The sequence below is a fragment of the Oncorhynchus mykiss genome, chromosome 6, assembly GCF_057628025.1.
Source record: "Oncorhynchus mykiss isolate SJ-2025 chromosome 6, ASM5762802v1, whole genome shotgun sequence".
Classification (NCBI taxonomy): Eukaryota; Metazoa; Chordata; class Actinopteri; order Salmoniformes; family Salmonidae; genus Oncorhynchus; species Oncorhynchus mykiss.
This window is the reverse complement of record NC_143027.1, coordinates 81,300,518-81,444,696: the sequence shown is the minus strand read 5'-3', so window position 1 is coordinate 81,444,696 and position 144,179 is coordinate 81,300,518. Positions and strand designations below refer to the sequence as shown.

At 42.8% G+C, this 144,179-nt stretch overlaps 5 protein-coding genes, 2 long non-coding RNA genes and 1 pseudogene across 18 annotated transcripts; 5 read left to right on the top strand and 3 right to left on the bottom strand.

The window, feature by feature from the left end:
• The first annotated feature begins 1,195 nt into the window (after nt 1-1,195).
• Nucleotides 1,196-5,854, top strand: LOC110506831 (uncharacterized). Of its 2 annotated transcripts, XR_005039827.2 has the most exons (4): nt 1,196-1,502; nt 1,861-1,920; nt 2,238-2,294; nt 4,006-5,854. It is a non-coding gene; the product is annotated as an uncharacterized LOC110506831 (long non-coding RNA). The 2 variants fall into 2 exon arrangements; XR_016496898.1 differs by lacking the exon at nt 1,861-1,920.
• LOC149983122 (U2 spliceosomal RNA) lies at nt 2,773-2,872 on the top strand (annotated as a pseudogene).
• A 1,876-nt stretch (nt 5,855-7,730) lies between the features above and the next one.
• On the bottom strand, nt 7,731-8,591 carry LOC149983121 (uncharacterized). Its single transcript, XR_016496897.1, has 2 exons — nt 8,514-8,591; nt 7,731-8,357 (listed from the first exon to the last, which is right to left on the bottom strand). It is a non-coding gene; the product is annotated as an uncharacterized LOC149983121 (long non-coding RNA).
• On the top strand, nt 8,584-16,319 carry LOC149983120 (uncharacterized). The gene is made up of 3 exons (XM_090239050.1): nt 8,584-8,728; nt 13,213-13,563; nt 15,208-16,319. Exons 1-3 carry the CDS (start codon nt 8,695-8,697, stop codon nt 15,315-15,317), a joined length of 495 nt encoding a protein of 164 aa, XP_090095176.1. The 5' UTR covers nt 8,584-8,694; the 3' UTR covers nt 15,318-16,319.
• A 16,263-nt stretch (nt 16,320-32,582) lies between these two features.
• On the top strand, nt 32,583-62,869 carry LOC110506145 (aggrecan core protein). 4 transcript variants are annotated; one of them, XM_090239041.1, is made up of 20 exons: nt 32,583-32,861; nt 41,397-41,506; nt 41,755-41,846; nt 42,950-43,241; nt 43,615-43,789; nt 44,943-45,070; nt 45,349-45,642; nt 46,734-47,264; nt 47,642-47,816; nt 48,289-48,416; nt 49,380-49,673; nt 51,989-52,087; nt 52,248-54,311; nt 54,564-54,677; nt 56,040-56,153; nt 59,139-59,297; nt 59,413-59,495; nt 60,642-60,786; nt 61,062-61,244; nt 61,613-62,869. In XM_090239041.1, the coding sequence occupies exons 2-20, from the start codon at nt 41,404-41,406 to the stop codon at nt 61,687-61,689; spliced, it is 5,250 nt and encodes a 1,749-aa protein (XP_090095167.1). In that variant the 5' UTR covers nt 32,583-32,861; nt 41,397-41,403; the 3' UTR covers nt 61,690-62,869. The 4 variants fall into 4 exon arrangements, with proteins under 4 accessions (XP_090095167.1, XP_090095166.1, XP_090095169.1 ...); XM_090239040.1 differs by having other exon boundaries at nt 61,610-62,869; XM_090239043.1 differs by lacking the exon at nt 56,040-56,153.
• A 5,725-nt stretch (nt 62,870-68,594) lies between these two features.
• On the bottom strand, nt 68,595-85,525 carry LOC110506823 (hyaluronan and proteoglycan link protein 3). Of its 7 annotated transcripts, none has more exons than XM_036981105.2 (8): nt 85,207-85,525; nt 79,143-79,283; nt 78,629-78,851; nt 77,398-77,543; nt 76,692-76,994; nt 76,089-76,367; nt 70,918-71,220; nt 68,595-69,799 (listed from the first exon to the last, which is right to left on the bottom strand). In XM_036981105.2, coding segments are annotated over exons 1-8 (1,686 nt in total). In that variant the 5' UTR covers nt 85,208-85,525; the 3' UTR covers nt 68,595-69,509. The 7 variants fall into 7 exon arrangements, with proteins under 7 accessions (XP_036837000.1, XP_090095175.1, XP_090095174.1 ...); XM_090239049.1 differs by having other exon boundaries at nt 77,731-78,851; nt 79,085-79,283; nt 85,207-85,469; XM_090239048.1 differs by having other exon boundaries at nt 77,731-78,851; nt 85,207-85,411.
• Nucleotides 85,526-88,809: 3,284 nt separating this feature from the next.
• LOC110506821 (lactadherin) lies at nt 88,810-114,058 on the bottom strand. Of its 2 annotated transcripts, none has more exons than XM_090239037.1 (10): nt 113,813-114,058; nt 107,740-107,865; nt 106,759-106,890; nt 99,845-99,958; nt 99,467-99,648; nt 98,752-98,907; nt 98,338-98,482; nt 95,024-95,226; nt 93,192-93,347; nt 88,810-90,614 (listed from the first exon to the last, which is right to left on the bottom strand). In XM_090239037.1, the coding sequence occupies exons 1-10, from the start codon at nt 113,889-113,891 to the stop codon at nt 90,471-90,473; spliced, it is 1,437 nt and encodes a 478-aa protein (XP_090095163.1). In that variant the 5' UTR covers nt 113,892-114,058; the 3' UTR covers nt 88,810-90,470. The 2 variants fall into 2 exon arrangements, with proteins under 2 accessions (XP_090095163.1, XP_090095164.1); XM_090239038.1 differs by having other exon boundaries at nt 95,024-95,208; nt 113,813-113,991.
• On the top strand, nt 114,050-143,012 carry LOC149983119 (monoacylglycerol lipase ABHD2). Its single transcript, XM_090239039.1, has 11 exons — nt 114,050-115,144; nt 116,880-116,969; nt 117,541-117,765; nt 122,121-122,296; nt 123,391-123,558; nt 123,876-124,059; nt 129,124-129,216; nt 129,692-129,790; nt 131,267-131,336; nt 131,562-131,646; nt 137,708-143,012. Exons 3-11 carry the CDS (start codon nt 117,548-117,550, stop codon nt 137,917-137,919), a joined length of 1,305 nt encoding a protein of 434 aa, XP_090095165.1. The 5' UTR covers nt 114,050-115,144; nt 116,880-116,969; nt 117,541-117,547; the 3' UTR covers nt 137,920-143,012.
• The last annotated feature ends 1,167 nt before the right edge of the window (nt 143,013-144,179 follow it).

Below are 144,179 nucleotides of genomic sequence, written 5' to 3'. Positions count from 1 at the left end.
TTGTCTTGGCAAAGAAGAAATGCTCACTAAAAGGGATGTAAACAAATGTGTGCACAATTTAAGATTTTTTTTTTTTGTCCGTATGGAACATTTCTGGGATCTTTTATTTCAGCTCATGAAACATGGGACCAACACTTTACATGTTGTGTTGAAATTCTTGTTCAGTATAAATAGGATAACTAAACACAGAACAGTATGGGGAGTACATAGTTAATGTTTGGCTGTTACTGCCTGAGCAGAGATGAGATGATGACTAAGGAATGGAAAAAATAGTCATCAAATGCAAACTAAGTATATTTTCAATGTTTTGGCAATTTAATGTTCACAATTTGGGCTTTTGAATTTCTATTTAAAAAGCAAAAACATTATTTGAATGTAATTTCTTATTGCATTTAATGAAAATCTAGGATTTTGCAAGTCTTAAACACTCAATTATTATCCAAAATAACTTTTTAGAGATACAAAATGTTTTTTTCCCACTGATTTTTATTGAACACTGACCAGAGTTTTAATTAGCTCAGGATTCCCCTCTGTAGGAATCTGTGTTTTTAAAATGGGGTGATATGAAAGTAGTTTGAGATTTCAAAGGCATATTGTATGTAATGATTATTAACGGTTAGACAGAGCGTCCAGGTACACATTTTCTGTTATCAATGGTTTGAATGAGAACCCAATGGCTGTATGGCCCCTTGGGTTCTTGAGAGCTAGTTAATAGTCTGAGTGGCTGGTGACTATTTTTTGCCCACCAGACACTGACACTGGTTCACCGAAAGATTGTCATGCCCAGGTTACAATGGTCAGCTATTGCATGGTCAGCTATTATATCAATAGCTCATTTACATGGCTGCACTACAGCAGAGGTTCCACCAGCATAAATTTGAGTCAGTCAACATGACTGACGGGATTGAAGAAAATCTGCCATTGTCCATTTATCGGTCGCTTAGGGTACATTTTTAATCATCGTTATAGCCTTTAAATTTTTTTTTTATTGAAAATAATCTTGACACCTTTATTAGTCAATATTTAAAAATACTGCTTAGATTTTTTTTCTGTAGCGTTGGCTGAGGGAAGGTGTATGTAGATAGCACCAGCATCTTGAAAATAAGCCTGGAGAGTAACATTATTTAATGTTAATGTTTAATTTTCGTTGTGGCTGTAAAAATTGTGCAGTGAATATGGTTTTTCTCATTTTTTTACAGTTTTCTTGGATATACTTCGTTGTCGTGTGGGGGAATCTCTATCCATAGAAATACCTGATGATGACCAGTGTCCTGTGTCAAACTTCAGTGTATGTACAGAGAAAATTGGCCAAGTGTTCGAGTATAGCAAGAAGCTGTCAGAGTTGACTGTGGATCCACGTTATCAGGACAGGATCCAGTTGAAGAATGACGCCAACGGCCTTGCTGTTGTAATTTGGAATGTAACCAAAGAAGATGTAAAGCAACACTATTATGTTGACTGCGCTTCTACAATTCTAAAGAGATTTGTAATTCAAATTCCAAGTTAGAAGCCTCCTGTCAATTTTTTAATGCAAAAAAAGTTTGAGTGGAAGTACATGTGACAGTAGAGCAGTTTCTGAAGTTCCACTGTTGCTTAGCTGTACTGAAGGGATTAAACATCAGTTATAATCTGTTATTGCTATTGTAAACATTGCAGCACTATTTAACACAAACTAATGAAGCTTATTTTGCTTATGAAGCATTTTCAGATAGTACAACCTCCACACCAGGAGGTATTGTTGTCCCCTGATCTTTGACTAGGAAGTAGATGATGATAATAATAATAATAATAATTGTTTTTGTAGTACAGAGATATTTGTTATTCAAGCATGACAAGTGTATTTTGCTTATCTATTTTCAGGAAGTATTGAGAGTTCAACCACCACAGCATTCCCCCAACCATCTACAACCACACCAGGGGGTATTATTGTCACCTGATCTTTAACCTGGAAGTACATAGACCAGGGTTTACCAAACTCAAACCGGGGGACCCCAGGTGGTACACATTTGTGATTCCCCCCTCCCCCCCGTAGCACTACACAGCTGATTAAAATAATGAGCTCATCAAACTTTGATTATTTGAATCAGCTGCATAGTGATAAGGCAAAAAAACAAAACGTGTACCCATTGGGGTCCCCAGGACCATTTTTGGGAAATGCTGAGATAACCGTTTTTGTAGTGCAGAAGTATTTGTTATTCAAGCATGACAATTGTATTTAGCTTACAATATATTTTCAGGTAGCACTGAGAGTTCAACCACCACCGCAGCCCCCCAACCATTTTCAACCACACCAGGTATAGTCATCATTTGATCTTTAAATTGAACTAGATTACTGAGCAGATTATGAGCTGTGTAGTGCTGTAATAGCAGAACTGGGTTCAAATAGTATAAAAAAATCTACCAAGCACTTAATGAGTTTGTGTTGCAGTAGAACCAACAGAATTGTATCAAGTGAAAACCCTGTCAATCTGTCATTGAAAGGCCACATTTTAACATCGCAGAGACAGCGATGGTGTGAACTAATGCACAGCAACATTCTAAATAATGGGAGATCTGTTTTATATTTGAAATCAAATGCATTCCAAGTTATTGTTTGGGATCTGTCATGTAGAACTAGAAAGTAAAGTTGTCAAACTCGATGTCATGATCACCTCTGATTAGGAGTTAGAAGTTGGTCGGATCTGGTTTATGTGCCGATATGTTTTGGAATGTGTGTGATTGTATGTATGCACACATCTGGCTCCTCTGGCCATATTTAGTTTGACAGTTAAGATACTTGACTGCCTTTTGGCTAAGATAAAGTGTAGTATCTGTTCCTGTCAGTTTAATATCTGATGCGTCCACTATCTGGGGACCATTAATGAAACGCTGAGACGCGGTAGTCCTGTGTCCTGTTGTGACATAGCTACGTGGCTCTGAGACCACCAACTGCTGGGAACGCACAGCCCGACCGCCGAACCTCCCCACAATTCCTAACAATGCATCTCCCAGTACGCGTCCTCTATTAATTTGAATGTGTAGACAGTTGGAGAAATGGCTTGAATTCAGAAAGTAAACAATCCCAACACTACTCTGCGTACACATTTGGTACTCTGCTAGACCACTGGACTTTTCCTCTTCCACTCTGTGTACCACCACTTTGGTGATGCCTCAGCAGCTCTGAGTCCCCGCTAGCTCACCACACTAAGTTCAGAGTAGTAGCCAGTCGTCCACTCTACAAGCTCTCAGCACTGCAGGATTCCACTATCTCCCATTCCTCTCACACTTCAGGCGACTCCTGAACAACTTTCCAGTGCTGCAGGTGCATTACCTTTGTAAAAGTATAATTTGTATAAGTCAATTTGTCATTCGCTCAAGTTTTGGACCACATGAAAGCTGCTGAGATTGCATTCTTCCCTACAATGATTCAGAGAACGTTAGCAATATAGAACACATGGAAATTGATAATTAAATCTAATTTTGTCAATATATCTGCCCTGATACCTGAATGCATATGCTACTTTGTAAAATATTAATCATATTAGCTTGCTTCAAAGTTTATGTCAACATTTTAACTGGGAGTTAGGCCTTTCTTTTTTTTAATTTCAGGTTTTTCAAAAAGTATTGTAATTGTTTCAATGTTTTATTAATACTTTAGCACACCAGATTCTACTGCTCAATAGGACCTTGAAAAGCAGAATTGGGTGTTTGAGCAGGGCTGTAACTAAAGCCTACATACCCATTAGCTCTTCAGATGGAATGTTAACCACATGTTTTATACAGTACGTTGACTTTGTGGCATTTTTTTCACCATATTGCTTATCTAATACCACAAATATATCAAAGTCAATGTTAGTATTGTGGCAACAATGACTTCCCCGCAGTAGTGCTATCAAGTCATTTTCTGTCATGACAAATCATGACATAACATTGGTTCAATTGTATGGCAATTTGTGTTAATTTATGTTAATGCTAGAACCAGGAAGTAATCGAGTACTATAAGTAATTTTTTTTCTGCCTTTGAAGGTCTACCTGTCGAACATCTTGCTTGGCTGGTACTGGTACCAGTATGCCTAGGCGGCGTAGTACTACACATCAGGAATCGTAAAAAGTTGAATGAAGAACCTCTCTCGGCCGTGCTGTAGATCCCATCATCCACCTATGTTCTAAATCAAAACACGTCAACGGGCCTCCCGGGTGGCGCAGTGGTTAAGGGCGCTGTACTGCAGCGCCAGCTGTGCCATCGGAGACTCTGGGTTCGCGCCCAGGCTCTGTCGTAACCGGCCGCGACTGGGAGGTACGTGGGTGAAGCACAATTGGCCTCTAGCGTCGTCCGGGTTAGGGAGGGCTTGGCCGGTAGGGGTGTCCTTGTCTCATCGCGCACCAGCGACTCCTGTGGCGGGCCGGGCACAGTGTGCGCTAACCAAGGTGCACGGTGTTTCCTCCGACACATTGGTGCGGCTGGCTTCCGGGTTGGATGCGCGCTGTGTTAAGAAGCAGTGCGGCTTGGTTGGGTTGTGTATCGGAGGACGCATGACTTTCAACCTTCGTCTCTCCCGAGCCCGTACGGGAGTTGTAGCGATGAGACAAGATAGTAGCTACTAAAACAATTGGATACCACGAAATTGGGGAGAAAAAGGGGTGAAATGTATCTTTAAAAAAAAAAAAACATGTCAACGGACAGCAGAACAACGAAAATGATGGCTTTGTTATTACTAAGGTTGGCTAGGCACTGTGATTTTGCCCTGTCTGTGGGCTTGCCATGAACATTTCTAATCAATCAAATCAAACTCAGGGGCATGTTGATTGCTGCTTAGCGCCTTTGGAATCTTTTTGAAAGTGCTTTCTAAATGCAATGTCCCATTCACTTCTATTGGGCGTCAGCTAGTGGTGGCTTAAGTTATGTGACGTTTTGAAGTGGCTGTTTTAAAGGGAACTGAACCATTACTGTTTCTCCTGGCCCAAAGACTTGACAGAGTGAGGAGCCTAACAATAAGTTGTTTAAAATCCTAAACTATCACTTTAAACCCTCAGCCTTACTGCACAACTACTGTACTTATGATTTTCTTCAACCTTTATAACGCTTGATCATTGTCAGCATTACATTCTGTGTTCCCTATTCGGGGAGACGTTTATACAGATGTGCACAATTTACTGTACTGTCATTACACTGATACCAAAACCATTATGTTCTATTGTATGATTACACCTCTTATGATGATGGGATCGTTCTAATACGTATTTATGATCCAAGATTTTCTTTAAGGTCAACATAGTTGGATTTTATTTGTATTTTTTACTGAAAGTAATTTGAAAGTAACAAATTGTGCACACTGCTGTTTTTAAATGCACTTTTGTGACAACCTGATGTATGTACAGTTATCTAATGAATATTTTTGCTAATGTAGATGTGAATTGGCCCCTCGTGATATTAAGACTGGTCGATACACAAACATTCCCTTCAGATAAACGTGACTGTTCTTTTTGTAATGATGGTTCCCAAGAAAAATTAGGGATCTTTTTTGCCAACTGTCCAGCCATAATGAAATGCTACATTTGATCAGGTAACAATGTGAATGTCTTTTCAAAGCTTGCTGTCTCATCCTCTATCACAGACCTTTTAGAAGTTCCTGAATGTCCTCTTATTTACTGTACTTTGTTTATGTATAGATGGCAATAATGTTTAGATGATTTAATCTATTTTAGAGGACTCCAAGGAACATTCTGTGCAATGTTTGACTGACTGCTTTTAGTGTCTCAACTGTGTGGTCCACAATGTGTTTTAAAATTATATATTTTGAATTGTCAACCAGTTGTGGAGTGACACAAATGTTTCTAACATTTTGAATAAAATCTTGCTCTTTTCTGATTTGTATCCAAGGTCTATTTGTTATTCACTGCATTCCACTTTTTGTTACATTACAGCCTTATTCTAAAATGGAATATATTTGTTGTTTTCCTCAATCTACACACAATAGCCCATAATAACAAGGATAACATGTTTTTAGAAATTTTATCTAATAAAACATTTAAAACATACCTTATATGATAAGTATTCAGACTCGAAATTAAGCTCCGATGCATCCTGTTTCCATTGATCCTCCTTGATTGTTTCTAAATCTTGATTGGAGTCCACCTGTGGTAAATTCAATTGATTGGACATTATTTGGAAAGCTAAACAAGGTCCCACAGTTGACAGTGCATGTCAGAGGTAAAAAACCAAGCCATGAGATCGAAGGAATTGTCTGTAGAGCTCCGAGACGGGATTGTGTCGAGGCACAGATCTGGGGAAAGGTATTGAAACATTTCTGCAGCATTGAAGTTCCCCAAGAATACAGTGGCCTCCATCATGCTTAAATGGAAGAAGTTTGGAATGACCAAGACTCTTCCAAGAGCTGGCCATCCGGCCAAACTGAGCAATCGGGAGAATGACCTTGGTCAGGGAGATGACCTTGGTCAGGGAGATGACCAAGGTCCTGTTGGTCACTGATGGATCTCTAGAGTTCCTCTGTGGAGATGGGAGAACCTTCTAGAAGGACAACAATCTATGCAGCACTCCACCAATCAGGTCTGTATGGTGGAGTGGCCACACGGAAGCCACTCTTCAGTAAAAGGCACATGACAGCCCACTTGGAGTTTGCCAAAAGGCAGCTAAAGGACTGACCATGAGAAACAAGATTCTCTGGTCTGATGAAACCAAGATTGAACTCTGGCCTGAATGCCAATTGTCACGTCTGGAGGAAAACTGGCACCATTCATACGGTGAAGCATGGTCTGAATAATTATGTAAATGTGATATTTACTACTTCTTTTTTATATATATATATGTGTGCACACGTGCCAAAATGTAAAAAAAAAAAAAATTGCTTTGTAATTAAATAGTATTGTGTGTAGACTGATGAAGAAAAATATAATTTAATCAATTTTAGAATAAGCTGTAACGTAACAATGCGGGGAAAAGTCAAGTGGTCTGAATACATTCCGAATACACTATGTACAGTATAACAGCAGATTAAAAAATATATTTATAGTTGCAGATTTATGGTTAAACCAGTACTGTTTTGTTAATTGGTCCTTGGATGGAATGGTAGATATGACGTAAATGATTTAAGATCAGATGTCTAAAATGATCTTGTTCAATACATTTCTATCTCTAACACCCTGAACATACTGGTCATGCAATCAACACTGGAATAACACAATAAATAAAAAGATGTGAAACCAATCTGGACACATGTAGATCCCATCGTCCACCTACTTAGATGTATGGAGTGGCAGAAGTTTAACCCCGTGTGCGTGTGTCACAGGAGACTTCATAAAACACCAGAAATGTTACTTTTACTCTCAGCATCTTTACATTTTATTCCTGTTTGTCCTCCTATATTCACTCTTGGTCCTCTAGATGACAGGCTTCAACCAAATTGTTCCAGAATCCTCATTTTGTCAGGATCTACAGTGTAAGAGGACAGCTATTTTTTTTTATCTTCATGAAATGCGCAATAAACACCAATACCCGATTTACAGACATAAGTATAAAAAAAAATACATTTCAGAAAGATGATTCAATGTGAAAATTATAATTATTGGGTGCAAATAATTTCTTAGCAGGTCGTCAACAGCAGAAGACACAGAGAGCAGACCCCAGCACAGAGAACATGGGGGCTATGATCAAGGTGATAAACCATGACAACTTCATCCCAACAACAGTAATAGAGAGCTGATCTGGAATGACAGAATGACAGAATGCCTTCTTGGTGTGGGAATATAAAGATTTAATCAGACTTTATTATATTTATCACAATTGAAAAACAATTCTAAACATACTGTATTGAAAACAATCAAGAAATGTATCAAGTGCATGTGAGTACATAACTATTATATTTGTTTCTTCCTACTATGTTTTGGTATAGATTTATAATTTAAATACATATCCTGAATTGACTGAGATTAAACATTGACCAGGTGTATATTTTTAGAACACTCCCAATGCAAAACCACAGTTATGCAGTTATAATGCAGAGTTTACTCACCACCACTGATAAGGGAGAGCTTGGTCCCACTTCCGATCTCAAATATGTTAGCCCTCTGCTCAACACAGTAGTACAGACCCACGTCACTCTCTGAGATGTTCAGTATGCTCAGATTGCTTCGGAACAGGCCTGTGTCATACACTGACTCGGAACGACCATCAAACCTTTTGAGTCTCAGGGGTGTATTTGTCTTTATAGTGATGGCTACTGAAAGAGTGGCATCAGGACGAAGAACAAACCACATGACCTCATACTCCAGGGTAATGTCACAGCCAAGGGTGACTGTGTCCCCTGGTTCTACTAGAATCTCATTTTGACCTGCTCCAAAAGCCTCACAGAACATGGAACCTTTCATAAAAACAAAGACCATATTATTGACTGAGGCTATTTAAATAAAATGTTCATAACACATTTACATTTTTTAAACCAAATTAACAGAGTACTTAAAACTAATGAAATATAAACAATGTATCTCCCAAGTGGATAAAATGCATTTCTACTTACAGCATAGAATTGTTAGAGCTGTTCTCTTGTTCATTGTTTCCTGTCAGTTACTGAAAGAAGGATGTGAATGCCTTTTAGGAAGTGGTTATTGTGCTCCACCACACCCGCAACACACTTTCATTTCATGTTTAAGTCAGAGTTTCTGTAAGTGAGGACTGGGAGGCTGTTCCTGTTACAACGCATGATGAGGACCATGATGATTCTCATCATCAAAAGTGAGTTTTGTCTATGAAAATCAAATAATGAATATATGAGACAAATAGTTTGACCATTTAGAATAAAAGCACTTTATGTACAGTTGAAGACAGAAGTTTACATACACTTAGGTTGGAGTCATTAAAACTCATTTTTCAACCACTCCACAAATTTATTGTTAACAAACTATCGTTTTGGCAAGTCGGTTAGGACAGCTACTTTGTGCATGACAAAGGTAATTTTTCCAACAATTGCTTACAGACAGATTACTTCACTTATAATTGACTGTATCACAATTCCAGTGGGTCAGAAGTTTACATACACTAAGTTGACTGTGCCTTTAAACAGCTTGGAAAATTCCAGAAAATGTCATGGCTTTAGAAGCTTGTGATAGGCTAATTTACATCATTTGAGTCAATTGGAGGTGTACCTGTGGATGTTTTTCAAGGCCTACCTTCAAACTCAGTGCCTCTTTGCCTGATATCATGGGAAAATCACAAGAAATCAGCCAAGACCTCAGAAAAAAATGATAGACCTTTACAAGTCTGGTTCATCCTTGGGAGAAATTTACAAATGCCTGAAGGTACCACGTTCGTCTGTACAAACAATAGTATGCAAGTATAAACACCACGGGAACACGCAGCCGTCATACCGCTCAGGAAGGAGATGCGCTCTGTCTTCTAGAGATGAACGCACTTTAGTGCGAAAAGTGCAAATCGATCCCAGAACAACAGCAAAGGGCCTTGTGAAGATGCTGGAGGAAACAGGTACAAAAGTATCTATATCCACAGTAAAACGAGTCCTATATCGACATAACCTGAAAGGCAGCTCAGCAAGGAAGAAGCCACTGCTCCAAAACTGCCATAAAAAAGCCAGACTACGGTTTGCAACTGCACATGGGGACAAAGATTGTACTTTTTAGAGAAATTACCTCTAGTTTGATGAAACAAAAATAGAACTGTTTGGCCATAATGACCATCGTTATGTTTGGAGGAAAAAGGGGGAGGTTTGCAAGCCGAAGAACACCATCCCAACTGTGAAGCACGGGGGTGGCAGCATCATGTTGTGGGGGTGCTTGCTGCAGGAGGGACTGGTGCTCTTCACAAAATAGGTGGCATCATGAGGAAGGGAAATTATGTGGATATATTGAAGCAACATCTCAAGACATCTGTCAGGAAGTTAAAGCTTGGTCGCAAATGGGTCTTCCAAATGGACAATGACCCCAAGCATACTTCCAAAGTTGTGGCAAAATGGCTTAAGGACAACAAAGTCATGGTATTGGAGTGGCCATCACAAAGCCCTGACATCAATCCTACAGAAAAATTGTGGGCAGAACTGAAAAAGCGTGTGCGAGCAAGGAGGCCTACAAACCTGACTCAGTTACACCAGCTCTGTCAGGAGGAATGGGCCAAAATACACCCAACTTATTGTCGGAAGCTTGTGGAAGGCTACCCAAAACGTTTGACCCAAGTTAAACATTTTAAAGGCAATGCTACCAAATACTAATTGAGTGTATATAAACTTCTGACCCACTGGGAATGTGATGAAAGAAATAAAAGCTGAAATAAATAATACTCTCTACTATTATTCTGACATTTCACATTCTTAAAATAAAGTGGTGATCCTGACTGACCTAAGACAGGGTCTTTTTATTAGGATTAAATGTCAGGAATGGTGAAAAACTGAGTTTAAATCTATTTGGCTAAGGTGTATGTAAATTCCGACTTCAACTCTATTTAGTTCCACCATTTGGAAAAATCTGTAACACTTTACATTACAGTGCCCTTATTACTGTGTAGTTATACCTGTACGTGCAGATGAACAAGTATTGTAATTACTCATTGTTACATTGTACTTACACTAACTTACAGCAGTAACCTACCCTAGGTACAATGTAATGATTGTAATGAGTAATTGCAATACTTAAATTGTACTTACAGGACTAATTACACAGTAATAAGAGCACTGTAATGTAAAGTGTTATCAAAAAATCACACCGTAAATATTTGTTAACAAAGACCTACATACACTACAGAGAGGAAGCTAGCCTAACATGGGGGAATACGATGGAAAACTCTGCTCTCTCTCTCGCTCTCGCTCTCTCTCTCTCTCTCTCTCTCTCTCTCTCTCTCTCTCTCTCTCTCTCTCTCTCTCTATATATATATATTTATATATATATATATATATATATATATATATATATATGCAGGTCTGGAAAAAATTAAGAGACCACTGCAAAATGATCAGTTTCTCTGGTTTTACTATTTATGTGTTTGGGTAAAATGACATTTTTTGTTTTATTCTATAAACTACTTACAACATTTCTCCCAAATTCCAAATCTAAATATTGTCATTTAGTGCATTTATTTGCAGACAATGACAACTTGTCAAAATAACAAAAGATATGCAGTGTTGTCAGACTTTGAATAATGCAAAGAAAATAAGTTCAAATTCATTTTTAAACAACACAACAACACATCTTGGCAGGCCCTCCACCAGTCTTTCACATTGATGTTGGGGGACTTTATGCCAATCCTGGCGCAAATGTTCAAGCAGCTCGGCTTTGTTTGATGGCTTGTGACCATCCATCTCCCTCTGGATCACATTCCAGAGGTTTTCAATGGGGTTCAGGTTTGGAGATTGGGCTGGCCATGACAGGGTCTTGATCTGGTGGTCCTCCATCCACACCTTGATTGACCTGGCAGTGTGGCATGGAGCATTGTCCTACTGGAAAAACCAATCCGCAGAGTTGGGGAACATTGTCAGAGCAGAAGGAAGCAAGTTTTCTTCCAGGACAACCTTGTACGTGGCTTGATGCATGTGTCCTTCACAAAGACAAATCTGTCTGATTCCAGCCTTGCTGAAGCACCCCCAGATCATCACCCATCCTCCACCAAATTTCACAGTGGGTGAGAGACCAAGAGAGTCAAGTGTATCGAGGGTTTTTTCTTTATTTTTTACTATTTTCTACATTGTAATATAATAGTGAAAAATATGAAATAACACATTGAGAATCATTTCGTAACCCAAAAAAGTGTTAAACAAATAAACAAATATTTTATATTTAATATTTTCTTCGAATAGCCACCCTTTGCCTTGATGACAGCTCCACTCTTGGCATTCTCTCAACCAGTTTGAAGAGGTAGTCACCTGGAATGCATTTCATTTAACAGGTGTGCCTTGTTAAAAGTTCATTTGTGGAATTTCTTTCCTTCTTATAGTGCATTTGAGCCAATCAGTTGTGTTGTGACAAGGTAGGGGTGGTATTTAGAAGATAACCCTATTTGGTAAAAGACAAGTCCATATTATGGCAAGAACAGCTCAAATAAGCAAAGTGAAACGACAGTCCATCATTACTTTAAGACATGAAGGTCAGTCAATACAAGAACTTTGAAAGTGCAGTCGCAAAAACCATCAAGCGCTACGATGAAACTGGCTCTCATGAGAACTGCCACAGGAAAGGAAGACCCAGAGTTACCTCTGCTGCAGAGGATAAGTTCATTAGAGTTAACTGCACCTTAGATTGCAGCCCAAATAATTGCTTCACAGAGTTCAACTAACAGACACATCTCAACATCAACTGTTCAGAGGAGACTGCGTGAATCAGGCCTTCATGGTCGAAATTGCTACAAATAAACCACTACTAAAGGACACCAAGAAGAGGCTTGATTGGGCCAAGAAACACAGGTAATGGACATTAGGCCAGTGGAAATCTGTTCTTTGGTCTGATGAGTCCAAAGTTTAGGTTTTTGGTTCCAATCGCCGTGTCTTTGTGAAAAGCAGAGTAGGTGAACGGATGAGCTCAGCGTGTGTGGTTCCCACCATGAAGCATCGAGGAGGAGGTGTGATGGCGTGGGGGTGCTTTGCTGGTGACACTGTCTGTTATTTATTTAGAATTCAATGCAAACTTAACCAGCATGGCTACCACAGCATTCTGCAGCGATATGCCATCCCATCTGGTTTGCGCTTAGTGGAACTATCATTTGTTCTTCAACAGGACAATGACCCAATATACACCTCCAGGCTGTGTAAGGGCTATTTGACCAAGAAGGGGAGGGATGGAGTGCTGCATCGGATGACCTGGCCTCCACAATCACCCGACCTCAACCCAATTGGGATGGTTTGGGATGAGTTGGACCGCAGAGTCAAGGAAAAGCAGCCAACAAGTGCTCAGCATATGTGGGAACTCCTTCAAGACTGTTGGAAAACTCGTGAAGCTGTTTGAGAGAATGCCAAGAGTGTGCAAAGCTGTCAAGGCAAAGAGTCACTACTTTGAAGAATATATTTTGATTTGTTTAACACTTTTTTGGTTACTACATGATTCCATATTTGTTATTTCATAGTTTTGATGTCTTTACTGTTATTCTACAATGTATAAAATAGTATAAAATAAAGAAAAAGTAAAGAGCCACATAAAAATGTTTTCAGTGTTTGGTCAATTATGTAATAACATTCCCTATAAAGCAGACATGTCCCATGCTAACACATGCTCTTCCTTTTCCAGGTGCTTTGATCTGGGTGCTGGCCACAGCTGATGTGACTGTCCAACAGGTGACACTTGGAGGCACCATCAATCTAGAATGTGATATCACGGTGAAATACGACATCATATGGTTTGTCCTGCGTCCCAATACCACACTGTCGCAGGCCACCTTTACCTTTGTAAAACAGGATAAGAATCTAAGATCCACGGCCCAATTTGGCAGCCGCTTTGTGCCTGTATATAACAAAGCTGTGCCAACTGTTGACCTGACCATATTGAACCTAACAGACAGTGACCTGGGCCTGTATTACTGTGGCATGTGGAGAGATAATGTATTTGAGATTGGGAATGGGACTCAGCTCACCTTTACAGGTGAGTAGTTTCCACATCACCATCTGGTTCTTTATCATGTAAAACGTATGAAATGTTAGAATAGTGTTTGTTTTAGTGTGATCTGATAAGAATACCCATGATTATGTGATGTATTTTGTCCAACGTTGTGATTCACAGTAGGGAGCTGGTAAGGACCTACAGTGCCTTCAGAAAGTCTTGCCATAGATTTTCAAGTAGATTTAAGTCAAAACTGTAACTTTGCCACTCAAGAACATGCACTGTCTCCTTGGTAAGAAACTCCCGTGTAGATGTGGCCTTGTCTTTTAGGTTATTGTTCTACTGAAAGGTGATTTAATTTTCCTCTAGGATTTTTCCTGTGCTTAGCTCCATTCTGTTTCTTTTTTATCCTGAATAACTCTCCAATCCTTAACGATTACAAGCATACTCATAACATGATGCAGCCACCATTATGCTTGAACATATGAAGAGTGGTACTCAGTAATGTGTTGTACAGGATTTGCCCCAAACTTAACACTTTGTATTCAGGACAAAAAGTGAATTGCTTTGCCACATTTTTTGCAGTATTACTTTAGTACCTTGTTGAAAACAAGATGCGTGTTTTGGAATATTTTTATTCTGTTCTTTTCTTTTCACTCGGTCAATCAGGTTAATATTGTGAAGTAACTACAATGTTGTTGATCCATCCTCAGTTTTCTCCTTTCACAGCCATGAAACTCTGTAACTGCTTTTAAAGTCACTATTGGCCTCATGGTGAAATCTCTGAGTGGTTTCCTTCCTCTCCAGCAACTGAGTTAGGAGGAATGCCTGTATCTTTATAGTGACTGGGTGTATCGATACATCAACTAAATAGTAATTAATAACTTGACCAGGCTCAAAGAGATATTCAATGTCTGCTTTTTTTATTTATTTTGACCCATCTACCAATAGATTTTCCAATGCCTCAAAGAGGCATTGGAAAACCTCCCTGGTCTTTAAGGTTGAATCTGTGTTTGAAATGTTCTGCTCGACTGAGGAACCTTACAAATAATTGTATGTGTGGGGTACAGAGATGAAGTCATTCAATAACCATGTTAAACAGTACATTTTTAGAAAAAAAACAAAAGGTGCTATCTAGAACTTAAAATGGTTCTTTGGCTGTCCCCACTCTGTGGAAAGGGTTCTACCTAGAACCAAAACGGTTCTCCAATTGGGACAGCCAAATAACCATTTTAGGTTCTAGATAGCACCTTTTGTTTTCTAAGAGTGTATTATTGCACACAGAGTGAGTCCCTGACACTTATTATGTTACTTATTTTGCAAATGTTTACACTCAAACTTATTTAGGCTTTCCATAACAAAGGGGTTGAATACTTATTGACTCAAGACATTTCAGCTTTTCATTTTTAGTTCATTGATAAATATTTTGAAAAACATAAATCCACTTTTACATTATGGGGTATTTGTGTGTAGCTGTAACACAACAAAATGTGGGAAGAGTCAAGGTGTGTGAATACTTTCTGAAGGCATTGTAGATGTTATGGTCCACTATCTGCTGATAAGAGTTCCCATGATTTAGTGATTTGTTTTGTCCAACATGTTGTGATCCACAGTAGGGAGCTGGTAAGGACCTAGATGTTGTGGTCCACTAACTGACTCTGTCTCATACATGGTTTGTGTTTTCAGATCAGGGTTCTACTGTGGTTGGTGTAGATCTACCATGGCTCATCACTCTGATCTTCACCCCCATAATCTCAGTGTTTGGGTCCTTTCTCTGTATCCGATACATGCTTTAAAGGCAGCTGATAAACTGTCCGTCCATCTGTCTGTCTGTTTTTCCACCCAGCTACCTTCTGTATGATCTTTTTCTCCAGAATTTGTTCAGTTTACCACAGCCTGTGCTCTTTAAACTTCAGTGGGAAAAAAAACCCATTTGAATCTGATTCAAATCTGTGGTTGGCGGTATGTGTTACTCTCCTTTACTATATTATGTACTTTACCTGTCAACCAAATGCACGTCCATTGGCCAGGCCCTTTTGACCAGAATCACTAGATACTGTATGCATTAGTTTGCTTACTTTTAGCTGATACACTCCTGCCATCTAGTGGAATATAAATATAATGGTGATTTAAACGAATATTTTACCTTTATTTAACTAGGCAAGTCAGTTAAGAACAAACTCTTATGTTCAATGACAGTGGGTTAACAGTGGGTTAACAGTGGGTTAACTGCCTGTTCAGGGGCGGAACAACAGATTTGTACCTTGGGGATTTGAACTTGCAACCTTCAGGTTACTAGTCCAACGCCCTAACCACTAGGCTACCCTGCCGACCCTGACTGAGGCCGGAGCTTCTTGTGACATTCTGCAGGCCTACCACATATTGTTTCTTATTGTAAGCGCATATCTCCTGTCATAAAAAACAGAACAATTGTAATTGTAATATATCTCTTACAAAAAAATGAGTAATAATGGGTTGACATCATCAATTGAACTGCTTTGTAAAGTTGTATGATTGACCGGTAATGAAATTAGCTTTGATTTTTATTGAATGATCACATTTAAAGTGGACATGAAAGCAACATTTAAAATGAGTAATTGTCTTCATTACAACAACTGAAGCAATGCACTTATTCAATGACACTTATTCAAGTATTCAATGATGGTTGTATTGCTCAATAAAAAACTGTTAATAGCAAAATATGGTTATATTATCTGACAGAAATAGACTAAATATGTAGAAATACTGCATGTATTTGTAATTAAGAATAAAAGGGATAGTTCACCCAAATTACAAAATGACTCATTTATTTCCTTACCCTGAAACAGTCTATGCACAAAGAGAGACTGTAATACACACTTTGGGTTTGTTTCTCTGTCACCAACCGCTAACTTTAGCGTTTGAATTTCTAACCAAAACCAATGGAAGTCAATGTACCTGCCTCTATCATCAACTTCACCTTCACAAAGTAGTCGATTGGGGGTTGGAACAGTTTGGAAATAAACATGTTCAAAGTTCTCTCCTCCCTTTTCTACAAATGTGAGAAAGCTGGAAGTTGAGGATACAAGTTAGACAGCTAACACGGGTTAGCAGATCAAACATCTGCTTTGTTTTTTGGTTAATGGCACCAACTGAAAACGTAACTCATTTCAAATACTAATGGAAATCATTTCAAATACTTTATCAGTGCTTGATTGATCTTGCCTATTGCCATGGAACCAATAGAAAAGACCAAACAGTGCAAACCCCTCCCACCTGGCACTCCAGGCAGGCTTAATCAAATACTCAAATTATTTGAAAGAACCGTCTGTCTATGATCTGAACCCAGGTCTGACTGAAAACACTGAAAAGGTCTAATGGTTTTAGAGTTTATCTCTGTTCCAGGGAGAGATATGATTGGCTTACATAACATCACCAAATCAATGCTCTAATATTTACCTGGTAACACGGTCTACACATATACAGATACAGCATTTGGTTCAAACTTCAGCCCTGCCCCTCACTGGTTCAGCATGTGTGATCTGTGAGACCTCCCTTGTTCAGGACAAGAGTGTCAGGACACTGAACTGACTGTGGCCTGCTCTGGCCTGCTCCTCATCTAAGGCCCAGTGGCTAGGCTGATGTCAGAGGTGGGACTCTGTCTCTGAGCCTTTCCTGTGGGACCAGACTTGTCTGGGTGTGTACGGCTATGCCAGTCCCTCAATGGCAAACTGGCCTGCTAGCTGCCCACACAGCCTGTTGCTAGTATGGGCTATGTGGGGTCACAGTGGACCTCTATGCTGCTTATGAAAAGGGCATTTTATAAACAGCAAGGTCAACAACTTACGCTAACAAGGTTCCTCTTTGACCGAGCCGAAGATGTAGAGAGAGAGAGAGCACACCCCCTTGCTCAAACACCAGTGGTACGCAATGAAAAACTCCACTCACTCTTTTCCGGACTCTTAACAAAGTCCGAAAAGGTTTTCGAATAAGCTACTACTATGCTAGATCTGGACAACAGTGACTTGATCAAAACATGACAAACACAAATATGTTTTGTAAGCTGGTGCTATAGATAGATGGACTCCATGACAGAAAGGAGAAGCAGAGGGTTATTTGTTGCCAGGCCCAGTGGGTCAGGCCAGGGATGTTACACTCTCTGACACAGTGGACCAAGTCACGGGTGTTACACTCTCTGACAAAGTGGACCAGGTCACGGGTGTTACACTCTCTGACACAGTGGACCAGGTCAGAAATGTTACACTCTCTGACACAGTGGACCAGGCCAGGGATGTTACACTCTCTGACACAGTGGGTCAGGCCAGGGATGTTACACTCTCTGACACAGTGGGTCAGGCCAGGGATGTTACACTCTCTGACACAGTGGACCAGGCCAGGGATGTTACACTCTCTGACACAGTGGGTCAGGCCAGGGATGTTACACTCTCTGACACAGTGGGTCAGGCCAGGGATGTTACACTCTCTGACACAGTGGGTCAGGCCAGGGATGTTACACTCTCTGACACAGTGGACCAGGCCAGGGATGTTACACTCTCTGACACAGTGGGTCAGGCCAGGGATGTTACACTCTCTGACACAGTGGGTCAGGCCAGGGATGTTACACTCCCTGACACAGTGGGTCAGGCCAGGGATGTTACACTCTCTGACACAGTGGACCAGGCCAGGGATGTTACACTCTCTGACACAGTGGACCAGGTCAGGGGTGTTACACTCTCTGACACAGTGGGTCAGGCCAGGGATGTTACACTCTCTGACACAGTGGGTCAGGCCAGGGATGTTACACTCTCTGACACAGTGGACCAGGCCAGGGGTGTTACACTCTCTGACACAGTGGGCCAGGCCAGGGATGTTACACTCTCTGACACAGTGGGTCAGGCCAGGGATGTTACACTCTCTGACACAGTGGACCAGGCCAGGGATGTTACACTCTCTGACACAGTGGGTCAGGCCAGGGATGTTACACTCTCTGACACAGTGGGTCAGGCCAGGGATGTTACACTCTCTGACACAGTGGGTCAGGCCAGGGATGTTACACTCTCTGACACAGTGGACCAGGCCAGGGATGTTACACTCTCTGACACAGTGGACCAGGTCAGGGGTGTTACACTCTCTGACACAGTGGGTCAGGCCAGGGATGTTACACTCTCTGACACAGTGGGTCAGGCCAGGGATGTTACACTCTCTGACACAGTGGACCAGGCCAGGGGTGTTACACTCTCTGACACAGTGGGCCAGGCCAGGGATGTTACACTCTCTGACACAGTGGGTCAGGCCAGGGATGTTACACTCTCTGACACAGTGGACCAGGCTAGGGATGTTACACTCTCTGACACAGTGGGCCAGGCCAGGGATGTTACACTCTCTGACACAGTGGGCCAGGCCAGGGATGTTACACTCTCTGACACAGTGGACCAGGCCAGTGATGTTACACTCTCTGACACAGTGGACCAGGCCAGTGATGTTACACTCTCTGACACAGTGGACCAGGCCAGGGGTGTTACACACTCTGACACAGTGGGCCAGGGGTGTTACACTCTCTGACACAGTGGGCCAGGCCAGGGATGTTACACTCTCTGACACAGTGGGCCAGGCCAGGGATGTTACACTCTCTGACACAGTGGGTCAGGCCAGGGATGTTACACTCTCTGACACAGTGGGCCAGGCCAGGGATGTTACACTCTCTGACACAGTGGTTCAGGCCAGGACAAGGAAGCTCATTAAAGATGCAATTGCCATCGCCACGCTCCCCTCCCTGTCTCTGATTGGTTGGTTGATTGCTCCAGCCTCTGCATAGTCCCTGGGTACCACTGGTGTGCTTACTGTGTTCTCTATGGAAAACTATCAGTGAGTTCTATTAATCAGTCAACTAACTGGCAGAGATGGATTTCCATTGGATTTCAAAGACTGGTACTGGCTGTATTTCTGCTATCTACTGTTCATATCTCACTGTGGTAGTTGGAGAATACAACAGCTCTTAAGAGTGTGTGTGTTCCCACCAGATGCCATCTGAGCTGTCCAGTTGATGAATGCAGACACTAGCCGTAGACTACACCCCCTTACCTTATCCAGTGGGTATCTCAGGGGTGGTGGAAGTGAAGTTCAATGCTTGAGAAGCAGGAACAAACTTCATGAGTAACAGACAACCACCAACAGACAAGACAGCCAAAACTGCTTTTTATTCTTCCCTCTCAACTTTCATGGGACCAGTCAAATGTTTGTTTCCGTCAAAAAAGTGAAGATTAGAAATAGATGAACCCGTATTGTCGTAGTCAGGGGTTAGATCGGAGGGAGTTGGGTTTTACATCCATAGAACTAGATTGAGTTCTATTTCATGAATATTTGTTCTATTGTTCCACCACCATAGGGTTAGGAAGGAAATGTGTTGTGGGGGTGATTTCTGTTAACATTGACATGACAAAGGCCAGAAACCTTTAAGGGATACATCCACCACTCACAATTCCCCAATTCAACCTCTTGTTATAGTTTTTACGAGTTTTCTCGGCATGGTACCTATCCGATAAGGAACAGAGAGGCATTGGTAATCCTAACTCATCTTCTCTGGCTACACAGAGAGATGGTACCTATCCGATAAGGAACAAAGAGGCATTGGTAATCCTCACTCATCTTCTCTGGCTACACAGAGAGATGGGGCTGACAGGCTGTGTTTTGATTCTTTGGCCCTGGAGCCCAAAGGAAGGCTTCATCAGGGGTCCCATGTCATCGAGACCACTGCAGTTCCTGTGTGGAGGCAGTCTGAGCTTCTGAAGTTTCCAACACAGACCTCTTAAGATGGAGGAAAGGGCCTGCGATGGTTATGGGGTTCCATCCATCATAGCCAATCATCCCCATTGGAAGCATAGCAGCAGGAAGTGTAATATACCATTACAGATCCCCAGGCCGTAGTCAAGTTTAGGGGGGCCAAACGGCCAATACCGGGGCTTGGTGTGACGAGTTCCTTTCTGTTTCAATGGATCCCTTTGTTGCTCATCAGGTACAGTCACATGGCAACCCTGCATAAGGAGAGGAAGATATGGAGTGGAAGGGAGGGGTTCTGGGGTTCATGAATTTACGAGTATTAATATGCACCTCCTTGAAGTGTCCTCAGGTGCAAAGGTATTTTAGGAGAGAACTCCGTTCTTAAGTTGTTTAACACTGAGTGAACATGCACCATTGGACCTTATTGAATGTGTTTTGGTGTTGGAGCACATATAAAATAAACTCACAAGGCTTCTTTCAGTCACAAGGCTTCTTTCAGTCACAAGGCTTCTTTCAGAGGAGGAGTGTAAATGTGCATTGCAGCACCACCCATGCAAGTATGTGAGAAATGCTGTGGTTAACGACTCCAGGGGTCTTGTAAAGGTGGGCTGGAGGTGGTCTGGTCGGTAGGTGGACATGGGCCTTTATCAGCTGCTCTGAGAGAAGAAAGTCAGGTCTGTGCTCCGGCATAAGGAAACAGTGTTCCGTCAACGAACGCCTCTCTGAGCAACTTCGTAAAGAACACAGGTAGGCAAACACAAGTAATCCTGCACACATGTACTGACGTACTCATGTGCCATTTTATCTCAATGGCATGCATCATACACACACACACACACACACACACATACACACACACACACACACACACACACACACACACACACACACACACACACACACACACACACACACACACACACACACACACACACACACACACACACACACAATCACACACACACACACAATCACACACATACATGGTTTTGTATTGCTATCCTTGTGGGGACAAAATAATTGATTCCTATCCAACATCCTATTTTCCCTAACCCCTAACCCTAAATCTAACCCTAACCTAACCATAATCTAACAATAACCTGACCTTAACTCCAAAGCTCTAACCCTAAAACTATACCTAACTCCTAACCCTAAAGCTAACCGTAGCCTCTATCCCTAATTCTAACCCTAACACTATACCTAACTCCTAACCCTAAAGCTAACCGTAACCTCTATCCCTAATTCTAACCCTAACACTATACCTAACTCCTAACCCTAAAGCTAACCGTAACCTCTATCCCTAATTCTAACCCTAACCCTAATTGTAACCCTAAACCTTAAGCCTAAAATAGCATTTTTCCTCATGGGGCCTGGCAAAATGTCCCCACTTGTCCAAATGTTCCTTGTTTTACTATCCTTGTGAGGACTTCTGGTACCTACAAGGATAGTTAAACAAAAATGCACACACACACACCAACCTGATTGGCACATCATGGTATACTGATTGACCCATCATGAACAATGATCATTACTTAAAGTTTGCATGGTGTTACTATAAAACATGCCCAACCTTCCGGCATGTTCCTCCTATAAATACAAGTGCAGTCCAAAATCAACTCCCTGAAAGTAGCACTTCATACAATTATTTGCTTTTCCTTTTTCCCCTGATCTCATGAAACCTCTGTGTCCCCTAACCCTGAAGTCTCCAACCAGAGGTCTCTGCTGTCCAACATGAAACAGTATAGACTTAGGCATAGCCATGTCTGAGCCCCACAACACAAACGCCACAGAGACTTAGGGAACATTACAACTCATTAGTTCTCACTGTTTATGGTTTTTGTTCTGTATCACATGATTCAAGTATTATTTAAGTTGGATCATTTGGCGAAAACATTGAGTCTGCTTCGAGTCTCACGTTTCCATATACAACAGTGGAAGTGAGTTTTGTGTCCAATAAGGCCAAGCGTATTCTGGCAAATAATAAAGATCCTTCAACATCCTTAATTAGCTCTTTATCAATTTCATCATGTATTCACACATCTCCTGGGAGACTCGGCCAAACAGAGTGGGTTGGCAGCCCTATAGTCCATGACCAAGTGACCAGGAGCAGTATGTATCAAGTGTCTCAGAAATGGAGTGCTGATCTAGGATCAGGTCCCACCTGCCCATGTAAACTTTTCATTATGAAAATTACATCAAATCTTTTCACATCCAATATTTTTCAGAGCTGATCTGATTGGTCAAGATACCAATTATTGGAAAAAATATCAGAATTGGGCTGCCTGTGTAAACACAGCCTATGAGTAGGAGTGCTGATTAAGGATGGGCTGCCTGTGTAAACGCAGCCTTATACGCTTCTTAAATACGGCCCCAGAACTCCAGTCTGTCATAGTTCTGTCTGAGTCCTGGACCTGAGTCTTACAACAACACTACTAACAGCTAATGAGCTGAGTGAACAGTCCTGCTACAGTAAATGGGAACTATTGAGAGGCAGCTAACACCAGGAGCCCTCATTCTACCCTGGAACCTAGCGACACAGTGTTCACCATTCAACTGGAATCAAAATAAATACACAGGGCTTTCAACAAAAGAAGCACTGAAGGTTTTCTAACAGAGCTTTTCTTTGGGAGTCAGCTTCCCACTCCAGCACACTTCACAGTGTTTAACCCCTAACAGATTAGATCTGCTTTGATTTCCCCTTGGACTACCTGGTCTGATGGCTAATGCAATACCCTCCAATAGAGGGTATAATAACTTGTGGTCAATGGAAAATAAGGCCCAATTGTAAAAAAAAACATGCAAGTGATCAACTGTACTGAGTGTATCTTCTCGACACCAGTTACACTGTAGATGAAAACATTCACTGTCAAAAGAAGGGGGGAAATCATCAAAACATCAATATACTACAACGCTAGTGACAGTGGTTCTACATCCAGCTTTGCAGCAGACATAGCTCAGAGGCCTTGGCTCCAGTCATAATAAGCCCATTCATTTCATTGCGAGTGTAAAACACCCTCTTCTCCCCTCTGAAGCTGCAGTAGAAGCCCTAGCTGTAAGAGACTGTCTCAGTGCACAAGTGTGGAAGGGAAATGGGACACACTCAGCCAATAACAGGGGTTGTAACAGCTGTAATAGCCCCCTTTGACCTCCTCCTTTTGCCTCCGGGCCTCCGGTCACCAACTACTTCTCTGATAGAGTTCAGTGTGTCAAATCGGAGGGTCTGCTGTCCGGACCTCTGGCAGTCTCTATGGGGGTGCCACAGGGTTCAATTCTTGGACCGACTCTCTTCTCTATATACATCAATAATGTCGCTCTTGCTGCTGGTGAGTCTCTGATCCACCTCTACGCAGACAACACCATTCTGTATACTTCTGGCCCTTCTTTGGACACTGTGTTAACAACCATCCAGGCAAGCATCAATGCCATACAACACTCCTTCTGTGGCCTCCAATTGCTCTTAAATACAAGTAAAACTAAATGCATGCTCTTCAACCGATTGCTGCCTGCACCTTCCCGCCTGTCCAACATCACTACTCTGGACGGCTCTGACTTAGAATACGTGGACAACTACAAATACCTAGGTGTCTGGTTAGACTGTAAACTCTCCTTCCAGACCCACATCAAACATCTCCAATCCAAAGTTAAATCTAGAATTGGCTTCCTATTTCGCAACAAAGCATTCTTCAATCATGCTGCCAAACATTCCCTTGTAAAACTGACCATACTACCAATCCTCGACTTTCGGCGATGTCATTTACAAAATAGCCTCCAATAGCCTACTCAACAAATTGGATGCAGTCTATCACAGTGCCATCCGTTTTGTCACCAAAGCCCCATATACTACCCACCATTGCGACCTGTACGCTCTCGTTGGCTAGCCCTCGCGTCATACTCGTCGCCAAACCCACTGGCTCCATGTCATCTACAAGACCCTGCTAGGTAAAGTCCCCCCTTATCTCAGCTCGCTGGTCACCATAGCATCACCCACCTGTAGCACGCGCACCAGCAGGTATATCTCTCTGGTCACCCCTAAAACCAATTCTTTCTTTGGCCGCCTCTCCTTCCAGTTCTCTGCTGCCAATGACTGGAACAAACTACAAAAATCTCTGAAACTGGAAACACTTATCTCCCTCACTAGCTTTAAGCACCAGCTGTCAGAGCAGCTCACAGATTACTGCACCTGTACATAGCCCACCTATAATTTAGCCCTATCAACTACCTCTTTCCCTACTGTATTTATTTTATTTTATTTATTTATTTTGCTCCTTTGCACCCCATTATTTTTATTTATACTTTGCACATTCTTCCACTGCAAATCTACCATTCCAGTGTTTTACTTGCTATATTGTATTTACTTTGCCACCACGGCCTTTTTTTTTGCCTTTACCTCCCTTATCTCACCTCATTTGCTCACATCTGTATATAGACTTGTTTCTACTGTATTATTGACTGTATGTTTGTTTTATTCCATGTGTAACTCTGTGTCGTTGTATGTGTCAAACTGCTTTGCTTTATCTTGGCCAGGTCGCAATTGTAAATGAGAACTTGTCCTCAACTAGCCTACCTGGCTAAATAAAGGTGAATTTTTTTTTTTTACCAATGTGACTGACTGGGTTTTAGCCTGTGTCTCCTGTACGCCACATGAGGCCAGTTTACTAATCACACCAGTGTGGGTCACCAGCCCTGAACTGGGATTGGACTGGTCTAATGTACTACATACACATCATGGATGGACCACTGGAGACCCAGGGAAGGAACATCTGCCCTATTCAAATGATATTAGTGGTAGAAGACTACATATACTCAACGACAGCAGATAGATCTACTTGTTCATAAACCGTGCAGTATTGACAACAAGCGACTGTACCAACTGTGGTTTGAATCACTGTCAATATGTTCTGTCTACCACTAAAACGTATAGCTTCTCCCAAAAAGGTGTCACTTAACAAAGCCAAAGTCCACACGAGGCGTGCCTGCTGAGCCTTAATTCAACTGAAAGGTGTGACTGTTGTGGTTTAAACCATTAACATAATTCCATAATATTTCAGTTGAGTTCGTTTCCTCTCCAACCTTGCTTTCCAGACAGTAAAGCAAACAGCACAGGAGAGAGGGGCAGTAGGTATGAGAGAGAAATTAGAGAGAAAGTGAGAGCGAGTAAGGGGGAAAGAGAGAGACAGAGAGAGAGAGAGAGAGAGAGAGAGGGGAGGGGGGAGAATGACAAACTGGTCTGATTTACTGTACTCACTGTACCAGAGGGGCTTGTGAGGGAGCTTTGTGTGTTCTTCTCTCCTGCTCAGCAAGGCTGCCTGGTGGCTCTGAAGAACGTGGTGTTTTGCAGTGAAAAGAGTTTCTGAATGAGGGGAAATGTCCACTGGTCCCAAAGGGTTTCATCTGAAGCTGCCTTGTCAATCAACCCTGTGTCAACTCTGTTACAACAAACTCCTCTATCTGTCTATCTGATCAGTGACTGACTCTATGGCTGATAGTAACAGATAGGAGACCTGTTCTGTCAGGGCCTGGGGTAAATATCATCTTTAGGATTTTCTTCCACTACTATAGTATCGGGTATACAGTTAGACAAAGGGTTCCATAGGGTTCTTCGGCTGTCCCCATAAAAGCACCATTTGATTCCAGGTAGAGCCCTTTTTAGTTCCAAGTTCCTTGGAAAAAGCTTCTACATGGAACCAAAACGGGTTCCTCAAAGGGTTATCCTATGGGGACAGCCGAAGAACCCCATTAGGTTCTAGATAGCACCTTTTGTTCTAAGAGTGCAGGACATTGACCTGATTTGCCTCTATGCAATGTGTTTCTCTCAACAGTTCCTAAAACAGGGTTACATGTGGAACACATGATGTAAAAACAGTGTGTTACGTGGCTATGCCTCTCCACTCTGGACTAATTATGTTATTAAAACATAGTTAATCCCAGTGCAGTATATGTCCGTAATTGAAAGGAAAGTAATGGCGGTTACTGTGACTTCATCTACAGTCTAGAGGGTCTCGTTGTAGCCTTTTAAGTTCATGGTCATCACAAACCTTTGGGATGACCTCACGGTTTATATTATACCCATTGACAACAGGCAGGGTTTTCAGTTATAAAACAGTTTGTGAGGACTTATTTGTATTCACGAAGGTGTTGTTTCCAGGTGTAGCACTGCTTTTAAGAGATGAGCATATTATTTCTCCGTCTGAGTCAGCTGGTTCTAACCATCACCTGTCCTCAACTGTGTATTTCCACCTCACTTTTCCTAAAGTGCCGGTTTGCCCACAACTCTGACTAATATTCCAATTACAACATGATATAAATGTACATATGACTAGTCCATTTACAGCACATGGAAAATGTGAATAATGCAACTGTAGCTAAGGTCAGTTAGTCGTACCTAGCTTAAGCTCGAGCACTGACGGCCCAGTTCCTGAGACCTGAAGTAATTGAGCCCCCAGCCGGAACAATAACAGCTGATGGGCAACATTTTTATAGTGGAAAAGCATTTTGCAAAGTGCAAAAATGACCATAGGCCTAAACCACATTCACATCTGGCAGCATGATTTCATTGAGAAACGTTACTTCAACAATGTGCCATATAATTAGACGTTTATTTATGTATTGCTCAGTTTACTAAACTCCAGTTAAATAATCGCCTCCTTACAACATTATAGCATACATTGTTGAAGAAAACGTTCAAATGTAATAAGAGTGTGAGATTATATTGAGGTTTACGGTACTGTTTGGACAGAAAGGTTGCCTGGTTTGTTCTAAGGGTAAAACACAAACATTGCACAGAAGTGAGTGATTGAAGTCAGAGCATTTCGCACAAACTGTTAAGAAGAGTAAAATGTCACCGTAGAGGGTGTATTTAAGAAATAAGGCCCAAGGGGGTGTGGTATATGACCAATATACCATGGCTAAGGGCTGTTCTTAAGTACAATGCAACGTGGAGTGCCTGGATACAGGCCTTTGCTATGGTATATTGGCCATATATCACAAACCCCAGAGATACCTTATTGCTATTATAAACTGGTTACCAATGTAATTAGAGCAATAAAAATAAATGTTTTGGCATACCCGTGGTATACGGTCGGATATACCACGGCTGTCAGCCAATCAGCATTCAGGGATCGAACCACCCGGTTTATCATTTCAAAATATGCCTACTTTCAGTATGACCGGTTACGGTTAGAGCTAGTCCCTTGGCGTTTTGCTTTTGTAAAGGATGTCACGCTGCATGCTTAGCAAGTAGTACCTCCCCTAATCGGCTCATAGCGAGACTCGAACTCAGACTTGCAAACACACGTAACCGCCCTCCTGAAGCATTCCGACTATAAAAGGTCTTCTTCAATGGCACAAGCAGCAACACTGAGTTTCACACATCCCCATCTGCTACACTGTTCATTAGTGAATTACATACGGTACTCACACAGGAAAATACCTGTAGTAGTAAGGGGTCACATTAAGCATTTGAGTCACAGTGAACTGTGTTGGAAAAACATAATCAGAGCAGATGACACAGAAACCTAAATCTCATGGAATTATTGTAAATGCAGGTATTGTCTTTTCCTGTTATTCCTTTTATTTGTGCATTCAGCTCTTCCTTTTATGTTCTGATGTGAACATCGTATTGGAGAAAATCTAAGTCTGTCCCTTGGATTGGTGACACAGTGCGGACATACAGGCCCGCTCTGGGATACCAGAACCGCCCCTTACGAAGTTGTCTCCGGCACTTCAGTTACACTGTTCAGCTTAAACACATGTGAGACAGATCGGCCAAACACACCGCTCCCCAAACCTTAAGTCACATTCAACATTCCCCCCATTCCTGCATCCCTTGACTCCCTTCACCTCCTCTTCTGTGATGCTTTCTTACAGAAAGGGAAGCAGGAGGAAAGAGCAGGTAAGCGGGTGGGGCAGGAAACGCTGTTCCCTTACACGGCCTCAGTCATACATGAACATGACACACCCTGTGGGTTGTTGGGAGGGCTGGCAATGTAGAGGCTGCTTCCTTTGGAGTCAGAAACCTAATTGGACAGGGTCCTCTGTGTTAGACTTGCCAGCAAATATGAAGGTTAAGAGACTTAATGAGAGCAAAAGACAGTAACAGAATAACCGTGGATGGATGAAGCTGCCACATAATAAAATTGATAAATTTTGCACACAAGAAATAAGAATGTAAATCTACTCCTTTCACAGGCCATTTTCTCCAATACAATACAATGGTCAATAAGTCAAGTCCATTATTGAATGCAATCTATTATCAGCATAACAATTAAGACCAGACAGAATGCTTCCTATCTCTCTGATTTGGTCCTGCCGTACATACAGTGCCTTGCGAAAGTATTTGGCCCCCTTGAACTTTGCGACCTTTTGCCACATTTCAGGCTTCAAACATAAAGATATAAAACTGTATTTTTTTGTGAAGAATCAACAACAAGTGGGACACAATCATGAAGTGGAACGACATTTATTGGATATTTCAAACTTTTTTAACAAATCAAAAACTGAAAAATTGGGCGTGCAAAATTATTCAGCCCCTTTACTTTCAGTGCAGCAAACTCTCTCCAGAAGTTCAGTGGGGATCTCTGAATGATCCAATGTTGACCTAAATGGCTAATGATGATAAATACAATCCACCTGTGTGTAATCAAGTCTCCGTATAAATGCACCTGCACTGTGATAGTCTCAGAGGTCCGTTAAAAGCGCAGAGAGCATCATGAAGAACATGGAACACACCAGGCAGGTCCGAGATACTGTTGTGAAGAAGTTTAAAGCCGGATTTGGATACAAAAAGATTTCCCAAGCTTTAAACATCCCAAGGAGCACTGTGCAAGCGATAATATTGAAATGGAAGGAGTATCAGACCACTGCAAATCTACCAAGACCTGGCCGTCCCTCTAAACTTTCAGCTCATACAAGGAGAAGACTGATCAGAGATGCAGCCAAGAGGCCCATGATCACTCTGGATGAACTGCAGAGATCTACAGCTGAGGTGGGAGACTCTGTCCATAGGACAACAATCAGTCGTATATTGCACAAATCTGGCCTTTATGGAAGAGTGGCAAGAAGAAAGCCATTTCTTAAAGATATCCATAAAAAGTGTTGTTTAAAGTTTGCCACAAGCCACCTGGGAGACACACCAAACATGTGGAAGAAGGTGCTCTGGTCAGATGAAACCAAAATGGAACTTTTTGGCAACAATGCAAAACGTTGTGTTTGGCGTAAAAGCAACACAGCTGAACACACCATCCCCACTGTCAAACATGGTGGTGTCAGCATCATGGTTTGGGCCTGCTTTTCTTCAGCAGGGACAGGGAAGATGGTTAAAATTGATGGGAAGATGGATGGAGCCAAATACAGGACCATTCTGGAAGAAAACCTGATGGAGTCTGCAAAAGACCTGAGACTGGGACGGAGATTTGTCTTCCAACAAGACAATGATCCAAAACATAAAGCAAAATCTACAATGGAATGGTTCAAAAATAAACATATCCAGGTGTTAGAATGGCCAAGTCAAAGTCCAGACCTGAATCCAATCGAGAATCTGTGGAAAGAACTGAAAACTGCTGTTCACAAATGCTCTCCATCCAACCTCACTGAGCTCGTGCTGTTTTGCAAGGAGGAATGGGAAAAAATTTCAGTCTCTCGATGTGCAAAACTGATAGAGACATACCCAAGCGACTTACAGCTGTAATCGCAGCAAAAGGTGGCGCTACAAAGTATTAACTTAAGGGGGCTGAATAATTTTGCACGCCCAATTTTTCAGTTTTTGATTTGTTAAAAAAGTTTGAAATATCCAATAAATGTCGTTCCACTTCATGATTGTGTCCCACTTGTTGTTGATTCTTCACAAAAAAATACAGTTTTATATCTTTATGTTTGAAGCCTGAAATGTGGCAAAAGGTCGCAAAGTTCAAGGGGGCCGAATACTTTCGCAAGGCACTGTACCTACATGTACGCTACGGTCACAAGACGCAGGCCTCCTAATTGTCCCTAGAATTTCTAAGCAAACAGCTGGAGGCAGGGCTTTCTCCTATAGAGCTCCATTTTTATGGAACGGTCTGCCTACCCATGTCAGAGACGCAAACTCGGTCTCAACCTTTAAGTCTTTACTGAAGACTCATCTCTTCAGTGGGTCATATGATTGAGTGTAGTCTGGCCCAGGAGTGGGAAGGTGAACGGAAAGGCTCTGGAGCAACGAACCGCCCTTGCTGTCTCTGCCTGGCCGGTTCCCCTCTTTCCACTGGGATTCTCTGCCTCTAACCCTATTACAGGGGCTGAGTCACTGGCTTACTGGGGCTCTCTCATGCCGTCCCTGGAAGGGGTGCGTCACCTGAGTGGGTTGATTCACTGATGTGGTCATCCTGTCTGGGTTGGCGCCCCCCCCCCCTTGGGTTGTGCCGTGGCGGAGATCTTTGTGGGCTATACTCAGCCTTGTCTCAGGATGGTAAGTTGGTGGTTGAAGATATCCCTCTAGTGGTGTGGGGGCTGTGCTTTGGCAAAGTGGGCGGGGTTATATCCTTCCTGTTTGGCCCTGTCCGGGGGTGTCCTCGGATGGGGCCACAGTGTCTCCTGACCCCTCCTGTCTCAGCCTCCAGTATTTATGCTGCAGTAGTTTATGTGTCGGGGGGCTGGGGTCAGTTTGTTATATCTGGAGTACTTCTCCTGTCCTATTCGGTGTCCTGCGTGAATCTAAGTGTGCGTTCTCTAATTCTCTCCTTCTCTCTTTCTTTCTCTCTCTCGGAGGACCTGAGCCCTAGGACCATGCCCCAGGACTACCTGACATGATGACTCCTTGCTGTCCCCAGTCCACCTGGCCGTGCTGCTGCTCCAGTTTCAACTGTTCTGCCTTATTATTATTCGACCATGCTGGTCATTTATGAACATTTGAACATCTTGGCCATGTTCTGTTATAATCTCCACCCGGCACAGCCAGAAGAGGACTGGCCACCCCACATATGCTCTCTCTAATTCTCTCTTTCTTTCTCTCTCTCGGAGGACCTGAGCCCTAGGATCATGCCCCAGGACTACCTGACATGATGACTCCTTGCTGTCCCCAGTCCACCTGACCGTGCTGCTGCTCCAGTTTCAACTGTTCTGCCTTATTATTATTCGACCATGCTGGTCATTTATGAACATTTGAACATCTTGGCCATGTTCTGTTATAATCTCCACCCGGCACATCCAGAAGAGGACTGGCCACCCCACATAGCCTGGTTCCTCTCTAGGTTTCTTCCTAGGTTTTGGCCTTTCTAGGGAGTTTTTCCTAGCCACCGTGCTTCTACACCTGCATTGCTTGCTGTTTGGGGTTTTAGGCTGGGTTTCTGTACAGCACTTTGAGATATCAGCTGATGTACGAAGGGCTATATAAATACATTTTGATTTGATTTGATTCGGTGGATAAATCTTCACTTAAACAAAATTCCATAACGTGTCATTTTTTGTAATTGCATGTGTTGCTATTTCCTGCCCCAGTGAGCATTCAGTGGTGCCACAGGAGGGAGTCTGGACCTGAAAGGGACTCTGTTTGACCCCCGTTTAGGGTTTTTCTACTCTTTTATCAGCACGTTGGGATCCATTTTGATACCCCTGTGAAACAAGATATGAGTAATGAGAAACAGCGAGAAAAAGGGAAGTGGGTGATTTAGTCACATTAGGCCGGAGTTTGACCTTTCACCTCACTTATGCTGAGAGGAATGACATAATAGAGAGAAGGGGACACAAGATACATGTTTCTGCTATACATAAGAGGCAACAGAGCTATAACTGTAGCACTATGTACAGTACACCACATACATAATCCATCATTGACTTCTGTAGCTGCCAAAATGAATTGGGTTCCCAGAAACATCATCCAACCATTCCAAGCAGTGCCCTTTTCCATGCACCCAAGAGATGACATAGTTTTTTTCTCCATTTTACAAACCCAGATGGATTACTGAGAACAAATATGAATAGGCCTACTATGGTGACAATTCCTCATCATAAGGAGTCAGTTGACCAAAATATAATCAGTGGGTTGGTGCCCTCTAAACTAGGTTAATTCAGGTGGTTGCCTCTGAAGTTGATACCTTCAAGTTTTTGAAATGCTATGGCCAAAACAAATGGTATGGAAATATGACTAGGCCTATATGAATAAATCACAGAAATGTAACTTATGTCATTTGACCTATCTGGATCATTTGACTTGTGTCTTGCCGTTACCTAATTTCACTGGGAACAAGAGTTTGGTGTCATGAAGGAGCGAATTTGAATATGTTTTCTACATCCTCCCCTTCACTCACTACATCACCCCCCCCCCCCCCCCCCCCTTCCAGGTTTGTTACAGCTAAACCTGCTCCGGGTGTGAAAGTGGATTCTTTTCGCTCTCCACACTTGCGCGGCCCATCGTCCTCTACCGCTCGTGGGCTGTCACTGGGATTTTAAACTGGTACACGCGACCATCAACGGGACAAGAAACATTTACGACAGAAAACTCACTGAGAATAAACGTTCCTCGAAGAAATAAGAATTCCAGAATAATTTACCTTTTCTGCAGGTGCAGTTTTTATCTTTGAGCTGACGGATCGCGGAGAGAGTCTGCATTTCTACAGGTGAACAAAACGTAATTATTTGGTTCGGGGTTATCAAATTGCAAACTTAGCTTTGTGCTGTAGTGTATTGTCCACGAGCGCACATAATTAATCATCTTCACACTACCTAAAATGACGCGCAAGTCGTGCGTGCCGATAATGCAACCTCCTAACCAAGACTAATCTACACATTAGCTATCTGTAAAGATGCCGCCCTACTCCCTCCTCTATGTTTAATATAACACACATACATTCATTATTCATTTCGGTTGCCTATGAAGTTTGTTCTATAGAAAGTATTTGAATCTGATGTGTGCCACAGAATCTATTTGACTCTAGCCACAAAATTAAGGAAATTGGAAGGGGGGAGATTTTCGGTGTGCCGAAAGTACTATTATAACATAATAGTATTTAGGGGGGGTGCTTATATTTGTCCTGTTACACACAAATGTGTAATGGGAATGTGATTTTTTGCATATCCCAACCCCCCCTGAGACACCCTGAGGGAGTGGGGTCACAGCCAGGGATGCCATTGTACAGTACCCCTGCAGCAATTAAGGTTAAGTGCCTTGCTCAAGGGCACAGCAACAGATTTAATTATTTTTCTCCTTGTCAGCTCTGTTATTTGAATCAGCAACCTTTCGGTTAGTGGCCCAACACGCTAACCTCGAGGCTACTGCCAACCCTAAATGTGATAGATAAATTAATCTAGTCCACTTCCCTCACCTCAGCCCCACCTAACAGTTAGCCTAGCTAGCGACCTCGTCAAGAGGTTTGGACCTCTTAGTGTAACTTTTAAGGTGTTGGGACTGACAGTCAGATTGACCTGTAGATGAGTCCCAGTCAGGGCTATTCACCACATTGGTGTCAGAAGTGGGATGGCACCTCGGTGCAGCCATCCAAAGCATGTCCCATCAGTATGGACACAAGGGACTTACAAGAGTGAAGCGTTGGTACATGCTTTCTGAAAGAAGGGGTATTCTGTATTGACCTAGTACATCACCTATCCTTTTTACATCAGCAGTTGTCAAAATTACAAAGTGCTTTACAGATACCCAGCCTAAAACCCCACTGAGCAAGCAATGCAGAGGCAGAAGCACAGTGGCTAGGAAAAAACTCCCTAGAAGGCAGGAACCTAGGAAGAAACCTAGAGAGGAACCAGGCTTTGAGGGGTGTCCACTGTCCAGTCCTCTTCTGGATGCCTAATGAGTTACTTTGTTCCAGGCATTCAGACCTCTTGGCATAATGATGAAGGTGTAGGACATAATACCATGCTGATAGTGTCTATGCCTTGTTCCTGTTCCACACTACTGAGCTGAACCTGGTTCAAGTCTCCATGATGGTGTGAAACAGGTAACAGTGCAAAGAGCCTATAATGGGATGAGTATAAGCTAACCTTGCCTGGTACCTGCAGATTTGCCTCCATGATGCCAAAGCTTGAACACTGTCATGAGTTTCACCAATGATGGACACTGCTGTGCCAATGCTCGTCAATGTCCAAGCAGTCATCATCGACACAAACGCCAAATGAATTGACAAAATGCTCTCTAATGTGGTTTCTGTTCGATTCTAATTTACAAAAGATGTGTCCCTCTCGCTTTCAAAATCCTATATTCACGATGAGAGCTCTGATCCAATCAGTGTGTTAGTCAGCAGTAGCCATCACTTCCATTAGCTATGGACCCTAACTGCTGCCATCATGTCTTACACTGCTAGCTAACCTCTCTACCTGAATGTGAGCAGTGTTACCCTGCCACTGGTCTCTCAGTGGAATGGAAAAGGCCTCCAAGTGTTTACATTGGGCCTAATGTTGTCAGAGCTCCTATAATACCAGCTTCAGGGGGAACAGACCGGGTCTTATGGGCCCCAGCCTCACCGGGAATAGACCGTACCACACCAGCTCAATGGAAACACTGTGGGGGTTAGCTGTTAGCACGGCGCTCAAATAACCTGGCGGCTAATGAACTGTCACTTTTTTTCTCCAAACAAAACGTTTTTAGTCCCTGTTCGCCTGAAAAGCCCTGGCCCTGCCAGGTTTGAACCTTGATTCCAGGGTTGGCTATGTCTTTCCATGCACGTACCAGTTATTAACTCTTTGCTAGTGGTTGATTTTTAGATGTCTGATTCTGTTAAAGTTTATGGGGTTTGACAGTATTGAAAACAGCTATTCTCTTCATATTGACCCTACTACACTGATTCAAGGAAGCCAGCAATATGTTAAACAATGATTTCATTGTTATGCAGCTCAAGTTTTTCTAGAATGATGGAGCTTATATGATGACCCTGCCTCTTTTTGCACGTACTGTATTAGATCATAGAGGGAGAATAGAGACAGTAGTTACCTAACTTAATGGGGGATGTTAGACAGGGTTTGAGACAGGGAGATAGTTGAGAAGGCTGAAAGGTTGAGGTGGACTAATGCATTGAACCCTCATCTCTAGGGGCTGTATGTGGTTTGGAGGTGTCAGTGATACCGCTAGATCAGCCTCTTGCACTACTGTCCCATAGTGTCTCTTAGAACTCCTCCGCACCACATGTATCATCATGTCACAGTAGAATTTGCAGGGACGTGCAGAATCCATGGGCTCTGCCAGAGTGGGATCCCTCTTTACCTCTCTACTGGACAAATCTTGGCTGTCCTCCTGGGAGGTTATCCCAGGACAGTGGTCTAATACTGGGATTTTTCCTGTCCTGCTGAGAGGTTATCCCAGGACACTGGTCCAATACTGGGATTCTTCCTGTCCTGCTGAGAGGTTATCCCAGGACACTGGTCCAGTACGGGGATTATTTATTTCCTCCTGAGAGGTTATCCCAGGACACTGGTCCAATACTGGGATTCTTCCTGTCCTGCTGAGAGGTTATCCCAGGACACTGGTCCTGTACTGGGATTATTCCTGTCCTGCTGAGAGGTTATCTCAGGACACTGGTCCAATACTGGGATTCTTCCTGTCCTGCTGAGAGGTTATCCCAGGACACTGGTCCAGTACTGGGATTCTTCCTGTCCTGTTGAGAGGTTATCCCAGGACACTGGTCCAATATTGGGATTCTTCCTGTCCTGCTGAGAGGTTATCCCAGGACACTGGTCCAGTACTGGGATTCTTCCTGTCCTGCTGAGAGGTTATCCCAGGACACTGGTCCAATACTGGGATTCTTCCTGTCCTGCTGAGAGGTTACTCCAGGACACTGGTCCAGTACTGGGATTCTTCCTGTCCTGCTGAGAGGTTATCCCAGGACACTGGTCCAGTACTGGGATTCTTCCTGTCCTACTGAGAGGTTATCCCAGGACACTGGTCCAGTACTGGGATTCTTCCTGTCCTGCTGAGAGGTTATCCCAGGACACTGGTCCAGTACTGGGATTCTTCCTGTCCTGCTCAGGTCTAATGTATTATTACTTAATCAGGCTTGGGTGTTGAAGGGAGAGTTATTGATCTGATGTTTGTTGTTTAAGGCAGTGTGACAGTTGACTTGACGCTTTACGTTGATTTATACCTCTGTAACTATACAGGAATAACTGAATAATTGTATTCTGTGTCTACGCTTTCCATTCAGAGTCTATGCTGACTCACAACAATCAACCCAGATATTTTTGTACACAGTATTAACTATGTATATGCACAATGCTGTAACTGGAGATCAAGGATGAAAAATATGAATGTAAGCTCACACAAGATCTGAAATGGCTTCATGCTGTTATGTTATGACTATCTTCACACAAGATCTGAAATGGTTTCATGCTGTTATGTTATGGCTATCTTCACACAATATCTGAAATGGCTTCATGCTGTTAGGAGTATCTTCTCACAATATCTGAAATGGTTTCATGCTGTTATGTTATGGCTATCTTCACACAAGATCTGAAATGGTTTCATGCTGTTATGTTATGGCTATCTTCACACAAGATCTGAAATGGTTTCATGCTGTTATGTTATGGCTATCTTCACACAAGATCTGAAATGGTTTCATGCTGTTATGTTATGGCTATCTTCACACAAGATCTGAAATGGTTTCATGCTGTTATGTTATGGCTATCTTCACACAATATCTGAAATGGTTTCATGCTGTTATGTTATGGCTATCTTCACACAAGATCTGAAATGGTTTCATGCTGTTATGTTATGGCTATCTTCACACAAGATCTGAAATGGTTTCATGCTGTTATGTTATGGCTATCTTCACACAAGGGGGTAAACACAGTTAGGTACTCAGAAAAGATGGAACATTAAGGAAATAACATTAATGTACACCATCATTTTTTACTACTAGTTTGATGGTTTTATCCATCAATTGTCCCATTAACAATCACACATATTATCAAACTTATTTCATTTAAAACTTCACATTTCTCTAGTATAGGCTACTTATGGTAATGAAGAATATCAGCAAAATGCCTGCGATTAGAGTGTTCTGTCTGGTCGGTTATGGATCATTTTCAGTTTATTGTCCCAGATCTAATATAGCCCCCCACCTGTAACCCGCTATAGATAGAATCAGTACCCTGTCTTCTTCTTATGTTAGGATAAGTGTGGGAAACATGCTGTGTTAGTGGGTGTAACCATCCGGCATGGTCTGGGAATAGCATGTTGCTCACAGTGACCCCAGTGTTAGGTTAGAGTCTTAGGGTGCATCCCACATGGCACCCTATTCCCTATATAGTGCATTTATTTTGACAAGAGCCCTATGGGACCTGGTCAAAAGTAGTGCACTATAAAGGGGATAGGGTATCATTTGGGATGAAGACTTACTGTCATGGCTCATTTACTGGTCACATCCCATCAAGAGAACAACTGTGATTATTTCATTACCATTAGTCTCGGCAGCCAGAACCAAATAAACTACTGTTGAAGATGTCATGAGAGATTAGATCACCATCGCTTGCCACTAGATTTGGTTTATATTGAGTTATATATATATTGAGTAACCTTTATATTCAGGTTTCTATTGTTGAGATAAAATCTATTTAGCAAAAGTGACCTGGTCCAAATGGCCCTAAACCAGGAACCATATTCTGAATAAAAAATATAAATAGAAAATACATCATTATATACTTAGATCAGTGAGGGACTGAACCTCGGTGAGACATGCATGCACACACATATGCACTCACACAGACAAGCATGCACGCACACACACGCAAACACATGTACACACACACACAACCACGCACACACACAGACCCACACACACTGCTATTCTAGTCAGACTTATGTACTGACCAAATCATGAAAGACAAAACTATAACTGCTCTGGGTTTACCAAACTCATATTTTATTGGTCCATGTGTTTGTTACCGTTGCATTCATTACTTTCCAGCCATTATGATGAGCCTCTCCTCCCCACTCCCCATTTCTCCTTCCTTCCAACAGCCTCCATTGATCCTACTCTGGGAAATTCACCCTGGTCGGGTATTGGAAGTTTTGAGCAAGAAGCCACCTCCCCTCTCTCTCTTCAGAAAAGTTGTAGTCTTTACTTAAAGAGGAGGGAGGGGCTGTTACTCAGAAATAACAGAATCGAGCTCCAACGCAATAACACCAAACCTGAACATTTACTTCTGAAATAACTGAGTAGCTCTTTGTTCATGGTGGGAGAACAGGGAGGTTGTGTATGAGTGTGAGTACATGTCTATATATCTGAGGATGTTACTAAGCATTTCTGTTGACTGCTTTCGTCCCTGGCCACCCCCTCCCTCCTGTTTAGAGGTTTGTGTTTTACGCCTCCACCACACTGACAGCGTTATTGCGTTTTGGTACACCAGAAATACATTCATTTCCAATGGAACTCTGTGTTTGCCTCGCAGCGTTGTGTTGCAGAGGCAGGTGCAGTGCGTTCTGTGTGCTGCATATGTTGGATCTATTGAACATATGCATTAAACTGTATGTTGAATGTTGAACTTATGTTTCACACATATCAGATGATGCTGCGTACTATTTTGTACAAAGAGGCTTTCGGTGTGATCGAGGCGTTAACAACAGAACGGACTGCTGTGTGAGATGAGGAGTGACATTTGTAATGCTTTATTTCATGAGCTTGGAGTTGCAACACTAACACATATAACACTTACCACATATCAAACTCTTTGAATTACATGCAGAATTACAGGATGTTGATATTATCATGGTATTATTAGCCCTTACTTGTAGCAGTATCAATACTGATGTTACAATGCCTTTGCCTAAACAGTTCACCTTCTAACTTTATACTGTCACAAATACTATTTGCTTTTTGATTTTTTACAGTATATTCATTTGGTTGAATTTCATACAATGATGACTTATATGCTTATTTTATTTCTATGAAAACTGGGGAGAGTTCATCGGGGGGTAACTGAGCTGCAGGCAGGGAGGGGGGGGGGGGGGCTTCATCCATCCAGCCCTTGTTTAAAGTTGGCTGCAACGAATAGGCCACTGTAACTTTATGTACACAGTTGTTAAACTTTAGCCATTCATTCACTCTAACAATATAGCCCTTTGTGCTTCCAATTCAATCATAATTCATTGTGTAGTTTTGATACAACCTACATAATGAAAGTGTTTCTCAGTGAAGCTAGTAGTAGAGGACGCCGTTTCAGTGCTTCATTCATTCTGATGTCATTAATGCCCAGATTGAACTGGTCTAAAAATGGATTTGAAAAAACAGGACTGGATTTACTGCAAGTATAATGGTGTACTGTACATGCCTTCCACACAGGCACCTCTGAGGTAATGGGTTTGTTTGGGAGGAGTTGGGAAACTAGTTCACAAATGTGTGGGCCTCTGTAGCTCAGTTGGTAGAGCATGGCTCTTACAACGCTAGGATAGTGGATTCGATACCATCCGTACATAAAGGTTATGCACGCATGACTGTAAGTTACTTTCCATAAGTGTCTGCTAAATGGCATATACAGTGCATTTGGAAAGTGTTCAGACACCTTGACCTTTTTACACATTTTGTTACGTTACAGCCTTATTCTAAAATGGATTAATAAAAACAAATGCTCATCAATCTACACACAATACCTCATAATGACAAAGCAAAAACAGGTTTGTAGAAATTTTTGCAAATGTATTAAAAATAAATAGATAAGTATTCAGACCCTTTGACCTGATATTGAGCTCAGGTGCATCCTGTTTCCATTAATCATCCTTGAGATGTTTCTACAACTTGATAGGAATCCAACTGTGGTAAATGTAATTGATTGGACATGATTTGGAAAGGCACACACCTGTCTATATTAGCCCACAGTTGACAGTGTATGTCAGAGCAAAAACCAAGACTTGAGTTTGGACGAATTGTCCGTAGAGCTTCGAGACAGGATTGTGTCGAGGCACAGATCTGGAGAAGGGTACCAAAAAATGTCAGCAGCATCAAAGGTCCCCAACAACATAGTGGCCTCCATCATTCCTAAATGGAAGAAGTTTGGAAGCACCAAGACTCTTCCTAAAGCTGGCTGCCCGGGCCAAACTGAGCAATCCGGGGAGAAGTGCCTTGGTCAGGGATGTGACCAAGAACCAGATGGAGCTCCAAAAGTTATTCTGCAGAGATGGGAGAACCTTCCAGAAGGACAACCATCTCTGCAGCACTCCACCAATCAGGACTTTATGGTAGAGTGGCCAGACGGAAGCCACTCCTCATTAAAAGGCACATGACAGCCCACTTCGAGTTTTACAAAAGGCACCTAAAGACTCTCCGACCATGAGAAACAAGATTCTCTGGTCTGATGAAACCAACATGCTGTTGGGATGTTTTTCACTGGCAGGGACTGGGAAACTAGTCAGGATCGAGGGAAAGATGAACGGAGCAAAGTACAGAGAGTCGATGAATGTCCTTGAGTGGCCCAGCCAGAACCTGCACTTCAACCCGATCGAACATCTCTGGAGTGACCTTAAAATAGCTGTGCAGCGACACTCCCCATCCAACCTGACAGAGAGTATGAGAGGATCTGCAGAGAAGAATGGGAGAAACTCCCCAAATACAGGTGGGTCAAGCTTGTAGCGTCATACCCAAGAAGACTCGAGGCTGTAATCGCTGCCAAAGGTGCTTCAACAAAGTACTTAGTAAAGGGTCTGAATACTTATGTTTTAAAAAATTATACATTTGCAAAAATGTCTAAAAACCTGCTTTTGCTTTGTCATTATGGGGTATTGTGTGGAGATTGATGAGGTTCAAAAAACGATTTAATCCACTTTAGAATAAGGCTGTAATGTAACAAAATGTGTAAAACGTGAAGGGATCTGAATACGTTCTGAATGCACTGTATTACTATTGTATTATGATGATCTATTGTAGATGTAGTCAGTGGACTGGGGCCAGAACCTGAGGCAGCATGAGTGACTCTAGTTACATTAACAAGGCATTCTAGTAGAAGTCAGAGGCCAGGAGAGGTACAGAGGGTTTGTGTGGAAGTGATCCTTAATGGTCGACATTCTTAGACAGAACTGGTCTGTCTTTGATTTTAAGGTCTTTTAATGAATTTGCATGAATTTAGGCCAATCAATGCCTTTGAATAACATTAACCTTAAACTACAATGTAACAGAAAACTTCCTAGGGTGCATAGTCAGCGTTTCTTCTTTTGATTTCAGGTAAACTATGACCAGGTGGATTGTATTACTTTGTGTTTGTCTGTCCGTCACCTCGGCAACATTCAACAATTATCAGCAAATCAGCAGCTATGAGCAGCACTCCTTTCTGGGTATGTGGACATATTACTCCTCACTATACAGTGCATATGAAATGACATATTTATCTGTGTCTGGTTACATGGCTTTTGTGTGTTCGTGTGACTGTGTCTTTACCTGTGTCTGGTTGCTAATCATTGTGTGTTTATATATATATATATATATATATGTGTGTGTGTGTGTGTGTGTGTGTGTGTGTGTGTGTGTGTGTGTGTGTGTGTGTGCGTGTGTGTGTCCATCTCTCTGCCCTCTTCCCCTCCAGACCCTGAGGACACACTGAGTGTGAGCGTCCCCCTGGAGCTGCCTCAGCGCCCTCTACTGGGCAGCACCTTGGTACTACCCTGTTACTTCCAGGTGGGTCGGCCTGGCACCAATATCAATACTACACAGTTATGAGAAATAAGGATGTTGGATTTAGCAATAAATATCATATTATTTTTTATTTTTTCATTTAAAATTAACAAGATTACTATCTCCTGTTTCAGGGACCCTCCCTCCACTGTTTTAACTCCCTTCACTGTTTTAACTCCCTTCACTGTTTTAACTCTCCACTGTTTTAACTCCCTCCACTGTTTTAACTCCCTCCACTGTTTTAACTCCCTCCACAGTTTTAACTCCCTCCACTGTTTTAACTCCCTTCACTGTTTTAACTCCCTTCACTGTTTTAACTCCCTTCACTGTTTTAACTCCCTCCACGGTTTTAACTCCCTCCACTGTTTTAACTCCCTCCACTGTTTTAACTCCCTCCACTGTTTTAACTCCCTTCACTATTTTAACTCCCTCCACTGTTTTAACTCCCTTCACTGTTTTAACTCCCTCCACTGTTTTAACTCCCTTCACTGTTTTAACTCCCTTCACTGTTTTAACTTCCTTCACTATTTTAACTCCCTCCACTGTTTTAACTCCCTCCACTGTTTTAACTCTCTCCACTGTTTTAACTCCCTTCACTGTTTTAACTCCCTCCACTGTTTTAACTCCCTTCACTGTTTTAACTCCCTCCACTGTTTTAACTCCCTCCACTGTTTTAACTCCCTTCACTGTTTTAACTCCCTCCACTGTTTTAACTCTCTCCACTGTTTTAACTCCCTTTACTGTTTTAACTCCCACCACTGTTTTAACTCCCTTCACTGTTTTAACTCCCTTCACTGTTTTAACTCCCTCCACTTTGTTTTGACTTGTTTTCATGTTTCTCATAATACTGTTTTATGTATCAACTCTTTTCACATATTTGAGTCCTGGTGAGGAGAAAAAACTCAGTTAGACAGGACTGCAGTTCAATTGACCAATGAATAAGTTACAGTGATACAAAGTTCCATGATAAGAAACCCCATTGTAGTTCCACCATTATGTGACTTGTTTTATTTCAGAGTGGTCATCAACATAAAAATAGTATTTAATATTATATTGTAATATAATTATGTTTTTCTAATAAACTTGAACTTTAACCCTACTTCCAGGACCACACCGTCCACGACCCCGGCGCCCCCACCATTGCCCCCCTGTCTCACCGCATCAAATGGAGCCGCATCACCAAGGAGCGTGTCTCTGTCATCCTGGTGGCCATGGACGGAGAGGTCAAGGTGGAGGAGGACTATCTGGACCGGGTCCACATGGTGGGCTACCCCCAGACCCCCACTGACGCCAGCATCAAGATCACAGAGTTGAGGTCCAACGACACCGGCACCTACCGATGTGAGGTCCAGCACGGCATCGAGGACAACCATGACACTGTGGACGTCCTGGTTCAAGGTAGGGACAGAGGGTAGTGGGAGTGTGACGACTGCTTGTTGCCAAGGAATTCATCTTTGGATATTGCTCTCTTTGTAAACAAAGTTGGTGCTTAAAGCTACCCCTGTACACACGTCAGTTTCTTTTGATCTTTTGATTTTAGGACATTAAAAATGTTATTTGCCTAAAACTAAGGATTTGTATGGTTTCATGAGTATTTTTGTTGTTGTTGATATTCTATAATTTGCTCTATGTGCTGTATATGAACCATACAGACAACTTTGAAGCAAAATAAATCATGTATCTTTAAGCCACACAGATAGGCAGTGATCTAATTATTTTATGGAGGCATTAGTGGCTGCTCTGTCGCTGTTACACTGTTGTCTCTCTCCAGGTATCGTGTTTCACTACCGGGCCATCACGACACGCTACACACTGACCTTTGAGAAGGCCAAGGCAGCCTGTATCCAGAACAGTGCTGTGATCGCGACCCCAGAGCAGCTCCAGGCCGCGTACGATGACGGCTTCCACCAGTGTGATGCCGGCTGGCTCTCTGACCAGACTGTCAGGTCAGCCTATATCCCTCTCCTTCATCTGCACTGATCTGAAATCAGTTGCTGTTTTCAGATCAGTGCCAAAAGCAGTGAAGTGAATGAAGTGACTGGAAATAACTGAACTGATTTCAGAACAAAGTGAAGGAGGGAGTCTATAAAGGCTTGTCTTCAAATACTGTTTGTTTTCTTTAAAATATTAAGTGAGCTTGAGTGAGCTTGCCTGACACAATGGAGCCAATGGAATAATCCCAAAAGTGCAATCTTTACCTATCTGGCACTCCAACTAGGCTCAATCGAATGCTTTGAAAGACAACAATGGTCTAATTTTGAACCCTGATCTGCAATCTATCCAATGTTTGAAAATAAGTTAAAATATTTTATTTAACAGTTTATAATGACTGTGCATACAGTTCTCTAAGCATCATGAGGTCATTTACTTCATATAGGAATTATAAATAGAGTTATACTTGACGGTTTGTATTTCAACATTGTCCATTTATGTAATGTTTACATTTTCACGTCAGTATTTGGTTTGATCCTTCGTCTAAACACAGATGTCTGCCATGCAGAACTTCCTGTAGAATGTTTGACAGCTGAGCCTCTGAACATGTCACTTCCTCTTGACACACAGCCTCTCTTGTCCTCTATGCATCCCTCCTTCCATCCCTGGCAAAAACCTAGAGGATTGTGTTTACCTTTCTCTGATCTCACCTGTACGTTTTTTTCAACACCTCAGAACGAAAGCCCTCATTCCATAAATCTCCTCTAGTTGATTTCTCAGAAGTACTAGAAGGTTTAGAGGAAAATAGTGGACCGGTTTCCCGGACACAGATTAAGCCTAGTCTGGGACTAAGAAGCTTTTTAAAGCTTTTTAACCTTAAAAATATGTTTGAAATAATATGTTACCCAGGAAGGAAGACAAAGGCTCCGATTGAATCAATAAACTAACACGGCTCTGCCTCAACTGATTCACTCAGAATGTTGATGTTGTAATGGAGGTGTTTAAACCAACACACTGAATTAAATAGAATGTATTTGGATCAAAACATATACAACGAGATATACATCAGATCCCCACAGGATAGCACTTTAAAGTATCTCTCTGCAAGGTAGACCTATCACTCTGCACTGGTATGGATTTTGCACTCATTTCTGTTTTCTGTGAAAGGTACCCAATCCATGATCCACGTGAGAATTGCTATGGCGACAAAGACGAGTTCCCCGGGGTGCGAACCTACGGAGTGAGAGATGTCAACGAGACTTACGACGTGTACTGTTTTGCCGAGAAGATGACAGGTAACCAAGGAGACATCCCTGATCTTTTTTTCATAAGTGAGTGACAGGATGAGATCAGGACATGTTCACTTTGGAGAATACAGTCGTTTTCACAGACTCCTTTTTCTGACTGATGTGAAAATTGTGAACATTTTAATTGTGATTAATGTGGATTGCCTTAATCAATGAAATGAGTTACATTGACTCAAATATTCTTAACTACACAACTATCAACCTCAAGTAACACTGAACATGAACACTATCTTACGTCCATCCTCCCCTGTACTCTCCTCTCCCAGGCAGTGTGTTCTACTCTGGCTCTGTGGCTAAGTTCACCTACTCTGAGGCTGAGGAACAGTGTAGTAAGCAGGGGGCCCTGTTGGCCACCACAGGACAGCTGTACCTGGCCTGGCAGGCTGGTCTGGATGTGTGCAATGCAGGCTGGCTAGGAGACAGGAGCGTCCGCTACCCCATCAATGTCCGGAGGCCGCAGTGCGGAGGGGGTCTGCTGGGGGTACGGACCGTGTACCTCCACGTCAACCAGACGGGGTACCCCCTCCCCGAATCCCGGTATGATGCCTACTGCTACACAGGTAGGTTGCATTTAGCCTGGTCCCAGATCTGTTTGTGTCGTCTTGGCATCTCCTATAGGAGTTGGCTATATAGCACAAACAGATCTAGAACCAGAATAGGTTACACTGTGAATCAACCATAGACTGGAATGTGTTATCATTGGAATGAACCTACCGACACAAGATTATTTAATGTTTCATATTGGTAAGTGTTTTAGTGTCATATTTGTTAGTGTGTGTGTGTGTTTTGTGTCATATTTGTTAGCGTGTGTGTGTGTTTTAGTGTCATATTTGTTAGTGTGTGTGTGTGTTTTAGTGTCATATTTGTTAGCGTGTGTGTGTGTTTTAGTGTCATATTTGTAAGCGTGTGTGTGTGTTTTAGTGTCATATTTGTAAGCGTGTGTGTTTTAGTGTCATATTTGTTAGTGTGTGTGTGTGTTTTGTGTCATATTTGTTAGCATGTGTGTGTGTTTTAGTGTCATATTTGTTAGCGTGTGTGTGTGTTTTAGTGTCATATTTGTAAGCGTGTGTGTGCGTTTTAGTGTCATATTTGTTAGCGTGTGTGTGTGTTTTAGTGTCATATTTGTTAGCGTGTGTGTGTGCCCGTTTTAGTGTCATATTTGTAAGCGTGTGTGTGTGTGCGTGCGTTTTAGTGTCATATTTGTAAGTGTGTGTGTGTGTGCGTGCGTTTTAGTGTCATATTTGTAAGTGTGTGTGTGTGTGTGTGCGTGCCTTTTAGTGTCATATTTGTTAGCGTGTGTGTGTGTTTTAGTGTCATATTTGTTAGCGTGTGTGTGTGCCCGTTTTAGTGTCATATTTGTAAGCGTGTGTGTGTGCGTTTTAGTGTCATATTTGTAAGTGTGTGTGTGTGTGTGTGCGTGCGTTTTAGTGTCATATTTGTAAGTGTGTGTGTGTGTGTGCGTGCGTTTTAGTGTCATATTTATGTCATATTTTTAAGCGTTTAATTGTTTCATATTTGTCAAATGGCTGAATTTGTTCAGGATCACAACAGTGTTAAGTGAAACAGTAAACAACCATTCTCACCACATGTTTCCTTTTGGAAACCGTTCCCAACAATCACGTGCCTGAACCCTTTCTTCTGTCTCCTCTAGAAACGGACGAGGAGGGCTCAGGCATGGTGGTGCCCACCGAGGCGGGCAGCGGCGTGTTGAGCGTTGCCACGGTGACCCAGGGTCCTCCCGAGGTGTTCTTCAGGAACATGACCACAGAGAGCGAGGCGCTGGGCGAGGACCTGGCCACCCAGAAACCCACTAGTGTGGACTTCACCTTCGGCACTGAGTTGCCCCTGCCACAGCCGCCCAGTGTCACCGAGCTGCCACAGCCGCCCAGTGTCACCGAGCTGCCACAGCCGCCCAGTGTCACCGAGCTGCCCCTGCCACAGCCGCCCAGTGTCACCGAGCTGCCCCTGCCACAGCCGCCCAGTGTCACCGAGCTGCCACAGCCGCCCAGTGTCACCGAGCTGCCCCTACCACAGCCGCCCAGTGTCACCGAGCTGCCCCTGCCACAGCCGCCCAGTGTGACAGAGTTGGTTGTGGATGTGGTGGGGAGAGTAACGGCCAGGCCGGATGTGGGGAGTGAGATCGACGAAGTGAGCAGATCAGGATATGTATTTTCTGCTACAGGTCAGTGACTGGATATCTGCTAGGTTTGACTGTAAATAGCAAACTTAGTCACTTTTCATGGGACCCTGTGTTGGGAAAGTTGTTTCTGGAACAACTGAGTGTACAAGCCCTACTTTCAATACTACTGAGTGTTTCATGTTGAAATGGAAAGAGAAGAATTGCAGTCATTGCTGAGGAGACCAGCAAGCTTTATTGGTTGACTGTGAGAGGATATTTGCAACGTCGTTTTTACGGCACTCTCTGAAGAACACAACAAATAATTGATCAAAAAATCTGAATGATTACAAACTGTGAATAAAAACACACTGTGGTGATTAATGTGTTTGGTGCATGAGATCAACCACATTATATCAGCATCATTACCTCTCCATCTGTAGGCGTGGTGTTTCACTACCGTGCTGGATCTAGTCGCTATGCCTTCACCTACGTGGAGGCCCAGCTGGCCTGTCAGAGTGTTGGAGCCTCCATCGCCACCCCAGAGCAGCTCCAGGCTGCCTATGAGGCCGGCCTCAACCAGTGTGATGCAGGCTGGCTTCTGGATCAGACCGTCAGGTAGGCAGGAAGACACACACACACTTGTCTGTATACATGGGCACACAAACATATTTAAAGACAGAACTACAGACAGATTAATACATGCATACACACACACACACACACACACACACACACACACACACACACACACACACACACACACACACACACACACACACACACACACACTAACTACAGGAGGCTGATGAGGGGAAGATGGCTTGTAATAATGGCTGGAATGGACTCAATGGAGTGGTATCAAAAATGTGTTTGATTTGTACCATTCCATTCCATTTATTCCATTCCAGCCATTACTATGAGCCATCCTCCCCAATGAAGGTGCTGCCAGCCGGCGGCCACCTGTACCACATACAGATACTGTACTTGTTTCTAGTCCTTGTCACTGTTCCTTACCATCAGTACAACCATCTTCTTCTTCATTATACTCCCATTCATGGCCGTGAATAAAGGTTGTTTTCATGCACAGGTATCCCATCGTGTCTCCTCTGGAGAAGTGCTCTGGGGATCTGGAGACTTTACCAGGAGTGAGGACCTATGGACTGAGGCCCGCTGACGAACACTACGATGTGTACTGCTACGTGGACAGACTCAGGGGTGAGAAAACACACTAGGTTTTGTTCACTCAAATTGCTCTTGAATCACTTTGTAACCCATAGATGTCATACCTTGTGTCTATTTCTTGTCTGTCTATTGCAGTAGTAGTCTTTAAAGATAAGTCAAGAGGTTGGGCTAGTTTATTATATTTACACTGTCTTAACTATGTGGGAAATTAATGGCAATTGAAAAAGAGGTTTGACTTATCACAAACCACATCGCTGTGGGAGTTGTTTTGAGCACTGACTCGACTGTCCACGTCCTCTCTTCTCTTCTCTTCTCACCATCCTCTCATCCCTTAACCTGACTGTCCTCTTCTCTTCTCTTCTCTTCATCCTCTCATCCCTTAACCTGACTGTCCTCTTCACCATCCTTTCATCCCTTAACCCGACTGTCTTCTCTTCTCACCATCCTCTCATCCCTTAACCTGACTGTCTTCTCTTCTCTTGTCACCATCCTCTCATCCCTTAACCTGACTGTCTTCTCTTCTCTTCATCCTCTCATCCCTTAACCTGACTGTCTTCTCTTCTCTTCATCCTCTCATCCCTTAACCTGACTGTCTTCTCTTCTCTTGTCACCATCCTCTCATCCCTTAACCTGACTGTCTTCTCTTCTCTTCATCCTCTCATCCCTTAACCTGACTGTCCTCTTCTCACCATCCTCTCATCCCTTAACCTGACTGTCCTCTTCTCACCATCCTCTCATCCCTTAACCTGACTGTCCTCTTCTCTTCATCCTCTCATCCCTTAACCTGACTGTCCTCTTCACCATCCTCTCATCCCTTAACCCGACTGTCCTCTTCTCACCATCCTCTCATCCCTTAACCTGACTGTCTTATCTTCTCACCATCCTCTCATCCCTTAACCTGACTGTCCTCTTCTCACCATCCTCTCATCCGTTAACCTGACTGTCCTCTTCTCACCATCCTCTCATCCCTTAACCTGACTGTCCTCTCTTCTCTAGGTGATGTGTTCCATGCTGGCTCCAGTGATGGCTTCACCTATGACGGTGCTCTGTCTCACTGTCAGGAGCTGAACGCTACCCTGGCCTCTACTGGCCAGCTCTACGCCGCCTGGAGACAAGGCTTGGATAATTGCTGCGCAGGTTGGCTAATCGACCGGAGTGTCCGGTACCCCATCACCAACCCCCGGGCGGCGTGTGGTGCAGGGAAGGCAGGGGTGTACACAGTATACACCCACAACAACCAGACGGGATACCCAGACCTGTATTCCAGATATGACGCCTACTGCTTCAAAGGTTTGGACTGAAATGTGTTGAATCATACAGTGGGGAGAACAAGTATTTGATACACTGCCGATTTTGCAGGTTTTCCTACTTGCAAAGCATGTAGAGGTCTGTAATTTTTATCATAGGTACACTTCAACTGTGAAAGACGGAATCTAAAACAAAAATCCAGAAAATCACATTGTATGATTTTTAAGTAATTAATTTGCATTTTATTGCATGACATAAGTATTTGATCACCTACCAACCTGTAAGAATTCCATCTCTCACAGACCTGTTAGTATTCTTTAAGAAGCCCACCTGTTCTCCACTCATTACCTGTATTAACTGCACCTGTTTGAACTCATTACCTGTATAAAAGACACCTGTCCACACACTCAATCAAACAGACTCCAACCTCTCCACAATGGCCAAGACCAGAGGGCTGTGTAAGGGCATCAGATATAAAATTGTAGACCTGCACAAGGCTGGGATGGGCTACAGGACAATAGGCAAGCAGCTTGGTGAGAAGGCAACAACTGTTGGCGCAATTATTAGAAAATGGAAGAAGTTCAAGATGACGGTCAATCACCCTCGGTCTGGGGCTCCATACAAGATCTCACCTCGTGGGGCATCAATGATCATGAGGAAGGTGAGGGATCAGCCCAGAACTACACGGCAGGACCTGGTCAATGACCTGAAGAGAGCTGGGACCACAGTCTCAAAGAAAACCATTAGTAACACACTACGCCGTCATGGATTAAAATCCTGCAGCGCACGCAAGGTCCCCCTGCTCAAGCCAGCGCATGTCCAGGCCCATCTGAAGTTTGCCAATGACCATCTGGATGATCCAGAGGAGGAATGGGAGAAGGTCATGTGGTCTGATGAGACAAAAATAGAGGTTTTTGGTCTAAACTCCACTCGCTGTGTTTGGAGGAAGAAGAAGGATGAGTACAACCCCAAGAACACCATCCCAACCGTGAAGCATGGAGGTGGAAACATCATTCTTTGGGGATGCTTTTCTGCAAAGGGGACAGGACGACTGCACCGTATTGAGGGGAGGATGGATGGGGCCATGTATCGCGAGATCTTGGCCAACAAGGAGCATTGAAGATGGGTCGTGGCTGGGTCTTCCAGCATGACAACAACCCGAAACACACAGCCAGGGCAACTAAGGAGTGGCTCCGTAAGAAGCATTTCAAGGTCCTGGAGTGGCCTAGCCAGTCTCCAGACCTGAACCCAATAGAAAATCTTTGGAGGGAGCTGAAAGTCCGTATTGCCCAGCGACAGCCCCGAAACCTGAAGGATCTGGAGAAGGTCTGTATGGAGGAGTGGGCCAAAATCCCTGCTGCAGTTTGTGCAAACCTGGTCAAGAACTACAGGAAACGTATGATCTCTGTAATTGCAAACAAAGGTTTCTGTACCAAATATTAAGTTATGCTTTTCTGATATATCAAATACTTATGTCATGCAATAAAATGCAAATTAATTACTTAAAAATCATACAAGTTTTTCTGGATTTTTTATTCCGTCTTTCACAGTTGAAGTGTACCTATGATAAAGAATTACAGACCTCTACATGCTTTGTAAGTAGGAAAACCTGCAAAATCGGCAGTGTATCAAATACTTGGTCTCCCCACTGTAAGTCATGTTGTTTCCACTTTATTTCAACATCAAAAAAATATTCAGGCTAAAACGCAATCAAAACTGTACGTTGGTCTTGGATAGACACAGGAATGTAATAGAATAATGTGTCATCTCTCAATCACCCACCCACCCACTCACTCACTCAATCACCCACCCACCCACCCACCTACTCACCCAGTCACCCACTCACCCACCTACTCACCCACCCACCCACCCACTCACCCACTCTCTCACTCACTCACTCACTCACCCACCAACCCACTCACCCACTCTCTCACTCACTCCTTCACTCATTATATCACTCACTCACCCTCTCACTCAGTTTTCACTCGCTCACATTATCCTTCACTCTCACTCACTTGTTCGCTTGCATGGTCACTCACTCACTCACTCACTCACTCACTCACTCACTCACTCACTCACTCACTCACTCACTCACTCACCCACCCACCCACTCTCTCACTCACTCACTCACCCACTCACCCACTCTCTCACTCACTCCTTCACTCATTCTATCACTCACTCACCCTCTCACTCCGTCTTCACTCGCTCGCATTATCATTCACTCTCACTCAGTTGTTCGCTTGCATGGTCACTCACTCACCTTCTCTCACTCACTCACTCACCCACCCACCCACTCACTCAGTCACTCACTCAGTCACTCACTCACTCACTCACTAAGATATTTTTGTTTCCTGTAGTGGACATCTTGTTTGTCGCCAATGAAACTGGATTGAACATCACAGAGATAGAAGAGGCTTTGGTTAACCTCACATCCATCACTGATTTGCTGAGGCCTGGTAAGAGCCATAGTCACTTCACTTGCCTTTAATAAGCATTTTATGGAATTCTACACTATAAATATACACTGTATATACATTACTGAAATATGTAAATCACTTTTCTTTCTTTCTCTCTCGCTCTCTGTGTCTCTCTCTGACTCTCACTCTCTCTCCACAGTCCTGCCTTCCATCACTCCTCCCATCTCTGTGGAGTCCTCAGGCTCTGGTTCCGGGGCCTCTGGGGCGAGTGGATCCTCCGGAGATCTCTCTGGTGATCACTCCGGTGAACTGCCTCATTCCGGGGATCTGTCCGGGTCAGGTGATCTTTCAGGCAGCGGAAGCGCAGAGATTCCCAGCGGATCATCTGGTCTGAGTAGTGGAGATGCGTTCGGCTCGGGGCTGAGTGGAGACGGATCGGGAATAACGGTCACTTCAGGGAGGGGCAGTGTTTTATCCGGTTTGGGCTCTGCGGGTCCTCAGGAGGCTGGAGAGGGAATAACGGTCACCTTCTCTTCAGGGAGTGGCAGCGTTTTATCCGGTTTCGGCTCTGGGGGTCCTCAGGAGGCTGGAGAGGGAATAACGGTCACCTTCTCTTCAGGGAGTGGCAGCGTTTTATCCGGTTTGGGCTCTGGGGGTCCTCAGGAGGCTGGAGAGGGAATCACTGGGATCCTCACCTTCCCCACGGAAATGGGATTGGGAATGTTCAGTGGCAGTGGGTTCCTGTCGGGATCGGGAAGTGGCTCCGGTGTCAGTTCTGAGGAGAGCGGCTCTTCGTCTGACAGCTCCAGCAGCTCTGGGGAAAGTGGGGAGTTGTCTGGAATGTCGTCCGGCTCCAGCTCTAGTTCCAGTGAGGAGTATTCCGGATTTCCCTCAGGATTCTTTCCCTCAGGAGGCTCTGGTAGTCATTCGGGAGAGGAGTCAGGAAGCGGAGACACTCAGGTCCTGCTGATCGATGGTAAACTGGTGGAGGTTTCCACCTCTCACACACACAAAGAGAAGGAGCTGGGTGGAGGGGGCCTGGAATTCAGCGGCTCCGGATCTGGCAGCAGTGGCTCAGGGTTCTTCCCGAGTGTGACCTTGTTGGGGTCAGGGTTTCCCGACCTCACAGGGTCAGCCTCAGGGGAACAGGAGGCCTCGGGGTCTCTCCACTTCGGCTCCGGAAGTGGTGATATCAGCGGTTCGGCCTCGGGCAGCAGCGGCTCAGGGTTCTTCCCGGGTGTGACCTTCTTGGGGTCAGGGTTTACTGACCTTACGGGGTCAGCCTCAGGGGAACAGGAGGCCTCGGGGTCTCTCCACTACGGCTCCAAAAGTGGTGATAACAGCGGTTCGGACTCGGGCAGCAGTGGCTCAGGGTCCTTCCCGGGTGTGACCTTCTTGGGGTCAGGGTTTACCGACCTCACGGGGTCAGCCTCAGGAGAACAGGAGGCCTCGGGGTCTCTCCACTACAGCTCCGGAAGTGGTGATATCAGCGGTTCGGCCTCGGGCAGCAGCGGCTCAGGGTTCTTCCCGGGTGTGACCTTCTTGGGGTCAGGGTTTACTGACCTTACGGGGTCAGCCTCAGGGGAACAGGAGGCCTCGGGGTCTCTCCACTACGGCTCCAGAAGTGGTGATAACAGCGGTTCGGACTCGGGCAGCAGTGGCTCAGGGTCCTTCCCGGGTGTGACCTTCTTGGGGTCAGGGTTTACTGACCTCACAGGGTCAGCCTCAGGGGAACAGGAGGCCTCGGGGTCTCTCTACTACGGATACGGAGCGGGAAGAGGTGGATACGCATCAGGGTTCGGAACGTCGGGCTTCCCATCCGGGGACATGTCTGGAATCTCCAGATCCTCCACCACCGATGAGGGGGACAGCGCTGTCACCTTCCTGACTAATGACTTCATGACAGAGGTTTCCAAGGCGACCACGGTTTCCATGGAGCTGGGGGCTGGGCCAGTGCAGTTCAGCGGGCAGGGAAGTGGGTCCCGCACATGGAGCGGTGCTGACCACCCAACCAGCGGTGTCTCATCTGGGGCACACTCTGGAGATCTGCTCCCTGTGGTGCTGTCCTCTCCGCCCAGCAACAGGGAGCTTATGGAGGGCACAGAAGGGCCAGAGGAGGCCATGGCTGGCAGGGCTGAGCTGGGGGAGACCACCAGCGAGTTTTACGTGACCTTTGCCCCCGACCTTGCTCCTGCCGGATTGGCTGCCCCAGCCATCTCCCTGCAGACCCCTGCCGTCATGGAGGAGCCATCCTCAGAGGAGGGTGAGTCAGTACACTTTCAGTCGACTCCATGTTCATTGCTATGGACAGTTAAAATAATATTTGTTTGGCTGTTACGTTGTAGAGCCAACAGACTTATTTAAATGATTTAAAGTGGCATGGTGTTTTTATTGAACAGGCCAATCAGAAAGGTCACCCTATTCCCTATATAGTGCACTAAATAGGGAGTATGGTGCCATTTTGGTGCTAAGGTACACACTGTATTATATTCATCCTAATTGTATTCATGCTTAGGTATCCCTAACCCATGTGACCCTAACCCGTGTGGTGCTGGGTCATGCTCAGTGGAGGATGGTGTTGGGTTGTGCAAGTGTCCGCCCGGGAAAGTGGGAGAAGGGTGCCAGTATGGTGAGTCCTGATGCAGGGGTATCATTATCTCTCATAAGACGTCGTCGTTCCTTCGTTCCTAGCAAGGTCTTCGTTCCTAACTCTCTGCACATCTCTCTTTCTGATCCATTCTGACGCCCTCAGAAGTGTTGTAAATGTTTTACTGGAAAGTAACACACTTTAGTAAAGAAAGTTTCTAACAATGCTTTTCTCATCTCTCTACTGTATGCCTGGACATCGGTCCCTCTGGTTTGATTAGGGTTGCGAAATTCCAGGAATGGTTTTCCTGAAATCCTGTTTGGAGGAATCCCAGAATCAGAAGGGAATAAGCAGGAAAACCAGAATCCTCCGACCAGGATTTCTGGGAAACCAGGGAATTTATTGAAAGTTCCTGGAATTTTGCAACCCTCTGTCCCGATGCTACTATCTGATACTGTACATATTCAGACATTTAGCAATATTCTGTAGGCTGTATTTGTTATATTTTTAGATGTGATTCACTAACACTAACAATGCATTTTGTTCCCACTTTTTCCTGTCTTGATGCACTGTATATTTTGTGTTGTAGTGTGATGTTTTCTCCTGTTTTGCCTGCACCTGGTTTTGGGTCTCTCATTCGTGTTTGTCAGACAGTCGCAGGGTCTTTGGCGTGTATGTGTGTATCGTGTCCTTGCCTCGAGGTCTCAGGATCTCTCCACCATACTTCTTGATCATGATTCACTCCATCCTGTGTTGTTTTTGTTCTGCTGTTGCCTAGGCTACAGTAAGCCTACCCAACTGGCAAAACCGGTTGAAAGGACGTCATAATGATGCCATTTCAGACAGATTTGTCTGCTGGTTCTATTCTCTTTCCTACTGCATGCCTGCTAACCCCTGGTACACCTACCAACATCCTGGTGCATACTGGGTACATGCTGGGTACATACTTGGAACTTCTGCCTATATGAATCTGAACACAAAGCTGCCCAAAGAATTAGAATTACTCTCATCTAGTCATTCTATTTCTATGAGTCTGCCACCCAACAAGTAGCTGATCCAGACTTAACCTTACTTCAGATCTTAATACATTTATATGATCAAGTATCTTTCTTCTAAAGTGTATGAATCAGAAGTTCAACATTTATGAAAAAAAGTAGTCAAATATTGTGGTCTAAAGAAAGGTTAACATGTACAGGAGTGAACATCATTGAGATGATTATTCATCTTCCTTTCAATGATGATCTGACACAGTAAGGCTGGAGTCTGAATCACCATGTTGCAGCATCTCAGACTGTTCCGATTCCATGACTTCCAAGATGTTGTTACCCAGCACCCCCCTGCCAAAGCAACTGCCCCTTTACCCCCTGAGGCACCAGTCTCACCCCGCCCCCCCCTTTTTTGCAGAGGTTGATGTGTGCCATTCCAACCCTTGTGCCAATGGAGCCACCTGTGTGGAAAATGCAGACTCTTACAAATGCTTATGCCTGCCCAGCTACGGAGGGGACCGCTGCGAGATTGGTACGAGGTCGGCTTCAGCTAATGTTTACTAACCAACAACAACCTCTCAAAAACAACAGGAGTGATAAGGATGCAAAGGAAACTGTTATCGCTGGCAGCTTGCATCATAGCAGGGCTGCGTTCAGGAGGACAAATGGCCGAAAACGTTTTTAAATGGAAAACCCCAATTAGGGTTATCATCAGCCAAGTTTGGGTATACTTCCCATATTTCAAAAACGTTTTCTCCTGTTTTGTGCATGCTGAACGTGACCCAGGTGTGGCAGTGAATTCTTCTGTCTGCTCCAGAATAAGTTGATTGTAGGCACAGATCTAGGATCAGCTTTCCTTTTGCCAAAACCTTACCATTAGGGGTAAAAACGCAAAACTGACATTAGATCCTTGTGAGCAAACATTTTAGCGGCCCCCTTCTTGACAGAGGAGATCATTAAAAAAAAATCTACAATTCATTTCCTGCAAGTCTACACATTTTGCTATGGGGTGTATAGAAAATGTTGTAGTTTTAAAGCAAGTTTGCTGAAATTCTGTGCCTTTTGCCATGGGGCGGAGAGACTAATTAGCAGTTTTACAGCAACTTTCCTGCAATTGTACACATTTTGCCATAGGGTAGAGAGAAATCTTTGCAGTTTTTAATATGATATTTCAGTGAGAGTGACTAACAAAATCAATGGGGGAGCCTCGGTCTGTAATTCAACTATGATTACTACAAGTTTAGATAGCTGGCTGGATTAATTGACCAATAAAATGGTTTGTCTGACACGGGCTAATTGAGTAACTGTCAGTGAATGACACTGTTGCTGCACAGCCACATGCAGAAATGGCACCTTGTGTATTATTTTATTTTTTATTTTTTTACCCCTTTATTTCTCCCCAATTTCGTGGTATCCAATTGGTAGTTACAGTCTTGTCTCATCGCTGCAACTCACGTACGGACTCGGGAGAGGCGAAGGTCGAGAGCCATGCGTCCTCGGAAACACAACCCAACCAAGCCGCACTGCTTCTTGACACAATGCACATCCAACCCGGAAGCCAGCCGCACCAATGTGTCGGAGGAAACACCATACACCTGGCGACCCGGTCAGCGTGCACTGCGCCCAGCCCACCACAGGAGTCGCTAGTGCGCCTGCCAGCCAAGCCCTCCCTAGCCTCGATGACACTGGGCCAATTGTGCAATGCCCCATGGGCCTCCCGGTCACGACAGAGCCTGGGGTCGAACCCAGAATCTCTGGTGGCACAGCCTTAGACCACTGCGCCACCCGGGAAGCGCACCTTGTGTATTCTAAGTGTCAACAGTAAGTTAAGACCCTGACTGATCCGCGGGTGTAAAGGGGTATAGGGGCATCCGTAGTCTAGGGGCAATGTCATCATACTTCTCCCTGTCCTTTACTCAGGACTGTGCTTATATATGGTGTGTGGATTTTCTCAGCCAGGTCTACACACAAAACAAGAAGTTCTGTATAATGCCAAATAAGGGTTATTTGGCTTGCAACCATAGTGGATCCCTTTTTGGTGCTATATATAACCTTTTTTTGAAGGTTCTATAAAAAACCATGCTCATAAGGTTCTAAATGGAACCTTTATGGTGCTATAAAAAAACTTTTCCCAAGGTTCTATAAAGGATCTATATAGCACCAATAAAGGGTTCCGCTATGGTTAAACCGCCTTTTTGGGGCCACATAGAACCCCATTTTTATGGTTCTTTATAGGACCTTGATGGAGAATAGTTCTCTAAAGAACCTTTGTTAGTCTAAAAGGTTCTTTGTAGATCCTTTTGAAGAACCATACATGTTGTTTTATTATATTGTTGAAATTCCTTCTGCGTTATTATTGTTTTAGCTGACACGTTGAGGTAGGTGTGCTAGCTCTGGGAGTCACTAAGGAGAGAATTGACAACCACTGATTTAGTAAGTAGTCAAATGTTCTCAATTGACACACGGTCATTGTCTTTTACAAGACACTGTCACTGGCCATAGTCATATTTAACATGTAATAGCATAACACAACAGATTAGATCAACTGGAATGACACTCACTCACGTTTGTACAAAAAGCTATGCGCAAACCACGCCCCAAAATATTCTAATGAATACATTTTAATTTTCACAAAACTGCAAAGAACCATTGAAGGGCTCAAATGGTTCTTTGAGTCATTATGGTTCCACATAGAACCATCATCCTTCCCAAAGAACCCTTGAGGAACCTTATTTTCTTAGTGTGTAGTTATGTTGCTGCTCCTAGCAAGCAGGTGTACAGAAGTAGCTGAAGTAGCCATTTTGTGAAATTGTTTTAGTCATGTAGGTGTGGTGAAGGAATGAATGAAGCCTTGAACGTTACAGTGAAGGGGAAAAAGGTATTCACCATGTTCTGTAAACAAGTATACAGAGTACATTTCCCTACAGCAACTCTCATTAACTGTTGGGAGAGACTCACTACAGAAACTCTCATTAACTGTTGGGAGAGACTCACTACAGAAACTCTCATTAACTGTTGGGAGATACTCACTAGGCTGACTTGTTAAATGATTTGTTGTATATTTAAAGTATCACAACCAATTATTATTTAGTTAAAGACTACCCAAGAGACCCCGTGTGCTAATTTTCCAGGTGTTTTTTGTTTGTGCTTTAATTTTTAAAACACAAATGCATTATAGAAAGAACCATTTTCTGCACGTCACCAAACCCCGTAGTTGTGGGTTAAATGGATGCTTGATGGATGTTTCACCCATTCCAAAAAATGTCATATCCCTCAAATAGTGTTGCCAATCTTCTCAAGCAGTGAATCAAGTTGATAGTTAATAGGTCCTGGTAAATGCAGTATTTTCACCAATGCGCAGTAATATTTATCACACCATAGGTTGGACTGAAGGAAATCAATGATTATAGTTGGACTAATAATGGAGCATAGAAAAATGGCCTGGAAAAATAAACCGGGCTTCTCCGGGGTCTGGTAGCCTCTGTCTCATTATCACCCCCTGCTGTTGACGACACAGACGAGCAGGATTGTGAGGAGGGGTGGACTAAGTTTCAGGGCAACTGTTACCTGCACTTCCCCGAGAGAGAGACCTGGCTGGATGCCGAGCAGCGCTGCCGAGACCTCAGCGCTCACCTGGTCAGCATCATCACCCCAGAGGAACAGCACTTTGTCAACTGTGAGTAAAGGCCTGTGTGTGTGTGTGTGTGTGTGTGAGTGAGTGAGTGAGTGAGTGAGTGAGTGAGTGAGTGAGTGAGTGAGTGAGTAACCCTTCACTCTTTCCCCCCCTCCAGCCAACGGCCAGGACTACCAGTGGATTGGGCTCAATGACAAGACAGTGGAGAATGACTTCCGCTGGATAGACGGCACACCACTGGTGAGTCAGGCAGACAGACACAGTACAGAGAAAGTGGGTTAGCACAGAACTTAGTCCCCACTCAGAGTGCTCTCCCCCAGTGGTTCCCAACATTTCCTTTCCCGGGACCACCAGATCACCGACTGTTGCCTACCACATTCAAACACTGTTCATACTGTACCTGTAGATTCATACACTGTTCATACTGTACCTGTACATTCATACACTGTTCATACTGTACCTGTAGATTCATACACTGTTCATACTGTACCTGTAGATTCATACACTGTTCATACTGTACCTGTACATTCATACACTGTTCATACTGTACCTGTAGATTCATACACTGTTCATACTGTACCTGTACATTCATACACTGTTCATACTGTACCTGTAGATTCATACACTGTTCATACTGTACCTGTAGATTCATACACTGTTCATACTGTACCTGTAGATTCATACACTGTTCATACTGTACCTGTACATTCATACACTGTTCATACTGTACCTGTAGATTCATACACTGTTCATACTGTACCTGTACATTCATACACTGTTCATACTGTACCTGTAGATTCATACACTGTTCATACTGTACCTGTACATTCATACACTGTTCATACTGTAGTCTACTGCATTCAAACACTGTTCATACTGTACCTGTACATTAATACTCTGTTCATACTGTACCTGTACATTCAAACACTGTTCATACTGTACCTGTACATTAATACACTCTTCATACTGTAGTCTACTGCATTCATACACTGTTCATACTGTACCTGTACATTCAAACACTGTTCATACTGTACCTGTACATTAATACACTCTTCATACTGTAGTCTACAGCATTCAAACACTGTTCATACTGTACCTGTACATTAATACTCTGTTCATACTGTACCTGTACATTAATACTCTGTTCATACTGTACCTGTACATTAATACTCTGTTCATACTGTACCTGTACATTAATACACTGTTCATAATGTACCTGTAGATTCATACACTGTTCATACTGTATCTGTAGATTCTGATCTGCATGCTATAGACTACTTACTTACTCTCCTGATTTCTGGGTTTTCTACATTGAAAACAAGAAACCAACAGAAACATAAATTATCTTTGTAACTTCCTACCAATGTTGCTCTCCACTCCCCTCAGCAATTTGAGAACTGGCGGCCGAACCAGCCGGATAACTACTTTAACTCTGGAGAAGACTGTGTGGTGATGATCTGGCACGAGAACGGCCAATGGAACGACGTTCCCTGCAACTACCACCTGCCCTTCACCTGCAAGACTGGCCCAGGTACGTATGGGTCAGGGGTTAGGGTTCAAGAATTGTGTTCTAGAGTCTGGATGGGCACTGGTAAATGTTTTCTTAAAAACTAATTTTACTGTACCTTCGCCATCATTATGTGTGGTTATCTTATACCTGTGTTGGTGTTACAACTCATTCATGTTTTATAAACTCGTTAGGCAGGTACCCTTCAAAATAAATTGCTACCAATAAATATCATCAGTTGTAATTTGATGGATTGATTGATTTGTCGATTGATTGATTTACTGATCATTGTTCCCCAGTCTACTGTGGGGCACCGCCAGAGGTGGAGAATGCCACGATGTTCGGCAGCAGGCGGGAGCAGTATACTGTGGGGTCCATCATCCGCTACCAGTGTAACCCAGGCCTCCTACAGCGCCACCTGCCTGTGGTGCGCTGCATGGCAGACGGACAGTGGGAGAAGCCACAGGTGGAATGCCTGGGCGGTGAGTAGTGCACACTCTTTTACTCTTTCAACACTCTATAAACACACCTGTAGGTTAGTCCCACATTGACACACTTCCAATTCTCGTTAAGAACTCTGCTATTGAAATGATCGTTAGAAAGGTGGTAATCGAGGTTCCTTGTAGGTTGATGAAAATGGCACTGTATTTTTCAGTGAAGCTTTGCATTATTGTAATTTTGTCTGATGCTATGAAATTACTTTTGAATCATTGAAGGTAATGTATGAATCATTGAAGGTAATGTATGAATCATTGAAGGTAATGTATGAATCATTGAAGGTAATGTATGAATCATTGGAGGTAATGTATGAATCTATGAAGGTAATGTTTGTTTCTCTTGCCAACAGCAGTGCCCTCCCCCAGTAACAGAATACAGCGCAGATCAATCAGAAGGCGAGGAGAATCAACCAGCAGCAAACGTCACTAAGCAGGGAAGATTAAGGGAGATCTGTTGAAGATAATTATTTTATAAGAACAGTTACAGAACACAGAAGCCATTTTCTAACTTACTAAAGAGGTTTGAATGTTTGAAGTACCCACCTTGTACATAAGACCAAATCAACTTAGAGCAGTGACATTGTCTTTTCAGTTTGTCACTCTCTGACTATTTCAAAAACAGTATAAATTAAGCCATTATGTAATTGTATGTTTTTGTCATTCTTGTCCCAAAATAATGACATGTTCATTATATATAAGAGTTGTTTATTGTTTGGAGTTTTATTGTTATTATTAATATAATTTTTGGTTTTGGTGGATTGTGATGCCGTTGATAAGATGTGAGTTGTTGCTAAAATGCTTTGTCCATGTCGCCAACTAGACTGGATTATGAAGACACGGTGTAGGGTGAAGTTTCCGCTAGACACTGATCTTGGGTCAGTTTTACTTTTCCTCCACTAATGGTTAAGATTAGGGTTGGTGGAGAGGAAGCTGATCTTAACTCTGTACCTAGGGGAAACTTCACCCCGGAGCATGTACTCATAGACGGTGCATCAATCAGACTCTCTAGTCTGTTCTAGATCTTTGCCAAACCAGACAGTGTGTGTTAGACTGTACCACCCAGAGGTAAACACCCAATCTGGCCAGCCGGTATTTAGTGGGGGTTTGGCACGTTGCTATGAGCCAAGCAGAGGCTTGGTGAAATTCACCCATGAGGAGATACTAGACAGTCAGAAGTATGTTTGTATTCTGGAGGTGCCTACGTAATATACACTCACTATGGGAGATGCATATAGGTCTAATAATCCACGAAGGACTGTGAATTTGATAGAAAAAGTCTATTGAGTTACTTTTGAGCGCTGTTAGCCTAGCAATGTTAGCATAGCAATGTTAGCCTAGCAATGTTAGCATAGCAATGTTAGCCTAGCAATGTTAGCCTAGCAATGTCCGGTTGTTGCAATGATAAGCAAGATGAGGTAAAGGGGATGAGATCTTGTGCATGTATCCACCAAACAAGCATTCATGAGTCACCAAATTCTCACCTATCTTTAAAATACTAGATGCTAAAGGGGAAAACAATATTTATAATTGTCAGATGTCTTCATACATCAAAAGTGGTGTTGTGTCAAACCGAGAAATCTTTTACGCTTCAATGAATAAAAATGTCTGACGAGTTTTGATTTTGGGGTGAACGATCGCTTTCACCTTTTACTGCAGTGGGCTAAATCAGGGTCACATAAATCTACTTTGAAACAAAAGTATACACCTCACACACATGGTTATGGGCTTAAAAGAAATAAGACACCTGTACCATGTCACATATAGAGTTGAAATGTATTAAATGTTGAGTTTGAATCCCAATATTACACTTTATATACATCACAGAAAACTGAAATATAACAAAACCGTCTGACATAGAAAAAATGTGTTCAAAAAAATGCTTATTAATTATGAAAAATATGAATAACATTCCACCCATGAGGCCACTAGGTCATTTGACTGCAGGAAATGGCTATGGGAGGGGATAATAAGGGAGATATTATTTATTTAATCTCTAAGTCATAAAGAGAAAGCTAGCGAAGCCGACACAGCAGGCTACTGTGTCCGTCTGTATTTCAAACCTACATCAGTTGTTTAGAGCAGAAGGGAGACAGAGTGCCTGATGTGAATAATACACAGCAATGCTAGAATCTCTGCCTGCCACACTGGAGAGGCAATCTACTGAGGCTGCCCTAAAATAAGAGTGAAAGAGGACTCAACTTCTCAAATAAAAGAGAGAGGACTCAACTTCTCTCTCAGGTTCAGTAGTGACACGATAGAGTAAAAAAACAACAGGGTTGGGGTCAATTCCATTTAAATTTCAGTCAGTTAATTCATTGAATTCATTGAAGTTCACTGTATTTATTTCCTGAGGGGATTGGAATTGAATCGGAATCGACCCCATGGTTTGTCAACAATGTTGTTGGCCTAAACAGGACCAAACGGATGAATGTCATTGGTCGGTTTGACACTTTCGTCGTCTCACACAAGGCTGTGCAGTGCATAGCAACTCCATGGGACCAGTTTTATTAACAACTGCAATAGCTATCAGATCAAATGTTTCTCTTCATTGTCTGTTTTGTTTCACAGAAAAACCTCAGCGGACACATTTATTTAAACTCCAGATCCATCGCCATTTTAATCGCTTGTAGTCCTTCAGTTTTGTATTGTATGCATAACCTGCTGTTATATCTGATGAAGATATAGATGCTTCATTCCTTGTTTATGTTTACAGGAGGCTGTGCCTCCTCCTTCAACACACCGTCATATGTCTTGCTGGCCAAAAGCTTCACCTGCAATCATAAACCATATACCAATCAAAGACATGACGGAGAGGTTCCACAAAGAACAGGCTTAAAGCAATTCTATACCTGGAACTTCCGATGACAGAAGTGTCATTTAAAGTTACACACACCATTATGTTTTACTGTACCCCTACAGGGCTGAAAGTATTAAGAGCTTTTAGAAGATAATAACACAATGCCAGGTCTAGTGTATAGAATCAAAAGGACATAAATGCCTCCTGGCATTGCTGAGGGATGATTGTCTCCAAAGCAGCTGAAGCAACTTGACAAAGGGGCGTAGAGCAGTGTTTAGCAACCTTTTACTACCAGTGATTGGCTAACTATGACCCCCTTGACAACTAACCGCCTGAGGGACCTGTCAGCAACATCCCTGGGAAAGGTGCCGGTCCACGGACCAGAGGTTGAGAAACACTGGTGTAGAGCACTCCTGCAACTCCCCCGACCCTGCCATCTGTTTAGGGTTGTGTACTGTAGGCACAAAACAGGAGCAAAATGTTCTGAAATGGAGCACGGGATCAGTTACCTGAACACTTCTCCTGTTTTCTTCTGTTTCCCACTAGGCACTAACTGGTTGAATCAACATTGATTCCATGTCATTTTAACAGCAAAGATCTATGTGATGACATTGAATCAATGTGGAAAACTGATTGGATTTGCAAAAAGTGATCAATGTAAAGGATTTCAGGTATAATTGTCTTTTTTTCACCTAACTTTTATCCTAAATCCAATGAGAAGGTTAGCATGTTTGTTGATTTTACTTTGAGTTCACGTTAGTTGACAGTCAAAACTAGATGTTGAACTGACGTCTTTGTCCAGTGGGTTGCGTGAGAGCGACTGACCCTGTGCATGAACAGGCCCAATAAACCACACACTGAGAACATCATGAGTAGAGGTGTAGAGGTTCTAGTCTTATGGAGCTCGACAGAATGTACCCAAATGTGCCTGAAATGAACTGTTTGTCTTCCAATGTCTGTATTCAACATTTGTTCCAAAACATGCCAAATAAAGATACTTTACTTGTTACTTTCTCTTGATTTCATTCACTTTCTGTGTGCGGAGGATGTTCAACAGTGAAAAACGAATGTTCAAATAGATAGTTTATTGGTATGGTCTTTTAGGTCAGAGTGTTTAACAGGATTGACACACAACAAAGATCAATCTGGGAGTGTCTCCCAAACATTCAAGGTAGAGGCAACAAAAGCCTTCTTTCACCTCCCATCAGTCTCAGTCGACTCACTGTTTCTGAGGCAGCTGGTTCAGTATAAACAGGTATGACTTAGAGTCATGAGGAATAATCAAATTATGGTACATTTCTATTTGCCAACAGGGTGGGTTGTCGTCAGTTTAGCCCTGTGAGTGTGACTGAATAGAGGCCTGTTTGTGGTCCCCTCTCTGCCTTGCCTACTCCCTCCTTCTCTCTTTCCCTCCCTCCCTCCCCCAGACTGACTGTCTCTCTGTCTGGCCACACCGGTTCACCTCCCTCGCCCAGAACTCCTGGCTGTGTGCGCTTTCTCTCTCCCATCTCTCTCTCTTTCTGTTTGTCTCTCTCACCCACTCACAGTCACTCTGTCTTCCATACTTTCTCTCCAACACACTCTCTCTCTTCTCGTCCTCTCTGTCACTATCTTACAATCTCTCTCTTGCCTGTTGCACCCTCTGTTGGTTGTTCCATGAAGCTGATCGTTGGAAATATTGCTTTGCTTTGACAGCATAGGCAACACCAACCTTACACACTTATGTGAGAATGCTATTAATTGACTACAGCTCAGCGTTCAACATCATAGTGCCCTCAAAGCTCATCACTAAGCTAAGGACCCTGGGACTAAACACCTCCCTCTGCAACTGGATCCTGGACTTCCTGACGGGCCGTCCCCAGGTGGTAAGGGTAGGTAACAACACATCTGCCACACTGATCCTCAACATTGGGCCCCTCCGGCGTGCATGCTCAGTCCCCTCCTGTACTCCCTGTTCACTCACGACTGCACGGCCAGGCACGACTCCAACACCATCATTAAGTGTTCTTATGACACAACAGTGATCACCGACAACAATGAGACAGATTATAGGGAGGAGGTCAGCGACCTGACCTTGTGGTGCAAAGACAACAACTTCTCCCTCAATGTGATCAAGACAAAGGAGATGATTGTGGACTACAGGAAAAGGAGGACCGAGCATTGAAAAAGGTTGAAAATGTCAGTGAAGACACTTACCAGTTGGTCAGCGCATGCTCGGAGTACACGTCCTGGTTATCCGTCTGGCCCAGCGGCCTTGTGAATGTTGACCTGTTTAAAGTCGTCCGGTCGTCCGGAACAGCTGATGCTCTCATGCATGTTTCAGTATTCCTTGCCTCGAAGCGAGCATAGAAGTTATTTAGCTTGTCTGGTAAGCTTGTGTCACTGGGCAGCTCTCGTCTGTGCTTCCCTTTGTAGCCTGTAATAGTTTGCAAGCCCATTCACATCCGACGAGTGTCGGAGCCGGTGTAGTACGATTCAATCTTAGTCCTGTATTGACGCTTTGCCTGTTTGATGGTTCGCCGGAGGGCATAGCGAGATTTTTTTAAGCTTCCGGGTTAGAGTCCCGCTCCTTGAAAGCGGAAGCTCTACCCTTTAGCTCAGTGCGAATGTTGCCTGTAATCCAAGCCTTCTGGTTGGGGTATGTACGTACAGTCACTGTGGGGACGATGTCCTCGATGCACTTATTGATAAAGCCAGTGACTGATGTGGTGTACTCCTCAATGCCATCGGAAGAATCCCGGAACATATTCCAGTCTGTGCTAGCAAAACAGTCCTGTAGTTTAGAATCTGCTTCATCTGATCACTGTTGCTTCCTACTTTCCTTTTTGCTTGTAAGCAGGAATCGGGAGGATAGAGTTATGGTCAGATTTGCCAAATGGAGGGTAAGGGAGAGCTTTGTATGCGTCTCTGTGTGTGGAGTAAAGGTGGTCTGGAATTTTTTTTCCCCTCTGGTTGCACATTTAACATGCTGATAGAAATGAGGTAAAACTGATTTAAGTTTCCCTGCATTAAAGTCCCCGGCCACTAGGAGCAACGCCTCTGGGTGAGCATTTTCTTGTTTGCTTATGGCGGAATACAGCTCATTGAGTCCAGTTTCAGGGCCAGTCTCGGTCTGTGGTGGTATGTAGACAGCTACAAAAGAAAATACAGATTGAAACTCTCTAGGTAGATAGTGTGGTCTATAGTTTATCATGAGATACTCTACCTCAGGTGAGTAAAACCTTGAGGAAGACAAGGGCAGATTAGCCATTCGTCGCCTGATCCTCACAAGGCAACCTGATCTCTTTCCGCATAACCTATGTTTCCTTTTCCAGCTAATCACAGGGATCTGGGCCTGGTCGGGTGTCTGTAGTATATCCCTCGCGTCCGACTCATTGAAGAAGAACTCCTCATCCAATTTGAGGTAAGTAATCCAAGTTCTGATGTCCAGAAGCTCTTTTCGGTCATAAGAGACGGTAGCAGCAACATTATGTACAAAACAAGTTACAAACAACGCAAAAAAAAATAAAAAAATAGCATGGTTGGATAAGATGGCAGCCCTCTCCGGCGCCGGAGAAAATATTTCAATTTTAAAGTATTTCTTCTACTTTATTCTATGAGTTTATTGGTGGTTAATAAATAAACTGAAAAGGTGCCATCAGCTACTGTGCTGGAGTGTGTGAACAGGCATAAAGCCAATGTTGGTAATTCACTTCCATCTGCAGTGATGGAATGTTTGCTCAGGACTATAGTTCATTGGCTTTTCCCTCTTGCGTACCTAAATGGAATGATGTGATCCCTCACTAACCCATGGGAAGTCCCACGCAGTTTACTTCTATAAAATAGTGAAAACCTTATAGGGGCAATCTGCAGTTTGAACAGTACAAAGTGTTTACCCCATCACTGATTCAGTGAACAGCTGAGGGATGGAGCTGGAGAAATGTAACCACTCGCAAACTAATGGACGGAGCTGAGGATTACAAAGACTGACCATCCATTATATCAAAATTATAGTTTTAACTATGTTTTGAGACTATAAAAGTGTTTGTTTACTTGTACATTGTTTACAAACAATGGAGTAAAACAATCGTACATTTTGGGTTCTGATGGGGTGCGACAGTTAAACTAAGCTGATCTATTGTATAAGTTATATTTTTCAGGAATCAATGGGTAATAATAATTCATTAAAAAGTCTAAAAATGAATGTAGCAACTGCAGATTGCCTCTTTAATCCCTGGCGCTGCCCATTCAAAAACACGCTTTGCAAAAACTGGCAAGTGTGCCCTCTATCCATCTCTATGGTTGGAAAACAAGGCAGTGTGCCCTCTATCCATCTCTATGGTTGGAAAACAAGGCAGGGATAGACAGAAATAAGTTGTTTATATAGTTGTTTTCTATACTACAGTAATAGATATTGTTTCTCAAACACAGATGTTACTAGTCTTTCCTGTCTTCGGCTTTGCGGATTGTGTGTGAAGGATTACATTTTTGGATTGAATTGAATGGTTTTAAAAACACAAACAAACCAAGCATACCTCGCACAATCATTAACACATTCATCAAAAGCCTCTTAAAAGGTAGACAATTTATTTAACAAAAATATCAGCTGAGATCAGCTCCTATGTCGTACAGGAAAATGTTTACAAAGAGAGAACAGTAAATGCATACAATACAGGAAGTTGAACTAACAATACGCATAATATTACAGTTGAAGCTGAGGTCCGGGTTTAACTACAGGCTCATTCACACATAGTGAGGGATCACATTATAGGCTACAACAAAATGTAGGTGGGTCCATAATGTACTACAGTTGTGTAGGTATAGTAATCATACATTATATTACAATATAACACATCTATCAACAGTCATAGATATGCATACTGTAAAGATCTGGCTCATGACCACAGAACAACTGTGTAGATGTTTTAATACTATCTAGTGTACTTCAATGATAATCTGAGGACAACCACTGGAAATTAGCTCAGGTATGATGGTGCATCTGACTGTTGTTCATTCAATCTCTAGATTATATCTGTCCCTATCAAATACCGCCAAAAAAACAGAGCAAGGAAATCTCAAGTCCTTGAATGGTGGACTACGACAAATGTTCCTGATCTCGTGGACCACAGGCTAGATGCAGTGAGTATTTGATCCTGTGTGAGCAATGCATGTTCACCATGGTGCTGCTAACCTGCTGGTGTAAATAACAAGGGTGGCTGCTCACAAGGAGGACCATAGTAAACATGTACAGCCACTAAGTACAGACAGATAATTCTCCCAGTTGTTTTTAGCAGGCCCCAGCTACATTAGAAATTCTCACAACTTCACTCCATAACGCAACCTTTGCATCCTAATATAGTAATTCTAGAATTTCTATTCATGAGATACACCTATTCATTTCTGGATTGTGATCTGTTACCATACTAAAAGAGATGTGAGATTGGTGATATGTAGATGTATCACATCTATCAGATTTACTGCATACCTGCACTGTAGCAGTACACCCCATGCTTCTGGTATGGAGGGGGGAACCCAAAGCTGCGCACCCCTGGTTCCAGGGGGCCACAGTTGCGGCTGGGTTTGGTGATGGGGTAGCGCAGGCTCCCATCGGCGAGCCATCCGGCATCACAGTGGTTCAGGCCCATGAACCTCCAGGCGACATAGAGCTGGCCCACCTTGGCTATCTGGGCCCCGTCGTTGAAGCACGCCTGCTGGGCCTCAGTGAGGTTGACCTTCTGGGGGAGCTGGAGGTAGTAGACCTTACCTGGAGAAGAGAAAGGGAAACTGTATTGTCTACCCATCCAAATCCAAGCTTAGCATATCTAAACACTCTTAGAAAAAAAGGTGTTATCTAGAACCTAAAGGATTCTACATGAAACCAAAAATGGTTCTACCTGGAACCAAAAATGGTTCTAGCTGGAACCTAAAAGGGTTTTCCTATTGGGACAGCCGAAGAACCCTTTTGGAACCTTTTTTCCTAAGAGTGTACACATCCAGTTACACAGTGTTGATCTTTCTCTATGGGATGTACACATCCAGTTACACTGTGTTGATCTTTCTCTATGGGATGTACACATCCAGTTACACAGTGTTGATCTTTCTCTATGGGATGTACACATCCAGTTACACAGTGTTGATCTTCTCTATGGGATGTACACATCCAGTTACACAGTGTTGATCTTCTCTATGGGATGTACACATCCAGTTACACAGTGTTGGTCTTCTCTATGGGATGTACACATCCAGTTACACAGTGTTGATCTTCTCTATGGGATGTACACATCCAGTTACACAGTGTTGATCTTCTCTATGGGATGTACACATCCAGTTACACAGTGTTGATCTTCTCTATGGGATGTACACATCCAGTTACACAGTGTTGATCTTTCTCTATGGGATGTACACATCCAGTTACACAGTGTTGATCTTTCTCTATGGAATGTACACATCCAGTTACACAGTGTTGATCTTTCTCTATGGGATGTACACATCCAGTTACACAGTGTTGATCTTTCTCTATGGAATGTACACATCCAGTTACACAGTGTTGATCTTCTCTATGGGATGTACACATCCAGTTACACAGTGTTGATCTTTCTCTATGGGATGTACACATCCAGTTACACAGTGTTGATCTTTCTCTATGGGATGTACACATCCAGTTACACAGTGTTGATCTTCTCTATGGGATGTACACATCCAGTTACACAGTGTTGATCTTCTCTATGGGATGTACACATCCAGTTACACAGTGTTGATCTTTCTCTATGGGATGTACACATCCAGTTACACAGTGTTTATCTTTCTCTATGGAATGTACGCATCCAGTTACACAGTGTTGATCTTCTCTATGGGATGTACAGAAGTCTAAACATCTCTCACCTCGGAGGGGGGAGGAGGAGCAAAACACATCGTAGCGGTGGAGGTGGCGGTGGCGACTACCGTAACTCCTAACCCCGGGGGAGAGGCCGAGTCCCCCACAGGGCCTTCGGGGCTTGGTGATGGGGTACTGCACTGTCCCGTCAGCCAGCCAGCCTGCGTTGCACCAGTTCAGACCCTCCTCCCAGGCCTGGAACAACTGCTCGAAGGTGGCCAGAGTGGAGTCCTGCTCCTGGCAGACTTGCTGAGCATCATGGTAGGTCAGATTGTAGCGCCCGTGAGGAGGCTGGTAGGGAAACACCACAACTGGAGGGGAGCAAGAGATATGTAATGACTGTAATGTAATTCTATTTTTCAGCAAAACAACAGCCCTGCCACTGGAATTGCATTAAGGCTGAGGGATAGGACTGGAGCAATGTAACCACAGGTGCCAAGGCAGACAGTCCATGAGATCTAACTGATAGTTTTAACCATGTTTTGAAGCGATACATTGTTTGTTTACAAAGACAAGGTTTACAAACAATGGATTAAAACAACATATTCTGGGTTTGTGATGGGGTAAAGCAGTTGTACATGGCTCATTAGGAATTGCGTGTGTACGAGTGGCTCTGTTTTATGAAGTCGTTGGTCACCACCTTTCCAAGTATGTTGCATTATGGGGATAAAAATTATCAGACTTGCGCTTCCATGTTGACCAACTTTGACGCAATTAATGTACACAGTGGATAAATAGAAATTAAGGGGTTATTTGAGGCTCTCCCTCACTAATTGGCCAAGGCTTTCGACTATGTCAATCACCGTATTCTTATCGGCAGACTCAACAGCCTTGGTTCCTCAAATGACTGCCTCGCCTGGTTCACCAACTACTTCTCAGACAAAGTTCAGTGTGTCAAATCGGACGGCCTGTGGCAGTCTCTATGGGGGTACCACAGGGTTCAATTCTCGGGCCGACTCTTTTCTATGTATATATCAACGATGTCGCTCTTGCTGCGGGTGATTCCCTGATCCACCTCTACGCAGACAACATCATTGTGTATAAATCTGGCCCTTCTTTGGACACTGTTAACTAACCTCCAGATGAGCTTCAATGCCATACACTCCTTCTGTGGCCTCCAACTGCTCTTAAATGCTAGTAAAACCAAATGCATGTTTTTCAACCGTTCCTTGCCCACACCCGCCCACCCGACTAGCATCACTACTCTGGACGGTTCTGACTTAGAATATGTGGACAACTACAAATACCAAGGTGTCTGGCTAGACTGTAAACTCTCCTTCCAGACTCATCTCCAATCCAAAATTACATCTAGAATCGGCTTCCTATTTCACAACAAAGCATCCTTCACTCATCTTGCCAAACATACCCTAGTAAAACTTACTATCCTACCGATCCTCGACTTCGGCGATGTCATTTACAAAATAGCCTCCAATACCCTACTCAATAAATTGGATGCAGTCTATCACAGTGCCATCCGTTTTGTCACCAATGCCCCTTATACCACCCACCACTGCGACCTGTATGCTCTAGTCGGCTGGCCCTCACTACATTTTCGTCGCCAGACCCACTGGCTCCAGGTCATCTATAAATCTATGCTAGGTAAAGCTCCGCCTTATGTCAGCTCACTGGTCATGATAACAACACCCACCCGTAGCACGTGCTCCAGCAGGTATATCTCACTGGTCATCCCCAAAGCCAACACCTGTTTTGGCCGCCTTTCCTTCCAGTTCTCTGCTGCCAATGACTGGAACGAATTGCAAAAATCGCTGAAGCTGGAGACTTATATTTCCCTCACTAACTTTAAAGATCAGCTATCTGAGCAGCTAACAGATCGCTGCAGCTGTACACAGCCCATCTGTAAATAGCCCACCCAATCTACCTACCTCATCCCCATATTGTTTTTATTTACTTTTCTGCTCTTTTGCACACCAGTATTTCTACTTGCACATCACCATCTGCTCATCTATCACTCCAGTGTTAATTTGCTAAATTGTAATTACTTCGCTACTATGGACTATTTATTGCCTTACCTCCTCACGCCATTTGCACACACTGTAAATAGACTTCCTTTTTTCCATTGTGTTATTGACGGTACGCTTGTTTATTCCATGTGTAACTCTGTGTTGTTGTTTGTGTCGCACTGCTTTGCTTTATCTTGGCCAGGTCGCAGTTGTAAATGAGAACTTGTTCTCAACTAGCTTACCTGGTTAAATAAATAAATAAAATAATGTATTAAAGTTGTTAATAGCAGTGTAATAATGTATTAAAGTTGTTAATAGCAGTGTAATAATGTATTACAGTTGTTAATAGCAGTGTAATAATGTATTAAAGTTGTTAATAGCAGTGTAATAATGTATTACAGTTGTTAATAGCAGTGTAATAATGTATTACAGTTGTTAATAGCAGTGTAATAATGTATTAAAGTTGTTAATAGCAGTGTAATAATGTATTAAAGTTGTTAATAGCAGTGTAATAATGTATTACAGTTGTTAATAGCAGTGTAATAATGTATTAAAGTTGTTAATAGCAGTGTTGCAATGCTTGAACAGATGGATGCTGAGGTAGAGCAGGACACAAAGTGTTAGACCAGAATCCAATCCCATCCTGGGTTATAGGCATAGGCATTGCGCTTTTTAAAGGCAATTTACGATTGAGCCGACATTTACAGTGTTTATCGTGAATGGGATCTTCGCAAACGCGGGAACATTGCCTTTAAAAGCCTCAACTATAACCCGCAATTGCATTGAATCCCAACCTTAATGTTTTTCTGAACATGTTAAAAACTTCATGCTAATTATAATCTGGTGATGTGCTCATTAATGAAACGTTGCCAAAACTCACAAAGAACTGGACACTTTCACGTAAGGAGAACAGTAAAACATAACATTCCACAAAGGTTTCAGACATAGGAATTGTTAGCTGGGTTGTGTGTGAGTCAGAGGAGGCGGATGGGAGGAGCTATAGGAGGATGGGCTCATTGTAATTGGCTGAATGGAATAAATGGAACTGTATCAAACACATCAAACATATGGAAACCACGTTTGACTCTGTTCCATTTATTCCATTCCAGTCATTACAATGATCCCGTCCTCCTATAGCTCCTCCCACCAGCTTCCTCTGGTGTGAGTGTAACGGAGATAAGATCGTGCTGTTAGCTCACTCCGCAGCTTGGAATGTCACCAATAGTGCCATTGAATTGGATATTTTTTTTTGTGGCGCAACTGGTTAGTACGTTGTCAAGCAGGGTGGTCACCTGTGTTGGTGAGGCAGAGGGCGTAAGATCAAGTACTGGTAACGATGTTGTGAGCGAGGAAGCAACACTGCTAAGCCTGGTACATGTGCAAGGATTTAACGTTTGAATTGAACGTTATAAAAACACAAACAAACCAAGCATGCGTCCAAAGTATGCGAAATCATTAACACATGAAGCAAAATGTTGACTATTTATTTGACAAAAATAAGTTAGTATAGGTGTCCGTTATCGTCTAAAACCATGTTAAAACCCACCACCTACATAATCAAACCAGCCAACCAAGTGAGGTACAGGCCATACAGTATAAAAGACAAGTACTTGTTTTTGAGATAAACAAAATAACAGCTTATAAATCATCACAGAACTGGTTATTCTTGATAATTAATTAATTACCTATTAATTCTGAGTTCAGCTCCTATGTCATACACAAATATGTTTACAAAGAGAGTACAGCAGATAAATACAATACATGAAGTATAAATACAAATATGCATAATATTGCAGTTGAAGCTGAGGTCAGAGTTTAAATACAGATTCATTCATACTTAGTGATGGATCACATTATAGCCTACAGCAAGATTTAGGTGGGTCCAGAATTATTGGTAAAACATATCAATATTATAATAATATTATTATTAAGTATAATATTCATACATGACATTAGAGGATCAGTCATAGATTAATTCAAGGACCACTTCACAGTTTAACTTCATATTTGTTACATCCAGCACCATACCAGTGTCTGCATATGTGAAATGGTTTTGTAGTCAACAAGGGGTGCGCTCGTAAATTCACTCTGGAGTGCTAGAGAGCGCTCAGAGTGTGCTCTGGGCGTTCGTAAGTGCTCTGGGCGTTTGTCAGATTGTCCATTCGTAAATTCAGTGTTTCGCTCTCGGAGCGTTCAGAGCAAACACTGGATGCTCTGGCCAAGGAGTAGGGTTGTTCTGAGCGTTCTGGCCTCACAACAGCAGTCAAGCACCCAAGCTAACTGGCTAAAGTTAGCTAGCTAGCTTGCTAGCTACTTCCAGACATAAATGAGAGAATACTTCCCCCTGACCATGTTATCCAGAGTTTTGGTGACTAACTGTGCTGCTGGCAACAATTTAATTATGCTTTTTTTACCGATGTTTACTGACACCGGCCATATTCAACAGGTGTTGAGAGTTCGCAAATTCATCAGTTATTCTGCGCTCTGTCACACTCAGACGATAGTGCTCTGAAATCGGAGTAGATAGCCAGAGTGAATTTACGAACGCACCCAAGGTAGAAAAAAATGACGCCCGGTGATGTCAAGAAGACTGGAAAGTCATTGTATGAAAGTCTTTGTTTTTATTTGAAAATTACAGATGATATCACTGGGAGTAATTTGGTTACAACCCTTTCTTCCATCTTTTTGACTACAAAACATTGAAACGCTCCATTTCCATATGTAGACTGGTATTGTCCTAGATATAATGAATATGAGGTAAAACTTCTATAAAAAAGATACCCTTTACCATAAAGAGAAAGGACATCCCAATCCAGGGAGAAGTCATTGAACAGAATGTTCCTTTTGTTACAGTGAGTGGCTAACCCTGTGTGGAACATGCACATTGTTCACCATGGTGTTGCTAACCTGCTTGTCTAAATCACAAGGGAGGCTGACAGACTAGCGAGGACTATAACCCTGAAACACAACCATCAGGCCATCGTATCCCAGTATTATTATTTTTTGTCAAGCCTTCACCACAGTAGAGGCCCTCACACACCATACCACAACTTTCCATCATAACACAGCCCTCTCACCATAGGATCTTGAATTTCTATGCATGTCAACATTCATTCATGTGGATTTCGGTTTGTTCCCCTACCTACTATGAGAGATGTAAATGGTATGACCTAAGGGTGGCATGTACTTTTACCACGTATATCAGATTTACCGCGTACCTGCACTGTAGCAGTACACTCCGTGCTTGTGGTGCGGTGGGGCAAACCCAAAGCTGCGCACCCCTGGTTCCATGGGGCCACAGTTGCGGCGGGGGTTGTTGATGGGGTAGCGCAGGCTCCCGTCAGCAAGCCATCCGGCATCACAGCGGTCCAGGCCCATGAACTTCCAGGCAGCGTAGAGCTGGCCCACCTTGGCAATCTGGGCCCCGTCGTTGAAGCACGCCTGCTGGGCCTCAGTGAGGTTGACCTTCTGGGGGAGCTGGAGGTAGTAGACCTTACCTGGAGAAGAGGACATGGCAGAGACCGGAGGTGTATAAGGTGATCAATTCAAAGTTATGCATCTAAGGGAGCTCACTGAAATTTCACCACAAAAATGAAAGTTACTGTAAGAGTCAATTGCAGATTTCTTCAAATACATATAACAGAATGTTACACAATAGATGGACTGTGCTTGACACTAGTTGTAGGGTGAATTATCTCTATATCTGCACCTGTATAGTGTGTACCTGTACAGTGTGTAAACTTGTATAGTGTGTGTGTGTGTGTGTGTGTGTGTGTGTGTGTGTGTGTGTGTGTGTGTGTGTGTGTGTGTGTGTGTCTCACCTCGGAGGGAGGAGGAGAAACAGAAGGCGTCGTAGCGGTGGAGGTGGCGGTGGCGTCTACCGTAGCTCCTAACCCCGGGGGCGAGGCCCAGCCCCCCACAGGGGCTCCGGGACTTGGTGATTGGGTACTGCACTGTCCCGTCAGCCAGCCAACCTGCGTTGCACCAGTCCAACCCCTCCTCCCAGGCCTGGAACAACTGCTCGAAGGTGGCCAGAGTGGAGTCCTGCTCCTGGCAGACTTGCTGAGCATCATGGTAGGTCAGATTGTAGCGCCCGTGAGGAGGCTGGTAGGGAAACACCACACCTGGAGGGGAGCAAGAGATATGTAATGACTTTTAAGGCACAATCCTTCATTAGTTTCTCAGCCAAACAGCAGCTTTACTTGGTTAGCCTAACTTAGTTGAAGCTGAGGGATGGGGCTGGACCAATGTAACACTTCAACACATAGAGGGAACCTCAGATGTAGTGCATGACAGTACATGACATCAATAACATTGGGTAAGGCAGATGAACAGTACTACACACATACATTCTATTTTTCAAGAATAAATTGATAGGCTTTATAATGTACAATTAATTTAAATGACCACATAATAGCTGTAAATATTGCAGATTGCACCTTAATTGTGTGTGAGTACAGTAGTGATGGGAGGGGCTGGATGACACTCACAAATGAGGTTGTTATACGGCACTATAATATATTCTACCTCGTAGCTCGAGGTTAACAGTGGCGCTCTTGTCCTCCAGCCCGTCGATGACCTCACAGCGGTAACGACCCGTGTCATTGAGCTGGAGTTCAGTCATGACCAGCGAAGCATCTCCTGGTGAGTCCTGTCTGAGATGCACCCGGTCCCTGAGAGATAAATAGAGGACTTTGTTATCATCAATGTGTTCAACAGATGTATAAATATGTTTGTGCAGGCAAACTCAAAATGATCCACTGTATCACAACAGTTGTGTGAAATGCATTTTTCCTCATCTATACAGCCCAGACTGACAGTGGTGTAAAGTAACAAAATAAAAATACTTTGAAGTATTACCTATGGAGTTTTTGGTGTATCTGCACTTTAGTTGAATATTCATATGTTTGTCAACTTTAACTCCACTTCATTCCTAAAGAAAATACACTTTTTATTCCCATACATTTTTCCTGACACCCCAAAGTGCTTGTTACATTGAAACGCTCAGGCAGGACAGCAAAAAGTGTCCAATTCACACACTTATCAATATAACACACCACCACCCCCATGTCTGCTCTGGTGGACTAAACTCATGTTGCGTTGGCCAATTGTGTCTGAGTTTGAGTGTGTCCCTGGCTGTCTTTAAATCAAGAATCTGACAGTCTGGTTTGAGTAATATAAGAAATGTCATTTAAAGCATTCACAATGACTTTTGATACTTATGTATATTTAAGACCAGATACTTTTGGATTTTAACTCCAGTAGTATTTTACTGGGTGGCTTTAAAAAAATGATTGAGTCATTTACAACCTCATGCTAATCACATTAACCTACGTTAGCTCAACCGTCCCGCAGGGAACCCACCAATCCTGAAGAAGTTTTAAGATAGCTTTACTTTTATTCAAGTATGACAATTGGGTACTTTTCCCACCTCTGCCGAGTGTGAATTAAGCCTTTTTTTAAATTTGACCTTTATTTATACAGTGAAGTCCCATTTCGACAGATGTCTCTTTGCGAGGAAGCCCTGAATTCACAAAAATGCAGGAAAAGAAATGCAAGGTACATAATAAGGAATTTGTGACACAATTCTAACAATGACAGTTTAGAAATTAAAGGAATACGAAGGAAAAAAAATGAAACTATAAAAATCAAAGGCGGGAGCTTAAGAACTACAGTATATAAATAAAAACACTCACTATACACAAATGATCATGATGGTTTTAGAATGAACCACCTGCATTAAGAAGAGCTAGAGTACCTGAAATCCCCAAAGCTGTGAATGCGGGGCCCGATGGCCACTAGAACGTCTGTCTCATGGCCCCCCACAATGGGAAGCCAGGACCACTTCACCCGCACCCTCCTGGGGGAGCTCAATTCTGGCTCGTACCAGTATCGGCAGGATAGGGTTGCGTTACTCCCCCGCAAAGCGAACACAGAGGGCTGGGAGGAGTCCACATGGAGCTTTACACCGTTAAAGTGGACTAGAAAGGAAAATACACACGAAACAGCAGTTAGTCAGACTTCATTTGGGTCTGTGCATCCCCCTCTGAGAGTTTGAATTGATAAGCCATTTATGGGTCGTGTTCATTAGGCACCAAGGGACTGAAAGAGGGAGGAACTACCTGGACTTGCTCAATAAGAAAGGCTCACTATCGTTTTCAATTGCAAAACATTTGTGTGTATGTTACATGGAAGGTGGATGCATTGCCCCTACCTAAGGCATGTACTCATGTTCAACTCTTCATTCATAAAACATAAGTGTATGCTCCTACTCTCTCCATTGCCGTTTCCGTTGAGAATGTCTTGGTAGAAGAATCTGTTGGAGGAGTATCCGAGGGCGGGCAAGCAGGAGAGGAGCAGCTGCAGTAATATCACCAACAGGGGGCGAGGTTGAGCCACCATCATCCTTGTCACTGAACCATAGAGGATACAAGCAAATATTAGGCTCTGGGGTACGAGTATAGTGTCTTTAGCCTCATAATACTCTCCCTTCTCCCCGAAGTGCGCACTTGTTCACTCCCCTCATGGCTATAAAAGGACTGGACTGATATCTGTTCAGCCAATTCAACCACCGTTTCAATTATTTTAATTCCTTGAGTGGGAGCGAACCAGTGCACAATGCAGGGAGAAGGTACAAAAATGGAGTTGGGATGGTGTCTTTATTGGACCCCCTTCCCAGTGGTTCCCATATGGTGGGATGAGACCCAGAAGAGGGTCACAGATAATTATCTCTGGGTAGCGGCTAAACACTGGGGCCTGTTCAGACACATTGATTTTGATTATGTGGTGGGTCTAAGAGCTGTAAAGGGTGTGGGAACCACTGACTTTGACTGACTCCAATCTCACTAGCCTCTCCCTCCCCTGCTGCTGGCCTATCTCCCTAGCCCTCATACTGTTACGTTCCACTTGCATATTAACAGTAGTCGTAGCTATAAACTGCCAATAGGTGGCAGTATCATATCATGTTTCGTATGGCAAATCTGCAACTCACAAAATACTTTATGAGTAAAGTTTATGTCACTGTTTGAGCATTGCAATGGTTGTAGATTAACATTTTATTTTTATTTTTTTGTACTTAGTAAACTTTGGCTCCTAGTCAAAAACTGATGTGAAAACAACATCTTAATTTAGCAATAATTTGTCTGTGCTCTTGCTCCAGATGTCTGTGTTCTGACCCAAATACAGTCTAGTCAGGGTAAATGCGGGAACAAAATGCACAATACAATTAAATCCATCTAAAACATTTTACTCCAGTTCTTTGCCCAGAATACTAGATCTGGAAGGCAATTTAATTTAATGTCTATAGTCTATTTTTTTCCTGTTATTTTCTCAGAGGTTTGCCATGGAGTGGAGGGTAGGGGTTGTTGTGTTTGTAGGTTATTACACTTCAATGTGTTTTACAGATTATATAACAAAAAAAAAACTTTGGGTCACAAAAAAAACAGTACTCAAAATATTCAATAGGCAACAATACATGTGTTTTGATTCAACATCTCAATTAGACTTCTTGATCATAATAGTCTTTGATTATAATATAGAAACCTTTAGAGGCGATATGCACCGTAATAGTCAATTTCCCAGAAAGTCGGTAAGGAATATGATACTACCTCCTGTTCTGCACACCTGACATTTACTTACACATAGCGACGATTTCAGTAAAACAATTTATCAAACTACGTAGCGACGATACGAGTAATACAATTTATCAACCTGATACCGTTAATTTGTCATCTATTTTATGATATTCTTCATGTGGTGATTATAATTTACTTACAGTTTAACAACTAGCTGGTATAATGCCGCGTGACTTTTCTTCGAGTTTTTATTAAACCCCAAAATATTATATAAAAGAAAAGGGAGAGATGCAGCTTCTTCTGATGGATGTTCAGCAGAAAAAATGTGTAAGTATGCGGAGTTCTTGGACGGTCCTCAGAAAATGTACCCGCCTGTGGTTATAGTGGCACTATGGATTCTGACCCCAATGATGACACAAAAACCATATCCAAGTACTTGGCTTCAAAAGAATACATGAAAATAATCCACAAGTTGTCCCAAAAACCTTGAGTAATTTACGGTTGTGTGAATTTATTAGAAACAAAGCAAAACCGATCCATCTGACCATTTGTTTTCATTATAAACGGATCCAATGCATAATTGCCAGGTCAGCAGAAATAATGACGGACATGCTCTAATACACTGCATGAATTGAGTCACTTTCCCCAGAGTCTCTAAAACTTTAAAGGGGCAATCTGCGATTGCTACATACATTTGTTGACATTTAAATAATGAAATATAGAGTGAGCTCCAAGTATTAGGACAGTGACACCCTTTGGTTGTTTTGGCTCTGTACTGCAGAACTTTGGATTTTCAATGATAACAGCACGTTTTCGACATAGTCCCCCATTTTAGGAGACCAAAAGTATTTTGACAAATTAACTTACAGTATGTGTATTAAATTTGTCGAAAGTGTAGTGTTTGGTCCCATATTCCTAGCACGTAATGACTACATCAAGCTTGTGACTTTAGACATTTGTTAGATGCATTTGCTGTTTGTTTTGGTTGTGTTTACGATTATTTTGTGTCCAATAGAAAGTAATGCTAAATAACTTATTGCGTCATTTTGGACTCACTTTTATTGTAAATAAGAATAGAATATGTTTCTAAACACTTCTACATTAATGTGGATGCTACCATTATTACAGATAATCCTGAATGAATCGTGCATTTTTATTATTTTATTTTTTATTTCACCTTTAGTTAACCAGGTAGGCCAGTTGAGAACAAGTTCTCATTTACAACTGCAACCTGGCTAATATAAAGCAAAGCAGTGCGACACAAACAGCAACACAAAGTTACATATGGAATAAACAAACATACAGTCAATAAGACAATAGAAAAAATCTATATACAGTGTGTGCAAATGAGGTAAGATTAGGGAGGTAAGGCAATAAATAGGCCATAGTGGCGAAGTAATTACAATTTAGCAATTAAACACTGGAGTGATAGATGTGCAGAAGATGAATGTGCAAGTAGAGATACTGGGGTGCGATCTTCTAACCCACAATAAGTAAATGTACTGCTGTCTGTATCGATGGCTGATGGTTTATGTTTAGACCGACATTGCTTAGCAATATAATCTTGCGATGCTGTATCTTGTTTATTTCAGGGATTGACCCAGGATGACACTTAATTGCGCAGTATGTTTAAATGGCAATTTATTCTGTTTTGGTTTATTAGATGCTAAATGAACACTTTATTTGCGGGAGCTTCCTCAGTTCATATGTTAGTAGAAGTTAGTGAGAGGTGAACGTATAGTTGGGATTTTATTTTTACCTCTCGTTAGAGGTCGCGCCTTGCATTTTTGGCATCAGCCAGACAATGTGTTTATTATTTGTATTTTTCCCTCCTATTTGTGTATGCCTATTAAACGTGGGTTGAGGGGTGGTAAATGCTGGGGAAAGTTGGGGGACAGGGTGGAGCGTAAGGGTGCTTGCCGGGGGGAGGGGTCGGTTGGATACTGCTCTGGTGTAGGTGCTACATATGCTGATCGTAATGGTTTGGTGGGCTTTCTTATCTTTTTATTGAGTTACATGTAATGCAGGCCACCATATGAACTACAAACGAGAGGAGGGCAGGGCTTACATTTACTTCCTGGAATGTCAAGGGTTTAAACGAACCAATTAAGAGAGGCAAGGTCCTAGCCCACTTGAAAGCACTCTCGTCTGATATTATATTTTTGCAAGAAACCCACCTGAAAAACTATTCTCATAGCAGACTTAAATGTAGGTGGGTGGAGCAAGTGTATCACTCTAACTGCTCTGCCAAAACGAGAGGCACAGCGATTCTGGTACCGAAAGGAATTCCCTTTCTACATAAAACCAACATTGCGGATAAAGAGGGTCGTTATGTGATCGTAATAGGAGAACTCCACTCTACTTCTGTAACTCTACTAAATATCTATGGGCCAAACATTGATAACCCCTCTTTTTCAAAAGAGTCCTTGCCCTGATTCCAGATATCTCTCACACTAATCTGGTCATTGGAGGGGACCTTAACTGTGTGCTAGACCATTATTTGGATAGATCCTCTACCCGGTGAACCCCTACCTCCTATTCAAGTGAATTCTTGAAAACCTCCATAAAAAAATCTAATTTATTAGATATATGGAGGATCGCTAACCCTACGGGTAGGGAATACTCCTTTTACTCTCATGTTCACAAAGTTTACACTCGAATTGACTACTTTTTGGTTGATGCGAAATTACTCCCCTATACCTGTAATGTGAGGTATCAGGATATTTTAATCTCTGACCACAGTCCACTCACCTTCACCCTGAGATTGGGTGACATTGTATCAAACGAGAGGGTCTGGAGGTTTGAATCCTCAGCTTCTCACAGAACCAACATTCTGTGAACATCTTAAAGACCAAGTTAAATTTTTCTTTGATACCAACAACAACACAGAGACTTCCCCAGCATTATTGTGGGAAACACTGAAGGCTTATTTGAGAGGCTGTATCATCTCCTTTCAGGCTGCCAGGAGTAGGCAAAACAGGGGAAAATATTGTAGAATTGAAGGGACAAATTCACTTACTGGATAGGGAGAATGCTAGCCATCCATCCATGGAGAACCATAAAATAATTACTTGAATATAATCAGATTCTCTCAGCTAAAATTGCTAAATCTTTTCTCTATGCCAACCAAAAATATTTTGAGTTTGGTGACAAACCACACAAATTACTCGGCAGACAACTTCGAAAAAATGTGAGTGACTGAATGATTCACAAAGTTAAATCTGCATCTGGGGAATTACTCTCTTCCCCCAAAGACATCAATGACAGATTCCGTCAGTTTTACGAGACTCTATATACATCTAAAGCAGATCCTAACCCCTTAATTATGCAAAACCTTTTGGAGGACTGTAATCTCCCTGCCCGGAACCAGGGAGATCATCACCTGTTTATTTCCTCCCCTATATTTGTCAGTTCCTCATCATCTGTTTATTTCCTCCACTATATTTGTCAGTTCCTCATCACCTGTTTATTTCCTCCACTATATTTGTCAGTTCCTCATCACCTGTTTATTTCCTCCACTATATTTGTCAGTTCCTCATCACCTGTTTATTTCCTCCACTATATTTGTCAGTTCCTCATCACCTGTTTATTTCCTCCACTATATTTGTCAGTTCCTCATCACCTGTTTATTTCCTCCACTATATTTGTCAGTTCCCTGCTCTGTTCCCAACTACTGCATTGATTGTTGTTGTCTTTAGTATTAGTTTGCTGAAACTCTTCCCGTTTCGTTCCATGTCCGTTATTTATGAAATGTTTTCCTCCCCGTACCTGCTTAGCCTCTCCTCTTTCTCTCTACTTGTCCTTGTTCTGTATGTCTTATTTTGTATTATTTACTTTGTACCCAGAACTCTGGGTCTTGTTGTTTCTGTCTGTTCTTTTATGTTTAGATAAGAATTGCATACTTGTCTTTTATTCCTATACACCATTCTTGTGTGTGTTCAATAAAAAATATTTGAACGAGATACTGGGGTGCAAAGGAGCAAAACAATAACAATACAAAATGGGGATGAGGTAGTTGGATGGGCTATTTACAGGTGCAATGATCTGTGAGCTGCTCTGACAGCTGATGCTTAAAGAAATTAATAAATATTAGTGAGATGCACAAATATATCCCCCCACCTCTCCCAAATGCTAACCTCCCCTGTTATTGTAATGATGAGAGGTTAGGTCTTGGGGGTATCATATTTGTGCATCTGTAACTTTCTCACTCATCATTATTCACCATTCAGGATTATCCGTAATCATGGTAACATCCACATGAATGTAGAAGTGTTTAGAAACATATTCTATTCTTATTTACAATACACGTGACTACAAAATGACTCAATACATTATGTACCATTACATTTCTATTGGGCACAAAATAATACTAAACACAACTAAAAAAAAACAGGAAATGCATCCAACAAATTTGTAGAGTCACAATCTTAATGTAGTCATTGTGTGCTATGAATATGAGACCAAATACTTAACTTTTTACTACTTTAATACACATAAGTTAATTTTGGTCTCCTAAAATGGGGGGACTATGTACAAAATTTGTTTTTATGGTTCACCCGATATGGATGGAAATACCCTTAAAGTTGACAGTCTGCATGTTAACCTCATAGTCCAGAGCCAAAACAACAGAAAATGTGTCACAGTCCCAATACTGTACCTATTGAATACTGAAGAATATAACTTATAAATGCCTCCTGAGTTTAGTTCAACTGTTGCACCCCCATCAGAACCCAAAATGAAAATGTAAGCTTGTTTTACTTACTCTCTTTCTGTTGACTTCTGCCTGCTGTGTAGTTATGGGGCCCCTCTCATTACAGAATCCCTATCTTCTATCACAACCCCAACCATAACAAATGAGCTCATCTTGGCCAGCTGTTGGGGGAGTAAAGGGTTGGTTTGCAGCCTGCAGAGAGAGAACAGAGAGGGTTAGACTCTCTTCTGGTCCATCTATCCTAAACACACACTGTAAAGCAGATGTTATTCATCCGAGATGCATGGAGCACTCCAGCTGGCAACGGTTGTTTCTGGGTGCAACCTGTGCAACCTTTTACGGTGCACTTGCACTGTGTCCACATACACGTGTTCGTGCACATACACAGACATGCGCACGCATACACACGCAGGCGCACACACACTCTCTGTCTCTCCTCTTGCCAAACACACACACACATTTGTTTTAATATCCTTGTGTGGACCAAACAGTTGATTCCCATTCAAAATCCAATTTTCCCTAACCCTTTAGACATCCGCTTACTCCCCATCTGAAACAGTTGGAAACTCTTTGTGCATATAGTGCCTTCAGAAAGTATTCATGACTTATTCCACATTTTGTTGTGTTACAGCCTGAATTTTTATCTCCCATCTACACACAATACCCCATTATGACAGTGAAAACATGTTTATATAAATCTTAGCAAATGTATTGAAAATGAAATACAGAAATATCTCATTTACATAAGTATTCACACCTCTTTGCTCTGACGCTCCAAAGGTCCCGCAGTTGACAGTCAGAGCAGAAACTACACCATGAAGTCCAAGGAACTGTCTGTCGATCTCTGAGATAGAATTGTGATGAGGCATGTATCTGGGGTAGAGGCATATAAGGGTAGAAAACGATTTCTGGAATGTTGAAAGTTTCCAAGAGCACAGTGGTCTCTATCATGGGGAAATGGAAAAAAAGTATGGAACTACCCAGACTCTGCCTAGAGCTGGGCGTCCAACCAAACTGAGCAACCGGGCAAGAAGGACCTTGGTCAGTGAGGTGATCAAGAACCAAATGACCACTCTGACAGAACTACAGAGTTCCTTAGCTGAGATGGGAGAACCTGCCAGAAGGACAACAGTCTCTACAGCCCTTTGCGAATCTGGGTTTTATGGGAGAGTGGCCAGACAAAAGCCACTCCTGAGAAAAAGGTACATGACAGCACGCCTGGAGTTTGCAAAAAGGCACATGTAAGACTCAGAGCATAAGCAAAAGATTCTGTGGTCTGATGAGACAAAAATGTAACCTTTTGCCCTGAATGGAAAGTGTTATGTCTGGAGAAAACCAGGCACAGCTCATCACCCATCTAACATCATCCCTACCATGAAGCATGATGGTGGAAGTGTTTCAGCGGCAGGGACTGGGAGACTGGTAAGGATAAAGGGAACAATGAAGGGAGCAAAATTCAGGCAAATCCTTGATGAGAACCTGCTTTAGAGTGCAAAAGACCTTAGACCGGGGGTGAAGATTTACGTTCCAATAGGAAAATGACCTCAAGCATACAGCCAAAGCAATGCTGGAATTTCTTCAGAAGAAGAATGTCAAAGTCCTTGAGTGGCCCAGGCAAAGCCCAGACTTGAGTCACATTGAAAATCTGTGGAAAGACTTGAAGATTGCTGTTCATAGCCACTCCACATCTAATTTAACAGAGCTTGAGAAAATCTGGGAGAAATGGGAGAAAATCCAGATGTGCAAAGCTGATACTGACATACCCTAGATGTGCAAAGCTGATACTGACATACCCTAGATGTGCAAAGCTGATACTGACATACCCAAGATGTGCAAAGCTGATACTGACATACCCTAGATGTGCAAAGCTGATACTGACATACCCAAGATGTGCAAAGCTGATACTGACATACCCAAGATGTGCAAAGCTGATACTGACATACCCAAGATGTGCAAAGCTGATACTGACATACCCAAGATGTGCAAAGCTGATAATGACATACCCAAGATGTGCAAAGCTGTAATCAGACCAAAGGTGCTTTTACAAAATATTGACTCAGGGTGATACAGACATTATTGTATTGATTAATATTTTCTGAAGGCACTGTATATTATTACATTTTGTGATGTTTTTGTTTGTTTTGTTCTTCGGCAAGGGTTTTTTCGGCCGCTCGTGAACATAGAGCTTCTTTACAAGGAAAGACAATGTTCAGAGCCTACGGCCCTTCGTCGGTCATTGGTCAATAGTAGGGATTCTTCAATTAAGTGTTTGTTGTCATTCAATTATAGATGACTCGTTTTCATGCACATTTTTGCACTTGAGAAATACTGCACCAAACATCTTATTTAGATGTGACATTTTGTGACTAAGATTTTGTGACAAGGATAGTAAAACCACACACACACACAGTGCTAATATATAGTCAGAGTGTAGTTGAAAGCCTTGGCCAGGGGCAAGACATACCAGCCTGTGTGAATAGTAGAGAGATGAGGAGTTAAGAGGGTCTGATTACTACTATAAACACCAGTCTATTGCCCAGCCAGGAGAGTCCTTTATTGGGTCATAGGTGTCCCGTCCCAAATGGCACCCTATTCCCTATATAGTGCACTACTTTTAATCAGAGCCCTATGTGCCCTGGTCAAAAGGTACCATATTTAGATGGGTGCCATTTGGGACACAGCCAGGGAATGTTTGGATGGGAAAGACACAGACAGGACTATGGTCTGACCCACAATGGAAATCCCTCAGAGGTCTCGGACAGTGTTACAACAGAGCGGTCATCAATGGCTTGTATCCCAAAAATCACCCTATTCCCTATTTAGTGCACTACTTTTGAGCAGGGACCCATTGGGCTTGGGTCAAAAGGCATTAGTGTGCCATTTAGGACAAACCCATGGGTCCCAACATGTATGGGACACCAAAATGGACTAGACATCGAATTTTCCTTCAAAAAGGTTGAGATGATTTAGTCTAGCCTTAATGACAGTGTTTTATGAATTATTCTGCCATTGTGCAGTCGGGAAGTTGGGAACAGAGCATTATTTCTAGACAGTCATCACGCCCAAAGAGTCAACTGAATTACTGTAGTTTATACTGACGCTGGCTGTAAACATGTTTATTGCAACTATGAAGTTTAAGAGTGTCTGTTTATTTTATAAAAGCAATTCAGATTATATGCACTAACATACACAGCCCCCATGATGTCAATTAATAATCAGGTAAAAATCAACTTTTTTCTGTCCTGCTATCCACGACACGCCCGTCCTGACAGTATGATCAGACAGGTCAGGCAGGAGAATGGGGCGCCACTGCAGAACTAGGGGGAACACAAAGTTCTGCTCTGTAACGTCCTGGCAGTGGCATGGTCACAAATTGAAGAGGAAGAAACAGTGGGAGGGAGAGAGAGGGAGGGAAAAGGAGAAGGGGAAGTAGTAGAGGGACAAAGAGAAATGAGAGAGAGAGCAAGAGCGAGAGATAAAGAGAGAGAGAATATGCCTGTCACTGAGAGTTAGGCAGAAGGGCGAAATTACAAAGGGACACTTTTTGTGCTTCTAACTAAGTTGATGCTATTACTGTAAGACTGATATCAATGTTTACCCATGCAATGTCTTATGTAATGGACATTCTTTTCAATCAAAATGTTTAACGCAGAATGTTGTTCAACGTGTTTTAATTAGTGACGTCTGTTGAAGACCAACATATTGGACTTCTTAAAAAGAAAACATTCAAACCACAACAGAGTCTAATCATTTCTACTCACTCAATCATTTCTACTTGTCTCTTGTCTGTACGATTTCATTTCTGCTAAATGGGGAAAAAGCAGTTTTCGGCCGACTTGGAATGCAAGATTATTATTAGAACATAAGCAAATCTGCTAAATTGGAAAAAAAACTTAAGTCATGGATCAAGTGTGAAAGGTACACCATCATACTGAACAATCCTTTGCAGCTTTTAGTTTAACTTTAAAAAACAAATGTCCTTCCTTAATATACAGTATAGGTAATGTACAGTACAATAATTCCATTGTCAGTTAACAAATGTGTTCATTTATTATGTCCAGCTATTTCCCAAAAAGTATATTGCACACAGGCCCTGCTTCAATATACTACTAAGTGCTCATATCGACCAGCTGACGTGTCTACTCTCCCTTCGATACAATCACATCTATATTATGGTAGACCAGGGGTCTTTAACTCCAGGTCTGGGGGCCACATCAGGACTGCAAGCTGCTTTTTTGTGGTCCTCGACAGAGCCTTTTGTTTACTGTAAATCACAGTGGAGGCTGCTGAGGGGAAGACAACTCATAATAATGGCTGGAATGGAGCGAATGGGATGGCATCAAACACATAGAAACCATGTGTTTGATACAATTCCATTAATTCTGCGACAGCCATTACTACGAGCCCGTCCTCCCCAATTAAGGTGCCACCAACCTCCTGTGTTAAATCAGTGGTATTCAAACTTTTTCAGCAGGGAACCTATTTTTTTTTCAGCAGAATTTCTGGTGACCCCAACCCAAATCTAAAAACACAACTTACATCAACAAATAACTTTCAATTCATTGTCTTGTCATCTCTCTTATAAAAATTAAGAGAACCAATCTTTCTCAAAAACGTATATTGTCCCATACAATAATCTGTTGGCTACTCTTCATTTTTTAGGTCTTTAAGTCCACGCCGACTGGGATAGGATGTTATTTTTATTTGGCGACCCTGACTCTGAATACCACTGCTGTAAATAGAAGGCTCTCACCCTGGATACATAATGTCAAAGAGCATGGTGGGACAAGCAGCTGCTAGGTCGGCTGGCAAAGTGACATCACACAGAACTGTGAGTGTTTGGAACGTGTTGGAACTGGCAGAGCTGGGGGAAGGGTTTGTCCGACCACAGCACATGTACTGCCAATAGGTCAAAATGATGCACTACATTGGGAATAGGCTGTCATTTCAGACATACCCTAATTCTTCAAAGAGAATGTGAGAGCCCATATATTTAGAATTGACACTGTGCCACAGTCACTGTGGAAAGGATCAAAAACCAATTGGAATTGATCAGTTTTAGCTGGAGAATAAAAAATCTGAAAAATATTTGTAGAAATACAAGCTGTAGAGCAGACTTAATCTGGAGCATATTCTATTGATGCAAAGTTCTGGAACGTTAGAACCTGACACATTTTCCCAATGTACATTCTATACATTAGATTTCTATGTCCTGGTACAGAGGAAGGTGTGACTGATTCCAGTGTGGACAGGTACAGTATGGAGACTGGGTGGAGGGCTGAGTGGAGCACTGGTGGATTATGGGCAATGTAGTTCTAGTAGTCACAGCCCAGCAGCTCCATGCGCAGGGTGATGCGCTCTTGCCACTCCCAGGGCACAACGCGCAGGTAGCGGGCGTAGAACGGAGGCTCAAACAGGTTCTTCTTATGCATGTTGTTGTCAATGTTGCCTTGGAAAATCTGTCAGGGAACACACATACATCAATGGTCAATGGTTAACTACCAAATCTGTCAGGGAACACACACACACCAATGGTCAACTACCGTATCTGTCAGGGAACACACACACATCAATGGTCAACTACCATATCTGTCAGGGAACACACACATCAATGGTCAACTACCATATCTGTCAGGGAACACACACATCAATGGTCAACTACCGTATCTGTCAGGGAACACACACACATCAATGGTCAACTCCCATATATGTCAGGGAACACACACACATCAATGGTCAACTACCATATATGTCAGGGAACACACACACATCAATGGTCAACTACCATATATGTCAGGGAACACACACATCAATGGTCAACTACCATATATGTCAGGGAACACACACATCAATGGTCAACTACCATATATGTCAGGGAACACACACACATCAATGGTCAACTACCATATATGTCAGGGAACACACACATCAATGGTCAACTACCATATATGTCAGGGAACACACACACATCAATGGTTAACTACCATATATGTCAGGGAACACACACACATCAATGGTCAACTACCATATATGTCAGGGAACACACACATCAATGGTCAACTACCATATATGTCAGGGAACACACACATCAATGGTCAACTACCATATATGTCAGGGAACACACACACATCAATGGTTAACTACCATATCTGTCAGGGAACACACACATCAATGGTTAACTACCATATATGTCAGGGAACACACACATCAATGGTTAACTACCATATATGTCAGGGAACACACACACATCAATGGTCAACTACCATATATGTCAGGGAACACACACATCAATGGTCAACTACCATATATGTCAGGGAACACACACACATCAATGGTCAACTCCCATATCTGTCAGGGAACACACACACATCAATGGTCAACTACCATATATGTCAGGGAACACACACACATCAATGGTCAACTCCCATATATGTCAGGGAACACACACATCAATGGTCAACTACCATATATGTCAGGGAACACACACACATCAATGGTCAACTCCCATATATGTCAGGGAACACACACATCAATGGTTAACTACCATATCTGTCAGGGAACACACACATCAATGGTCAACTACCATATATGTCAGGGAACACACACACATCAATGGTCAACTACCATATATGTCAGGGAACACACACACATCAATGGTTAACTACCATATCTGTCAGGGAACACACACATCAATGGTCAACTACCATATCTGTCAGGGAACACACACATCAATGGTTAACTACCATATCTGTCAGGGAACACACACATCAATGGTCAACTACCATATCTGTCAGGGAACACACACACATCAATGGTCAACTACCATATCTGTCAGGGAACACACACATCAATGGTTAACTACCATATCTGTCAGGGAACACACACACATCAATGGTCAACTACCATATATGTCAGGGAACACACACACATCAATGGTCAACAGTTAACTACCATATCTGTTGTATGGTGTGAATAATTCTACACCTGAACAAATATGTCTATATTTAAATATGCATGTTGAAAGGGACTCATGAAATGTCTTTTTTTGCATTATACACAGTGTGCAGGAGTCCTTCTCAAGGTTCACTCCAGTTGTTCAATCTCCTACCCAGCTGTGTTAAGACATTACTTCATGTGTGTAACAGTTATTGTTCAGATAAACTTCAATATTCACCCTATTCATTGAAACAGTCAGTTTTAATGGTTCTACTGAATGGGAGGAGAGATCTAATATGAACCAATATGTAAAGGTCAAAGGTCAATGTCTGAGGCCTCCCATCAAGGATTGTAAATTGGTCTGAACTATGACCTCATTCATGATGACAGCCTTACAACCCAAACACAACTCCCCTCCCAGTCCCTCTGAGGAAGTCCCTGGCTACGTCACATAATGTCAAGGGTAACTCAATGAAAAGATTGGTTGTTTATTCGTCCCTGAAGGTCATTGAATTATTCAGCGTAGGCCCCCAATGCAAATTTAAACAGCCCCTTGCTTGCAGCACTCCCATGGGGGTGAAGATTGGCCTCTCCTATTCCACACAGAGAGGGGGGCTACAGGGGTGAGTGTCACTAGCACTGTTCCAGCCAGGGACAAAACAGGAAGTAAAGAGATCATTCACACAGAGGACCAGGGGATACACTCCACACACAGGGTGGGGGTCCGGAGAGGGGGTCCGTAAATTGGCACGGGAAACACAGTCAGGTCCCAACTCATGTCAACAAACAAACTGTGCAGAGGTTCGCAAAACCCCTTATCCCTACTATCGAAATCAAATAGGGTAAAAATGATTATAGTATGTCTGTGTCTCTTTACTTTTAAATGGCGTCCTCTCCTTTCCTTTCTGAACATTGAAATGGCTGGGTAGACTTATATTATCTAACAGATAAGATCAGTGGCGATGAAGGAGAGGAGACAAGGAAAGGAAACCAATTAAGCGTATCAGAACTATGAGGCTGAAAAATACTTATTTTGTTGGGGAGCCCCAATATGTGAGACTGTCATAATGAGAATACGTTGTGAGCAGTGTTTCACAGACCTTCTCTGTGTTGGTGTTCTCATCCTTCACCAGGTTCCAGGTCTGTCCGTCGTCGCTATAGGCCACTTTGAAGGCGGACACAAACTGCACCACCCCAAAGTCCTTGGCCCCCTGGGTGATGATGCCTGTCAGATGCTTGGTCTTTTCCAGGTCAACCTGGGACAGGATCATGGAGGACAAGACAGTAACATATAGACCAGATTAATGATAATACCTTCAATTCAATGAACCCTGTATTTTGGTATTTAAGAAGTAGCTCTTTTCCCAAGGTCAAATAAAATCACAAAACGTGTCTTGGCTACAGTAGAAAAACCACAGTAGAAAAGAGAAGGATGGTTCACATTCATTCATTTCAGGTGAAAAAAGGAAAAGGTTTATTCCATTTCAAACTTTTCGTCCATCTGACCTTCGTCAGTGTCATAAAAACCTACAACTACTACAAGGTAGACTCCCCTCACAGGAATCTCTTCACTTTTCAGAATAAGAAGTGTGTGAGCGGGGTGAAGTTTATAAACAAAGATACTACGTCAACATATGTCAGACTCCTATCCCTGATGTCTGTTTTCCCACACAATTTGTGCCCAATATTGAATAGCTGTTTCATCATATAAAATAGTATGAAGCAAGAACAGATGTCAGAATCCCACAAGGATGATAAAAATGATCCATGACTTTTTGTGTTACAAATCATATTAGGAAGAGAAAGTGATCCTTCCTCTAAGGAATGTTTCCATTGATATTTAGTTGGTATTCACTAAGAAATGATGCGGTAACAATCTATACACTCTGGTACGTACTACAACTAATTCAACACAACTGGGAACTACCTGGTAGCTAAAAGTTCCCATCCTAAAGACACAAACAAGTAACTCATAGGTTATTACTGTATGAATACCATTTTACCAACTTCCAAGTAATTACCATGTCATTTCTAAACCGTAAAATAAAGGGCTACCTGAAATCCTTTGTTAAAGTAGACAGTTTAAAATGGCAATGTGGGATTGGTACATACATGTACTTACACTACTGTTCAAAAGTTTGGGGTCACTTAGAAATGTCCTTGTTTTCCATGAAAACATATATGAAATGAGTTGCAAAATGAATAGGAAATATAGTCAAGACGTTGACAAGGTTATAAATAATGATTTTTCATTGAAATAATAATTGTGGTCTTCAAACTTTGCTTTTGTCAAAGAATCCTCCATTTTGCAGACCTTTGGCATTGTAGTTGTCAATTTGTTGAGGTAATCTGAAGAGATTGCGGGTACTATTTAATGAGTACTATTTAATGAGTACTATTTAATGAAGCTCCCAGTTGAGGACTTGTGAGGCGTCTGTTTCTCAAAATAGACGCTAGTACTTGTGCTCTTGCTCAGTTGTGCACCGGGGCCTCCCACTCTCTTTCTATTCTGGTTAAAGCCAGTCTGCGCTATTCTGTGAAGGGAGTAGAACACAGCGTTGTACCAGATCTATTCCATGCCGATTTCTCAAAGGCCATTTCTAAGTGACCCCAGACTTTTGAATGGTAGTGTATATAGCTAGCTATTGGTTCTTAAATAATAGATGTTTAGAAGCTTTACTCCATCAGAATCCAAAATACTGTTTTACTCCATTGTTTAATACAATATCATTTTAAGCAAACACTAACTTCAAAACATGGTTAAAAATATGCTTTTGAGCTCCTGGATGTTCAGTCTTTGCATCCATAGCTCTGTCTATGAATTTGAGTGTGGTTAAATTTCTCCAGGCCCCATCCCTCAGCTGTTTACCAAAACAAGTGGTTTGTTTTTGGAATCCATATTGCCCCTTTAAAAGAGGAGAGTCAGTCTCACCTGTAGCCACTCTGAGCGGTTGTTAGTGGCGGGGGACCAGGCGTTGGTCTTGCCCTGTTTGTCTAGCCGGGCGAACTGTGGGTGCCAGGTGAAGGCATCAATGCCCCAGGTGCGGAAGGCACTGGACGCCGAGAGCTGCCCATCAGAGACAAGGCGGGACTTCATGCCCATTGGCTCAGAGCAACCTGTCGTGTTGGAATATACTGTAAACGAAACAGCAGAGAGACAATGATAGACAGGAAAGGAGTGGAGGTGAAAGACAGAGAACCAATAGAGAGAAACCAATGATCACACCCAAGTGGAGAACCACCCACTCAGTGGAGTACATTACAAGGAGCCCGTCCTCCTAATTTATCCCTCCACCAACCAACACTGCAGCTCAAGGCATGTAGATTAGGCACTTACTGATTGATCGATTGATTTGACAACATGACATAAACAGTGACGGACAGATAGCATGACATAAACAGTGTAGGACAGACAGCATGACATAAACAGTGTAGGACAGACAACATGACATAAACAGCGAAGAACAGACAACATGACATAAACAGCGAAGGACAGACAACATGACATAAACAGCGAAGGACAGACAACATGACATAAACAGCGAAGGACAGACAACATGACATAAACAGTGTAGGACAGATAGCGTGACATAAACAGTGTAGGACAGATATTGTGACATAAACAGTGTAGGACAGATAACATGACATAAACAGTGTAGGACAGACAGCATGACATAAACAGTGTAGGACAGACAGCATGACATAAACAGTGTAGGACAGACAGCATGACATAAACAGCGAAGGACAGACAACATGACATAAACAGTGTAGGACCGATATCATGACATAAACAGCGTAGGACAGATAGCGTGACATAAACAGCGTAGGACAGATAGCGTGACATAAACAGTGTAGGACTGATATCATGACATAAACAGTGTAGGACAGACAACATGACATAAACAGTGTAGGACAGACAGCATGACATAAACAGTGTAGGACAGACAACATGACATAAACAGCGAAGGACAGACAACATGACATAAACATTGAAGAACAGATAGCATGACATAAACAGTGAAGTATACTGTAGATAGCATGACATAAACAGTGTAGTACTGATAGCGTGACATAAACAGTGTAGGACAGATAGAGTGACATAAACAGTGTAGGACAGACAGCATGACATAAACAGTGTAGGACAGACAACGACATAAACAGTGTAGGACAGACAACGACATAAACAGTGTGGGACCGATATCATGACATAAACAGTGTAGGACAGATAGCGTGACATAAACAGTGTAGGACAGACAGCATGACATAAACAGTGTAGGACAGACAGCATGACATAAACAGCGAAGGACAGACAACATGACATAAACATTGAAGAACAGATAGCATGACATAAACAGTGAAGTATACTGTAGATAGCATGACAAACAGTGTAGGACATGTGGCATTTATTTTTTATTTTATTTTACCTTTATTTAACTAGGCAAGTCAGTTAAGAACAAATTCTTATTTTCAATGACGGCCTAGGAACAGTGGGTTAACTGCCTGTTCAGGGGCAGAACAACAGATTTGTACCTTGTCAGCTCGGGGATTCGAACTTGCAACCTTTCGGTTACTAGTCCAACGCTCTAACCACTAGGCTACCCTGCCGCCCCATGACATGGCATGACATAAACAGTGTAGGACAGATAGCATGACATAAACAGTGTAGTACAGATAGCGTGACAAACAGTGTAGGACAGATAGCATGACATAAACAGTGTAGGACAGATAGCATGACATAAACAGTGTAGGACAGACAACATGACATAAACAGTGTAGGACAGACAACATGACATAAACAGTGTAGGACCGATAGCATGACATAAACAGTGTAGGACAGACAACATGACATAAACAGTGTAGGACAGACAACATGACATAAACAGTGTAGGACCGATAGCATGACATAAACAGTGTAGGACAGATAGCATGACATAAACAGTGTAGGACAGATAACATGCCATAAACAGTGTAGGACAGATAGCATGACATAAACAGTGTAGGACAGACAGCATGACAAACAGTGTAGGACAGACAACATGACATAAACAGCGTAGGACAGATAGCATGACATAAACAGCGTAGGACAGACAACGACATAAACAGTGTAGGACAGATAGCATGACATAAACAGTGTAGGACAGACAGCGTGACATAAACAGTGTAGGACAGACAGCATTACATAAACAGTGTAGGACAGACAGCATGACAAACAGTGTAGGACAGATAGCATGACATAAACAGTGTAGGACAGATAGCATGACATAAACAGTGTAGGACAGATAGCATGACATAAACAGTGTAGGACAGATAGCATGACATAAACAGTGTAGGACAGACAGGTATGCCATATTATTTCCTGTGTAAAGGCACACTACAGAAAGTCAATAATAAGACCAAGTAATGAAAGCAGGGAATGAAAAGTACCAGACAGATATTTATAATAAACAAATAACATTTGTATAAAGGAGGCATTGAAATGAATAGGAAAAGAGGCAGGGAATAGGAAAATAATGGGGAATAGGAAAATAATGGGGAATAGGAAAATAATGGGGAATATGAAAATAATGGGGAATAGAGTGAGTGAAGCCCAATAGCCTTACTAGCAGCAAGTCAATTTGAACTGTAGCTCTATACACACTGAGTAATAGGGTGGGGCTGGAAACACATATGGACATGGTGTGTGAGTGTGTGTGAGTGTGTGTGAGTGTATGGGTGGTGCTTTTGTCAGGAACTCCGTCCCCATTGTTGCACTGCATGGGTCTCCCTCTGAATGCTGTCCAAACCATTCCCTACAGTATGTGGTCTAAACATAACTAAATCTAGACTCATGTTAGGACATCTAAACAACCCCTCTTACTGTCAGCAAGATGGACAGAAGAGCCACAGTGTCAACACAACGAGACCGCATGTACCCAACTTAATGCCTTTTACTTGGTGGGCTTGTAACTTTTCTCAAGGTCTATTTGTGGTTCAGGCAGAGGACTCTGAATGTCCCTGGGATTTTGAATGGGGTTTTATTTACAGCTGCATGTCAATAGTCTGGAGTGGCTTCCTCTCTTTATCTCCCTATTACCATCTGATGTAAAAAACAAGACACCAAATGACCAGACCATATTTCTATCACCTGTCCTGAGTTTCCAGATTGATGCAGACGGAGACGAGGAGGAAAGGAAGTCAATTAAAACTATTGAGATGCAGTCTAGTCGTCTTTCCACTCTATTTTCCCATGTAGAGGTGTCTGTTTACCATTGAGCTCACAGCCCACCAGCTCCATACGCAGGGTGCAGGCCTTGCGACACACCACAGGAATGACGCGGATGAACTGGGCCACGATGGGAGGGTCAAACAGGTTGGTCTTGGTGCTGTCATTATCAATGTTACCCACAAACACCTGTGGCACAGGGCACAGAAGTGATGTCACCAAGTTGTTACAGCCATTCATGTGGGAGCAACTGTACAGATCCAAGTAAAACATGCCAGTAGGAACAGATGTAGGAACAGCTTTAACCTCCCACAATTCTGACCTTAACCATTAAGAGGATGAAACATATCTGACCCTTTATAAGACTGTAGGAAATGGGACAACTGTTTAAATGAACTTACACTGAGTCACTAACTATAAATGAATATTACTATGGTAAACTCATATTGTAAAGTCACCTTGTCCTTCCTCTGTCCCGCTGGTCTGTAGGGGGTGTAGGTCTTACCATCAAAGCTGGAAGACACTTTAAAGACCTTAATGTACTCAGCTATGCCCATTCGACTGGCACCCTGGGTGATGATGCCAGTTAGGCGCATCTTCTTTTGCATGTTGATCTAGAGTCAGAGGTCAGAGAGAGGTCAGACAGGGGTCAAACCACTAATCATCCTCCCCACTGGGATTTAGATGATACACTGTTAGAAAAAAGGGTTCCAAAAGGTTTCTACAGTTGTCCCCATAGGAACAATGTTTCTGTTCCAGCTAGAAAGGATTCTACATAGAACCCAGAAGGGTTCTACCTGGAACCAAAAATGGTTCTTCAAAGGGTTCTCCTATGGGGACAGCCAAAGAACACTTTTAGGTTCTAGATGGCACCTTTTTTTCTGAGAGTACAGTGTATGGCTGTTTATATGTGTACTACATGCTTAGACTTTACTAGAGCTGTGTAGCATCATTCAGACAAATCGAAAAAGTGTTTCATTTCTTTTCCATGACAATGTCCATAGAGAGGCCAGATCGAGTGACTTCATCAAGTAGAAAAGCATGTTTCAAGCCAAAGTTTAGTCTGGACCCATGAGGAGCTGGCCACGGTCCACCAGTGGGTTATGACCTCCCATTTGAGAACACCATTACCACAACAAGTGATTATTTACTAAACTGACTTGGTTCTCTAACCTCCATCCAGGGGTTCTTGTCATGGTTGGCGGCGGTCCAGGCGTTGACCATGCCCTGGTTGTTGAGCCGGGCCAGTTCTGGACCCCAGCGCTGAAGACCCATAATGCCATAGTGTACAGAGGAGGACGAGATCTGAGACTCTACGATTTCTCCTCCCTCCATCCCCATCAGAGATATACAACCTGGAACAAACACATACAGAGACATACATATGTTATATTGTCTTATATAGGAGACAGAAACAGGTTATAATCTCTAATATGGACATACTGGTTGTGACTTAAAGTACAAAGAGAGACAGTTCATAATGTGTAACACACAGAGTAGTAGACATGTTTCAGTCTCTCCTATGCAGCGGTTCCCCTGCCCTATACTTACGGAGCTGGCATTGCTTTCCAACGTAGGGTGAAGGGCACAGGCAGGTGTAGTCACCATCCAGATCTCGACACATCCCACCGTTCTTACATGGCTGCTTCTCACAGTCATTCACATCTAGACAGGACAAGCACAAGAGATAGACACAGTTACATAGAAGTTGGGTATGTCATCATAATAAACCCTGTCCTAACATAGGAATCTGACATGGGACTTCATAATGACACATAATAAACCTTGTCCTAACATAGGAATCTGACATGGGACTTCATAATGACACATAATACACCTTGTCCTAACATAGGAATCTGACATGGGACTTCATAATGTCACATAATAAACCTTGTCCTAACATAGGAATCTGACATGGTACTTCATAATGTCACATAATAAACCTTGTCCTAACATAGGAATCTGACATGGGACTTCATAATGTCACATAATAAACCTTGTCCTAACATAGGAATCTGACATGGTACTTCATAATGACACATAATACTTTTCTGGATGGATTTTTTTCAGGAAGACATCAAGAAAGACTAAACATTGTTGCCCTTATCTGGTCATATAACTAGATTTGCTCTATACAACCGGACCATAACTATTGAAAATACATCAGAATGAACCAGTTCTGCCCACTGGGTCTGACATCTAAAACCCTCCCTGGACCTGAGCAGGAGAGTACCCCAAAGGTAAGTCAGATATAGCCCAGTGGTAAGACTACCTGGCATGCAGGCTAATCAGCCAGGTGGGTGAACCTTGAAGAACCACAATACCACCAGTGGGCCTCCATAATGCCTCTCTGCAGGTGTGTTCTCTAAGACACAGCGGTGATGACAGGGGCACAGCTGGGGGCAACTTTGGGGCCAGGCATCATAAATTACCACAGGTGAAGGGCAGGGTTGTGGTTTTGTGTGTGTTCTATATTGTGCCTGCAGGGTTAGGTGACCTGGGAGTAGTCTATGGTAGTCTGTCCACTGCTGCAGCTCTTTCTTGTCCCCACCAGGGGGCTCAGTTGTATTATAAGTAGCATGGACTAAAACTGGGCTGTATTCATTAGTCTACTCTACACCATAGCAAAATGTTGTGCAACAGAAAACACTGGTAGATCCCCTGTTTGCTTCTTATTGAACAACAACAAAAATTATTCAACAAAGTCATTGGCATCGGGGGAACTTTATAAGTGAGTATTGTTATCAGATAAAACAGTATATCCCAAATGGTGGGTCGGTACCCGTTAGCGAGTCATTACTGATTCGTTCTAGGGTGTGGACCTTCGAAAAATCTGCTTTGTTCGTTCATTCAGTGCCCGTGGGTCACAGGAAAATTCCCAAATGGTTTGGTGGGTCATCGGACAGAAATATTTGGTAACCACAGAGCTAGAACATCTTCATATTGTAACTACTCATCCCGGGAATTTAAAAATAGACCATAAACAGTAAACACAGTGGTTGAAAACGGTGTTTGTAGCAGTCTAAGTGTCCCTGGGAGCCACTTCCAGGTTGTAATCTAGGGGGCAGACAGCACTTTAACACTACATCTTCTGTTTAGCTACTGTTCCCGTTAACTCTAAGAGGATTGGTCCCAACTCTAAAACCCATTCCGCTCAACGGCGTGACAACACACACACCCACACTGAGAAATACAAGCACACACACACGTGCATGCACATACACAGAAAACACACACACGTGCATGCACATACACAGAAAACACACACACGGGCATGCACATACACAGAAAACACACCCACGGGCATGCACATACACAGAAAACACACACACGCACCGCACCCTCCAGTCATTCTGAGAATCTACTCAGTAAATAACATCTCTGACCTTGATTAAGTAGATTAAATGCCGTAGGTGTATCTTTAGACTATGTGTGTGTGTGTGTGTGTGTGTGTATACGCCTGCATGTGTGTATGTGTCCATGTCTGTGCCAATGACAGACAGGGACACTGACAGAAGGTCAAGAGTGGTTTGATCCATTCTTAGAACGAAGGGCAGAAGATTCTAGAATAATGGGGTCCATAACAAACAGCAGTATATCCAACCACTACCCAAGCAGGAGAATTTCAGCCATGTTGGACTAACAAGACAGTACTGGGATCCACCCTAACTACAGGCCTATACAATCTATGACGTCTGGTAGAACAAGAACAAATGTGGGTGGTGACAACCAAACAGCAATAACACTGGTGGTCAGACTAGCAGTTAGAGGTTATAAATATGCTATGAATCATCTACAGTTTTGTAGTCGCATCAGCGCGCCTGGTTTTTCAATCAGATTCTGGACTTTCAATGGAAAACTTGGACAAACCAAGGAAAAGAATGGAAAGGACAAAGTTTATAGTGGCATTAGCCTCCTAGATCCTAATCTGGAATGTGAAAAGTCTTGTACCAGTCCATGCATGAATATCAGTTTGTTTTAATGAGATGGCAACTACTGACCCAACTAGCACTGAGGCTCTCAATAGCTAGGCCTACTGTGTAGAGAGCAGGACTGGCAGAGCTCTCCTCGCTCTGCTAAAGCCTTCTGAGATTAGAGTGGACCATGGCTAATTGCTGTAAAGGTGCCCCAGAGGGAGAGTTCCTGGCTGGCTAGGGGGGGTATTAGAGAAAACCTGGTAGAAGCTTGTATACACAAAACATGCAACTTAGAAAAAGACAATTGAACATAAATATCCAAGATGGCTGAATTTAAAATTGGGAAATTGTTGAGCTGACATTGTATACCCCATTAATCCAATGATTTATGCTCAACGTGAGTCCAATTTTTTGCCTTTGCAAGTTCCATTTGACTTTATTACATTTTTTTGTCAGGACCAGTTTATCATTATTACATACAATACCATGCAAAAGTTTGGACACACCTACTCATTCAAAGGTTTTTCTTTATTTTTACTACTTTCTACATTGTAGAATAATATTGAAGACATCACAACTATGAAATAACACATATGGAATCATGTCATAAACAAACAAAAAATGTTAAACAAATAAAAATATATTCTATATTTTAGATTCTTCGAAGTAGCCACCCTTTGCCTTGATGACAGCTTTGCATACTCTTGGCATTCTCTCAACCAGCTTCACCTGGAATGATTTTTCAACAGTCTTGAAGGAGTTTCAACACACAGTACGCTGAGCAGTTGTTGGCTGCTTTTCCTTCACTCTGCGGTCCAACTCATCCCAAACCATCTCAATTGGGTTGAGGTCGGGTGATTGTGGAGAACCGGTCACTCCATCCCTCTCCTTCTTGGTCAAATAGCCATTACACAGCCTGGAGGTGTGTTTTGGGTCATTGTCCTGTTGAAAAACAAATGATAGTCCCACCAAGCGCAACCCAGATGGGATGGGGTATCATTGTGGAAGCCATGCTGGTTAAGTGTGCCTTGAATTCTAAATAAATCACAGACAGTGTCACCAGCAAAGCACCACCACACCGTTACACCTCCATGCTTCACGGTGGGAACCATGCACGCGGATATCATCAGTTCACCTACTCTGCGTCTCACAAAGACACGGTGGTTGGAACCAAGAATCTCAAATTTGGACTCATCAGACCAAAGGACAGATTTACACAGATCTAATGTCCATTGCTCGTGTTTCTTGGCCCAAGCAAGTCTCTTCTTCTTATTGGTGTCCTTTAGCAGTGGTTTCTTTGCAGCAATATGACCATGAAGACCTGACTCCCGCAGTCTCCATTGAACAGTTGTTGAGATGTGTCTGTTAGTTGAACTCTGTGAAGCATTTACTTGCACTGCAATCTGAGGTGCAGTTAACTCTAATGAACTTAACTCTGTAGCAGAGGTCTTCCTTTCCGGTGACGGTCCTCATGAGAGACAGTTTTATCAAAGCACTTGAAGAAACTGTCAAAGTTCTTGGAATTTTCCGGATTGACTGACCTTCATTTCTTAAAGTAATGATGGACTGTCATTTCTCTTTGCTTATTTGAGCTGTTCTTGTCATAATATGGACTTGGTCTTTTACTAAATAGGTTTATCTTCTAAATACCACCCCTACCTTGTCACAACACAACTGATTGGCTCAAACACATTAAGAAGGAAAGACATTCCACAAATTAACTTTAACAAGGCGCACCTGTTAATTGAAATGCATTCCACATGATTACCTCACAAAGCTGGTTGAGAAAATGCCAAAGAGTGTGGAAAGCTATCATCAAGGCAAAGAGTGGCTACTTTGAAGCATCTCAAATATATTTAGATTTGTTTAACACTTTTTTGGTTACTAAAATTATTCCATATGTGTTATTTCATAGTTGTGATGTCTTCACTATTATTCTACAACGTAGTAAAATAGTAAAAATAAAGAAAAACCCTGGAAGGAGTAGGTGTCCAAAGGTGTGTCTCTCTCTCACACACACACACACACACACACAGTATTTAAAGCCCATCCATCAGCAGCCCACGCTTCACCACATTGTGGGTGTGTCCCTGGGATGCACTGCAGGCAGAGTTACTTCTCCTCATCATAGAATGGTTTAGAACACTCATTCTTAGGTTTTTGTCATCCAAATAAATGTTTTAAATGTCATCATAATGACATCACTGTTTTAAAGGGGCAATCTGCAGTTTCGATACAATAACAAAGCCACCCAGCTGCTGTTTTGGTTAACAACTGAGGGAAGGGGCTGGAGAAATCAACATATTACTAATTCATGGACAGAGCTATGGATACAAGGACTGTCCATACATGATCTCAAAATGATAGTTTTAACAATGCTTTTAGGCTATACAGTTTTTGACTGCAATTACATTGTTTACAAACAAAGGAGTAAAACAAGTTTATATTTGGGGTTCTACTAGGGTACGACAGTTGATCTAAACTCATGAGAAATGGGTATGTATAATTCATTTTAAAAGTCTAAAGATGGATGTATTTAATACAGATTGCCCCTTTAATGTCATGTTACTGTTATGTCATAGTGTGAAGCCAAAGGGACATTTCTATATCATGTGGATAATACAGTTGTTTTAATCCATTCTGCTCCATGTAAGCACTTACTAAATGTTCCTTTGGATATGAGTGTCTGCAAATGATATGAGTCTCTGCTAACGATATGAGTGTCTGCTAACGATATGAGTGTCTGCTAATGAAATGAGTGTCTGCTAATGATGTGAGTGTCTGCTAATGCCCCAGGAATACCTGACATGATGACTCCTTGCTGTCCCCAGTCCACCTGACTGTGCTGCTGCTCCAGTTTCAACTATTCTGCCTCATTATTATTCGACCATGCTGGTCATTTATGAACATTTGAACATCTTGACCATGTTTTGTTATAATCTCCACCCGGCACAGCCAGAAGAGGACTGGCCACCCCACATAGCCTGGTTCCTCTCTAGGTTTCTTCCTAGGTTTTGGCCTTTCTAGGGAGTTTTTCCTAGCCACCGTGCTTCTACACCTGCATTGCTTGCTGTTTGGGGTTTTAGGCTGGGTTTCTGTACAGCACTTTGAGATATCAGCTGATGTACGAAGGGCTATATAAATACATTTGATTTGATTTGCTAATGATGTGAGTGTCTGGTAATGATGTGAGTGTCTGCTAATGATGTGAGTGTCTGCTAATGATGTGAGTGTCTGCAAATTATATGAGTCTCTGCTAACGATATGAGTGTCTGCTAATGATATGAGTGTCTGCTAATGATGTGAGTGTCTGCTAATGATATGAGTGTCTGCTAATGATGTGAGTGTCTGCTAACGATATGAGTGTCTGGTAATGATGTGAGTGTCTGCTAATGATGTGAGTGTCTGCTAATGATGTGAGTGTCTGGTAATGATGTGAGTGTCTGGTAATGATGTGAGTGTCTGCTAATGATGTGAGTGTCTGCTAATGATGTGAGTGTCTGCTAATGATGTGAGTGTCTGGTAATGATGTGAGTGTCTGCTAATGATGTGAGTGTCTGCTAATGATGTGAGTGTCTGCTAATGATGTGAGTGTCTGCTAATGATGTGAGTGTCTGCTAATGATGTGAGTGTCTGCTAACGATATGAGTGTCTGGTAATGATGTGAGTGTCTGCTAATGATGTGAGTGTCTGCTAATGATGTGAGTGTCTGGTAATGATGTGAGGGTCTGCTAATGTCTTTTCTTTACTACTCACATATTTAAAAAAACAAAAACATTTTTAAAGTACGGACCAGATTGGACCCCCAGTGAAGGTTAAAGAGCTAAATCACAACTTCTTCAAAAGCGGAGATCACACTGAACATCTTATGCCTTCCAAGCAGGAGATCACACTGAACATCTTATGCCTTCCAAGCAGGAGATCACACTGAACATCTTATGCCTTCCAAGCAGGAGATTAAAAGGAGATTCATATCCACGATTCACCCAGTCATGCTGCATTTAGTCAACATGGCTGAAAAACGCTTTTTCACTCTAAGACGCTTGGCTGGGTTGCCATTTCCTCATTAGCTAACAGCTCTCCAACGAGCTGAATGAAAGTCTTTCATGAATCATGAGCTCACCACAATGCTTTCTTACACTCATGCACAGAGTGGAAAATGTCTCCGGCGTTTCCAACTTTTACACCCATTAATGTTAATAATGCCTCAACACGACCTGCCATGACACACCATTCAGTCTGTCAGTTTGTTGTTTTGACCGGAATGGTGGAAGTTAGGATTGGGGTAGTGGACCCTACCCAAGCCAAGCTCTGGTTCTCCTCACCTACAACAATTTGGCATTAATTGTTTCCGATTTAAAAATGTGTCTTAAGACAACAATCTAGGGGAAACGCTGAGTAGCACAGACATGTTGGCCATGTTCGGCTACTTCCCTATTACTTTCACCAATCCAACCAACCAATTCAGATCTGGGATTACTTGAAGGAAGGAAAGCCCGGGTCGGCAGGGCGAATTAGGACAGGTACAGTCACAAGTAAGGAACTTACTGATCTGGCAGTGCACGCCCTCGAAGCCAGGCTGGCATTTACACACGTACTCGCTGAACACATCTCCTCGTCTGGTCGGAGTGATGACCTCACACGACCCATCATTCCTGCAGGGGTTGGGAATGCAGGGACCTAAGGTAGGATTGACCAATTATAAAGACCGGATACACTCAAGGAAAAAAATCAAGAATATGCTTTAATTTAATGAAAAACAGTCAGGTTTAACAAACAGAAATGGAAGCCAGCGCCTGGGTGCCAGTCCAAGAAATTAGCTTTGCTTCTAAAAATGAAGTGACAAGACCAAAATCTCAGTATACAGAGTATATTGAATTGTCCCATTTGAAACTCAAAGCTTTTTAAATACGTCCACCTGCCTTTACCATATTTGGCTAACTCTACTCCTCCTTACCAGTCTCATTGACCTGTCTTGACCATATTTGGCTAGCTTTACTGCTCCTTACCAGTCTCATTGACCTGCCTTGACCATATTTGGCTAGCTCTACTTCTCCTTACCAGTCTCATCGACCTGCCTTGACCATATTTGGCTAGCTCTACTCCTCCTTACCAGTCTCATCGACCTGCCTTGACCATATTTGGCTAGCGCTACTCCTCCTTACCAGTCTCATTGACCTGCCTTGACCATATTTGGATAGCTCTACTCCTCCTTACCAGTCTCATTGACCTGCCTTGACCATATTTGGCTAGTACTACTCCTCCTTACCAGTCTCATTGACCTGCCATGACCATATTTGGCTAGCTCTACTCCTCCTTACCAGTCTCATTGACCTGCCTTGACCATATTTGGCTAGCTCTACTCCTCCTTACCTGTCTCATTGACCTGCCTTGACCATATTTGGCTAGCTCTACTCCTCCTTACCAGTCTCATTGACCTGCCTTGACCATATTTGGCTAGCTCTACTCCTCCTTACCTGTCTCATTGACTTGCCTTGACCATATTTGGCTAGCTCTACTCCTCCTTACCAGTCTCATTGAGGTGGCAGGTGTCTCCAGTAAAAGCATCAGCACAGATACAGATGAATGGGTCCTCCCCCACCCCGGTCACACACGTCCCTCCGTTATGGCAGAGATTCACTTCACAGTAATCTCCTGGAAGAGGGGGAGCGAGAGAGAGAGACGTGGAAAGGGGGGTAGAGACAGTGGTAAAGAGAGGGAGAGAGGGGGGAAGAGAATAAAATGAGGTGAGAGAGAGGAGTGTCACAGGGTGGCCACATAAAGGCACGATATGGAGCCTCCATGCACCTGCCATGTTTTAGACAGTTTGACAATCTCTGTGTCAAAAGGCAGTTATACCTCACCTCAATGGCCTCTCCATTACATGTGATCAAGCATATCTTACATCACAGCATGAAAAGTTGGAGGGTTGATAAGGGACGTCCCTGGACTCCTGGCCCTGTATTCACAAAGCATCTCACAGTAGGAGTGCTGCTCTTAGGGTCAGTATATGCTTTCAGATCATAATGACTAAGATGACACAGGCAGGGAAGACCTGATATTAGGTCAGCACTCCTACTCTGAGACACTTTGTGAATACAGGCACTGGCACTCTAACGAGAGTCGTTTCCCTCCATGAACACAAAGGAGATGTGGTGATGCTGAGGGCCCATGTTAGCTGGGAGGTCATAGAGGGCCTAAGTGCTGACTCACAGAGCACAGGAAGGAGAGGACAGAAACATCCAGAGGGAGACAGGTGGTTTTATGGTTCCACTAAGCCAAGAGTGACCTTACAGTCCTCCATGACATACCAGCATATAAAACAGAATCATAGTTGCTTTACAATGGGTAGGTTCAATGACATACAGGAGTTTGAAGAGGTGAGCTGAGAATGGTCATTAGAGTTGACAATCATGAACAAGCTCCCTGCCAGAGAAAAATAGTTGGTGTGCTCCCTGTCAAGTATTGCTAAGTAGCTTATTATAGAGTTACAGGTATACTTGATGTACTTACCCTCTTGGTACAATGTAATTACTAAGTATTTTAGATACCCAGGTCTATGTAATGTAGAGGGCTGCATGCTGGGGATCTCACTCATCTCACCATTCACCTGGGCTGTTCTATTGGGGCGGCAGGGTAGCCTTAGAGTGTTGGACTAGTAACCGAAAGGTTACAAGTTCAAATCCCCGAGCTGACAAGGTACAAATCTGTCGTTCTGCCCCTGAACAGGCAGTTAACCCACTGTTCCTAGGCTGTCATTGAAAATAAGAATTTGTTCTTGCCTAGTTAAATAAAAGGTAAAATAAATATTAATCAGTGGGTTTTACAGCCTCAGTCAACCTTTTGTAGTGAGCATACTGGCTTTACTACCAACCGACAACAGACACGTTGTCGGTTGGTAGAACACCAGGGTTAAAACACTTCCTTTGAGGAGCTGACAAAGGGGTGAGAGAAAGTGTTGTGTTGAAAGTGTACCAGGCATTTCAAGTTAAAGGCATTTCATGATTTTGTGGAGATTCCTATATAAAAAAAGTTGCTATCTAGAACCTTAAAGGGTTCTTTGACTGACCCCATAGGAGAACCATTTTTGGTTCCAGGTAGAACACATTTGGGTTCCATGTAGAACCCTTTCCACAGAGCGTTCCACTGCTCTGACGAACCCAAAAAGGGTTCTACCTAGAACCCAAAAATTCCTCTGCTGATTACACTCAGGAAAGTGAGGGGATGGAAAGGGGAACAGAAGTGACACCTGTCTTTGAGTTTATGGTTCATGACAATAAAACATCAATGGTATCAACCCGTTTCAGTTTCTTTCACCAACTGTCAGCTATTCAAGTGGAACGTGACCCTCGTGTTGTGTACAAGCATTTCGCTACACCTGCAATAACAATGAAGTGCGTGGGTGCAAAATAACTTATGTTCTGCTTTTCCTGCTGCTTGGATACTAAGAAACACATTTAAACACAGCGAAAGATCAATCTTGGAACCCAGAACCTAAACTTGAGTGCAGGCTGGTCAGCTACAGTATGTTAACAGTCTGTCATGGGAACTAGCCACAGATTATTGCTCTGGGTCCAGACAGACATGTTAAATGGACTGTGCATTTCATTCTCACCTCCCCCTGTGCTTTACTTCACTAACCGAATGTGTTTGTCTTCCAAACTAAAAGAATGCAGGATTCCCTAGATTATAAACAGACCAGGGATAGGTACCTCGAAGTGGATTCCCATTTTCCTCATTTCAGGAATGACCAACACTTACAAAACACATAAAATCAAATTTTATTGGTCACATACACATATTTAGCAGATGTTATTGCGGATGTAGCAAAATGCTTGTACACAACACTAGGGTCGCGTTCCACTGCTCAGACGTTGCATGCATCAACCAATGGTTTCTGCGTGCCAGGACACTTCATTGACTGTGTCATCGACTGACAGATGGATGTGGTTATCTGATAGGTAACATACCTATACAGATGTTGTAAGATCTGACAATGTGTAAGCAGTGGAATGCGACTTAGGTGTGTCGAGGGTCAGGGGGCTTGAGCCAGGTATACCACCTAAACCTATCAACACACAACATGAACAGGTGGTCGAGATAAAAATTCCTGGTGCACAAATAAGAGTGACTATACAGAGCTCATTCTATCACCAAAGTGAAACTGGTTCTCTAAATTCTCTGAAGATAATCTGAAAATCTCTGCATTATAAGTATTCCAAGAGATGTTGCAAATAAACATATGTTTTGTTGTACAGTGATGCGGATATAATTGAGCACATTGTTGCCTAAGCTTACAGGTAGACCTTTCATTACAGTAGCCATACACCTGTACACTCTTAGAAAAAAAAAGGTAGAACTCTTTTGGGTTCCATGTAGAATCCTTTGTGTAAAGGGTTCTACATGGAATGAAAATGGGTTCTACCTGGAACCAAATGGGTTCTACCTGGAACCAAAAAGGGTTCTTTAAACAGTTCTATGGGGACAGTTGAAGAACCCTTTTAGGTTGTAGATAGCAAGTGGAGGGTTGCCGGGTAGAATCACAGGCCCGACAGTAAAAATCTGGTGAGAATTGAATATCCTAGTTGCCATCTGCTCCAGGGGTGCTGCGCAGTGGCTGACCCTGTGCTTCCAACCCTTCTGTGTGTGCATTGGGGTGGGTTGAGTAACAAAAATACATTTCTGTTCTCCAAAAAGAAAATGGACATTAAGTGTGGTTCCTCTTCTTCCTTTTCAACCTACAATGATTTAGAGTAAACAACATGCCTCTTACAGGAATCACTGGTTGTGATCGTAGACAATAAACATAAGACTGTGCTGCTAACCATATCTTTACATTTAAGTACAGGGTTGAAAGTCTATCATCAAAAATCACATGGCAACAATATGTCTGAGTCAGGCGTTCAATTATCTACATTGACTCTACAAATAGCAGACAGGACTGAAATAATACCCTTCACACTTTTGAAGCACCAACTTTGATGATCTTTTAGGTTTATGGGGGTTGTCATCACTAGAACCATGGTCTGAACAACTGCACTCACCTAGACCATTTGAGAGAGGTACAGCCCTCTGGATTGGATCGAGGAATTGTCTGAGGCAAAGAGTAGCAATCTTCACTATCTAAGCTCTAGTGATATATTTTCAGTGGTGATACGTGATAAATATTTAAAATATGATTTACACAATTAAATGAAAGCAGAGCTTGAAAAGTGTATTTGAGTAAGTGAGAAAGAAAATCACTTGACTGAAAGCACACTTTAAATGTAATTCTTAGCTGAGCAATGCAAATTTTATTCATGATGAGTTAAATTATAAATTAATAATTGATCATAGAAACTGACATCCCTTCATTTTACAGACCTGACTACAAAAAAAAGTAATGACAAGAAAATGACTGTTTCCCGATCTAAAAGAGTGTGCCAATAACTTTTTTCCCTCGCATTACGTTTATCCCTTGCTGTCTCTGCCTGGCCGGTTCCTCTCTCTCCACTGGGATTCTCTGCCTCTAAACCTATTACAGGGGCTGAGTCACTGGCTTACTGGTACTCTTCCATGCCGTCCCTAGGTGGGGTGCGTCACTTGAGTGGGTTGAGTCACTGACGTGGTGTTCCTGTCTGGGTTGGCGCCCCCCTTGGGTTGTGCCGTGGCGGCGATCTTTGTGGGCTATACTCGGCCTTGTCTCAGGATGGTGGTTAAAGATATCCCTCTAGTGGTGTGGGGGCTGTGCTTTGGCAAAGTGGGTGGGGTTATATCCTGCCTGTTTGGCCCTGTCCAGGGGTATCATCGGATGGGGCCACAGTGTCTCCTGACCCCTCCTGTCTCAGCCTCCAGTATTTATGCTGCAGTAGTTTGTGTCGTTATATCTGGAGTATTTCTCCTGTCTTATTTTTAAATAAGATTTTTATTTTACCTTTATTTAACCAGGCAAGTCAGTTAAGAACAAATTCTTATTTTCAATGACAGCCTAGGAACAGTGGGTTAACTGCCTGTTCAGGGCAGGACGACAGATTTGTACCTTGTCAGCTCGGGGGTTTGAACTCGCAACCTTCCGGTTACTAGTCCAACACTCTAACCACTAACCTGCCGCCCCTTATCTGGTGTCCAGTGTGAATTTAAGCTCTCTCTAATTCTTTCTTTCTTTCTCTCTCTCAGAGGACCTGACCCCCTAGGACCATGGCGTGATGACTCCTTGCGTGATGACTCGGCCAGTCCACCTGGCCGTGCTGCTGCTCCAGTTTCAACTGTCCTGCCTGCGGCTATGGAAACCTGACCTGTTCACCGGACGTGATAGCTGTCCCAGACCTGCTGTTTTCAACTCTCTAGAGACAGCAGGAGCGGTAGAGATACTCTCAATGATCGGCTATGAAAAGCCAACTGACATTTACTCTTGAGGTGCTGACCTGTTGCACCCTCGACAACTACTGTGATTATTATTATTTGACCATGCAGGTAATTTATGAACATTTGAACACCTTGGCCATGCTCTGTTATAATCTTCACCCGCCACAGCCAGAAGAGGACTGGCCACCCCTCATAGCCTGGTTCCTCTTTAGGTTTCTTCCTAGGTTTTGGCCTTTCTATGGAGTTTTAGGCTGGGTTTCTGTACAGCACTTTGAGATATCAGCTGATGTAAGAAGAGCTTTATAAATACATTTGATTTGATCATCCAGCCCACATTTGGATGTCCAGCTCCTGTGACATTTAACCTTTTCACTAAGACCTACAGGTGAAAAGTTGGGACATTGTGTTGTAAATGTCTGATGCAAGAGGTATGGGCCAGAGCAGTCAACACAAGAGAGTTGGACATGAGTGACAGGCAAAATCAGCAGTTATATCTGGCATTAATGAAGTGTTGGCCTACAGAGAGTTACTTTGCTTAGTTCTTTTACAGTGAAAAATAGTCACCTGAATAGTGAATGTGAGTAACCAGTAGGTATGTAATGGAAGAAGGATGCCAGAAACTTGTTGTAACTCAAGAATACTGTTGGTTGAAACAGTGTACTGTACAGTAAGTGTATACTTTATGTTTGTAAAATAATTTGTATCTAATACGAGAGTAGAGGGCTTTATGTTTCTAGAACCTTAGCTGGAGTCTTTGGCTGTTTTGGCTGCCAGAGCCAGACTACCTCTGAATGTAACATATAAAGTCCTTACACGTTAAAGGGACAATCTGGAGTTAATACATCCATTTTTTTGATCTGTTAAATTAATGACATATAGCCATTGATTATTGAAGAATATAATTTATAAATGCTTCATGAACTTCATCAGAGCCCAAAATATAAGCTTGTTTTACTCCAATGTTTGTAAACTAAGTCAATGTAAATATACACTGTAGGTCTATAGCGTCAAAACATGGTTAAAACTATCATTCTGATCTCATGGATGGTCAGTCCTCATGGATGGTTAGTCTATCTGTGAATTTGAGAGTGGTTATATTTCTCAAGCCACATCTTTCAGCTGTTTACCAAAACAAGTAGCGGGTCAGTCGCTTTGTTATTGTTTGAATTCCGGATTGTCCCTTTGAAGGATTAGACTTTAACAGTAGATTCTTGCGATAGGGTTGGATGAGTTAACCAACTAAATAAACGGGACTCACCTTTCACTGAGCAGACGGCAGCGGTAAGGACACAAGCGCAAATAAATGTCAAAGGGCACAAAAACCCGTGACGTTTCATGTTGATTTCTCGAGAATTCCCCACTCTTTCCGAGAGTAGACCAGATGGATAATATAATACGGTGATACCGCTAGTTTCCCGGCTGAGATTGACAGGGAAGGTAGGCGGGTTCTAAATTAGCGGGTTCCATGGATTAATGCGCGGGTGGGCGCGTCGGAGGCTGGGGTAGATCCCTAAACCTTGTACTGTAAAATTTGTGTTAACATTTGTGTTTCACTTTATATATATTTTTTACAAACACTTTGGAATAGACATATGTACTCAGAGAACTTACTATGTTGTTGAAGTCTGGCTATAGTATATGAACAATGGTAGGTTAACATTTTTCGCTATATGTAACTAATTTACCCTTTATAGTGGGTACCTTTACCCTTCCCTCTGCAGATCTGGACCTGGGGGGTTTGATGTCCACATTTTGAGTTGTATCGCTTCCTAGTGGACGTTTTTCCCAATTAAATAGAACATATTGTGGCTATGGTCAAACCATAGAGATAGATAGAGGACTCTATAGTGCCCAAAAGCACGTTTTAGCATGGGCAGCATGCTAGTTATTGCTTGAAGGAATAAGAAAGGATTTGTAAGACAAGTCTTTACATATTCAGCTGAAATGTGTAGGTTATCTGAACAAAGTGCTCCGATTTTTTTCTAAAAGGGAATGTATTAATGTAACATAACTGTTGTTTGGAGGCATCCTCATGCTTCTTGCACATTCTAAGAAAGACTGTATGCTATTGATCATTTGATCAATGAAATGGATTATATGAGACCCAATTATATTGGTTTATACATTGACGCACGACGCTCCACACGTTTCAGCAATAGGTTGTGATCATTGAGCTAGCTATATATTAAATTACGGATGAATATGTAAAGCGTGTTATTTTCCTGAATATATTTTGGGGGATACAATTATATTAATTTTCTTTAGCCAATCGCTGTAAAGAAACTGGAGCCGCGCTGTGTAAGAGATGGGGAAAATACGTCAGAGAAATTACGTATCTGCGTTTGTAACCCAATAGAATAAGGGGAATCATATGCAAATGAGATAGGAATAGGAAGTGAATTCCGAGATGTCAGTCTAGCGGTAGCTACACGTTAATGCATGTCCATCGACAGGGAGGGAAATAATAGAAAAGACGGACCGTAAATTATTTCGAGATAAATATAGAAACATCCCTATGGAAAGACACGGATTCAGACACAAAGGAGAAAAGGAAAAGACTGGACACGGTGTAGGAGAGGACGGTAACGAGGTTAGTTTGCCAGCTATTTCTGTCTGTTACGATTAGGGACGGGGCGCAGGGAGCTGTGTTGTTTTCGTCGGTTTAGCTAGCTGAACACACCACTATCGAACTAAGCAAGGTATGCTAACTACCTAACAAATGTAATTTTCCATTTGAACACATACCTTGCTTAGTTCGCTAGCTGTATGTTGGTTTGACATACTGCGAGAGAGGTTGTCAACAATCATTCCACCACTAGCTCGTGGATGCGCGAAAAGCAGGGATGGTGAGTTGGGGCCCTTTGCCAAATAGCATCGAGCTAACGTTACAGTACTAGTCCTCTCTTACTTGTTTACTATATTATTACCTATGTCGACAAAAACATTTTTATTTTACGAAAGCCATCTAAAATATTGCTGTGTCCAGCATTACATGTCGGTGGCAAAGCCATTGATAGAAAAAGCAGCGGGGACTGCATGGTGCGTACGTACTGTATGTAGCTGGTGGTGGGTTTCCCTTGAACTTGACTTGCTGCGCACCATGATAATCTGCATTTACTGAAATGGCTAACTAAATTAGCTTGCTAGGTAATTGTCTTCTCATGCGGTGTGTTTCTATTCCTATTGTCATCATCATCATCACACACTTAGGCAAATTATTCCTACACCTGCCTACCAATACACATGTGGAAAAAAAGTGGTCCATGTGATAACTAAAACAGGAGAGTTAAATTTGGGGTAAACCATCGCTCTGCATTCTCACTCATGCCCAGCTGCAAGTGTTCGCTACTGTGACAGACAGATTAAAGAGTAGGGTGTTATGGGGCTATGCCCGTGGTGGTTTCCCTAATCTCTCAACTACGCAGCTCTGGAATGTTATTGTATCTCATGATGGCAGGGCAGGCGGTGATTCTTAGCACAGGCTATCCGTGGCCTATTGAGGCACGTGCCCCCCCCCCTTAAATGATTTAAGGCTACATCAGTGATCATGCTGGATGACTGACTGGCCTTCCCACATCAGAGGCAATCTGCAGTTTACATGAAACAACAACAAAGCGGCCACCCATCACTTGTTTTAATAAAATGCAGAGGGATAGGGTTTGAGAAATGTAATAACACTCAAATTCATAGACAGAGCTATGGATGCAAGCTCTGAGCATCCATGAAATCAAAGTATGGTTTCAACCCCCCCCCCCCCCCCCCCCCCAAAAAAAGTGGCTTGTAGTTACTGCAGTTGTTATTAGGACATAACTAATGCATTCTAGATGGTATAGAGGTGAACACACAGAGCCTAGTTTACATCCCCTATTCCCTATATAGGCGTAGTGCACACAGCCTTAGAAAGGATTCATAGAAGTGCTCGGCCTGCTGACCTTAGTGGCCATGGCTAATGTAATTGATTCTTATCAGATAGTGTTCTTTCTGATTGGAGAGCGCAGTAATTCCATGCTCTACAGGGAATTCCATTTGGAGCAGTGGAGGACAGCGGGGATCACTGTTAGTAATGGGGCTGTTAGGATTGATCACTGCACACTCTCTTGTTAACCAAGGAGACAAATGAACTTTATCACATCCGTCACAAATGACTGGTTTGAGGTCAGTGCTTAATATTGAAGAGGAACTACAGGGATTGTAGAACCATGTTAAAGGAAAGAAGTCTAGTATGGAGATATGAAGAGGCACAATTTCTCTGATGTTCTGTTGGGTTGTCTTGGCAGATCGTGCAAATTCGTAACACCTGTTTTAAAACATTGTTTTTCTTCCAGATTTGACCACGTCACTGTGACTCTGTCACTGCACAAATAAAGGCTGTTGGACAGAGTGGATCATCTTTTTATTGAATTTAAACCTAAATTGTAAGTAAATAATTGTTTGATAGAATTGCTCAACTCTTTCCTATCCATGTTCGGAAGTTTGTTTGTTTTATCTAAACTACCTCATCATCTGACTCTCATATTTACATACCACAAGTTCCTCTTTTTGGACTGTAAACCAGCCTACCTCTTTCTCCACCATCTCTTTTTGTTTTGGCCAGTCTGTTTACCATCATTGGCTTTGTTCATTTTCTGCTTCTGTCATTGCTCCTAGCAGGCAGCTGAAACATATTTAGCTGTTGCTAGGCTACATGCCTTGAATTCCTCTTTTTGACAGAGAAATAGCTAGACCACTTTGTGCCCTGTTTGTTCCATGGTCCACACTGTTTACGGCCACTGATTAAGTTTGGTGAACAAGATGTAAGTTTTAAAGTGACATTAATGTAGTTTTGTTGTCCAGGGTACAGTTAATCAGTGTACTAGTGAGCATGGCTGATGTAGGCTAGTTGATTTAATGTGTTCTGTGTAGCAGGATCATCCGTACTAGCTGTATTTGTTCTAAGTGGAGTATTTACAGTCTAACGCTTTGTTTACTTCTCTGTGTTTGTCTCAGAGGCACCATGGCCACCCAAGACTCGGGCTACTATGACTACACCATCGTCGCCCCGGAGATGCCGGCCATGTTCGACGGCATGAAGCTGGCAGCGGTCGCCACGGTGCTGTATGTCATCGTCCGCTGCCTGAACCTCAAGAGTCCCACCGCCGCTCCTGACATCACCTACCAGGACACGCCCCTGAACCGCTTCCTGCTCAAGTCCTGCCCCATCCTGACCAAAGAGTGAGTGACCTTTCTGCCTGTGGTTCAGTCTTTGGCCGTGTTCTGCGACCATACAGGACACTAGTCTAGTGCAGGTCTTTACCCCAATATAACTTAATGCTGAGTGCCAAGCAGAGACCCATCAGGTCTCATTTTTCCAGTCTTTGGTATGACTCGACCGGGGGAACCCATCCTTCCAGTCTCAGGGCGGACACTCTAACCCAAGGCCACAAGTATTTTATAGCTTATTGGGGTCCTATGATTTGTTCAGGGGGTTTTCAGTAGCCTGTAATTGGACCACTGCCCCATGATCGCCTTGCCAAGATCGCACCAACACTTCTGTTGTCACTCTACACTATAGCCTACATCTAGTCCCACATTCCAAAGAACTCCTGTGTGTTGTGGAAAAAAACGATACTCCTGTATGACTAGAGGTTTCTCTGAATGTGTGGCATGGTTCAGAGCCAGTACTCTACTCTACTGGCCTAATAGTCCTGTCTTAAGGGAGTCTGAAGCCCAGTGGGAGACTCTGGAGGCTTCCCTCAGCTGCTGTCTCATTATGTAAGCCTCTGTTACTCCATCTCAAATCTCTGGCCACAAGTGCTTCCCTTACGGCTCTGGTCAAGACTAGTGCACGTAGGGAATTGGGATGCAGATACTTTTTATCCAAACAGACTGTAGATGTAGTTTGAGGTTTGTGTGTGTTCATGTGCGCTGTTTGCTTTTGTTTGACAGTCTGTCTGTGTGTTTTTAGCCGTGACTAACGGACCTGGAATGTTCCAGACTTCCTCAGGGAGGGATGCCCAGTTAAACATTTGCCGTCAGTTAATTTTATCTAGTCATAGGCTTAATAAGTATATGATAAGACAATTTGTTTAGCTCCAACTCTTGCAGATTTTATAATTTTAAAGGTTCATTATACTAATCAGTAGGTGAATTGCTTCTTAATTAAATACATTTTAATCTTAATTTTGCACTATATCCCTCCACTGGGCTGTACTCAGTCAAAAGCTAGCCAAGACAGAACGTGTGTAAAAGGATATTGGGCTAGTAGGGCTGTCTTTCATTCATCAATTGCTCCTTGGCTCTGTTTATGCTGACTAATGGTCCAAGACGGTTTGTGTAACTCCTAGTGACACCCAGTCGAGTTGCATAACACTGTTTCCAACACGGTGACCACGGACAGATCAATCATGGAGAAGGAGAGAGGTACACAGTGGAGGAAATATGAGACAGGGGGGCAACGACTCTGTGTTCAAAGCAGTCCATGCATTCCATCTGTCATTGTATTCTAGAAAATAAGGGCGCAGCTGAAATATTTGATTAAATTTAGCCTACGGAGAGTTTGGGAATAGCCTAAGTAGTTTGGGAGTTCGCCTCTGAAAGGGCAGGTCCTGCACTGGAGTGATGTGCAGCAGAGCCATTCTTCTCTGATGCTGAGTGAAGCCAGGTTTCCATGATCAGAGGTCTACTTGGCCTTTTATCTCAATCTGTCTCGGATGGCTTTGTGTTCAGGAAACCAGCCCTGTAAAGGGGCAATGTGGGATTGGTACATCCGTTTTTGAATGTTTAGATTAATGATATGTAGCTATTGTTTTTTTTGAAGAATATCATTTATGAATGCCTCGTTGAGCTTAGGTTTTGTTTAGCTCCAACTCTTACCCCATGATTTTACCCCCAAAAAGTGTTGTGGTTACCCCTTCAGACAGTAGATCAGAGGGATGTGTATTGCATCATATCAAAAGGCTAGTTATTAAATCAGACCTCCTATAGAACAGACCTGTGACTTTGATCTGTACCTCAGACAACACCCTTAGTTGTCTATCTATCAGCCCATGCTGGCTTCTGTTTCCTTTGCTTTGGTCTGCTGCTGACTGTCAAGGGCGACAGCAGGTTACAGTGCACACACTCGTGCACATAGACATGCATGAGGACACAAACTTGTGCACAGACATGTAGCTACATGCGTGTGGACACAGGTTTGCTGGAATGTCTTGACTGGAGCACCCAGACCTACACCACTCTAAAGTGTAGGCAATATGACAGACTGATTTCATTCACACAGTAGATAAGTGTAGCTTTCATCAGTCATGTCAGATGAGTCATTTGAACAGTTTTGGGCCATAGCCTTTGCTTGTGGTCTTAGCTGGTCTGTTGCCCCCCCTCGCCTGCCTGCCTGGACTCCTCCCCTTGTCCTCTTAATCCTCCTGTGACAACATTACGTCATCCCTGCCAGTCGAGGATAATTCGCAGAGCGAGAATGTTCTGGGGAATCAAACCTGACCAAGACTTTAGTGTATTAGTCTATATCGGGGATATTTAAATCAGCCTGGAGGTCCGGAGTACTCCTGCTTCCTGTTCTACTTCATGCTACCTCCCTAACTCTACCTACGTCAGAGTTGATAATGATGTTTACACAGGGGTTGGAGGTCTTATCTGTAATATTAGTAATGGTGTGGGGAAGCATCAGCGGTCATTGTGTGTTTTGAGATGGGCGTTATGTAAGGGAAGTAATGTCCAGGTGCTCAGACTGCTCTAATGACAGTGAAGGAAGATGAGATTGAGGGGGTTGTGTAACTGTTGATTTAGCAACAGACTTTGCTCGCTGACGATATTTACTGTACCAGTGTGTACACTCCCCACCCATGTGTGTGGACCGTCAGTCCATCCTTTGACTGGGAGAGGATCACCCTGACCATGGTTCACCCTGACCTTGGTTATCTCCGGCCTTGGTTATCTCTGCAAACAGCCTCACAGCTGCCTAGCTATTCGCTCCAGTCAGGGAGCTGCCTAGCTATTCGCTCCAGTCAGGGAGCTGCCTAGCTATTCGCTCCAGTCAGGGAGCTGCCTAGCTATTCGCTCCAGTCAGGGAGCTGCCTAGCTATTCGCTCCAGTCAGGGAGCTGCCTAGCTATTCGCTCCAGTCAGGGAGCTGCCTAGCTATTCGCTCCAGTCAGGGAGCTGCCTAGCTAGTTCTATTTATCTCAATTTCATCACAGGGACATTAAATCTTAAGGCCAAAGAGTAGGCCAAAGCTACATTTGAGGACATTGCAATTGTCAACATCGATCTCCTTCTTTTGTTATCGTGGCTGCTAATCTATAAACAGACCTAAAATGGAAACCACTACTTGTTTTTGGCCATTTGCCAAGGGTTTCCTGCTAAATGTTCGCTGTACTTCTGTGCTAAACTCAGTGTGCGGATGTGAGATGGTAGATTGTATGACTGTGATATGACTAGCCCAGCTCATGTCTCACTGCAGTGCTAGCAGCAGATAGATCCACTTTGATCTCCTGCAGGGTTGGACCCTTACCTACGTCTACTCCCATACAGATACAGTACCAGGGCAGATGCATTATCAAGGATGGTCAGCTTCGTGTGTGTTCTATTTAGGAATGTGAATCTCTTCCCTGTCCCCCGCTGTGTGTAAATGTTGTTCCAACGCACTGTGACTGAAAGTCAACACAGCAAATAAACCACCCACCTTTTTGCCCTTGTTGTCTGTGCTTAACCACGTTTGGGCTGTTGTCATGCTGTGCTGTTGCCACTTTGTTATTGTCGTGTTGCTACTGTGTTGTCATGTTGTACTGCTGCCGTGTTGTGTTGCTACTGTGTTGTCATGTTGTACTGCTGCCGTGTTGTGTTGCTACTGTGTTACGTTGTGCTGCTGCTGTGTTGTGTTGCTACTGTGTTACGTTGTGCTGCTGCCCCTGTGTTGTTGTCGTGTTGTGCTGCTGCCATGTCATGTTGCTACTGTGTTGAGCTGCTGCTTTGTTTTCATGTTGTGTTGTTGTCTTAGGTCTCTCTTTTTTTTAATGTAATATTGGTGTCTCTTTTGTCATGAAGTCTGTTTTGTCCTACCTTTTTAAAAATGGTTTTATCCCAGCCCCGTTCCCCGCAGGAGGCCTTTTTGCCACTTAGTAGATCTTCATGGTAAATAACAATGAGTTCTTAATTAACTTGCCTAGTTAAAGGTTTAATACAAGTAAAATTGTATACTACATTAGCTGACTGACTGAAATAAGACAAAACTATAAGCAAGAACAAGTCATCAAGTAAAGTTATTCTATTACTTCAAGGGACATCCTAATGCTGTTGTGTGCTTGTTTCTTACAGAAACCTCTTATGGACACTGTTGCACGTTCCACACATGTTTCTGTGCACAGATCTCAAGTTAGCATGGCATTGTAGAGTGTACTGTATGTGTGCGATTTAGGCTACTAGCCTATGTGATAGAACTCCTAGGGCCTATACCAAGAATTACAATGTATTTTATTACCTGCGAATAAACCTTTCATCTCTTGAGTAAAGTAAATTAACTAAGTAAGCCTTGTCCGAGCCAGAACAGCCCATAGTGAATCTCTGTGTGTTTTGCAGGTACATTCCGCCCCTGCTGTGGGGTAAAAGTGGCCACCTACAGACAGCACTGTATGGCAAGATGGGGCGTGTGAGCTGCCCTCACCCCATAGGCCTCAGGAAGTACTTACCCATGCAGGATGGGGCCACCGCCACCTTTGACCTCTTTGAGCCCATGGGGGACCACCGGACAGGAGGTGGGCTATTTCAATCATTCATGGATCATTTATCAAGAATGGAGAATCTCTATTGGCACAGGACTCTCTTTTTCAATATAAACATTCAAAAACAAAAACATCCCCCTCAATTGAGATGTGGTTGCCTTATCTTTTCTATGCCTAGGTTAACTGGTTGAGAAACATTGTCATTTACAGCAATGACCAAGGAGAGAAGTGCAATGGGAAGGAAAGCTGTTGAATGAGCTCATTGGAAGCATGAGAGCAAATTCATCAGCCCAATGTTGTGCTATGGACCTGTCCTATGTACGGTATCGGTCCTGTCTGGGCTCAGTTTGTCAGGGCGGTTTTGACGCCTTTGGTCCATTGACTTGTTTACCCTCTGGTTCCATTTCCCGTTCTGTAGGTGATTATTATGTCAGTGTTGTTGAGGACACAGATTTACAGACCGTGACTCTTGGTAAACTCTACTATCTTTACTTTCGGCTAAGGTGATGAGATCAGGGCCTGCGACCCAAATGGTACCCTATTCCCTATTTAGTGCACTACTTTTGACCAGACTATTGGCCATAGTCAAAAGTAGTGTACTGAATAGGGTGCCATTTGCGACGTAGATAATTTGTTTTGACCTCCGAGTTGAGATGTAGTAGTTTCTAATGGTCACTAGTTTGCGTTGCCATATGGAAGGAAGCATGTTGCTTTACTCCACACATCCACTTAGTTTCCTGTTCTAGTTGTGATGTTGCCAGTGGCTTCTGTCTGTGTTGTCTGTTTTATCTTAGTTATTAAAACATATAGATTTATATCCCTTTTGCCTCTTGTTAGGCCGTCATTGTAAATAACAATTTGTTCTTAATTGACTAGCCTGTTAAATAAAGGTAATAAAGAGCCTCTGGTAACTAGGCTACTTGTTGTTTTATTATTTGAGTGACTGGGACATCTCATCCTATAGAGGTTTTATTGAGGCACCATACTGTCTCTGTTTGCTGCCTGTCATATTTACCTACCACACCGTGCAATGATCGGCCCATGAGGACGTGTAATCTTGCCTTTACATATTTTCATTTGCAAACGGCTCACTGATCCATCTGTCCGTATGTTTGCTATTCCAACAGATGATGTCACCATGGTGATATGCCCGGGGATCGGTAACCATAGCGAGAAGCACTACATCCGCACCTTTGTGGGTCACTCTCAGAAGGAGGGTTACAGGTGTGCTGTGCTCAATCACCTGGGTGCTCTGCCCAACATCGAGCTCACCTCACCTCGCATGTTCACCTACGGTGAGGACTACACAGGCGTGTACAAACACACACATACTTCTAATAAAACACACACATACTTCTAATAAAACACACACATACTCCTAATAAAACACACACATACTCCTAATAAAACACACACATACTCCTAATAAAACACACACATGCGCACACACACACACAAAGCAACAACCAGAAGGTATAGGTGAAAGACAGGTTTTCACCACACCACCCTCATTTCAGATCAGTGGCCATGAATTATGTTACCAAGGAAATGAACCAACTCAAAGCCCCAGTATGTAATGTCTTTGCTCTGGTCCGTGTGCTTGTTCTGGTAGGTTGCACGTGGGAGTTTGCGTCCATGGTGGGTTACATCAAGAAGATGTTCCCTCACACCCACCTCATAGTGGTGGGCTTCAGCCTGGGAGGCAACATCGTGTGCAAGTTCCTGGGAGAGAACCGGACCAATCAGGAGAGAGTGCTGTGCTGCGTCAGCGTCTGCCAGGGATACAGTGCACTCAGGTGGGCTACGGTCTTAATACTTATTTAAACCCTGTGCAAGTACGCAAAAGCAACATGTAAGAGCTGCTCAAAATGGCTATCCAGTGTTCAGCCGTGGAGTTACAAATTGCAGTGCTCCACACGTTTGTGTATTATAATTGCTACGTAAGGACGCAGAATGGACATTTTGCCTAGCTAATGGTGTTTGTTGCATTACATACTATATGTCCTTTTTACACACAGCTGTATACTAGGTCAGTGAAGGTGTCATGAACATCCAAATATAAACAGTGGAGAAACATTGTCTTTTTTAGAGGCAGTGTTATGCTTGTTAGCAATGAGCTGTAACGTAGCTAACTTAGTGTAAATAAGTGTTTTGCCCCAACTTAGTGAAGTTAGCTAGCTGGTGTTTCTATTTACTGTGCAGTTGGTTAGCATCCTTTGCTACTCTTTTGCAAGCTATGGTAAAACAGCTGTCAAAAATGACATACTGTTCAGTTGTGTTTTACCAATGGTGAAGGCGCATAAAGATGAAGGAATTCAGATATGTCTTAGTTTGACCACTATCCACTGAGTTTGTAAACTACGGCACGCGACATGGTTCAATGTGCCAGTAAATAAGCACAATTAACTTTTTAGTTTTTTCAAATTGCCACTGTCTTGGCGCTAGAATTAGAATCATGTATACTGTGCTAATGCCAATAGAATAAATTAGTAACAGAGAGCAATGTACAATATGGCGAACTTAGCAAGCGAGGCGTTTTATGGTAATTACATGGGGGGGCCGTCATCTTTTATGCACCTTTGTGACGTAATCTACTTTCAAAGTGTATTGCTTTGAATACAAGTGCTCTGTCTGTCCTACTTCTGAGCCTTGGTTCTCTGTAAAAGGAGGTTCACTCAGATGGAATTAATTTTGCCCAGCAGCTTTCTGTCTGACAAGATGGCAACAAGGCTGAGAGTAGCTGGGATCCTGTTTTTTCTCCAGCATCATTGATCATTTCCTGTAGTTTGGCTTTATCTGTGATCTCAGTGGACTGGTGACTAACACAACAAAGACAGAGGACAGATTCCCTGCCTTTTATCCTTGCCTGGGTGCCGGTCTGTCTCCGCTGTAGACAACTGGTTGTTGCCTTGCCAAGTCTTTTGAGGTAGGCAAAGATGTAGGCTCCAGTACAGTAGGTCTGTGTTATTGAGTACTGAAACAGACTCATACTGTTGGCTGCTCCGTTAGCCTGGGTTGTTAGTTTTCATGCACCATGCAGTTCTTCCATGGAAGTTGTTTCAGTGTTTTCCCTTCTGTCTTAGTCCCTGTGATCTATTTGATTACACTTGGGTCTAAAGCAGACTGCCTGTTATCATAATGAGCATAGACTTTGTAAACACTTGAGCTTTTGTTGTGACGGAGAAACTTTTTATCACAATACAGTGACTGAAAACACACAACTCTGGTGTTTCTAGATGTGGTATTGCACAAGCTCTGGGATGGAGTAGATGGAACTCTGTGAAACGTGTGGTGTTTCTGAACCACACCTTTTGAGTTTGAAACGTGGCCAACGTCTCTTGGCAGGAACACTCTGCTCTGTCCAGAGAGTAAACAGTGTGTTCGTGTGTGTGTCAGGACCAGGCAGACTGGACTTTTGTGAAATGGGAGTAGTCTTTATACCTCTGTTTTATTTTCCATTCCTGTCTGTCATAGCTAAAGCCTTGTCTTTTGTCATTGCCCATGCCATCTGTTGAATGAGATTGTTATGCCTGCTGCACAGTTCTCACTATATATGCTACCTCTGTAGTATTTCTCATCAGGGTTGGGTGGGTAGATTACTTTCTAAATGTAATTTTTTAGTTACTAGTTACCTGTTAAATTGTAATCAGCAATGTAATCAATGTAAAAGCCAAACCTTGACCCAGAAAATATAAAAAACTATCGGCCTATATCGAATCTTCCATTCCTCTCAAAAATTTTAGAAAAGGCTGTTGCGCAACAACTCACTGCCTTCCTGAAGACAAACAATGTATACGAAATGCTTCAGTCTGGTTTTAGACCCCATCATAGCACTGAGACGGCACTTGTGAAGGTGGTAAATGACATTTTAATGGCATCAGACCGAGGCTCTGCATCTGTCCTCGTGCTCCTAGACCTTAGTGCTGCTTTTGATACCATCGATCACCACATTCTTTTGGAGAGATTGGAAACCCACATTGGTCTACACGGACAAGTTCTGGCCTGGTTTAGATCTTATCTGTCGGAAAGATATCAGTTTGTCTCTGTGAATGGTCTGTCCTCTGACAAATCAACTGTAAATTTCGGTGTTCCTCAAGGTTCCGTTTTAGGACCACTATTGTTTTCACTATATATTTTACCTCTTGGGGATGTTATTCGAAAACATAATGTTAACTTTCACTGCTATGCAGATGACACACAGCTGTACATTTCAATTAAACATGGTGAAGCCCCAAAATTGCCCTTGCTAGAAGAATGTGTTTCAGACATAAGGAAGTGGATGGCTGCAAACTTTCTACTTTTAAACTCGGACAAAACAGAGATGCTTGTTCTAGGTCCCAAGAAACAAAGAGATCTTCTGTTGAATCTGACAATTAATCTTAATGGTTGTACAGTCGTCTCAAATAAAACTGTGAAGGACCTCGGCGTTACTCTGGACCCTGATCTCTCTTTTGAAGAACATATCAAGACCATTTCAAGGACAGCTTTTTTCCATCTACGTAACATTGCAAAAATCAGGAACTTTCTGTCCAAAAATGATGCAGAAAAATTAATCCATGCTTTTGTCACTTCCAGGTTAGACTACTGCAATGCTCTACTTTCCGGCTACCCGGATAAAGCACTAAATAAACTTCAGTTAGTGCTAAATACGGCTGCTAGAATCCTGACTAGAACCAAAAAATTTGATCATATTACTCCAGTGCTAGCCTCTCTACACTGGCTTCCTGTCAAAGCAAGGGCTGATTTCAAGGTTTTACTGCTAACCTACAAAGCATTACATGGGCTTGCTCCTATCTATCTCTCTGATTTGGTCCTGCCGTACATACCTACACGTACGCTACGGTCACAAGACGCAGGCCTCCTAATTGTCCCTAGAATTTTTAAGCAAACAGCTGGAGGCAGGGCTTTCTCCTATAGAGCTCCATTTTTATGGAACGGTCTGCCTACCCATGTCAGAGACGCAAACTCGGTCTCAACCTTTAAGTCTCTACTGAAGACTCATCTCTTCAGTGGGTCATATGACTGAGTGTAGTCTGGCCCAGGAGTGGGAGGGTGAACGGAAAGGCTCTGGAGCAACGAACCACCCTTGCTGTCTCTGCCTGGCCGGTTCCCCTCTTTCCACTGGGATTCTCTGCCTCTAACCCTATTACAGGGGCTGAGTCACTGGCTTTACTGGGGCTCTCTCATGCCGTCCCTGGAGGAGGTGCGTCACCTGAGTGGGTTGAGTCACTGATGTGGTCATCCTGTCTGGGTTGGCGCCCCCCCCCCCCCCCCCCTTAAGTTGTGCCGTGGCGGAGGTCTTTGTGGGCTATACTCAGCCTTGTCTCAGGATGGTAAGTTGGTGGTTGAAGATATCCCTCTAGTGGTGTGGGGGCTGTGCTTTGGCAAAGTGGGTGGGGTTATATCCTTCCTGTTTGGCCCTGTCCGGGGGTGTCCTCGGAGTGGGCCACAGTGTCTCCTGACCCCTCCTGTCTCAGCCTCCAGTATTTATGCTGCAGTAGTTTATGTGTCGGGGGGCTAGGGTCAGTTTGTTATATCTGGAGTACTTCTCCTGTCCTATTCGGTGTCCTGTGTGAATCTAAGTGTGCGTTCTCTAATTCTCTCCTTCTCTCTTTCTCTCTCTCGGAGGACCTGAGCCCTAGGACCATGCCCCAGGACTACCTGACATGATGACTCCTTGCTGTCCCCAGTCCACCTGGCTGTGCTGCTGCTCCAGTTTCAACTGTTCTGCCTTATTATTATTCGACCATGCTGATCATTTATGAACATTTGAACATCTTGGCCATGTTCTGTTATAATCTCCACCCGGCACAGCCAGAAGAGGACTGGCCATCCCACATATGCTCTCTCTAATTCTCTCTTTCTTTCTCTCTCTCGGAGGACCTGAGCCCTAGGACCATGCCCCAGGAATACCTGACATGATGACTCCTTGCTGTCCCCAGTCCACCTGACTGTGCTGCTGCTCCAGTTTCAACTATTCTGCCTTATTATTATTCGACCATGCTGGTCATTTATGAACATTTGAACATCTTGACCATGTTTTGTTATAATCTCCACCCGGCACAGCCAGAAGAGGACTGGCCACCCCACATAGCCTGGTTCCTCTCTAGGTTTCTTCCTAGGTTTTGGCCTTTCTAGGGAGTTTTTCCTAGCCACCGTGCTTCTTCACCTGCATTGCTTGCTGTTTGGGGTTTTAGGCTGGGTTTCTGTACAGCACTTTGAGATATCAGCTGATGTACGAAGGGCTATATAAAATAAATTTGATTGATTGAATTTGATTAATCTGATTACTTTAAGTTACTTTTTCGATGACTTCCCCCTTAGGAGGCATTAGAAGAAGACAACAAGGATCCATCAAACACATTTAGTGTGTCATCATAGAGGTCTCTGAACTTATGGTCAGGCAAAAAATTCTGATTTAGCCTACATGTAACTGATAACATGTAATCAGTTACTCCTCAACCTTGTTTCACATGTGCACTAGCAGATATGAAGTTGGACTAGCTAATTCCTAGATGGGTACTGCTAGCTTGTTGCTAGCTAGTTATTAGCTAGTTGCTAGCTAGGTAGTGTTGTTGAGTTCATAGTGCAGTAAGAGATCGTTCTGCGGATTTAACATGTGGGGTGATGGATAGCATGTCAGCTTCAAGAGTACAAAGTGTTGTTGGCAGCAGGTTTTTTGTTGTCCTGCATTGGCCTACAGTGATGAAACCTGTGTTTCATGCTTTAGCCAACTTTTGAGTATGTTGGTTGTCAGGCCAAACTGATATAAACATGACAACAATATAATTAGTTCTCTCTCTACACACAACTGACTTCCGTGTGTTTGTGTGTGTGTGTGTGTGTGTGTGTATATACAGGGCCCAGGAGACGTTCCTACAGTGGGACCAGTGCAGACGCTTCTACAACTTCCTCATGGCCGACAACATGAAGAAGATCATCCTTTCACACAGGTACTCAGCCCTGTTCCAATACTTAGCACATTCACACTGGTAGGCCCAGTCCCAAAGAAACCCCTAGCCCCTACCCTAGGGCCATGACACTTCTCATACATCTGAAATGGCCAAATTACTGTAAAAGCCATATGGTGGAAACTCCATGTGGTGATTGGGAGCTTTCATCACATGATAACACCCATTCAAGCCCTGCTGGGGCCACCCATAGGAAATCAAACTGTCTGCTAAATGGCTTATATTATTTAAGATCTATGACAAATGGCTTGGACTTAACTCAGTCACAACCCAGCAGATCAGTAAATTCCCCATGGAGGAGAAACACCAAACCCGTACAGAGGCAAACTATTTAACTAATGAAATGGAGGCAATTACGCACGGAAATTCCTGGTAAAGGTATAGATTTTACTGAGAATAACTAGTGTTGTCACGTGTTTCAACGCCATGTCTCAACATTTTGTGTGTGTGTTTACAGGGGCAGTCTGTTTGGAAGTGCAACGAAGATGGAGGATGCAGACCTGAGCCGGCTCTACACGGCCACCTCCCTCATGCAGATCGATGAAACCATCATGAGGTATAGGACACGCTTTCCCCCTCAATACGTTTGAGTAAAAGACACTAAATAGAATCTAATAAGGAACACATGCTAAAATGACACAATGCAATTATTCCTGTGAGCAACCGGTCTCACATTGACCCCCTGTGAAATCAGTGTTGAGTCCTCAACACTACAATATTTAGAACTGATTTCACAGGGGGTCAATGTGAGACTTATTGGCTGTATGTTTAAAATAAACTGTCAACACTCAACAGCACCTGCTGAAGTTCAAGCCAAACGTTTTGAGTTTTGTCAATACATAGGAACAATATGCTAGGAGCCATTGAGCAAGGCTGGGCGATTATCGCGTATGGGAGTTTCTCGATTTTAAATCTTGAAATAAGCTTTGTTGCACAATTTAAGGTCAAAACACTGCATTTCATAAGGAATTCAGGGCTTGTACAATTATACCTAAGCCTTCAACCATAAGACCCATTAATAATTAAATCATTTTATCAAAATAGTTTAACCTGCTTTTTTGCAATAATCACTGATCTGGCTTTCAAATCTGTCTATGAAAATGGCCTTTTTTTAAACAAACTTAACCAGAACCAGGCACAATGTACATTCACTAATAATGACTAACTTAAGGTAGCAGGCATAGATAATGAACACAGGTCAACCTCTCAAGCCCACCTTCTAATGAGTAGCCAGCTAATCTTTATATTTCAAGTCTAGCCAACTTGGGTGTATTTGCTTGCTAACATGGTAGAACAGTTGAACTGTTCTGAATACACCCTCCTGTCCATCTCCACCTGTTTGAACAACTCTGTTCACTTTGTTTAGATATTGAAATCAAGTGAGAACGAGTTGCAAATTCCGGATATTAATGCGTATTTTTATGCTCATTGCACATTTATAAAACGCCTACTGGACAGTTGGCACATAACAGTATGTGGCTAAAATGCTGCTAGCGGTGGTGTTACCGCAATGCTGCGCACGACAGGAACTGAGCAGACATTTTCCCAAGTCGTTGATACTCACGTCTTAGTAAGGTCTGCTCTGTTCTACGTGTTGGGAGTTGAGACATGAAAAGGGTATCATTAGAATGGTTTAGTTTAAATGCAGATAGAGATTTTAAACTGCTCGTTGTCAGAGAGGAAGAAGTGCTCTTTAGTCTTTGTTGTGGTGAGTGTCAGGGGGAGGGGCTTGGTGTCTGTGCCAGTGGGAAGGTGCACCGTGAACACAGCACAGAAGGAGCAGAGGAGACGAGAAAAAAGACAGTTTAAAAATATATATATATTTAACTTGATTCTTGCGATACAGGCATTTTGAACATTGTTCTAAAACATGAATTTGCTATATCGCCCAGCTCTAAGGCCTCTGAGTATCTTGCTGTGCATGGTTCATAGGGATGTGCTCACCCACATAGTATGTCACTTAATAATCCCTCTCCAGTTTCCACAGCATGCTGCTTTGTTTTGTGACCTGTCACCCCTCCTGTCTCTGCAGGAAGTTCCACGGGCACAACTCCCTCAAAGAATACTACGAGAAGGAGAGCTGTGTGCATTATATTCACAATGTAGGTTGATACTCTTTATCCCTACTTCTATCCCTCTCTCTCCTGTGTGAATTAAGAATACTTTTGTAAACATGTATGTGTGTCTGAATATCAGAGATGTACTAAAGGAAGTTGTTAGAACAGTGAGGTCTTTGGAGAGTTCATGATTTAAGCTTGTGTCTAAGTGGACTCTTATTGGGCCTGTGTATTGCATACAGTATATCTAATTATGGTTGTATTTTTTAGGTTGACGTGCCACTTCTGCTGGTCAACTCTGCAGACGATCCTCTGGTGCACGGGTCTCTGCTCACCATCCCTCGCACACTGGCAGGTAACACACCCCTGCATTAGTACACACACACACACACACACACACACACACACACACACACACACAGAGTTTCTCTACTCAGAGCTCGTCCCTACAGAGACACAGGGCCATTCGGCTCGAACCGCCCTATCCGGTCCCCCAGGACACCTTTTCCCCAGAGATAAACATGTGCATGTGTAATTCCCCACTTGAAAACATGTAATCTATACTTGGACTGTCTGTGTCCTGCTTCTGTTATAATGCAATGTCATTATAGTTAACACAGACAAAGACGTTTGTACAACATGTCGATCATGTTGTTTATAGTTCCAACTAATGGATACAACAGATGTTTGTACAACATGTCGATCATGTTGTTTTATAGTTCCAACTAATGGTTAGAACAGATGTTTGTACAACATGTCGATCATGTTGTTTTATAGTTCCAACTAATGGATACAACAGATGTTTGTACAACATGTCGATCATGTTGTTTTATAGTTCCAACTAATGGATACAACAGATGTTTGTACAACATGTCGATCATGTTGTTTATAGTTCCAACTAATGGTTAGAACAGACGTTTGTACAACATGTCGATCATGTTGTTTTATAGTTCCAACTAATGGATACAACAGATGTTTGTACAACATGTCGATCATGTTGTTTTATAGTTCCAACTAATGGATACAACAGATGTTTGTACAACATGTCGATCATGTTGTTTTATAGTTCCAACTAATGGTTAGAACAGACGTTTGTACAACATGTCGATCATGTTGTTTTATAGTTCCAACTAATGGATACAACAGATGTTTGTACAACATGTCGATCATGTTGTTTTATAGTTCCAACTAATGGATACAACAGATGTTTGTACAACATGTCGATCATGTTGTTTTATAGTTCCAACTAATGGATACAACAGATGTTTGTACAACATGTCGATCATGTTGTTTTATAGTTCCAACTAATGGATACAACAGATGTTTGTACAACATGTCGATCATGTTGTTTTATAGTTCCAACTAATGGTTAGAACAGACGTTTGTACAACATGTCGATCATGTTGTTTTATAGTTCCAACTAATGGATACAACAGACGTTTGTACAACATGTCGATCATGTTGTTTTATAGTTCCAACTAATGGTTAGAACAGACGTTTGTACAACATGTCGATCGTGGCATTTCTAGTTACAACAGATGTTTGTACAACATGCCTTTATGCGGAGCTACATTAAAATAATTGTGCGCTGAAGTTGTTTTTTTAGCTATTGAGATGAGGCATCCAGAGAATCCGATCATGCAGCCACTCCATAAGAAGTTAGTCAGTACTGTAACAGTGAGAAAAACACATTGCTAAAATAAACTTGGTGTTTGGTGTCAGCAAGCCACTTTGAAAAGTCACTTTTTAATGTGCAGAACAGTATGTGCACATGTTTTTTGTGTACTAACACAAGGGAAATCATTAGAAGTCTACTGTGTTTTCACCAGTTCAACACCTGGTACAAAGTTCTCCCTTACTTTGTCTCTGAAACAGCAGAGCTGGAATAGACAGATGAATCCTTTAAGTCCCACACCCAGGCCAGGGAGGGGAGGTATGTAGAACTAGGTGTGTTGGGAATGTCTGACTGATTAACACTGGCTCTAACTCAAACACACACACACACACACACACGGTAGTGTATCACACAGATGAGAGCCTCTGTCTCCTCGTGTGCTCGTGACTTAGACTCTAGACACCGCTAGGCCTTACCTTTTTAGATATGCAAACTAAAGTCTGTCATTTTTTTCAACACTAACTGATTCTAATGACTGATAGGTTAACATGATGGGTGTTCTATCATTTTAAAATAGAACACTGAGAATAGCGGCCAATCAGCTTAATCCTCAAGGGTTTACTGGGTTGATCAAATGGAGCAGTAAAGGAAAGCATGCTATTTATGGAAACAACCACCTCAGCACTACCAACTAGTCACCATTTGTTGGATTATTTTAGATCCATGGACTGGACAGTACTCTAGCCAGTTCTCATCTCTCACGGGATTTCTGGAACAGCCCATCCCAAATTGCTCTCTATCCCTCTCCCTTGGCCCTTACCCTTTAATGTAAGCATGTCTGAAGGTTCTGGTTGGGTATAAGCTGTGTAGTGGTAGAGCTTCCACAATATTGCTTCCCACCTTACAGATCTGCAAACATTGAAGGGGGTCTAAAGAGAAGTTCCCTACTGAAATGATCACGTTTCCTCAAAGTGGTGCTGAATGTGACCTGTTATTTATAGAGTCCCAGAGCTGGGATGGAGGGTAACACTAGCTCACTGGCTTGTTGTGTCCTGCACTACACAGAGATGCAGGGTGGAGATATAGGAGATTCTCAGCTGGTGCCCTGCCTAACTCTCTGAAAGGGGAAATCAGCTGGTGCCCTGCCTAACTCTCTGAAAGGGGAAATCAGCTGGTGCCCTGCCTAACTCTCTGAAAGGGGAAATCAGCTGGTGCCCTGCCTAACTCTCTGAAAGGGGAAATCAGCTGGTGCCCTGCCTAACTCTCTGATAGGGGAAATCAGCTGGTGCCCTGCCTCACTCTCTGAAAGGGGAAATCAGCTGGTGCCCTGCCTAACTCTCTGATAGGGGAAATCAGCTGGTGCCCTGCCTCACTCTCTGAAAGGGGAAATCAGCTGGTGCCCTGCCTAACTCTCTGATAGGGGAAATCAGCTGGTGCCCTGCCTAACTCTCTGATAGGGGAAATCAGCTGGTGCCCTGCCTCACTCTCTGATAGGGGAAATCAGCTGGTGCCCTGCCTCACTCTCTGAAAGGGGAAATCAGCTGGTGCCCTGCCTCACTCTCTGAAAGGGGAAATCAGCTGTTGCCCTGCCTCACTCTTTGAAAGGGGAAATCAGCTGTTGCCCTGCCTAACTATCTGAAAGGGGAAATCAGCTGGTGCCCTGCCTAACTCTCTGAAGGGGGAAATCAGCTGTTGCCCTGCCTCACTCTTTGAAAGGGGAAATCAGCTGGTGCCCTGCCTAACTCTCTGATAGGGGAAATCAGCTGGTGCCCTGCCTAACTCTCTGAAAGGGGAAATCAGCTGTTGCCCTGCCTAACTCTCTGATAGGGGAAATCAGCTGGTGCCCTGCCTCACTCTCTGATAGGGGAAATCAGCTGTTGCCCTGCCTCACTCTCTGATAGGGGAAATCAGCTGTTGCCCTGCCTCACTCTTTGAAAGGGGAAATCAGCTGGTGCCCTGCCTCACTCTCTGATAGGGGAAATCAGCTGTTGCCCTGCCTAACTATCTGAAAGGGGAAATCAGCTGTTGCCCTGCCTAACTCTCTGATAGGGGAAATCAGCTGGTGCCCTGCCTAACTCTCTGATAGGGGAAATCAGCTGGTGCCCTGCCTCACTCTTTGATAGGGGAAATCAGCTGGTGCCCTGCCTCACTCTCTGATAGGGGAAATCAGCTGGTGCCCTGCCTAACTCTCTGAAAGGGGAAATCAGCTGTTGCCCTGCCTAACTCTCTGATAGGGGAAATCAGCTGGTGCCCTGCCTAACTCTCTGAAAGGGGAAATCAGCTGGTGCCCTGCCTCACTCTCTGATAGGGGAAATCAGCTGGTGCCCTGCCTAACTCTCTGAAAGGGGAAATCAGCTGGTGCCCTGCCTCACTCTCTGATAGGGGAAATCAGCTGTTGCCCTGCCTCACTCTCTGAAAGGGGAAATCAGCTGGTGCCCTGCCTAACTCTCTGAAAGGGGAAATCAGCTGTTGCCCTGCCTCACTCTTTGAAAGGGGAAATCAGCTGGTGCCCTGCCTCACTCTCTGATAGGGGAAATCAGCTGGTGCCCTGCCTCACTCTCTGATAGGGGAAATCAGCTGTTGCCCTGCCTCACTCTCTGAAAGGGGAAATCAGCTGTTGCCCTGCCTAACTCTCTGAAAGGGGAAATCAGCTGGTGCCCTGCCTAACTCTCTGATAGGGGAAATCAGCTGTTGCCCTGCCTAACTATCTGAAAGGGGAAATCAGCTGTTGCCCTGCCTAACTCTCTGATAGGGGAAATCAGCTGGTGCCCTGCCTAACTCTCTGATAGGGGAAATCAGCTGGTGCCCTGCCTCACTCTCTGATAGGGGAAATCAGCTGGTGCCCTGCCTAACTCTCTGAAATGGGAAATCAGCTGGTGCCCTGCCTAACTCTCTGAAAGGGGAAATCAGCTGGTGCCCTGCCTAACTCTCTGAAAGGGGAAATCAGCTGGTGCCCTGCCTAACTCTCTGAAAGGGGAAATCAGCTGTTGCCCTGCCTAACTCTCTGAAAGGGGAAATCAGCTGGTGCCCTGCCTAACTCTCTGAAAGGGGAAATCAGCTGGTGCCCTGCCTCACTCTCTGATAGGGGAAATCAGCTGGTGCCCTGCCTAACTCTCTGAAAGGGGAAATCAGCTGGTGGTTCGGTCCCCCTTTGCCCTAGAAGAGTCAGGCTGACTCACACTGGCCACAAGAAGCCTGGAAACATGTGAAAGCTTTTGTATAACTAATGTGGTCACCTCACCTGGAATCAAACTTTAAGCTGCATGGTAGTTGGTACATGTCATTAGGGCTGTCTGGCGGACAAATCCGGCCAACAATCTTTTAGTTGGAACCTCAGTCAGGAGTCTTGTGCGTAGTGCTTAACCCAGAGTTAAAGTCTATTTCATTTTAGGATTTAAATGGAATGTTATTCAAATGCAGAATATGACAGTATTATTATTACTTAAGTGTGTAGTTTAGATGAATTAGGCTTCTGCTTTGCTCATCCTTATCTTCCGTGTCACAAAATGGAAGCTGCATATTAGACATAATTTCTGTTTTAAAGCTAGCTTCAACTTTTCCCTGCGTCTAGTTCATGGTCCTTTTTAAAACGCTATTAAACAATTGATAGGATCACTTCCCAAAAGATGCAGCCAGCCAAACTGAATGGTTTATTATGAATGTGTTCCTACATCAAACCCTCTTCAGGGTTCAGCCTAATGGAAAGCTGGGGTGTCCTTTTTGAATTGTTTATAAATATGAGTCATTTCCTAGAATCACCTAGGCTATTATAACCTCTGGTAGATGTTAGCAGATAGTGTATGGTTGGTACAAGCCCTGTGGGGTCACACTCACCAGGCGGAGACTGCAGTTTCCCCCACTAACTACTTTTCTGTTTAATTTAGAAGTAATGGAAAATAGGGGTCCATTTTATATTATTGAATTGGAATATCAATTTACTTCCTTAATCAGCCCCAACCCTGATTCTGTTAATCAGCCCCAACCCTGATTCTGTTAATCAGCCCCAACCCTGATTCTGTTAATCAGCCCCAACCCTGATTCTGTTCTACCAGTTGGGGAATACCTGTAATACTGTTGTTACCCGCTACATGCTCAGTCATTTCACTAACACTAACTAACACTAACCTCACTAAATAGGCTGTACTGTACAGCCTATAATCAGTGACTTGTCCCATTTTGGTTGACGTGCACCTCCCAGTGGATTGGGTTGAACAATTGGTGTTTCAACAAAAACCTAAACTGAACGGTATGAAGTAGCTCAGCTACAGAGTCATGAGTTAATTGTTCTAGTTGGTCAATCCTGATAGATATGACATGTTTATTGCCTTTATCAAGGCTCTATTTATCTTTCATCAGGGTTATTGAGCTACCTGGTGATAGTGATCGATGTTAATGCACTGGACCCTGCTCTCCTTCCTCTCCCTGTTCTCCTAGACGCCTGACTCAAGATCTCTGCCCCTTTACACGGATGACGCCATTTTACGACCTTGGTGTAACATTGTGTGCTGTTCAATATTTTACCGAATGTCAGGAATGATGCCATACATAACTGTCTCTAAAAAATGACTCCCATGTGGTTCTGGGGGCTGGTCCGGTGGTTGTGCTGCCGACCCGGATCACATGCCCCTGGAGGCAGTGGTTCCATCACCCGTTCCTCCACTTGCTTTCTGTACTGTATCCCTCATCTCATTCCTCTCATACATTTCTATCCATTTGTCTATCAACTAAAAAAATATGTTTTAAAAGATGCTACTATCTTCTAATTCTACCCCCTCCCTTTCTGTTCCCTATCCCCCTCCAGAGAAGAAGCAGAATGTCATCTTCGCCCTGACACTGCACGGGGGGCACCTGGGCTTCTTTGAGGGGGCCGTGCTCGTCCCCCAGCCCCTCACCTGGATGGACAAGGTGATCGTGGGTTACGCCAACGCCATGTGCCAATGGGAAAAACAGAAACCGCCATGCCAAAAAAGCGGGAACCTGAATACATCCTGTCCTGAAGAGAAGGCAGCGTAAACTTTAACTTCCTGAACTCCTCTCTCGCTCACCTCTGACCCCCCCCCCCCTCCCCTCCCCACTCACTGAGGAGAAACTTTAACCAAACTTGAACTACTACTCTCTCTCTCTCCTCTCACGCCTCTTCTCGGGCTACTGTCTCAACCCTCTCCTCCTCCTCCCGGGTACCCCTATTCCCTCAGCCTCTACTCCTCCTGCTGCCCCCCTCTAACCAAAACCACCTTACACGTGAAGGAACTAAAACGACTAAATGCCTTTGTGCTTTGTCTCTGAGGGGAACTAGTGGAGTGGAGAGGAACAACTACTTCTGTCCTTACGTATACATTACCAAGAGAGATCCCTGAGATCCAACCATGGAGACTTTGACCAAATATTCACTTTAAAAAAGGGATAAAACAAACTGGCATCCGACAAGTAGAGAAAAAGAGAGGGAGAGAGAGTGACATGGTAGATGTGTAGTCGTAGAGAAAACGAGCACAGAAGAAACCTCCTAGTACTATCTCTGAGGGCTAATGAAGCTGCAGTGACTGTACGCTACAGTGCGCTCACTGCTGACGACTGCCATGGCTTTAGCCTAGTTTGCCGTCTTAAACCAACACAGCCTCTTTATACAATGTATGTTACTCGCAAATAATGTATAAAAAGCCAGTTTAGTTTAGCAGGCCGTGTGTGCTGAGAAGGAGAGCTGCGGGATAGCTCTGTTAGTATGTGACCTTTTCTATTAGGTTGATCTGATTCTCTGTTCTGTCTGTTTTAGTCCTAAATATGTTTTCTTGGTGAATAGCAGCCCTTTTTGGAAGGTATACAAATATGGAATAGTTTATTATTATTATTATTATTATTATACAATTATTTTCAGATCACGAGTCCCCCAAAAAATGAGTATCTATTTCACACTTGATTCCATGTAGAATCAAGGGGTATGTCTCACGATGCACCCTAGTTCCTATGGTGAAATATAGTGGACCTGGTCAAAAGTAGAGCACTACAAAGGGAATAGGGTGCCTTTTGGGATGCAGCCAAGATCTCACTCGCCCCTCAGTGATATTAAGCAGTGGAGGTAGGTTTTTACCTAGCGGACCTGACCTGTGGTCAATCTCAATGAGATCCATGCACATTCCTACTGTCTCGTTGTTCTATCACTTTTATTCAATGCACTTTATACGTTGTATGTCACATTTCTTTATTCAACCGTTTTGTTATTCTTTCTTTTACGGGACTAGCGGAAGACAAAGCTTTAGAAACTGTTTTGTTTTGCGTAACGTTTAGTTCAGTGACACTAACGAACGGGAGGGAGAGAGGTTGATAACTCTTCAAGTTAGACGGCCCAAATGATCCCCACGTTCACTAAACCCTACAGTCCACCCTCCCAGTAGAGGATTTTTGTACTTAAAAATAAGACACTTTTTCCAAAATAGTGCTCTACATGTTAGTACACTATGTAGGGAATAGTGTCATTTGAGATTAGCCCTCAGGGTGAGTCTTCCTTGGCTGTCTGTCCTGTGCAGTCAACCTACTCAGCCTTACTACTAACCCTAACCTACTCAGTCCTATACCCTTGATCAGCTCCAGGTCTTCTAAAGCATGACTGACTATAGAATCATTCCCTTACACAGAGTAGCCCACTGCCAATACACAGACACTCCAGTGTCAGACACTCGTATGGAAATGGACCTAGCAGCTCAGACTCAATATCACTAAAATACATTTTCAACCAAAGTCACAACGTAGATAACTTGCTGTGATTACTGGTTTATCACATCTGATGTAGAACCTCTCATTGGCGAGGGCACTGTACAGACATGAACATACAATCATGTAGATGACTGGTATTATAGACCATGTGTTCATGGGACCTGAGCTGTGAGGTGTGCTGAGTAGGATGGCCATAATCATTGTGTTAATGACTTCCAGCAGACTCCATTTTGTTGAACCAAAAGTCATCACAGAAAAGTTTTTTTTTTTTAGTTGAGCAGTGGTAGAATACTGATAGAATATTGGTGGCAGTGTTGAGGTCTACCAGAGAGGAAGTTTATTATACATGGGAATGGCCCGACTTTGTTGCTAGGGAACATTATCTTTCAAAGGGGGAGAGAACTACTTTCCATTTAGTTTTGTCAGGACAGAAGATCTTAGCACACACGTTTGTGTTTGAAGGAATGCTGGAATGTTAATACTGAAAGATGCTGAGGTGTATGAGAACGATGTGTAGGTGAGAATCTGATGAGGTTTGCAAAGACTCAACCCCGAACTCAAGGGGGAGTGGCGCAGAAGATCAAGTTTAGATGTTATGGCTGAGACGTCATAGCTGTCCGTGTTTCCTCTTCTTCTTATATATAATGGCCATGCATTTTCCCTTCAAAGCCTGCAGAGGCAGCCATTCTGGTGGTGTGCTGTCATGACACGTCCAGTCCAGAGGTCCAGCCAAGTGAACTGCAGGGAGGTAAAACTGGTGATTCACTGTACATTAGTGGTTTGTCCCAAATGGCACCATATTCCCTATATAGTGCACTACTTTTACCCTGAGCCCTATGGACTCTGGTCAAAAGTAGTGCACTATATAAGGATTAGGGTGCCATTTGGGATGCTATCTAGGCGTATCAGTCTCACCCAACCCATACCTTCTGTGTAGCATAATGAGCTCTTTCAACATCACCTCATGCCAGTCATTTGGCTGGCTGAGTTCTTTCAGCCTTGTAAACCGTCACTCCCTTCTCGAACAGTCAACTGGCATCCAAACACAAGGGTGCCATCTGCAGGCTTGGAGAGCAAACTACAACTTCTGTCTTAAATCCAGCCTGTAGGTTACTGTACTGTAGTTCTTTAGACATTATTGATGTTAACTCAGTGAGACCAGATTTTAATACAGCTGTTGAACTGATGTTTATTACCAATGTTTGTTACCAATTTTTAAGGACACTTCACAGTTTTAGTTAAAAGTTCATAGAAAATCAATTAGTCAGTGACTCGTCCAGTCTAACCGATAGTCATGTGGTTCTGAGAGATCCCAGCGAGTAAGATCTGAGTCTCGATACACCAGCATAACAAGCTGTCTTTGCTATGTCTAGAAATCCACTTATCCCCTAACTTTGCACAGAAATGCAGGTTTGGATTGTATCTCTTCAAACTACTTCCAGAATTGAACATTTAGTTTGTTTTTCAGATGTCTTTTTTAAATGTGTTTTGTATTTTGTATTGTTACGGTGACTTATTCTTTTCTTGTATGTGCAGATCAGAGTGAGTGTATATGAATGAATGTAGGTGTGTATGATGAGTCCTAACACCATCTCTGGTTTGGAAAACCAAAACATGTCTTCACTTTTTAAAGATACAAATGAATTAAATGTATACATAGTTCGGTCGTTCCACCAATTCAGTGCCTTTTTAGAATTCAGCTGGTAACATTCTCTCAAAGTGCACATGTTCAACTTAATTCAAAACACTTCCCATCTCAAGAGGTTAAATAAAAAAGCGACTATATTAAGTGTGAAGTAAAGTAATAGGGTTGGTGATCATAAATAAACCATATGGATGGTATCGGAGCCTGTTGTGTACAACCGGGAGGGGCAATTGAATGCAAGCTTTTAAAAAATGAAAGTGCAAAAATTTGTAGCCTGTCTATATATGGAGTAACAGGGTTGTCGTGTTCTGCTCGACCCACTCCGTTTCCCACCACAAAACACCAGAACCAGCTTTTACACTGTGATTTGACTATTAGATATTAGTTTCTTTAGGTTATTATTATACTTTCACCATTTTAAAACGAGTTCAGTTTACATAAGTAACAGAGTTAACCTTAAAATGAAGGGACTTTGTTTCCCTTGAAATGAATTACAATCTTCAGAAATGACTGCCAAAGCAACTAAATAACTAGGGCTTTACAATGGAGAAATGTTAAGTGGGTTAAAATCTTCATGTTCATGGAGGGACATGTCAATGCTGATTTTTTTTGTTGTTGTTTGTTTTGTTTTTTTGTGCACTTTAGGAAGTCTATTCATATAAAAAATTGGATTTATTGAATTCTCCATGTGATCTATATTAAAGGGCACTTCAATGAATGTAACAGGCTTTTAAAATGCAATATTGTTACACAATTTCTACTTCAAATATCAAAGGGATGCAAAAGGCAGTCATTTGGTGAAACGACCCAGTTAAATGTTACTATATGACGGGGACCAGGGGCCATTTATAAAAGATTAAGGCAATAATCAATAGGGATTTGTTTCTCTCAAGGTGTAAATGCAAACGTGAGGGAAAGATGAGTACAAAATGAAAGTGGGAGAACAATCTTATTTATGCAGTTTTGTTTGGACATAGAGAATGGTCTCCAATCCATGTCCGATGTTCTGAGTTGTTTATTTTAGGATTGATATGAAACAATGTATTAATCTTAACTTCCGCTTGTTGACCCTAATTGCGTAAGTGTGACTGACTATGGTCTTGCAGGTCCTGCTTTTGAGAAACAACCCTTTGAGACTGGATGAGGTCACCAGACTGAGATCAGAGGCCAAATGTAATTAATGTCTCAGAGTAGGAGTGCTGATCTAGGAACAGTTTTGGCTTTTAGATCAAAATACATAATTGGCTATATGGACATTCGGGACCTAGATCAGCACTCCTACATCCCCAGGGGTTTATTCCATGGGCTGAAATGTCCAGAACGATGCTCATAGAAAAGTAGTGCATAGAACCAACATGGTTCTCGATTCCACAAGAAAGAAAGCCCCGGAAATGCTATGCAATCCATTTCTATCTGAAACGTTCTGACCATGCCGCGCTGGTGAACACACCTAGATATGGGGAATGGAGCCCTTTCCACCAATAAGAACACAGTGATCCATGACATCATCAAATGTTCACTTTAACATTCTAGAGCTTTATTCTTGTGTTTACAATCCGTTTCATTGTACGAAGATGTTAGCTGTTTTGGAAGGGTGGTGGATGTGGAAATGTAATTTTGGTGCACTGATATAATCATACAGTATGAATTCAGATCACTGGTGTGTTTTTGTAAAGAAAACCAATGGCGTGTGTGATGTACTAATAAAACAAATATGGTTGTGTTCCAAAAATAAATTATTTTCTTGTAAAAAGTTTTTTTTGTTATTGTCTTCATGAGCAACTGGTGATCTCATGTTCAGTGCCTTCAGAAAGTATTCACACCCCTTAACTTTTTACATATTTTGTTGTTACAAAGTGGAATTAAAATGGATTTAATTGTATTTTTTTTGTGTGTCAATGATCTAAACAAAATACTAACATCTTGATTAGATAATAACAATAATAATAATTAGATAATTCAACTTGGTAACAATTGACAACCAGCATCATGTCATAAAATGTTCATAAAACTGTCATGACATATATTGTGTTATGTTATGGCTGGTTTTGACACCCACATAAGTGTCAAAACCTACCACACAAGGCAAAACATTCCATTACATCACAGCCTACTTGTCAACAGTAAGTTTGTTATATAACATTCTAAAATGTACCATATTAAATTATTGTAATTATGCACACATTGATGTCAGACATGCACCTACCCCAATGCTCTGTTGCTGATGACTGGGATGAATGCAGGAGCAGATTTCAGGAGCAGGACGAGACCCCCTCTTTTTGACTGATGACTGACATAAGGGCATGTACGTGACAGGCCTGTCTGGCTTATATGATTATGATGTCATAATGCTTCATGACAGTATCATAAAGTGTATTTTCTACAAGATATTTAAAATGTTATGAAAACATGACTGTAAAGAATTCATTACAACAAAGAACTTAAGAAACAAACTTTCAAAGAAAGTAAACTATTTGGCAAGGAAAAAACATTTGAATAAATGTGGTTTTTGACACCCTTATGTAGGTGTCATAACCAGCCATAGAATAACACTATATATATATTTTACTTTAATAAATATATACAGTGCATTCAGAAAGTATTCAGACCCCTTGACTTTTTCCACATTTTAAGTTACAGCCTTATTCTAAAATTGATTCAATTGTTTTCCCCCCATCAATCTACACACAATACCCCATAAGGACAAAGCAAAAACAAGATTTAGAAATTTTTGCAAATGTATTAAAAATAAAAAACAGAAATCACATTTACATAAGTATTCAGACCCGTTACTCAGTACTTTGTTGAAACACCTTTGGCAGCGATTACAGCCTTGAGTCTTGGGTGTGATGCTACAAGCTTGGCACACCTGTATTTGGGTAGTTTCTCCCATTCTCCTCTGCAGATCATCTTAAGCTCA

Coding starts and splice junctions, on each gene's coding strand:
- LOC110506821 (XM_090239037.1), bottom strand. CDS start 113,891: ATGAAACGTCACGGGTTTTTGTGCCCTTTGACATTTATTTGCGCTTGT. Junction 107,866..113,812: donor TGCCGTCTGCTCAGTGAAAG/GTGAGTCCCGTT, acceptor CCCCTCTTCCAG/GAGATTACTGTGAAGTGAAT. Junction 90,615..93,191: donor AGAACACCAACACAGAGAAG/GTCTGTGAAACA, acceptor GTTCCCTGACAG/ATTTTCCAAGGCAACATTGA.
- LOC149983120 (XM_090239050.1), top strand. CDS start 8,695: ATGATGAGGACCATGATGATTCTCATCATCAAAA. Junction 8,729..13,212: donor GATGATTCTCATCATCAAAA/GTGAGTTTTGTC, acceptor TTCCTTTTCCAG/GTGCTTTGATCTGGGTGCTG. Junction 13,564..15,207: donor GACTCAGCTCACCTTTACAG/GTGAGTAGTTTC, acceptor TTGTGTTTTCAG/ATCAGGGTTCTACTGTGGTT.
- LOC110506823 (XM_036981105.2), bottom strand. Junction 77,544..78,628: donor CACAGCTTTGGGGATTTCAG/GTACTCTAGCTC, acceptor TTTATCTCTCAG/GGACCGGGTGCATCTCAGAC. Junction 69,800..70,917: donor CTCCTCCTCCCCCCTCCGAG/GTGAGAGATGTT, acceptor TCTCTTCTCCAG/GTAAGGTCTACTACCTCCAG.
- LOC110506145 (XM_090239040.1), top strand. CDS start 41,404: ATGACCAGGTGGATTGTATTACTTTGTGTTTGTCTGTCCGTCACCTCG. Junction 52,088..52,247: donor CACTGATTTGCTGAGGCCTG/GTAAGAGCCATA, acceptor CTCTCTCCACAG/TCCTGCCTTCCATCACTCCT. Junction 54,312..54,563: donor GGAGCCATCCTCAGAGGAGG/GTGAGTCAGTAC, acceptor ATTCATGCTTAG/GTATCCCTAACCCATGTGAC.
- LOC149983119 (XM_090239039.1), top strand. CDS start 117,548: ATGGCCACCCAAGACTCGGGCTACTATGACTACACCATCGTCGCCCCG. Junction 124,060..129,123: donor CAGGGATACAGTGCACTCAG/GTGGGCTACGGT, acceptor GTGTATATACAG/GGCCCAGGAGACGTTCCTAC. Junction 131,647..137,707: donor CATCCCTCGCACACTGGCAG/GTAACACACCCC, acceptor ATCCCCCTCCAG/AGAAGAAGCAGAATGTCATC.